This window comes from Aythya fuligula, chromosome W (assembly GCF_009819795.1).
Source record: "Aythya fuligula isolate bAytFul2 chromosome W, bAytFul2.pri, whole genome shotgun sequence".
NCBI classification, from domain to species: Eukaryota; Metazoa; Chordata; class Aves; order Anseriformes; family Anatidae; genus Aythya; species Aythya fuligula.
Window position 1 is genome coordinate 8,588,603 of NC_045594.1, and position 144,179 is coordinate 8,732,781.

The following is a 144,179-nucleotide window of genomic DNA, read 5'->3' on the forward strand; positions in this document are numbered from 1 at the left end:
CGATGCCCAGCCTAACCCCGAGCAGTCCGGCCCCCTCCCCCCGGCTAGCCACCCCTATATATTGTTTAGCATGACGTCAGATGGTATGGAATACCCCTTTGGCTAGTTTGGGTCACCTGTCCTGGGTCTGTCCCCTCCCAGCTCTTACTGCACCCCCCAGCCTGCCCGTTGGCAGGACAGAGCAAAGGCTGAGATGTCCTTGGCTTAGTATAAGCACTGCTCTGCAACAATTAAAGCATCGGGGTGTTATCAGCACTCTTCTCATTCTAAGCCAAAACACAGCATTCCACCAGCTACTAGGAAGAAAATTAATTCTGTTCTAACTGAAACCAGGACACAGGTCTTTTTGTCATTAATAACAATGACTACACTACAATAGCTAAAGAACAATTATGTGTGGAAGAAGTAGAACAGATAAATTAAGGAAAAGAGTTTTAGTGTACTTCGCTCATTTTAGACAGCACTCTACATTGCCCTTTTTGCATACAAAGTGGATTTGAGGATTTCCATTGTAAGAAAGAAATGACAAGCAAAACTGTGTTAAGCTGCTTTTTTTTTTTTTCAAGTCTATACTTGGACACTAAGACAGAAGCTTTGCAAGATATTGCAATTCTTTTTGCTTTTATTATTAAATGAGAGAGTCTGATTTGTTACATTGTCACATTGCTAGTCAGAAATGCTGCAGTGAGGAAGAAAGTCAATGCTGGGTCAACCTAAGTCCTCATTCTAAAACATTTGTTTACAAAGAAATTATAGCAATGTTCAACACACCCAACACAACGTTCCTTGCTTTCTTCAGAGAGAAGTCCCATCAATCTTCCTCTAATGAGGCATGTTACAACATAAATTAAGATTTGTTTTAAACAATACATCCCCATATTTTCATGAGAACAAAATGAGCATCTACAGATGTTACAGAAATCTTCACACATCATCATCATCTGATGTATCACTGCTGCTTGTCTCAGAATCATCATTCTCCAGAGCAGGTTGGAAAGTGCTGTTTTTCCAGGGGCTAAATTTAAAATCACAGATAAGGCCATTTTTCAAAATGCCATTTTTCCGAAGGCCATTTTTTTGTAACTGAAAAAACAAACAAACAAACAGATTTATTTAGAGAGAGAAAAACACAACAACCTGTTGCATTTCAACATTCTCTGTCTTCATTTATGGGCTACATTAGATCCACAGCACTATGTGTTTTATATACACACAAATGAAAATTCACCTGAGAGCCTTCACTTCTGAACCAGCCACCTGCATCCAAGAGCTTCCAATCATACTAAGCTAAGTGAACAAGAGTTTACTCTCTTCCCATCTACTTCCTCAGACATTTAACCCCAGTGACTCTCAGAGTGGTCTCTCTCATGATGCAGTCCATTTTTCTGCAGTTGTGGTGGTTTTACTCAGCTGGGAAGCTGAACTTCACCACAATGGCTCTCTCACTCCCCTTCCTCAAAGGGAAAGGGGAAGAAAATATGATGAAAAGGGCTCAAGGGTTGAGATAAGGACAGGGAGATCACTCAACAATTATCATCACAGGCAAAACAGACTCAGCATAGGGAGACTGATATAATTTATTGCCTATCACTAGCAGGCCAGAACAGAGAGAAACTAAAATCAAACTAAAAACACCTTCCCCCCATCTACCTTCTTCAACATCCTCCCCCCAAGCAGTGCTGGGGAATGGGGGTTGTGGTCAGTCCATAACACTTTGTTTCTGCTATTCATTCATGGTCACTCTTCCCCTGCTCCAGCATGGGGTCCCTCCCACAGGATAAAGTCCTTCCCAAACTGATCCTTCGTGGGCTTCCACAGGCAGCAGCTCTTCCAGAACTGCTCTAATATGGGTCTGTATCACAGCTCCATCCTTCAGAAGCAAACTGCTCCAACACGGGTCTCTCACGGGCAGCAGCTCCTGCCAGGTCACCTGCTCCTGAATGGGCTCCTCTTCACAGGCAACAGGTCCAGCACGGAGCCTGCTCCAGCAGGGGTTCTCCACAGGCCACAGCTTCCTTCAGATCAGCTTCACCTGCTGCTCAACCATGGGCTCCTCCACAGACTGCAGTGTAGAAATCTGCTCTGCTGTTGTACACCATGGGGGACAACCTGCTCCACCCTGGTCCTCTCCACAGACGTCAGGGGAACTTCTGCTCCAGCTCTTGGAGCAGCTCCTCCCCCTACTTCTTCATTGACCTTGGTGTTTGCAGGGTTGTTTCTCACTCTTTGCTCTCCCAGCTGCTGTTGCACAGCAGTTATTTTCCTCTTCTTAAATATGCTCTTACAGAGGCATAAACAACATAATTTATTGTCTTGGCTCTGGCCAGCATCAAGTCCCTTTTGGAGCTGGCTGGAACTGGCTCTTATCTAACATGGCGCAGCTTCTGGATTCTTCTAACTGAGGTCACCCCTGCAGCCCCCCTGCTACCAAAACCTTGCCACATAAACCCAAGCCAGCAGTCTACTACTTCAAAAAATAAAAAATCAGTTGTAGATTGTGTGCTCAGACTCTGTTACTAGTGAATTATATGTTCCTCGATTTACAGTGAAGGAAGCCAAGGAAGCTGCATAAAGACCTTGAAAGAAAATTCCCTTTCCTCAGGCTGAGTTGAGGAACTAGAAGGCCTGTGCAATTCTGTAACCAGCAATGCTGAAACTAATTAGAATCCATCCTCTCTTCTTTCTTTGATATTTTGAGAATAGACCTCATCTAAAATAAGTACTGCTTCCCATATCTTTTTTAACCAGCTGTTTTTCTGAAAGGACAAGGAAGGCAAGGAGAGGAAAGAAACAGGGTACTGAAATGGCATCACCCTTAACTATCAAAATTATTGGGGATCCTCCTTAAAAGGTAGGTATTTAGGGTAGCCACTTGCAAGTTCATAATGGAACATCAACTTAACGTTACCTGTTCACTAATGGCTTGGAATTCCCTCATCTCATCCTCTGTTAGTGGAGCACATGTTTCATCATTTTCACTCTCTTCCTGCCAGCCCATCTCCTTTAACAACCTTTAAAATAAAAAGGACAATATTAAGGAATTTCTACACGTACTCAGACATTTCAAGCTCTGCCTACGTGAATAGGTAAAGATGTGTAATATATGGATTAGTTCATAATTTGATTTTTAAACAAACTCTTATATAAAAGTAGGTTAAAAGCGTAAGATACATAAAGCACAGAAGTTGAGAAGTTCTCAGGTCCTTCACAGCTGACCCTGTTTTTGCTACTACATTTAATTAGGCTACAAAACCTAAGTAGTAATATTTTATCTATAGAACACATTCTTAATTTCAAGCAAATATCTACACCATTACTTGCACACACCAAGTATTAAATTTTCTGCCATCAGGTTTCATATACAAAACAGACCCTGCCCCCTTCTGCCAATCCAGTAAATGTACCAACAAAAGCTAAGTTTCCTGTTGTATCGCTTCAAGATATTTATTAATCATAGAATCGTAGAATCATAGAATATCCTGAGTTGGAAGGGACCCTTAAGGATCATCAAGTCCAACTCTTGACACCGCACAGGTCTACCCAAAAGTTCAGACCATGTGACTAAGTGCACAGTCCAATCTCTTCTTAAATTCAGACAGGCTCGGTGCAGTGACCACTTCCCTGGGGAGCCTGTTCCAGTGTGCAACAACTGACAACATTCCCAGATATAGCCACTCTCAACATAAACTGCCCGATGTTTCAAATAAACTCTTATGGAAACCAGGCTAATAAGAACCTCAGTTTTTCCTATTGTTTCAATTGGATGGCTGCTCTCCAGAACTGCAGCAATAAAAAAAGCAAAAGAGAAAATATTTTGGACCATATGCAAGTTCAGCTGTTGATGAAGTGTTTCTCTTGAAAGCTTATCTAGTGTTGCCATGACGTAGACTTTACAGACCATTAAACTCCAACTTCCATTGTCAAGATATTTATCTAAGAAGTTATCCAAGGTAAATGACTTCATGGATTCATCAAGGGAAAGGCCTGCCTTAGTAATTTGATCTCCTTCCACGATAAGGTCACCTGCTTGGTGGGTGAAAGGAAAACATTGGACGTAATCATTCTGGAATTTTTAAGGCCTTTCATACTTAGCCTCATGGCATCCTTCTAAACAAACTGTCCAATTATGAGATAAACAAGTTCATGCTACACTGGGTGATGAACCGTCTGAACGGTAGAGCTCAAAGGCTTGTAGTGAATGGGGTTACATCTAGCTGGTTGTACTGGGTCTGGCTGGGATGTTAACTTTCCCTGCAGCAGCCCATACCGTGCTGTGCTCTGCACTTGTAGCTGGAACAGCAGTGTTATCACACCAGTGTTGTGTCTGCTGCTGAGCAGTGCTGGCACAGCATCAGGACTCACTCTAACCCTCCTAGGGGGTGGGAAAAAAGGTGAGCAAGAATCATCACCAGGGCAGCTGACCTAAACCAACCAAAGGGATATTCCATACCATATGATGTCACGCTCAGCAATAAAAGGTGGAAACAGGAAGAAGAGGGGAGGGGTGGGCTCTTGTTGTGAAAACATCTGTCCTCCTGAACACCGGCTATGTGCGTTGAGGCCCTGCTTCAAGGACGTGGTCAAGCATCGCTCATTTGTGGGAAGTAGAGAGTAATTTCTTTCCTCTGCACATCCATATAGCCTTTAGTTGTTTTGTTTGTTTTTTGTTTTTCTTTTTTCCCTTTCCCCCTCCCTTTTCACCTTTCCCTTGTTTTTCCCTTTAGTTAAATTGTTTAGTTAATAATAATCTTTCCTTAATAATAATTATTTTTTCCCTTTAATTAAATTATCCTTAACCCGTGAGTTGTTCTTTCCTTTACTTCTTCCCCTCCTCATCTAAGGAGGGGGAGTGAGAGAGCAGTTGTGGTGTTCAGCTGCCTAGCACGGTAAAATCACCACACTGGTAGCCAGTCACTAGAGGCATTCCCCAGAGCACAATTGGGCCAGTCTTATTCAATGTTTTTATCAATGATGTGGGTGCAGGAGTGGAATGCATCCTCAGCAAGCTTGCTGATGATACTAAACTGGGAAGTGCTGCTGACACCCTGAAGAGATGAGAGGCCTTGCAGAGGGATCTAGATAGATTGGAGCATTGGGCGATCGGCAACAGCATGAAGTTCAACAAAGCTAAATGCCAAGTTCTATATCAAGGATGAAGTAATGCCAGACACTGATAGTCTGTAAGATGAGTAGCTTGAGAGCAGCTCAGCAGAAAGGAATCCAGGGTGGTGGATGACAATAGGTTCAACATGAGTCAGCAGCATGCCCTGACAGCCAGGAGGGCAAACCACATTTTGGGATGCATTAAACACAGCATAGCCAGCCAGTCAAAAGAGGTGATTCTCCCACTATATTTAGTGTTGGTGTGGTCTCACCTTGAATAGTGAGCATAGTTCTGAGCTCCACAACATAAAAAGGATGTTAAGGTACTTGAAAGCATCCAGCAGAGGGCTACAAAGCTGGTAAAAGGGCTGGAAAACTGTGGCAGTGTACTCCTGGCCCCCCTTAACCTGACCCTTCACCTGTAACCTTGCTTGGGTGATAACCATCAGTGACAACCATATTGAATGCATCTGGTCATGACAGTTAAACTAGGCTCAAGGTAGATTCAGGGGAGATAGATCTAATGGCTAACAGACCATGCACCAATCAAATATGGCTGGCATTTTTATGTGCACTACAGGGACTTTATCCCCTTCTACAGTATGTAACAGGTTTGACTGGGGAGGTCTGGCTCAATTGGCAGATCCCCTAGTGTTGACTAACCAGGTGGCCTTTGCCAAATGTGCATCCCAATTTTGAATGTCCCAGCACCCATTGCCTTCAGTCTAGTCTTTAATAGTCCATCACAGTCTTGTGGATGCTGATGCATGATAGGGGGATGTGATTTACCCACTCATGGACATGCTCTTTGGCCTAGGTGTCTATGAGGTTGTTTTGGAAATAAGTCCCTGTGGCTGTGTACTCTTCTTGCTCCCCCCAAACCTGACCCTTCACCTGTAACCCTGCTCAGGTGATAACCATCAGTGGCGATTGTGATGAATGCTCCTGGTCATGACAGCCTAACCTGGCTCAAGGTAGATTCAGGGGAGATAAATCCAAGGACTAATGGATCATGCAACAAATATGGCTGGTATGCAAATATGACTAGTAGTCAATCTTCTTAGCCCATAAATAGGGGACAGACAAGAGCCTGCTAAGCTCTCCTGTACTGCAGCAACCTGTATGCCAAGATCTTCCCCTTTAGCAGGGATGTCTCTCAAGGTTACTCCTCGAGGTCAAGAGATTCCTTACCTGGGACAGATACTCGGTAAGTGACTAATAGCTAGCTTGTTGAAACTTTGCAAGTAATTTGCTAAGCACGCTGAAACTTTGTAATCTTAACTGATATAAAGGAACGATTGTGCATATAAACTGATAAGTCTAGGATTGAGATATGATCCACTCATATCTAGGCTCCTCAGAGTTTGTATGGCAAAAGGGACTCCATTCTGAACCTCGTAACTCAATGTGAGGATCTCCCTGATACTTTGTCTAACCCTGTCCTCTATGCAGTAAATAATCAAGTGACCTTGCCATCATGAATCTTGTTAATGCCACATTTACCATTAGAGCTTTATTAAATTGCTGTCTCAACCACAGTTTATCTCTCTGCTAAATCACTATTTTCATCAATAAATATATTGCTGCTTCTCTCTTACAAGTGAAGTGAATAATTCCTTTTGTGACAAAGGCATGTCCTATGACGAGAGGCTGAGGACACTTGAGTTGTCTAGTTTGAAGAACAGAAGGCTAAGAGGTGACCCCATTGCTTTCTACAACTTCTTAAGAAGGGGAAGTGGAGAGGGAGGTGCTGGTCTCTTTTCCCTAGTAAACAATGACAGGACATATGGGAAGTGCACAAAATTGTGCCAGGGGAGGTTCAGACTGGACTCGAGGAAAATTTACTTGACTGTGAGGGTGGTCAAAAACTGGAACAGGCTTCCTAGCAAGACAGTTGATGCCCCAAGCCTGCCAGCATTCGAGACATTTGGATAATGCCCTCATTAATATGCTTTAACTCTTGGTAAGCCCTGAAGTGATCAAGCAATCGGAGTAGATGATCTTGGAAGGTCCCTTCCAACTGAACTATTCTATTCTAAACACTAGAGTACAACCTTGAGTACCACTCGCCAAGGTGATCAGCTGCAGTACAGGCAAGTTCTGCAGCGGAACAAGGAATGATGGCATGCAGGGGAGTTCCTGCAAGGCCTCTAATGAGGCTTAGACAGGGCCAGGAGCAGTGGCAGCCAGCCCCACATGTACAAAAGCATCACCAATGGAGAACCATCAACCAGGAGGAGGGTTAAGAAGGGAGGCAAACAGGGCGTAGTGCATCAGCTAGGGAGTGGTGGGGCAATTTGTGCAGAAGGGCACTGTCACTGCCACTTCCAACAGCGATTGTAACCTGCTGTCTTGGGTTTACATAGCAAGGGCTTGGTAGCAGGGGGGCTGCAGCAGTGGCCTCTGTGAGAAGAGTCCAGAAGATGCCCCATATTAGAGAAGAGCCGGTTCCAGACAGCTCCAAAAAGGACCAGCCGTTGGCCAGAGTCGAGTCAATAAAAGATGTTGGCTGTGCCTCTGTAAGAACATATTTAAGAAAGGAAAGAAGAAAAAAATCCTGCTGTGCAACAGCAGCTGGGAGAGCAAGGAGTGAGAAACAGCCCTGCAAACACCAAGGTCAGTGAAGAAAGAGAGGGAGGAGGTGCTCCAGGCACTGGAGCAGAAGTTCCCCTATGGCCTGTGGAGAGGCCCATGGTGAAGCAGGTTGTCCCCCTGCAGCCCATGGTGTATGATGACGGAGCAGATCTCCACACTGCAGCCTGTGGAAGGAGCCCATTGTGGAGCAGGTGAACCTGACCTGAAGGAGGCCCATGGAGAGCCCCTCAGGAGCAGGCTCCAGGCCAGACCTGTAGCCCTTGGAGAGGAGCCCGTGCAGGAGTGGGTGATCTGGTGGGAGCTTCCACCTGTGGAGGACCCACGTTGGAGCAGTTTGCTCCTGAAGGGTGGATCCTGTGATACAAACCCATATTGGAGCAGTTCTTGAAGAGCTGCTGCCTGTGGGAAGCCCATATAGGATCAGTTTGGGAAGGACTACATCCCATGGGAGGGACCCCATGTTGGGGCAGGGGAAGAGTGACCATGAAGGAGTGACAGAGGTGAAGCATTATGGACTGACCACAACCTCCATTCCCCATGTTGCTGCTTGGGGGAAGGACACAGAAGAGGGTGGATAGGGTGGGGGGTGGGGGTTTTAGTTTGCTTTTAGTTTCTCTCTGTTCTGGCCTACTAGTGATAGGCAATAAATTACATCAGTCTCCCTATGCTGAGTCTGTTTTGCCTGTGATGATAATTGTTGAGTGATCTCCCTGTCCTTATCTCAACCCTTGCACCCTTTTCATCATATTTTCTCCCCCTTTTCCTTTGAGGAGTGGAGCGAGAGAACAGTTGTGGTGGAGTTCAGCTGCATAGCAGAATAAAACTACCACACCTGTGTGCAAGGAACTCTAGTCATAGCATACACCCTTTGCGCCCCCTCTGGCCTCTCCAGCCACAGGAATTGATGCAGCTACCCCAACAGAGCTTCCCTGGCAACATGCAGCCAGTCTCAGACTGCAGAGCACGCCCAAGTTTTCCATCAGTGATGGCAGCAGTGAGTATACATGTGGGGATGTATGCCCAGGTAGAACTGCTCAGCCTGGTGACAGAGCTTCGGGAGGAAGTGGACAGGCTGAAGAGCAGCAGGGAGTCAGAGAAGAAGATCAACTGGTGGAATCATACTTTACCATCCCTGAGACAGGCATGTGGGCCAGCCACAACACAAGAAACAAAGGATCCTCCCTACCCTCTCACCACCAGGCAAAAGGAGGGGAACTAAGAGATGGCAGGGGAGGAAGGGAATAGAAGCAGGTTTCTGCCCAGGGTGGCAGGCAACCCCCCTCCCTGCCTACTTCACCTCCTTGGGTGTTCTTATACAATTATGAGGCTCTAGAACATGACTGACAGACAAACAATGATGTAGATGAAGGTCTAACAAGGTTCGAGATGATGCCTAGGGCAAGTCAGCCCCTATCCCCTATATCACAACAGGCTCCATCAAGGAAAAAAAAAAAAAAAAAAGAAAAAAAAAGAGGTATTGTCATAGGTGACTCCTCCTCCTTTCTGTGGGGAACTCAGGGCCCAATATATCGACCCAACCCAACCCATAGGGAAGTCTACTGCCTCCCTGAGGCCCAGGTAAGAGACACTGCTAGAAAAGTCGCTTACCTGGTATGGCCATCTGATTGTTACCTTTTATTGGTTTTATATGCTGGCAGGAATGAAGTAGCAAACAGAAGTCCAAGGGCAATCAAAAGGGACTTCAGGGCCTTGGGGCAACTGCTTAAGTGTAATATTTTCCTCTGTCCTTCCAGTAGCAGGGAACAATACTGAAAGGAATAGGCAGACCCAGCTGACCAATATGTGGCTCCGAGGCTGATAGCATCAGCAGAATTTAGGGTTGCTCAATCAAGGGATGGTCTACACAACACCAGGCCTGCTACCACCTGATAGGATGCACGTTTCTCAGAGGGCGAAAAATGATTTTTGCCCAGGAGTTAGCATGGCTGATTGATAGGGCTTTAAACTAGATTTGAGGGGGGAAAGGGACAAAAACGGGCCCGTCAGCAATAAGCTATAGGATGGCATGCCAAAATTGGAAGGACTGCATGCTAGTGAGATCCTTTTGTCTGCTCTAAAGCATTGGGTACAGTGAAGCACATCTGAAATGTTTCTACAGAAACACATGCAGCATGAGGAACAAGCAAGAGGAGCTAGAAGCCTTGGCCCAGTCCTAGAGCTATGACATTATTGGCATAAGCAAAACCTGGTGGGAAGAGACCTGTGACTGTTGTGTTACGATGGATGGTTACAGGCTCTTCAGAAGGGATAGGCAGGGCAGGTGAGGCAGAGGGGTGGCACTGTATGTAATGGAGGGACTGAACTGTACAGAGCTTGCAGTAAGCAATGACACAGTTGAGAACCTCTAGGTAAGGATTAAGGGACAAGCAAATAAAGGGGATGTTGTTACAGGAGTCTACTATAGACCAACCGGCCAGGATGACAACACTGATGAACTATTCTTTAAGGAACTGAGAGATACCTCTAGATCAGCTGCCCTTGTCCTTATGGGGGACTTCAACCTGCCAGATATCAACTGGGAATATCACATAGCTGAGACAAAGAGGTCCGGGAGATTCCTGAGGCACCTTGATGATAACTTTTTGGTACAGGTACAAAGAGAGCTGACTAGGAAAGGTGCCCTCCTAGACCTGTTGCTTGTAAACAGGGAGGGTCTGGTGAGTGAGGTGGCGATAGGTGGCCACCTTGGCCATAGTAAAGACTAGAAGAAGACTATATAAGGTGGAAAAGAATGCATTTCCTTTGCATAACTGCTTTGGTGGAACAACAGTGTACCTCCTCAAAAAGTGTAAAGAGGCAAATATTCACACTGAGGCAATCTGCGTTTTTTCCTGGATAGCAGCAACCAGAAGGAATGCTGGTGGAGTTTCCTCCATGGGAGCTAGCACTCACTTCAACCTACACCACCTTCTGCATCAAATCCTGAGAAAATCTGCATTGCTCTTCAGTGACAGAGGCACAATTCAGGATGCAATGGCCTCATATAGTTTCTATTTTTCTAGCACATGCTAGTGTCAGAGCCCGGACAGGCTTCTTTGTAATTTTTCAAGTCTCACCTGACAGCAAATGCTGATATCGCAGCATGTACAGACTATAACTAGGAGCGAGTTTTGGGATGCAGGGAGGAAGAGAAATGGAGACATTCCTCTGGTGATTAAACTTGAGATATCTCAAAAGATGAAATAATCAAAGTATTTTAGCTAGTACCAAAAGTGGTACAGCAGTAACTGAGCATGAAGAAAGTGGTTTTAAGCATTAAGACACTGAAAACAGGGGTTTAATCTGAGGGTGAAGACTGGCATTTAACAAAGATAGCACATTCTCTTGCTGCAAAGTTTTTTCCAACAGGATTAGCACCTTCTTCAGGCAAACCTTAAGGTCTATTGACCTTAAATCTTCAGAGGTTAAAAAGCAAAAGCAAAACACACCGCTATCTCACAAAAATTAAAGATGTTTCTAAAAGTATATGCCAGAACTGGCACAGGGTACTGACACAGATGAAGAACAGTGAATATATTAAAACAGAATTAGTTAGATGAATTCAAGTTGATGTTGTGTACCTGATACTCCATTTAGCCAGATGTCATCAAGAAACACTCTTCAACATAACTCTCCCTACAAAAAATACAACAGATGTGCACTGGACAACCCTGCATGCAACCAATGACAGCACTAACCGTTATTAAAACCATACTAAAAGCCCCAAATTGTAGAGGGATGGGACAGCACTACTTAGTCTGCTTAAAAAAAGTTAACGGGACAGCAACAGAAATGGAAGTTATATCCCTCTGTATTGCTTAGACCTAACTGGACAATGCGATTGCCAGAGCAGTGAAATCAGCAGAAATAATGCACAAATCATCCAAAGCTTCTCTTTTATGAGGAAAAAAAAAAAAAAAAGACTTGCTACTATGTAATGCCAAAAGCATTTCAATGATAGTTATATTTTTAGCAACAGTAATTTGAGTCAAAGTTTTACTGCAGGCAAGCTAGGATTTTAATAGTATTATGTATAATTGAACAGTTATATAGCTGTTAATTTAAGTAAAATTTAGGGCAATAGCTAAATAACTTAAGCAACATTGTCTCTTTAAAGCAGCGTTAGGCTTCTAGGACAGTTAAGAATGTAAACTACACTAAAAATTTCAGATTAGCAAACTCAACACCTACAGGATGAATATATAATCACTGCATGCTGGAAACTCCCCCAGCAGAAGGAAAGTCCAAGATTTATTTTGCACAATGTGCCGATAGTTATTAGGCATGCACAAGCATCCTGTGAGTTAAGCTGGACACTTCGAGTCCACTTTTCCACAAAAAGGCCTACCATAACGTCTTCATGCATGCAGAAATCCACACACACACAAAAACAGGGAAAAACCACAAACAGAACAGGGTACGTTTCACCTTCTATACTCTTAATGGAGAAGAAGTCATGAAAGTCTCTGCGGGTACTACAGAAGGAAAATTTCTCTAGTCCAATGTATACATAGAATCTATCACTGAAAAAAAGACTCTATTTCCTTAGTTAACAGTAAGAAATTAACAGCACTCATGACAAGCTCGCTTGCAGACTGAGTTATGATTTCCTAGCAGCACCATTCTCATCTGTATCACCTGCTACTGCAGTTACACCTAGGAGATACTAGAATTATATTTCAATCCTTTTTTGAAGTTACTTTCTCCCTTTCTGTTGCATTGTCTTGTGATATCACTGACCATGTCAAATAGCTATAAAAACGATCCATTTCTTTAACAAGGAAAAGTTCACTGAGTTTTACATAAGATGCAACATTTGAAGTATTATTAATACAGATAGCAATTACACACGTTGTTCCTCCTAGATATACAGCCCAAAATCAGAGGGATGAAAGTCTCTATGTAGTTTGCTTTATTTCATTAAGGAAATATCAAATTTTTAGTAAAGCAAGTTAAAGATGCCAGTACACAAGCCTAATAGAAGCAAAGTATATTCAATGTTAAATTAGTATGTCTAAAACTTAAACTCTTATTAAGTATCGTCTTCTCAGCTTCCAGATTCTGACTTCTAAGCTTGTAAGAACTGAAGACACTCACTTACCATGAAGAAACATTTTATATAATAAATACATACCTATGCTCTGCCTCAAGTGAGCTTGAAAGAACATCTGCCTGAGGAAAAGTTGAAGATCTAATGACTAGTTGAGATGTAACTGAAGCATTGCCATTCTCTTGCGGAATTTCATTTTCAAAGTTTTGATTTATATATCTCTCATGACGAGGACTGTTGCTGTTATGCAAGTTAAAGGAGTCATCCTGTTAAAGCAATTATACATTACAGAGTTTAAAAGTAAATTCCACTCAAGTAAACCTCTACAAATGCTGCAAAATTCCCAGGCTGTTGTAACAGCAATTGTAACTTACTAGCCGTGATATAAGAACTAGGAAGAAAGCTTATTTAGAAAGCAGACTGTCCAGGCTCACTCAAATATTAAAAGTTCTTTAATCCCATAAATCTAAAATGTTTATTCTACTCATTCGTCAACTTGTAATTTTTATTCAGTAATTAGCCAAACTACCTCAGAAGTCTTAGCAACTGAAAAAACAAAGAAGAGTATGATTATCTAGCTAGCACTCTTTTGACAACAAAAGCCCGAGGCTTGGCATATAACAGCATTACCCATAGCAGGAGGCAATCACTCAGCCAGTTCTGCACTTGTAAGAAATATTTTTGAGTCCAGGATTGAGACCATCATTACCATTCCCCTTCCATTCAGTGCTATCTGCTTCCAGAAATTTTAGAATGCTTAGCAAGAAATTCTTAAGAGGTATCCCAGTAAACATATGTTCAGCTGTTAAATTATTAACCTGGAAAATACATCTTAGATTATCAAAGAAAATTCATCAAAATATTAAAGAATTTTAGTGTATCAGGGCAAAAAACCTTCCTCCAAGCATGATTCAGAAGCTGATCACAACTTGCATCATTATTTCAGAGGTGAAGCCTGTCACTGCAGGCCTTAAAAATTATCAACATCATCACGTTATAAAAGACTGATGTGAAGTTATCTACTTAACCACTCAGTTACACAGTGCATCTTCTACTGATAATCATTTAAATTAATGTTGGAAGCTGGACAACTATTACAGTTATATGATTTGTTACACCTGAACATCTTTTGATACCAGTTAGTGAAACAGCAATGGCAGGGAACTAAATACATGCAATTAAAAGCTTAGAGTATTTGTTACGTGTTACATACATCTGTCCAACGATATTATGACCTTTTTTTTCCCCTCCAAAATACATTGCATCTGAAAATCAGCTGTGTACAGCGAGACAACCAAATGCATTTGACATAAATACCATGAAGATATTAAGAGTTCAAGACAATTTCAGGAACAGAAACTCCAATCATGTTCACATAATATTTTCAGAATTCTGAAGCTCAAAACACTGTTAACCAAGAACTTTTTAATCTTCAATCAAAATCTTTGTGCATTTCTTAAACAACACTGCACCCAACACCCACCTCAGGGTGTATTCAGCAATACAATACCAAATAAAAAAATGCAGACGTTTCCTAACTCACTCACTGTGTAAGTTTTACTCTGCTATGCAGCTGAACTCCACCACAACTGTTCTCTCGCTCCACTCCTCAAAGGAAAGGGGGAGAAAATATGATGAAAAGGGTGCAAGGGTTGAGATAAGGACAGGGAGATCGCTCAACAATTATCATCACAGGCAAAACAGACTCAGCATAGGGAGACTGATGTAATTTATTGCCTATCACTAGCAGGCCAGAACAGAGAGAAACTAAAAGCAAACTAAAACCCCCACCCCCCACCCTATCCACCCTCTTCTGTGTCCTTCCCCCAAGCAGCAACATGGGGAATGGAGGTTGTGGTCAGTCCATAATGCTTCACCTCTGTCACTCCTTCATGGTCACTCTTCCCCTGCCCCAACATGGGGTCCCTCCCATGGGATGTAGTCCTTCCCAAACTGATCCTATATGGGCTTCCCGCAGGCAGCAGCTCTTCAAGAACTGCTCCAATATGGGTTTGTATCACAGGATCCACCCTTCAGGAGCAAACTGCTCCAACATGGTGTAGTGGGTTTATGTGGCAAGGTTTTGGTAGCAGGGGGCCATAGGGGTGGTTTCTGTGAGAAAGATCTAGAAGCTGACCCATGTTTGGGAAGGGCCCCATTGTTTTCCAGATCTGAGCCAATAAGCGATGTTGTTTTGCGCCTCTGTGAGAGCATATTTAAGACAGGGAAAAAAACGCTGCGCCACACAGCAGCTGGGAGAGAGAGAGCAGTGAGGAATGGCCTTGCAGGTGCCAAGGTCAGTGCAGAAGGAGGGGGAGAGGTGCTCCAGGCGCCAGAGCAGAAGTCCCCTGCGGCCTGTGGTGAGGACCATGGTGAAGCAGGATGTCCCCCTGCAGCCCATGGAGTACCACGGTGGAGCAGGGTTCCACGCTGCAGCCCGTGGAGGAGACCACGGTGGAGCAGGTGGCCCTGCACCGATGGAGGCTGCCGCCTGTGGAAGACCCCTGCCGGAGCAGATTCCAGGCCGGACCTGTAGCCCATGGAGAGAAGACCACGCAGGAGCAGGTGACCTGGCAGGAGCTGCTGCCCGTGGGGGACCCAGGTTGGAGCAGTTTGCTCCTGAGGGATGGACCCCGTGGTACGGACCCATATCTGGAGCAGCTCTGGAAGAGCTGCTGCCTGTGGGAAGCCCACGCCGGATCAGTTCATCAAGGACTGCATCCCGTGGGTGGGACCCCACAGCACAGGGGATGAGAGTGACCAAGAAGGAGCGGCAGAGAAGAAGTGCTGTAGACTGACCATAACCCCCATTCCCCCGTTCCCCTGCGCCGCTCGGGGGGAGGAGGTGGAAGAGGGTGGATGGGGGGGAAGGTGCTTTTGTTTTTTTTTCTTTTGTTTCTCACTTCTCTAGCTTGTTAGTAATGAGCAATAAATCTTACTATCTTCTTATGCTGAGTCTGTTTTGCCCGTTACAATAATTATTGCGTGATTTTCTCATCCTTATCTCAACCTTTGAGCTCTTTTCACATATTTTCTCCCCATTCTTCTTTGAGGAGGGGGAGTGAGAGAGCGGCTGTGGTGGAGCTCGGCTGCCCACTCAAGTGGAACCACGACACATGGGTCCTCCACAGGTGGAAGCTCCCACCAGATCACCCACTCCTGCACGGGCTCCTCTCCAAGGGCTACAGGTCTGGCCTGGAGCCTGCTCCTGAGGGGCTCTCCATGGGCCTCCTTCAGGTCAGGTTCACCTGCTCCACAATGGGCTCCTTTCACAGGCTGCAGTGTGGAGATCTGCTCCGTCATCATACACCATGGGCTGCAGGGGGACAACCTGCTTCACCATGGGCCTCTCCACAGGCCATAGGGGAACGTCTGCTCCAGTGCCTGGAGCACCTCCTCCCTCTCTTTCTTCACTGACCTTGGTGTTTGCAGGGCTGTTTCTCACTCCTTGCTCTCCCAGCTGCTGTTGCACAGCAGGATTTTTTTCTTCTTTCCTTTCTTAAATATGTTCTTACGGAGGTACAACCAACATCATTTATTGGCTTGGCTCTGGCCAGCGGCTGGTCCTTTTTGGAGCTGGCTGGAACCGGCTCTTCTCTAATATGGGGCAGCTTCTGGACTCTTCTCACAGAGGCCACTGCTGCAGCTCCACGATATCAAGTCCTTGCCACGTAAACCCAACACACACATACAGTTAAGTTGTACAGTCCCATTACAGCAAATTTTATTTTTCCTGAAATAGAAACAGGGTCAGAAAAGTTAGTCTTACAAGCATTGCACAGTGGCACTGTTGTTTTTTGTTGTTGTCTTTTTCATCTCTGAGTAACCCTTCAAGATCACTTTTTAAAAATATATATATATATTTTTAAACCACTCATAGATGTGTAATCACCTCAACCTGAATAACACATTATTTACCTTCACACATACTACATAACATAACTATGCTTATAGCTCTTTGGCGGCAGGTAGCACTGACAAATTATTCTCAGCGCATCAGCCAGGCACTGCATGAACTGATCCACAATGAAAGAAATCTGACATAATATTATATACAGTATCATCATAGAAGGATTCTAGATTCTAGAATCATACAGTACAGAGCTTCAAGTTCTCGATTTCAAAGTAGAAGCAGTTTCTTTATATATGCATAAATCAAAATTGGTGGTTGGTCTGTTCTCCCACGTGCCTGGTGACAGGACGAGGGGGAATGGGCTTAAGTTGCACCAGGGGAGTTTTAGGTTGGATCTTAGGAAGAACTTCTTTACCGAAAGGGTTGTTAAACATTGGAACAGGCTGCCCAGGGAAGTGGTGGAGTCACCATCCCTGGAGGTCTTTAAAAGACGTTTAGATGAAGAGCTTAGGGATATGGTTTAGTGGGGACTGTTAGTGTTAGGTCAGAGGTTGGACTCGATGATCTTGAGGTCTCTTCCAAACTAGAAATTCTGGGATTCTGTGAAAATATTGCTCCTACGACAAAACTAAGAACAGAGAATTTCTGGGTATCTAAGCCCTCCAATTAGAAAGGAAACAATCTGAGAAAAAGAACAAAGTTTTTCCATTAATCGCTTTGAAGGATGTCCTGGTTTCAGCTAGGATACAGTTATTTTTCCTCTAATATCTTAGAAGAAGATATTTCAAGGACCTCAAAGAGTTGCGGTGGGATTTTGCAATAGTTGCCTTAGAGACAGAGGACATAAAAAATTTGTCTACCTTGCTCGGTCTCTCGGAGGACCCTTCTGTTGTGGGGATGCTGAGGGTCGAAGAACAGCAAGTGCCAATCGCTACCACAACTGTGCACCGGCAGCAATATCACACCAACCGAGACTCCCTGATTCCCATCCATGAGTTGGTTCACCGGCTGGAGAGTCAAAGAGTGATCAGCAAGACTCATTCACCTTTCAATAGTCCCCTATGGCCAGTGCAAAAGTCTAATGGTGAGTGGAGACTAACAGTGGACTATCGTGGCCTGAACGAAGTCACACCACCGAGTGCTGCAGTGCCGGACATGCTAGAACTCCAGTACAAACCAGAATCAAAGGCAGCCAAGTGGGATGCCACAATTGATATCACTAATGCATTTTTCTCCATCCCTCTTGCAGCAGAGTGCAGGCCACAGTTTGCTTTCACTTGGAGGGGCATCCAATACACCTAGAATCGGCTGCCCCAGGGGTGGAAACACAGCCCTACCATTTGCCATGGACTGATCCAGTCTGCGCTGGAGCAGGGGGAAGCTCCTGAACACCTGCAGTACATCGATGACATTATTGTGTGGGGTGACACAGCAGAGGAAGTTTTCGAGAAAGGGAAGAAAATAGTCCAAATCCTTCTGAAGGCCGGTTTTGCCATAAAACAAAATAAAGTCAAAGGACCTGCACGAGAGATCCAGTTTTTAGGAATAAAATGGCAAGATGGACGTCATCAAATTGCAATGGATGTGATCAACAAAATAACAGCTATGTCTCCACCAACTAACAAAAAAGAAACACAAACATTCCTAGGTGTTGTGGGGTTTTTGAGAATGCGCATGCCAAATTACAGTCTGATTGTAAACCCGCTCTACCAAGTAACCCGTAAGAAGAATGACTTTGAATGGGGCCCCAAGCAACGACAAACTTTGAACAGATTAAATGTGAGATACAGTAGCCTTTGGGCCAGTTCGAACAGGGCCAGATGTAAAGAAAGTGCTCTACACCGCAGCCAGGGAGAATGGCCCCACCTGGAGCCTCTGGCAGAAAGAACCTGGGGAAAACTCGAGGTCGACCCCTGGGGTTTTGGAGTCAGGGATACAGAGGATCTGAGGTCTCCTACGCTCCCACCAAAAAAGATATATTGGCAGCGTATGAAGGAGTTTGATCTGCTTCAGAAATTGTCAGTATTGAAAAAGCTCCTCCTGGCACCCTGACTGCCAGTACTAGGCTGGATGTTCAAAGGAAGGGTCCCCTCTACACATCATGCAACCCATGCTACATGGAGTAAGTAGTTTACTCTTATTACTCAGCTCTGATTATTCAGCGGGCTCAAATAGGAAACCCCAGTCACCCAGGAATCTTGGAAATGATTGTGGACTGTCCAGAAGGCAAATACTTTGGGATATCATCAGAGGAGGAGGTGGTCCGTGCTGAAGAAGCCCCACTGTACAACAAGCTACCAGAAAATGAAAAGAAATATGCCCTATTCACTGATGGGTCCTGTCGTATTGTGGGGAAAAATCGGAGGTGGAAGGCTGCTGTATGGAGTCCTACATGACGAGTTGCAGAAGCTGCTGAGGGAGAAGGTGAATCGAGTCAGTTTGCAGAAGTGAAGGCCATTCAGCTGGCTTTAGATATTGCTGAACGAGAGAAGTGGCCAGTTCCCCATCTCTACACAGATTCATGGATGGTAGCAAATGCCCTGTGGGGACGATTACAGCAATGGAAGCAGAGCAACTGGCAGCGCAGAGGCAAACCCACCTGGGCTGCTGCATTGTGGCAAGATATAGCTGCTCGGGTGGAGAACCTGGTTGTAAAGGTACACCACATAGATGCTCACATGCCCAAGAATAAGTCCACTGAAGAACATCAAAACAACCAGCAGGTGGATCAGGCTGCTAAGATTGAAGTGGCTCAGGTGGACCTGGACTGGCAACATAAGGGTGAATTATTTATAGCCCGATGGGCCCATGACACCTCAGGCCATCAAGGTAGAGATGCAACATACAGGTGGGCTCGTGATCGAGGGGTGGACCTGACCATGACTGCTATTGCACAAGTTATTCATGACTGTGAAACATGTACTGCAATCAAGCAAACCAAGCGGTCAAAGCCTCTTTGGCATGGAGGATGATGGCTGAAATATAAATATGGAGAAGCCTGGCAGATTGATTACATCACACTCCCTCAAACCCGCAACGGCAAGCGCCGCATACTTAGAATGGTGGAAGCAACCACCGGATGGCTGGAAACATATCCTGTGCCTCATGCCACCGCCTGGAACACCATCCTGGGCCTTGAAAAGCAAGTCCTGTGGCGACATAGTACCCCAGAAAGAATAGAGTCAGACAATGGAACTCATTTCCGAAACAACCTTATAGACACTTGGGCCAAAGAACATGGTATTGAGTGGGTGTATCACATCCCCTATCATGCACCAGCCTCCGGGAAAGTTGAACGATACAATGGACTGTTGAAGACTACACTGAAAGCAATGGGCGCTGGGACATTCAAAAATTGGGATACGCATTTGGCAAAGGCCACCTGGTTAGTCAACACTAGGGGATCTGCCAACCGAGCTGGACCTGCCCAATCCAACCTGTTACGTACTGTAGAAGGGGATAAAGTTCCTGTAGTGCACATAAGAAACATGCTGGGTAAAACAGTCTGGGCTACTCCTGCCTCAGGAAAAGGCAAACCCATTCGTGGAATAGCTTTTGCTCAGGGACCTGGATGCACTTGGTAGGTAATGCAAAAGAATGGGGAGGTCCGGTGTGTACCTCAAGGGGATTTAATACTGGGTAAGAATAGCCCATGAGTTGAATTGTATCATGTTAATTATTATATAATACTGTATGTCATCACTACCATGATTGCTATATGTCAATGTCCTATTAATGGTATCATAGTAACATACATGCAGATAATAATGAATGCATTTTGATAGAAATGGACAAACACAAAGATGTGATGGAACGAGAAGAAGCTTCAACATGCAGTGTTCCAACATCACTCACCATCTCTTCTGCCCTGAAAGACCGCTGTGACTGATGGAGCCCTAAGTCAGTCACGGACTATGCAAATTCAGTGTACATTCTATATACCATAGATGAAAGTGGTGATTAATTAGAATGTATTGGTAAGTGTGCAACCTGACCATGACATAAATGGTATGGAATAAGGGGTGGATGTATGTCCTGGTTTCAGCTAGGATAGAGTTAATTTTCCTCCTAGTAGCTGGTAGGGTCCTATGTTTTGGATTAGGATAGAGAAGAGTGTTGATAACACACTGATGTTTTAATTGTTGCAGAGCAGTGCTTACACTAAGCCAAGGACATCTCAGCTTCTCCCTCTGTCCTGCCCGTGGGCAGGCTGGGGGTGCAGCAGGAGCTGGGAGGGGACACCCAGGACAGCTGACCCAAACTAGCCAAAGGGGTATTCCATACCATCTGACGTCATGCTAAACAATATATAGGGGGGGCTAGCCAGGGTGGGGGGGCTGGCTGCTGAGGGATAGGCTGAGCATTGGTCAGCAGGTGGTGAGCAATTGCATTGTGCATCACTTGCTTTGTACACATTAGCAGTAGTAGTAGTATCATCATTATTCTTTTCTTTTCTGTCCTAATAAACTGTCTCTATCTCAACCCACAGGCTTCATTTTCCTGATTCTCTCCCCCATCCCAGAGAGGGAGGGGGGAGGGTGAGCAAACGGCTGTGTGGTGTTTAGCTGCCGGCCAGGTTAAACCACAACAAAGGATAGCAGACAAGTTGTAATATACTGCCCTCCAGAAAGATTAGTTTAGTGTACTAATATTCTTTTTTTTTTTTTTTTTTTTTATTGTTACTGAATACAAGATTTGCCTGAGTTATTAACATATATGAACACATTCTGCAGAAAGAAAAAGAAACTACTGAGAAGCACTGGAGAACGTAGTACTTGGAGCAACGTTTTACAGTTCAAAAGGTAATTCCTTTCCTACATTTAGAGATGCAAGACCATGCCTTAACAGTCTGGTTATAGCCAAATAAAACATAGGTTACAGGTTACATTCAGCTTGAAACCTCACTCCTCTTTCTCCCAGCAGCTGTTGCACAGCAGTTTTTTTCCCTTTCTTAAATATGCTCTTACAAAGGCTCAACCAACATAGATTCAATTGCTGGATCTACAACACATATGAAGAACATTACCTTCTCTCGCCCAGCATGATTTTCATCTTCGTGTTCTTCCACTCTTTGTTTCAATGCTTTCAAAAATTCACTCTTCTTATCAGTCCGCATTCTTGTCAACTTTGTTAAATGAGGCTGACCAACTTTGTCAACAGGGGATGAAGAATTTGACTGATTACACTAATGTAGGGGGTGAGGAAAAAAAAGAAAAAAGACTTAGAAGCACAATTGTTGAAATTTTTCTAAATGAAAGACAAAACCCCTTTCAAGAACCTGTAGTTTTGGGTTGCATGTATATCCACAGTCAGCAGAGGAAAGACATCCATATTCCAGTATATATGGTTCTTGCATGTAAATAGAGATGCAGGTTTATGGAGCACTGCTAAAAAACCAGTTGACCTTCTGAAGTATATTAGCAGTTTTTAAATTTTAAACCTAACAAGTTATACATACTAGTGCACCATTTTTACTCTAAATCAAGCCTACAAAGCAAATTATACAGTAGTACTTAAAGGCAGTGAGGTACCTACCTTTCACATTACCCTCTCTCACATTAACTTCTAGAAAACAAACTTATTAAATACAATTCTCCATAAGTTTTATTGATCTACTTATCTAACCAAACAATTGAAAAAATTGATATATTAGAACTACAAGCATTATTTTACCTCTTTCACTGAATTCTGTGATACAGGAAATGCCTTGTTGTTCGATTTGAAAGGACTGAAATTGCCAATACCATATGTAGATTCAAGAGGAAATGGAATCCCAGTTTTATTTTCTTTTGCTTGGCTTTTCCACTGCGTAGTCTAAACAAAAATTAAAGAATCATCAACTACAAAAGAATTATTTTCAGGCATCTTTAGAAAACTGATTAAGGAAAAGCAAACCATAACAACAACCATAATTTAGTCCAAACACCTGTTTTCTGTAGGACCAACTGTTTATGAGCAATTAATCCTTTCATAAATAGCTTACACTTTTTATATAAAGAGCTAAATTTAAGAACAATTAAGATCATCATATGTCATGTATTAAGAACTAAAATATGAGTTTTTAACAGCTGAAAATAATTATAAAAGGGTTATAGTAAATAGGATTACATCAGGCTGGCAGCCAGTCACTGGTGGGGTTCCCCCAGAGTCCCATTTTGGGGTCAGTTCTCTTTAATGTTTTCATAAATAACATGGACATAGGACTCCAATGCATTCTACACAAGTTTGCAGACAACATTAAATTGGGAGGAGCTGTTGACTCCCTCAAGGGTAGAGAGGCCTTGCAGAGAGATCTTGACAAATTAGATGGCTGGGCAATCACCAACCAACAGAATTTTAAAAAGAGCAAGTGTCAGATTCTGCACCTGGGATAGGGCAGCCCTGGATATGTGGACAGACTGGAGGATAAAAAGCTGGAGAGCAGCCCCACAGAAAGAAAAGTGGGGGTTTTGGTCAACGGCAAGTGAATGAGTCAACAGTGTGCCCTGGCAGCCAGAAGGGCCAACTGTACCCTGGAGTTCAAGCACAACATTGCTAGCCAGTCCAGAGAAGTAACCGTCCTGCTCTACTCTGCACTGGTGCAGCCTCACCTCAAGTACTGTGTGCAGTTTTGGGCACCACAATATAAGACAGACATAAAACTATAAGTGAATGTCCAAAGGAGGGCTACAAAGATGGTGAAGGGTTTAGAGGGGAACCAAGCCTGCCAAGTTCAAGAAGCATTTGGACAATGCTCTCAGACATATGGTTTCATTCTGGGGTGGTACTGTATGGAGCCAGGAGTTGGACTCTATGATCCTTGTGGGTCCCTTCCAACTCAGTGTATTCTAAGATTCTATGATAATGTTTTCAATACTTTAAGTTCTAGAGTTATAAACAGCTCTATCAGGTGCTCTTAGGAGCACATGAAAAATTCCTGAAACAAAAATCAAAAGATGAACATGGAAAGTTGCATACGGAGAGGGACCAAAAATGGCACTAAGAGGTTGCAACATCGTCTATATCAATAATTGGAATAAATTCTGAAGGTGTTTTTATGCCAACTATAGCTCCCAACTTGGTATCTCTTTTTCTGTTAAAAACATATACAGAAAAAGCATTACTACTCCATAAATTAAAAACATTCTTTTCACTCGGATGCTTCTTGCACTTCTCAAAAAAAAGGTAAATAAGAAATAAAGGAAGTTTCAGTTACAGTATAATTTTAAAAGAAAAATGAGAAAGTGTTTCCAGTCAACTTTGGGGCATGTAGCACTTGAGGTATGCAAGACTTGAAAGCATACTCTAGGAACAGAATTTTCAGGGGTGAAATGAGCACATTCAGAATTAGAGCTCCCCCCACTCCCACCCCGGCTTGTTATTCATGCCACCAGTATCCAAAACTCACCTTTGCGGGTGGAGTGGCAGGTTTAGGGACTAATCCTTTATAAACACTTGTGCCAGTTCCATTTTTTACTGTCTGTAAATGAAGACTTCCTACTAGAGGGAATCCAGATATTTGCAGTTCTTTTGTACTGCCCTTTTTAATGACCAGCATTCTTGAGGATCTAGATTTGGGATTCAAGGGATACTCTGGAAAAAGAAAAATATGTGCATATGTATATAGCCTTAAGTTTCTACTTCATAGGTTACTGAACAGCCATATGGTCCAGAACAAACAGGCATAAAGCAAAAACTTAGTCCAGAGTTAGGTTTCACAAATAACACACTGTTCAAAACTGGATAAAAAAAGGTTCTGTTCCACTTTCTACAACCATTGTTTGTAAAATATTTCACTTGGCACTGCAGAAATTTTACTTTCAGAAAGATATTCTTTGGTCAAAGAACTAGCTATACAGCTTTTGTTTGCAAATCTAAACACCAAATGCTATTAGTTGTTAATAGTTATCTTCAAAAGATATGGCTTTCATATTTCCTTTTAAGGTTACTAAAGAATTATTACTCATAATAATTAACAGCTCACTTTAGAGTCAATGTTCCATAAAGTTCTTTATAAACATCACTTCTTATCAGAAGTGATGCATACTATTCCAGATCATGGCAATGACCAATTTCTATCTCCATGCCTAAGATGTCTAAAACAGAACATCTGAACCCTACACCTTTTCCAGGTTCAAGACAGTACTAATTAGAAACATACAGTCAGCTGTCATACTAAATAACTGACATTTGACAGTTTTCAAGAGCAGCTATTAAAAATAGTTTAAAATGTCTAAAAAGTGGGAAAAACTATTTTTGCACATGCCCTCCAATCTTGCATCAACAACCTTTTCCAAGATTATCTTCTCCCCCTGCAAGTGTTTCTAATTCATGGTCAGTCACCATATCCTACATTTAAAAAAGAAAACTATCTTAAAAGCATAAATTACTTTAGTTTTGTTTAGCAGGTAAACGTTACACTTGTGATAAAGTTAAATGAGAAATAAGTACAAAGTTATGAAATACATTTTCATAATACAAGCATGCTCTCATCCCAGGTACACAAGATAAAATGTAATCTAAAAGTATCCTTTTTTTTAAAACAAGCATTTAAAGGGAACAGCAACATTCTTGAATACTGCATTTCCTTTTATAGGGAATAAAGAGCCTTAATTTCAGTTTTTCAACTACAAAATGAGATTTGCAATAGCCAAGCTATAATAAAGATATCACACTGTAAGCTGTAACAAGCCACTGCACTGTAGTTTACAGAACCTATTTAACTAACAGAACTGTTCTTTCCTTTGCTTGTGAAGCAATACCTAAAAAGCCTGGAATCAAGAATCTGATCAACCTGAGCCACACTACGCAGCAGCCAGAGTGCTTCAAACATGATAAAACACTCAAGTTGCTATAGAAATAAAATTAGCTACTGTTACACTTTTATTGAAAGTTAAATATTTCTTGACTTTCACATTAAAGCTACTAAATACACAAGAATTGAAAGTAGTCCAATTTTTTAAGACTACTGCAAAAGTTCTTCGCAATTCTGTAAAACTAGACATAGGCCACCCCCTTCTAAATAAATACCTAACAGCACAAAACGTGCTGGGGAAGTATGAGAATAAGAGTCAGCAAATTAAAGTACCACTTAAAATGAGCAGCAAGATTCAGATCTCATTACTATTAACAGTTCAAATAGTAGCTTTCATGTTATTTAAATTTGCCCTCATTCTGAGTAAATTCTGAGGCACTCTACAAGCAGCTGGTGGAAGTCACCAAATCACCAGCACTCACTCTCACGGGGGACTTTAACTTCCTGGACATATGCTGTAAATACAACGTAGCCCAGAGGAAACCATCAAGGAGGTTTCTGGAGTGCATGGAAGACAGCTTCCTGACTCAGCTAGTTAGTGAGCCTACTGGGGGTCCCCCGCTAGACCTGCTGGTCATGAACAGAGAAGGACTGGTAGGAAATGTGGTGGTCGGGAGTTGTCTTAGGCAGAGTGATCACGAAATGGTAGAGTTCTCTATTCTTGGTGAAGTCAGGAGGGGGGTCAAGACAGTAAAACTGCTACCTTGGACTTCCAGAGGGCAGGCTTTGAACTGTTCAGGACACTGGTAGGGAAGGTCCCTTGGGAGTCAGTCCTGAAGGGCAGAGGGGTCCAGGAAGGCTGGACGCTCCTCAAGAAGGAACTCTTAAAGGTGCAGGAGCAGGCTGTCCCCGTGTGCTGTAAGATGAGCCGGTGGGGAAGACCGGCAAGGCGGAAGAGGGAACTTTTGCTGAGTATCTGGGAGAAAAAGAGAGTTTATGTCCGGTGAAAGAAGAGACAGGCAGCTCAGGGAGAGTACAAGGAAATTGCCAGCATATGCAGAGAGAAGATCTGAAAAGCTAAAGCCCAGCATGAGCTCAACCTGGCCACTGGTTAAGGAAAACAAAAAATGTTTTTACAAATATATTAAAAAAGGCAAGAAGAGGACCAAGGAGATTCTCCATCTTTTACTGGACGCAGGGGGAACGTGTCTATTGAGGATAAGGAAAAGGTTGAGGTTCTTAATGCCTTCTTTACATCTGTTTTTAACAGTCAGACCACTTATCTTCCGAGTACTCAGCCTCCCGACCTGGAAGCCTGGGACGGGGAGCAGAAGAACACCCCCTCCCCCCCCCCACACACACACAAGTTCAGGTGGAAACAGACCTGCTGCTACACCTGGACTGTCACAAGTCCATGGGGCCAGAGGGGATCCACCCAAGGGTGCTGAGGGAGCTGGCGGATGCAATTGCCAAGCTGCTTTCCATCATCAGCGGTCATGGTCATCCAGAGATGTCCCAGATGGCTGAAGACTCACTAATGTGACGCCCATCTATAAGAAGGGTCATAAGGAGGAACCAAGAAACCACAGGCCTGTCAGCTTGACCTCGGTGCCAGGAAAGATGATGGAGCAGGTCATCTTGAATGCAATCACACAGCATATGTGGGACAACCAGGGAAACAGGCCCAGTCAGTAAGGGTTCGTGAAAGGCAAGTCCTGCCTGACCAACCTCATCTCCTTCTATAAACAGGTGACCCACCTGGTGGATGAGGGAAAGGCTGTTGATGTAGTCTACCTAGACTTCAGCAAGGCCTTTGACACGATCTCCCACAGTATTCTCCTGGAGAAGCTGGCAGCCCATAGCTCGGACAGGTACACTCTGTGCTGGGTTAAAAACTGGCTGGACAGCTGGGCCCAGAGAGTGGTGGTGAATGGAGTGAAATCCAGCTGGCGACCAGTCACCAGCTGGATTATTCCCCAGGGGTCAGTGTAGGGGCCCATCCTCTTCAATATCTTTATTGATGATTTGGATGAGGGAGTGGAGCGCACCCTCAGTAAGTTTGCAGACGACACCAAGTTGGGGGGAAGTGTCGATCTGCCGGAGGGTAGGAAGGCCCTGCAGAGGGACCCGGACAGGTTGGGTTGATGGACAGAGGCCAGTGGGATGAGGTTCAACATGGCTAAGTGCCGGGTCCTGCACTTCAGTCACAACAACCCTATGCAGCACTACAGGCTTAAGGCAGAGTGACTCGAAAGCTGTGCAGAGGAAAAGTATCTGGGGGTATTGATCAGTGCTCACCTGAACATGAGCCGGCAGTGTGCCCAGGTGGCCCAGAAAGCTAATGGCATCCTGGCTTGTATCAGGAACAGTGTAACCAGCAGGACCAGGGAGGTGATCATCCCCTTGTACACTGCTCTGATGAGGCCGTACCTCGAGTACTACGATTAGTTTTGGGCCCCTCACTATGAAAAGGACATGGAGACCCTGGAGCATACCTAGAGAAAGGCTACGAAGCTGGTGAAGGGTCTGGAACACAAGTCTTAGGAGGAGCGGCTGAGGAAAGTGGGGTTGTTTAGTCTGGAGAATAGGAGGCTCAGGGGAGACCTTATTGCCACATTCTTAGTGAACAATTCTGTATCAAAAGCCCACTTTCAAGAAAAATATGGCTATCATTTTACAGTACTAATCAGGTGGAGATGAGAAAGTTATCCCAGACTACAGTTCAGTTCAATGCCCGCTCTCAGGGTTGGCTTCGTTACAAGTAATTCATCAACACACAGATCAGCTCAGGAAATTTGCTTCCAGGAAGAGACCTTAAGTCTTTGCAAGCTAACCTGCTCTTTCCAGCCCTGCTAGGTTTTTCTCCCAGCTCTTTAACTATTCTAATCAGTCAGAAGCATTCTTTCATGAAGTCTTCAACTAGCAATCACATCACTCGTTTAGGTGACCCACCTTTGTGACATTTCCTCTTGGTAGATAAATTCTTGACATCTTTACAAAAAGATACATACTTGTTCTGGGACAAGAACCCTAGCAGTGGTTGTATCTACAGACCAGACTGATATTCAAATAGAAGCATTACCTCTCTTATAAAGAGATACTCACATTGTAATAACACTGAGGAAATTTCCTCAATTTCCATCTATATATTTGAAATATTCTAAAATAAATTATGTTTCTAATAAAACAACTTCAAATCTATACTATATTTTTATATTTAAGAACATCAACAATACTCACCCCACACACCTGCAGCTAAAGACTTATTCTGGTTTGGTTCCCTCTCATATTCAGGATTCAAAGATGGCTGAAAGGAAAGTTTATCATTATTTAAAACAAAATGAAAGGAGTCTTGAATTCTAGGACCAATGAAATAAAGAACAACAACAATATCAGAAGTATAACCTCTGCTGTCCAAGACTTTTAAATGGAGACAGACTAGAAACTGCCCTCTGCAAACCCAAATATACCAATGGTCACTTGCTTCTCTTCAATAAAACATCTCTGGGCTCACCAGTACAAAAAAGACAGGGATCTCCTGGAAAGAGTCCAGCTGAGGGCCACAAAGATGATAGGGGGCCTGGAGCATCTCCCCTGTGAGGAAAGGCTGAGAGACCTGGGTCTGCTCAGCCTTGAGCAAAGAAGACTGAGAGGGGGATCTTATTAATGTTTATAAATACCTTAAGTGTGGGAGACAAAGGGATTTGGCCAACCTCTTTTCAGAGGTTTCTGGGGACAGGACAAGGGGCAATGGCCACAAAACGGATCACAGGAAGTTCCGCACCAACATGCAAAAGAACTTCTTCATGGTGAGGGTGATGGAGCACTGAAACAGGCTGCCCAGGGAGGTTGTGGAGTCTCCTTCTCTGGAGATATTTGAGACACATCTGGACACCTACCTGGGCAACCTGCTCTAGGGAACCTGCTTTGGCAGGGGGGTTAGACCCAATGATTGTTTGAGGTCCCTTCCAACCCCTACAATTTTGTGATTCTGTGATCTCAAGCAGCAGTCAATACCATTATATAAACTATCTGAAGAAAGCCAAAAACAAACCAAAAAAAAAAAAAAAGTGATGTGTGGTTCTTCAAAGAGGAAGTTTATCCTTCCTCTTATATCCTAAAATTGTAGGTTGAAACGTGAAACCTCAAAGGACCAGTGGCAGAATAACTTTGTTAGTACTTTAAATTTCCAGTAAGGTATGTATTAAATTCTACACAATTACACGTGCTACAGTTTACTGTGGCAAAATACTATAAAAAAATCAACTTAGAACCCAACTGTAGTTTCACTTAAACATTTAAGTGACAATAATAAACATACAATGATAAAAACGGAGATGAAAAGAGAAACAAGTTAGCTGACAAATAACTAACACCCCCTTAAGGGTGATCCCTTACACGATAACCTGTAACTGGTGAAATCTCATGAAGTAGCTTGTAATGGACAAAATGGAACTTGCAGAAACAATAGAATCTCGTTTATTACAATTAACTTACAAAATCCTCAGCCTCAAACTGTTTAGGTACTTCCTTGTCTTCCTTTTTCCCAGTGTCATTATCAGGTACATTGTTTTCATGCAGTCCTTGGCTTTTTCCACAGTGGGAAGGGCTGGTATGAGCACGGGAACCTTCGCCATGGTATCCCCCACGATAGTTTATATTTTCTGTACCATTTCTGCCTTGTGAACGCCAACCATTCTTCTCTTTTCTTCTAAAATGCCCTTAGATTTTTAAGTTTTAAAGAAATGTAATAACAGACAGTTTTGGAAGAACATTCTACTTTTACAAAATTGTTAGAGGAGTCAAGCAAGCAGCCCTGTACTCTGGGATGTGATAGCATAGTGAACTTATTCATATAAGCAGTAGGGAAGAATCTCATAAAACAGTTCTAGAGAAAGAGGATTGTAGTCCAACATTAAGACTACTCAACCCCTTTTCCTGGCTACTCATTTAAATGTCATTAGCTAGAAAATTAAGAATAAGAATGAGTTAAGATAGAAATACACCTGGAATCGCATTACTCTGGCTAACCCTTACTCATCACATTATTCTCTCCCAGATGATCCATCTTTCCATCACCTCTAATGTCACTACAGAACACAACATTTAGCATAGGACAACTATTATCATTTTTTTTTTTCCTAGCCAGTGCTACACATCAGTGATGTAAAAGCATTCCATGAAAGCTAAATTATACCTCCATAATGTCGTCCAACATTAGAATCAAGCCCATCTGAGGAGTTGCGTCTTCTGCGATTTACTTCATAACGATTCTCTGTCCACAAAATGTTTTCAGAATGTCTCTCAAAGTTCAGTGATGACTATAAAGGAGCAAAAGTAGTAGACCCGAGATATCTGATTAATAACAAAACTGAATTATCAGAACCGTAACATGCATTACTCATGGTATATTTGAGCCATTTTAAAAATGACTTTGACAGACAATACAGTAACTCTCAAGTATGCACATGTTCATCACCTTTCATGCCAGCAGAAGTGGAAGCTGTGTCTTCCACTCCAGGACACCGAAACAGTGTTGAGGACCATGCTTGCGACACAAGGTAAAAAAGTCAAGTGTTTATTCTGCTTTGGCAGCAGAATGAAGACAAGTGTCATGTGTTGCAGCAGAGGGAGAAAAAAAAAAAAAAAAGTAAGAAAGGACACAAGAACATAATTTGGAAGGCAGGATATTTCAATATCTGGGATCTTAGTTTGGGTTGTCAGAGACCATGCATGCATTGCACAGAAAACAAGGAGTTGCTTTGATCACAGTAGCAGTACCAAAAGACCCAGTTTATTATGTTAGTCTTGTAATTAAATTTCAATAAGGCAAACTCAACTAGTTAAGAAATGCAAATAAAACAGTCTGTTGCAGGAAGCATGGCCAAAAGCACGACAGACACCAGTAGAGTCAGATCATGCTCCATTTTATTGCCTGAATAGCCAAACTTTTATAGAGAACTTAACAGGGGAGGACAGTGTTTCACACAAGATTATTGGTCAAAAGCACTCAGACAAACAACTACAAGAAAACAACCCCACCTGCAAGAAAACAACCCCTTTGTGATTAGCAGTCACATAGACCTTGTCCTTGAAGCCAGCTACCGGTAACAATATTTTTCTGAATTCCTCAATTGGGCGATGTGGGAACACTGTCATGGGAACTTCTCATAGTTGCCCTGGTAGCTTGGTTTGCTCAGCTACAGCAAGCCATGGGATTTTTGCTGTTTCAAGAAATCCCTCAACAATTCCCCCTTTTTTTTTTTTTTTTTTTTTTTTTTTTTTTTGAGCAAACCACGCCCAATATAACATTTTTGCAAGTAACCCTTTAACCACATTTATCACAATACCACATGCAATGATGATTGACACCACAGCAAACAGAATCCTTAATCCCTCTTTGACTAATCCCAGTAACCATCTAGGCATTGTTTCAAACAAATCAGTGAACCATTGATTGAAAGGATTGATACCATATTGAATCTTTCTCATGTGCTCTTTCAGGAAAGTAATGGATTTGTGAATTGACTCATTATGATCAGAAAGGTTTAAACAGTACATTCCCTTAAAGTCCTCACACCCATTCCTTTGAGCCAAAATCAAGTAGTCAATAGCAGCTTGATCCTGTAAAAGCACATGTCGCAGACTATTTTGATCTGGTAACATCTCCTCAAGTATCTCTGTCGAGGCATAGGCTTGCTTCTCGGCCCAGCATACCAATTTTTCTAAGTTGTTACGTGCGGCCGGAGGTGCCACTCCAGGCACTAAAATTGCCAATGCCGCTCTAGCTGCAACCCCACACAATTCAACATTATCATTGCAATCCCATGCAAGCAATGCCCATTTATGTCTGGTGATCTCACACAACTGTAACAAGCTAGGAGCAAATACAATGAGTTTATCTAAGTAACATGGACATCTGATAGCATTTGCAGAGATACCTTGCCAGGTCCTATCCCCACAAATCAGAAAAACATCAGGAGGTAAGACCAAAGCTGTACAATTGTTCCAAACACTGTAGTTATTACCCCTTGTCTCCATGCCATAAGCCCCTAAACCCTGCTTAGCAGCGTCATTGTAATCATGGGTGTTATTTGTATTTCTGTACCCTTATGGCCCTTTCCAGGTTCTTGTAGCAGGATTCATCTGATAGCCACGGCTACATTCACATTTGTAGCCACCTTTCAGGTTGATACAGATTTGACTACAGATACCAGGGTTTTGGCATTCATCATTATCTCCACAGTTTCTCTTGTCTACAAACTCAAACCCAGCTGGACAGTCACATTCATTTATGTTGCATTCCTTCAGGGGCTCATCACCCCAGTCCTTGCAGTCTCTCTGCTGGTTACACACTTTATTGATATCTATGCATTCTCCACTTCTGCACTTGAATTTGCCAGGTCCAGAGCACTGAATAACATTGTTACAGTTTGCTTCATCGGTGCCATCCAGACAGTCTCTCACACCACTGCACTGCCTACTCCCATGGACACAGTTCCCATCTTCACATCTGAACTGGTCTGGCCTGCAGGTCCGAGAAGGGCAGTTGATTTCATCACTTCCATCCTTGCAATCAGGATCTCTGTCACAGTCTTTTTCACCATCACATTTCCAGGACACTGGGATACACTGGGTTGGACTGAGGACCACAGCTGATTTCATTTATCTGGCATGTTCTCATATGACACAGATCAGCACTCTCATCAGACCCATTTTCACAGTCCGGATCCCCATCACACTGCCATGTTTGGCACACACTGACCACTGTTGCACACAAAGTCAGATTCAGCACACCTCTTCTTCACACAAGCACTCTCATCACTGCCATCTGAGCAGTCTTCACATTTTGCTCTAGCACCGTCGGCAGCAGTGCACAGGCAGGCGAGGGCGAGCAGCAGGCAGAGTTCCCCGCAGCGCGGCAGCGCCTGCCGCTGCCCTGCACCTGTGTCACTTATACTACTCCTATTACCCATGCTATTAGTGTCAGTGGCATCCTCCTGGTACCGTTTCTGTCTTTGTCGCCCCTTACTCTCCCCCTTTTCTTTTTGCCACTGACCATTCACCACAAATGGATGAGACGCATGATTACTAGTTAGGAAAGAGAGTGTAACGTCTGCTATATGGCTGCAGGCAGTGCCAGCTGCAACCTTAGAAGCTGTTTGTGAAAGAGCCTGCCGGTGGTCATTTGGCAGTGTAATCTGTGTCTCTGCACTCCTGCCCCACAATAGAGCTAAGTCGTCATTAGTAATCCGTAGAATGTGGCAACCCCACGGAATCTTATCCAGAAACGTAGTTATAACACCGATCTGGGGACGAATAGTCTTTTTTGCATTGCAAGATAAACCTCTTATAAAAAGAATGCCAGAGAGAAGCAGCACAGCCGCCGCTGCTTCCATGGTTACGTCAGACAGTCTGCAAGGTCCTGATCTCCGCCCCTCTGCTATGTGCAGACTCGCCACACGGTGAGGGTGGGCTGCCGTTGTCCACTGACGCCTCTGGTCTCCCATAGCAACTCGATCTCGGATGTCCCGCGTCGCACCGCGATTACTTCAATTTCCCGCGTCCCTGCGCAGCTCCGTTTCCCGCGTCCCTCCGCGACTCCGTTTCCCGTGTCTCACCGCAAGGCCGTTGTTCAGGTCGGTGCGTAGAGTGTTTCAACGTCTCTCAGGTGTTCCGGCGTCCGCCAGGTCTGTCCGTGTCTCTCGTAGTTGGCCGTAGCCCTGCAGCGTCAGTCAATGCTCTCTCCGTGCGGTGATAGGCTTTCCATGTGCCTCAGGTCTCCTGGCGCCGCTCCAGTGTCCCGGCGCCGCTGCGATCCCTCTGCCTGTTCGGGTCTCAGCCTGTGCGGGTCTCAGCCTGTTCGGGCGCCATATGTTGCAGGAAGCACGGCCGAAAGCACGACAGACACCAGTAGAGTCAGATCATGCTCCATTTTATTGCCTGAATAGCCTAACTTTTATAGTGAACTTAACAGGGGAGGACAGTGTTTCACACAAGATTATTGGTCAAAAGCACTCAGACAAACAGCTACAAGAAAACAACCCCACCTGCAAGAAAACAACCCCTTTGTGATTAGCAGTCACATAGACCTTGTCCTTGAAGCCAGCTACCGGTAACAATATTTTTCTGAATTCATCAATGGGGCGATGTGGGAACACTGTCATGGGAACTTCTCATAGTTGTCCTGGTAGCTTGGTTTGCTCAGCTACAGCAAGCCATGAGATTTTTGCTGTTTCAAGAAATCCCTCAACAACAGTCAAAAGTATAGATTCACAAATATCCTTCAAGTTATCAACTTATAAGTAGGGATTATAGAATTTTTAAAGTAAATCTTTAATATACCAGTAGGAAATACATTTCTTTCGCTACTACACCTTAAAATTTCAAGAATAACTTTTCTTTCTGCAAAAATAATGCTGTCTTACTGTTCTACGCGCCACGCATCTCCCAATAACAGCAAAAAGTTTCCCCTTCCCTCCAGCACCAGACTTACTGTGCACTGAGCCCTCTGTATTGCATATGTGCAAGAAATCAAACATTCCCTAGTGCCATAATAGTTGGGCATTTTTGCTTTTGTAGCTATGTGAAAAATGTACTATGTAAGCAAAATAAGTTTAGCAGTTCTTGGGAGTATTAGCTTCACTACACAAAAGTATTGATTTTGCTGCCTGAAGCTTATTCCTGAGAAAAACCCTCCCCCTCCCACTCCTCTGTCTACCCCCTAAAAGACAGCAGTAATGGCTTATTCATATAATACTTGTAAACACATAACAAATCATGATCCATAATATACCAGTTCCTATTCTTACACATTCTGAGTTGAGACGGAAAAGGCAAAACACTATTCTGATAGCAGCAAGACTAGGATAAAATAAATAAATAAATATTTATATATATATATATATAAAAAATTGCATTCTGCCTTAATCTAGACCTCAGTAATGAACTGCTACCCCCAAATAATCATTAGAAACTTTTGTAAGTTCTAGTTACCCTTCTGTTGCATTTTAAACCAGCCATTCGCTTACATGCCCCATGGGCCCACAGTGGGATTGATTTTAGGCTCCCTCCATCATAGTGGTCCTTCTGGACAGTAGAGATGGTATGTAGTGTTGGATTGTTGCATGCTAAAGCCAGTTCTGGTAACATCACCACTTCACTTCTCTGGTTCCATCAAGATTCATTCTTCATTAATCTGGGCTACTTCCTGTAATACCACTGTATTGTGGTTTAACCTGGCAGGCAGCTAAGCACTAAGCTCTACATCTAAATGTCTTTTAAAGACTTCCAGGGATGGTGACTCCACCACTTCCCTGGGCAGCCCATTCCAATGCCTCACAACCCTTTCAGTAAAGAAGTTTCTCCTAACATCCAAACTAAACCTCCCTTGGTGCAACTTTAGCCCATTTCCCCTCATCCTATCACCAGGCATGTGGGAGAACAGACCAATCCCCACCACGCTACAGCCTCCTTTAAGGTACCTATAAAGAATGATAAGATCACCCCTGAGCCTCCTCTTCTCCAAGCTAAACAACCCCAGCTCCCTCAGCCACTCCTCATAAGACTTGTTCTCCAGACCCCTCACCAGCTTCTTCGCCCTTCTCTGGGCTCGCTCGAGCACCTCCATGTCCTTGTAGCGAGGGGCCCAAAACTGAACACAGTACTCGAGGTGTGGCCTCACCAGAGCTGAATACAGGGGGACAATCACTTCCCTAGACCTGCTGGCCACACCGTTTCTGATACAAGAAAGGATGCTGTTTGGCCTTCTTGGCCACCTGAGCACACTGCTGTCTCATATTCAGCCGACTATCAACCAATACTCCCAGGTCCTTCTCTGCCAGGCAGCTTTCTAACCACTCATCTCCTAGCCTGTAGCACTGCTTGGTGTTGTTGCGCCCCAAGTGCAGGACCCAGCACTTGGCCTTGTTGAACTTCAGTTTTCTCTTCCTTTCCTGTCCTATTAAACTGTATCTCAACCCATGAGCTTTTACTTTTTCTTCCTGATTCTCTCCCCCATCCCACTGGGGGGGGGGAAACTTAACTGCCTGCTGGGTTAAACCACAACATAGTTCCAGACCTCAACTAAAGCTGCCCAGCAGTGGCTACCCAGCTTTATATCACCTCCCTATCACTTATTTATCAAAAACTTCACCTTAAAAGGAAACCAGGAGCAATAGGTGAATTGAATTTTAATCTAAATGTAATTCATTTCAGTCACATTATGAGAGTTCATTCACATTCCCAGATTCCTTGTATCAGGTTTTTCTAATACTGACCTTTACCTACATGAGGGAAAGCCTCAGCTACGCGGCACTGAGAGGGAGCCAAACTCCTGAAGATACGGTTCATAAAGGGGCCTCTTCAGGGAAACAGGTCAGAGTTCAGTTTCTCCTTTTCCAATCTAGATGTTGTTGATACCACAGCTTCATCCCAGCCCCATTCTGCATGAAACATGAGATGCCTTCCCTTCTTTCTTCATCTCTATCCCTCTTATCTGGCTCTTTTCTTCAGCTGCCTTGTTCAGATATGGGAAGCAGAAACAAACACCTATTCTAGGAAGTGTTGGGGGGGGGGGGGGGGGGACCCAGGGGGCTACGACATTTGAGATCTTTCTTGTGAAGGAAGGACAGAACAAGCCTTATGATGTAAATTAGGAATTACTACACATGGGTAGGACCAAAAAGACTAAGTGCTTAACATCCAAACGGGCTGTGTATCACAAAATGCTCATCACTAAAGGAAGAGGTAACACGAGGAAATAAGCTGCAATATAGACAATGAAGCACAAGGACTGTAACAGAGAAAGCATGCAACTACAAAGCTTTTGGAAGAAATGAAAGCTTATCTAAATTCCTTCAGGTAAAGATTCATGGAAGACAGATGTTTGAAATGAAGCTTTGCACAATTCATGAAGGAGGCAACAAAAAAAACTCACACCTCAGATATATTTGAATAGTACTTGGGCAATGCTGGAACTTGCTTTTATCATGCTGTACTGGCATTTTAAGTATGCAGGTAAGTCCCTTCCAGCAGATTCATGAAACACACAGATAAAATCGTTTTATAATTGGGACGCTACATTAAAATAAGCTCTAATTACTTTTCCTACTGAAAGTGTATTAAATTAGAAAAAGCAGATCAAAGAGTTGAATATCTCAGAAATCAAGCAGATTAAAAACATACAGGTCTCAGGTACAGATGAGCCTAACATTCCCGTAATAGCAACTGACAGTTGCTGATAGACTACAATAAACAACCTAGCTAGTTCACCGTAGAAGATAAATAGAGCAATAAAAATATTCAATGACCTGAATAAAAAAGTGCATGCATGCATGTGTGTGCAGATGCATAAGTAACTATTTTAAACTATTTGAAAGCACCACACACTACCACCAGTAACTGATGAGACATTTCAGAAGGTCTATTTTCAGAAGCATTTTTTTATTCACTTGGATGATGGAATAAGAAAAAACATTCTCTAAAATGTATAGGACAAAGCAAAATCAGAAGCAAGAACATCAAGCACATATCTCTCAGTTTTTCCAGCAATACAATAATTCATTTTGAGCTACTGATGAAGGAAATTTTAATCTAACAACAGCTCTGGCAATGTGTCCGCATTGTTCTTTCCTTGAACTCAGGTGCTCAAGCAGAAACCCCCTACTAGAGATATGAGCTTGAGAACCAAGGTTAAACTATTTAAATCATGACAGCAAGACTTGATATATATCATCTGTTATCACCCTTCCCATATTTATTATGTTTTATTATTATTTTTATTATGATTGACGTTATGACATTTAGACTTCTTTAATATTGAAGCTGCCTGATCAGAACAGCAAAAACATACCTTTGTTGATGATGGTGGAGTAGGAAAATTAAGCCAGGCTGGAGCAAAGTCATGCTGCGCCATTTAGGTCTCTGAATCAATGAGACAAGGCTTCAGCACCCCATGGCAAGTCTCTGTAATTGGAAAAACAAGGTAAACATCTAAGAACTACTCATTTCAAGAACATTATGCTTGTGGTATAATCACTACCTCCTTTCTGTTGTCTGGTATTGTTGTCTCAAACAGATATGATTTGTAATCTAGCTAGCCTTATCTCATTACAGCGTCACATTTGTCCTTTTATTACCAAAGTGTCACATTAATCAAATATTTCAAAAAGATCATAAAATTAGAACTAATATTCATTCCTTTATTTCCTCCTGCAAATTGGATGAAGCATCTTGCGTGACGTCTGATCAGAAAGCTGTGGCAAAATTATCTCATTGAAATATTTTCTGATACTGTCTAGAATGGATTATAGAAGCTATTTCACTAGCTTCTTAGAAGAAGCTGATTTCCCAAATTAGCCCCTGAAAGTTAATCTCAGAGGCCACATTAAGATTCCTCATGAGAAAACTAGATGCCAAGAACGCCGTACTTTCCTCTCGATTGAATGGAAACAGAACCTGAATATCCAGAAATACTGCCAAAATCCAGTAAAATTCACTAGTTTGAACATGGGCAAGAGAAGGTAATGGCTTAAGGCAAAACCCGAGAGTACTTTTTCTACCCCTTGTTCTCCCCACAGGCAGAGAAACATTTCTCAGTAAACAAGAGAATGCAAGGTAATATAAACTATTGCTTAAAGCTGAACAATAGCACTGAAAGGAAAGAAATGGATGAAACACTACCTGAATTATAAGGGAATCATGCTCTACGGCTGGATACCGCAAAATTATCAATGACTCAAAAATATTTAAGTATGATATACACGTTATTAGAAATTCATGTAGTGAAAACATAATTAACATCCAAGCGCATGCTATAGGGAAAAGCAAATAAACGTATTCCATCCTATGCACAACAGAGTGCAAATCTGTTAGTGAACACAGACGTGGGTCACTTTAATCTAAAACTGCTGTAATTTGATAAGTTTTAACAAGCACTGTGGAATCTGAACTAGGTAACTGATATTATTGCATTTTGGCCTGAATTGGGCTACTGCAGACTTCCAGCAAGAGAAATTTCAACAATTAAAAAGAAGTTTAGCAAATTTGTAAGTATCAAACTGCACTACTTAGTTGAGTTGCTGCTTCTTTTTTTTATGCCATGAATTCATACTAAAGCTGGTTTTTTGTTTGTTTTTTCTTTCATTTTAGCTTTCCTGATCCTATCCCTGCATGTCTAGGCAGCATCCCTGTACTCTTCCCATGCCATATGCCCCTGCTTCCACTGCCTGTGCATTTCCTTCTTGCGCCTCAGTTTGACCAGCAGGTCCTTGCACAGCCATCCCAGTTTCCTGCCCTCCCTGCTTGCTTTCTTTCTTACACAGGGGGGTGGAGAGTTCTTGCACTCTAAGAAAAACATCCTTAAAGAGTTGCCAGGGACAAAGGAGATGAACAGAGCTAAGGACAGTGTTCCAGGGTATCTCATCCACCAGGTCTTTTTATAGGAGCCCTCCTATTTCTGACAGTTTCTTTGTGACAATTTGTGACAATTCCTCCTTCCTTTGTGACAACTCACAACTATTTCCCCTGTTGCTTCCTAAAGTTTCAGCAGTCCCTGGTTCTTTTCTGTAAGAAGTACATTCCTTCCTCCGCTAAATCTAGTTCAAATAAATCCTGCCAACTTGCTACCCAGAATGCTCTTGCACCACCTGGTCAAGTGTGCACCATCCAGTGCCAACATGGCTGGTCAAAAGTGCACCTGAGATTGTAGAACCCAAAACCCTGAGCGTGGCTAGTGCCACGCAACTAATCATCCACCTGATCGGTTAGCTTTTCTTTAAACCACATTTTAGAATATACAGCCTATCCAGCTTAAGTTACCAACCCCATGTTTTACCAGGCTCCATAAATATTCCTTAGTTGCTACCTTTCTGATGTTGCCAACAAGCTTGCCTTAGAATGTATTTTAATACAGAAAATGTTTTCATTACAAGTATGAGCTCTGCTTCATTACAAGTATCAACACTAGAGTACTCTTCATCCCCAGGAAAATATTTTTGGCAAACTGAAAACAGGTCGCCAAGTGAGAGCGGAAGGCCAGCAAGACTACCGTCACCTCAGGCAAGATTTGCTATGCCTAAACCATTTACAGTCAGTTTGGTTGCCAAACATCAGTTTGATTTTTGGCTGATTTCAAATTAAGTTACACCAACAAGTTAGACTACCACTTTCTTCTGCAACACGTTCCAGCACTGAATTGCTCTTACATCGTTTCAAAGATTTCTTCTACAAGATCTGACCATTTTTGTTTTTCCCCTGCTATTCAAGTCATTTACTTCATCTATCCCCAGCAGTCAGAGACATTTCTGCATTCTGTACCCCCCAAAGCGACTGCAACCTCTATTCAGATTTGTACTACCTACATATTTAATAAGTATGCTCTATTTCATTATTGCAGATATTAATAAAAAAAATGAAGAGACCTATTTAGTTCACTTGATATGTCCTTCCAGCTTGACATCAAACAGTTACCTTTGCAAAGACTGATGAGCCTAAGGCAAATAGGTAGCGCTGATAAGCATCTCAGAAGAACATTTCTGCCTTTGAGAAATACAGGACTGTCCCACATTTAACTAAAAATTCACACCTTAAGTATTTGGATAGAATGAAAATAAGTAGTATGTGCCCATTAACAAGAGTGCCATTAACAAGAGTGATTTAGTTATAATGACAGACCATGAAGAACTCGTCTCCTAGCATGCCTTCTCTTATATATACACAGAATCACAGAATTTCTAGGTTGGAAGAGACCTCAAGATCATTGAGTCCAACCTCTGACCTAACACTAACAGTCCCCACTAAACCATATCCCTAAGCTCTACATCTAAACGTCTTTTGAAGACTTCCAGGTATGGTGACTCCACCACTTCCCTGGGCAGCCTGTTCCAATGTTTAACAACCCTTTCGGTAAAGAAGTTCTTCCTAAGATCCAACCTAAAACTCCCCCAGCGCAACCTAAGCCCATTCCCCCTCGTCCTGTCACCAGGCACGTGGGAGAAAAGACCAATCCCCACCTCTCCACAGCCTCCCTTAAGGTATCTCTGGAGAGCAATAAGGTCGCCCCTGAGCCTCCTTTTCTCCAGGCTGAACAAGCCCAGCTCCCTCAGCCGCTCCTCGTAGGACTTGTTCTCCAGGCCCCTCACCAGCTTCATTGCCCTTCTCTAGACCCGCTCAAGCACCTCGATGTCCTTCTTGTAGCAAGGGGCCCAAAACTGAACACAGGACTCGAGGTGTGGCCTCACCAGAGCCGAGTACAGGGGGACAATCACCTCCCTAGCCCTGCTGGTCACACTGTTTCTTATGCAAGCCAGGATGCTGTTGGCCTTCTTGGCCACCTGAGCACACTGCTGGCTCATATTCAGCTGACTATCAACCAATACTCCCAGGTCCTTCTCTGCCAGGCAGCTTTCTAACCATTCCTCTCCCAGCCTGTAGCTCTGCTTGGGGTTATTGCGCCCCAGGTGCAGGACCCGGCACTTGGCCTTGTTAAACTTCATGCAGTTGACCTCAGCCCATCGGTGCAGCCTATCCAGATCCTCCTGCAGAGCCTTCCTACCCTCAAGCAGATCGACACATGCACCTAACTTGGTGTCATCTGCAAACTTACTGAGGGTGCACTCGATGCCCTCGTCCAGATCATCGATGAAGATATTAAAGAGGACCGGCCCCAGCACCGAGCCCTGGGGGACGCCACTAGTGACTGGCCTCCAACTGGACTTGACTCCATTCACCACGACTCTTTGGGCCCGGCTATCCAGCCAGTTTCTAACCCAACGAAGTGTACGCCAGTCCATGCCACGAGCAGCCATTTTCTTGAGGAGAATGCTGTGCGGAATGGTGTCAAAAGCCTTGCTGAAGTCAAGGTAGACCACATCCACAGCCTTTCCCTCATGTCACTAAGTGTGTCCTCTGTCATAGAAGGAGATCAGGTTCGTCAAGCAAGACCTGCCTTTCATAAACCCATGCTGACTGAGCCTGATCGCCTGCTTGCCCTGCAAGTGCTGCATGATGACTCTCAAGAGAATCTGCTCCATGAGCTTCCCTGGCACTGAGGTCAAACTGACAGGCCTGTAGTTTCCCGGGTCTGCCCTCCGGCCCTTCTTGTAGATGGGCGTCACATTTGCAAGCCGCCAGTCAACTGGGACCTCCCCCGATAGCCAGGACTGCTGATAAATGATGGAAAGCGGCTTGGCCAGCTCCTCCGCCAGTTCTCTCAGTACCCTTGGGTGGATCCCATCCGGCCACATTGACTTGTGCACATCCAAGTGCTGTACCAGGTCACCAACCAGTTCTTCGTGGATAGTGAGGGCCACATCCTGCTCCCCATCCCCTTCCACCAGCTCGGGGTACTGGGTATCCAGAGAACAACCGGTATTGCCGCTAAAGACTGAGGCAAAGAAGGCATTAAGCACCTCCACCTTTTCCTCATCTCTTGTAACTAAGTTTCCCCCCGCATCCAGTAAAGGATGGAGATTCTCCTTAGTCCGTCCTTTTTGTGTTGATGTATTTATAAAAACATTTTTGTTAATCTTAACGACAGTAGCCAGATTGAGCTCCAGATAGCTTGTGGCCTTTCTTATTTTGTCCCTGCACAGCCTCACACATCCTTATAGTTCTCCTCGGTGGCCCGCCCTTTTTTCCAAGATGATAAACCATCTTTTTCTCCTAAGATCAGCCACAATTGCTCTGTTCAGCCAGGCTGGTCTTCTTCCACTCCGCTCGTCTTTGGGCACGTGGGGACAGACCGTTCCTGCATCATTAAACTTCCCTCTTGAAGAGTGCCCAGCCTTCCTGGACTCCTCTGCCCTTCAGAACCGCCTCCCAAGGGACTCTACAACCCGTGTCCTCAGCAGCACAAAGTCAGCCATCCGGAAGTCCAATACAGCGGTTTTACTGGTCCCCTTCCTGGCCTCGCCAAGAAATAGAGAACTCCACCATTTCGTGGTCACTCTGCCCAAAGACAGTTTCCAACCACCACATCTCCCACCAGCCCTTCTCTGTTTGTGAAGAGAAGGTCTAGCGGGGCGCCACCCCTGGGAGGCTCACTAACCAGCTGCATCAGGAAGCTATCTTCCACACTCTCCAGAAACCTCCTAGACTGCTTTCTCTGGGCTGTGTTGTGCTTCCAGGATATGTCAGGGAAGTTGAAGTCCCCCACGAGAACAAGGCGCTGAAGATTTCGCAAGTTCTGTCAGCTGCCTGTAGAACTCTTCATCCGTCTCCTCATCCTGGTTTGGCGGTCTATAACAGACCCCGACCAGGACGCTAGGCTTGTTGGCCTTCCCGCCATCCTAACACAAACGGACTCGACCTTGTCATTCCAGCCTCGAGTTCTACAACCTCGAAAGACTCTCTAATATAGAGAGCCACACCACCGACCCCTTCTGTGCTGCCTGTCCCTTCTGAAGAGCTTATAGGCAGTCATTGCAGCACTCCAGTCATGAGAGTGGTCCCACCACGTCTCAGTGATGGCAAACCAAGTCGTAGCCTGCCTGCCGCACGATGGCTTTCCAGCTCCTCCTGTTTGTTACCCATGCTGCGTGCATTGGTGTAGATGCACTTCAGCTGGGCCATTGCCTTATCCCCCGACCTTGCTATTGTTCCCCCTGGCACAGCTCCAACAATCCTTGCTTCAGCCCCATCCCCCTTCTTACCTAGTTTAAAGCCCTCTCAATGAGCCCTGCCAGCTCCTGGCCCAGGATCCTTTTCCCCTAAAAGATAGGGACCCGTCTGCAGCCATCAGGCCAGGTGCTGAGTAAAGTGCCCCCATGGTCGAAAAACCCAAGATTTCTGCGTTGGCACCAGTCCCGGAGCACGTGTTTAACAGGTGGGCTTTCCGCGTCCTCTCTGTACCCCTCCCTGCCACTGTAGGGATGGACGAATACACCACCTGCACTCCCGCTCCATCCACTAACCGGCCCAGCCCCCTAAAGTCTCGTTTGATAGCCTTCAGGCTTCTCTCTTCAATGTTGTCACTACCTGCCTGGACTATCAAAAGAGGATAATAGTCAGAGGGGTGTACCAGGTTGGGAAGCTTCCTGGCAACGTCCCTGACCCTGGCCAAAGGGAGGCAGCAGACCTCCCTACGGGTAGGGTCAGGCCGACAAATAGGGCCCTCTGTTCCCCTAAGAAGAGACACACCAGATCAATCACTGTTCATTAACATTGATAAATGATGACCAGAGAGCACCTCTCCTAGAAAGGCAGGCTGAGAGAGTTGGGGTTGTTCCCTGGAGAAGAGAAAGCTCCAGGAAGTTCTCATTGCAGCCTTCCAGTACCTAAACCGGGCCTACAGGAAAGCTGGGGAGGGACTCCTTGTCAGGGAATGTAGCGATAGGACAAGGAGTAATGGCTTTAAACTAAGAGGATAGATTTAGATTAGATATTAGGAAGAAATTCTTCAGAGGGTGGTGAGGCACTGGAGCAGGTTGCCCAGAGAAGTTGTGGATGCCCCATCCCTAGAATTGTTCAAGGCCAGGTTAGACAGGGCTTTGAGCAACCTGGTCTAGCGGAAGGTGGTAGAATGCATCCCTGCTCATGGGGGGGGTGTGGGGGTGGGACTATATGATCTTTAAGGTCCCTTCCAACCTAAACCATTCCATGATTCCATGATAAAACAGTTGTACTCCCAACATTAAAAAACGGCTATCAGAAATGTATTGAGGTAAGCTCCATAGATCTGAATACGGTGATTCTACTGTTTTCAGAAGCTGTCTTGGTAACAAAAGATTAAGCCCAAAATTTGTCACGATGAACTCATCGTTCTTTAGTAGCACAAACTCAAAACATACCTGCCTTTAGTAAAAGTATCCTGAAAGCTAACTTGGCTTAGGTTGCCCATCACTGAAACAGAGCTGTAAAATTCTAAAAAGGCAATAAAAGGATACTGAAATATTGCTATCCTCTTACTATTAACGTTCAAATGCATTTCAGTTTCCTGAACATTTTTAGCAGTCTGATTAAGTCTCACGGTAGCAATAGTTTCTGATGTCTGATTCAAGTTCTGCATAGTGACTTCATAAAAAAGCCTTCCATTGGTATAGATTTAGATTAAAATCTTCACAAAATGTATGTTTTGCTATGCACGTGGATAGTAGAATAGCTTGCAGCAAAGAAAAAATTAATTCATTTTTTTTTCTTGAGGGTCATCTAAGAAGTCTGTAAAGAATTTTGTTTCAGGTAACATGCAAAAATTATTCCAGTATTTAATTACTGAAAATTTAATTCTATTGTTTTGTGAGGTCTGAACATCAATAAGGCAGCGAACACCAAGTAAAAATGAACAGCTAGTTCCAAACACTGTACAGTGAAGAGATTTGATCTCGTAAAGATAAGTCACCCACTTTGAGCCACATTAGCAGCTGAAGCGAGAACACTACACCGTATAATCAAACAATCAAAATCAGTTTGTCTTTTTTTTTTTTTCATGATGGAGTTGATAGGGTCCTTTTGTGACAAAGTATTTTTCATCAGTTTTAAAGTAGCTGGAGACACTTTTAAAACAAAGTTGTCTTAGCACAACAGTATTCAGGAAAGCTTAATATATTTTGCCTCTGTTTTAGAAAGAGTAGTAACGTGTTGAGAAAAGGGAAATTGAAAGCAACCGCATGAATCAGAAGTCAAGACTTCTGTGAAAAGGCTAAGAAAAACATCATCTAGAGTCAACTCCCAGAACTCCACGTTACCAAAAAAAAAAAAAAAAAAACACAACAAAAAGATGGAACTAAAACAACTATCTTTAGCTTGGGCTTACCAAATTAATTAAAAACAAACAAACAAACAAATGTTAAACAGCACAGTCGTTCTTCCCTGAACATTTTCTTTTTATATCATCACAAAACAAAATACAAGTAAGGCCACATTTGGAATACCGTCATCAATTCAAAATTTTTCCAAGGGCAATAGCAAACTACTTCAGTCATCATGGACAAAAGAAGCCTCTAAGAAAACTTCTCTGCTTGCTTTGCCTCACAAAATGAGGAACTAAGATATATTTAACCATTGGTCATAAACATCTGAAGGAGTAAATTCCACTGAGAAAAGAGGTGTTTTAATCCAAAACACCACAAAATGACAATAAAAAAAAAAATAATTAAAAAAAAAAAACACAGCTGGAAATGGGGTTTTGAAGATCAGAAGAACAGGATTCTGGAACAACTTTAAGACTTCAAATATTCAAATCTGTCAATTCCTACTATGCTTAAATGCCAGAAATTAAGAATTGTTATACATGAAACTGTTTAACTACACAAATACATGCACACAAATATAACATTGCAATTAAGTCATTTTTCCCTTAGGTGGTGACCATGAGACTTGTCCTGGTTTCAGTTAGAACAGAAGTTTCAGATAGAACAGAATTAATTTTCTTCCTAGTAGCTGGTGGAATGCTGTGTTTTGGCTTAGGATGAGAAAGAGTGCTGATAAACACCCCCGATGTTTTAATTGTTGCAGAGCATGCTTCTACCAAGCCAAGGACACCTCAGCCTTTTGCTCTGTCCTGCCAACAGGCAGGCTGGGGTGCAGTAAGAGCTGGGAGGGGACAGACCAGGACAGGTGACCCAAACTAGCCAAAGGGGTATTCCATACCATCTGACATCATGCTAAACAATATATAGGGGTGGCTAGCCGGGGGGAGGGGGCCGGACTGCTCGGTTAGGCTGGGCAATTCGGTCAGTGGGTGGTGAGCAATTGCATTGTGCATCACTTGTTTGTACATACTATTATTATTATTTTCCTATTATCACCATTGTATTATTATTATTATTATTGTTATTAATTACTTTTGTTATTATTATTTTCCTGTCTTATTAAACTGTCTTTATCTCACTCACGGGCTTCACTTTCATTCTCTCCCCCGTCCCAGAGAGGGAGGGGAGGGTGAGCGAACGGCTGCGTGGTGTTTAGCTGCCAGCCGGGTTAAACCACGAACAAGACTAAACCCCCCCCCCCCCCCCCCTGAAAATTTTCCTCCTTTTCCTCCATTCTGAAAATGCTAGGTGGCTTTTAATAAGACTTCTGCATTTTCTTGAATATATAAAAATCTTACCACCCACCCCCCCCCCCCACTCACCAGGAGGAAAAAAGGACTCCTGCCACCAGAACTGTCAGTTACAGATTTCACCCTCCTTCACTCCTGAGGATTTCAATAATGCCCTGGTTTGGGCTGGGATAGAGTTCATTTTCCTCCTAGTAGCTGGTACGGTGCTGTGTGTGGGACTTAGGAGAAAAATAATGCCGGCGACACGCTGTTTCAGCTGTTGCAGAGCAGTGCTTACACTAAATCAAATCAAAGAGGCTTTGACCGCGTTGGTTTGCTTGATTGCAGTATATGTTCACAGTCATGAATAACTTGTGCAATAGCAGTCATGGTCAGGTCTGCCCCTCGATCATGAGCCCACCTGTATGTTGCATCTCTACCTTGATGGCCTGAGGTGTCATGGGCCCATCGGGCTATAAATAATTCATAGAATCATAGAATATCCTGAGTTGGAAGGGACCCTTAAGGATCATCAAGTCCAACTCTTGACACCGCACAGGTCTACCCAAAAGTTCAGACCATGAACTAATAATAATAATTCACCCTTATGTTGCCAACCCAGGTCCACCTGGGCCACTTCAATCTTAGCAGCCTGATCCACCTGCTGGTTGTTTTGATGTTCTTCAGTAGCACGATTCTTGGGCACGTGACCATTAACGTGGCGTACCTTTACAATCAGGTTCTCCACCCAGGCAGCAATATCTTGCCACAATGCAGCAGCCCAGATGGGTTTGCCTCTGCGCTGCCAGTTGCTCTGCTTCCATTGCTGTACCACCCCACAGGGCATTTGCTACCATCCATGAATCTGTGTAGAGATCGAGAATTGGCCACTTTTCCTGTTCAGCAATATCTAAAGCCAGCTGAATGGCCTTCACTTCTGCAAATTGACTCGATTCAGCAGCATCTGCAACTTGTCGTGTAGGACTCCATACAGCAGCCTTCCACCTCCGATTTTTCCCCACAATACGACAGGACCCATCAGTGAACAGGGCATATTTCTTTTCATTTTCTGGTAGCTTGTTGTACAGTGGGGCTTCTTCAGCACGGACCACCTCCTCCTCTGATGATATCCCAAAGTATTTGCCTTCTGGCCAGTCTACAATCACTTCTAAGATTCCTGGGCGACTGGGGTTTCCTATTTGAGCCCGCTGAGTAATCAGTGCAACCCACTTGCTCCATGTAGCATCAGTTGCATGATGTGTAGAGGGGACTCTTCCATTGAACATCCAGCCTAGTATCGGCAGCCTGGGTGCCAGGAGGAGCTGCGCTTCATATGCTGCTCCTTTATAAGCTGCCAATAACTCTTTTTTCAGTGGGAGTGTAGCGGGCCTCAGATCCTCTGTATCCCTGACTCCAAACCCCAGGGGTCGACCTCGAGTTTCCCCAGGTTCTTTCTGCCAGAGGCTCCAGGTGGGGCCATTCTCCCCGGCTGCGGTGTAGAGCACGTTGTTTACATCTGGTCCTGTTCGAACTGGCCCAAGGGCTACTGCATGCACTATTTCCTGCTTGATTTGTTCAAAGGCTTGTCATTGCTCAGGGCCCCATTCAAACTCATTCTTCTCATGGGTTACTTGTAGAGCAGGTTTACAATCAGACGGTAATTTGGCATGTGCATTCTCCAAAACCCCACAACACCTAGGAAGTTTGTGTTGCTTTTTGCTAGTTGGTGGAGACATAGCTGTTATTTTGTTGATCACATCCATTGCAATTTGATGACGTCCATCTTGCCATTTTATTCCTAAAAGCTGTCTCTCGTGCAGGTCCTTTGACTTTATTTTGTTTTATGGCAAAACCAGTCTTCAGAAGGATTTGGACTATTTCCTTCCCTTTCTCGAAAACTTCCTCTGCTGTGTCACCCCACACAGTAAAGTCATCGATGTACTGCAGGTGTTCAGGAGCTTCCCCCTGTTCCAGCACAGACTGGATCAGTCCATGGCAAATGGTAGGGCTGTGTTTCCACCCCTGGGGGCAGCCGATTCCAAGTGTATTGGACTCCCCTCCAAGTGAACGCAAACTGTGGCCTGCACTCTGCTGCTAGAGGGATGGAGAAAAATGCATTAGCGATATCATTGTGGCGTACCACTTGGCTGCCTTCGATCAAGTTCATACTGAAGTTCTAGCATGTCCAGCACTGCAGCACTCAGTGGTGGTCGTGACTTCGTTCAGGCCACGATAGTCCACTGTTAGTCTCCACTCACCATTAGACTTTCACACTGGCCATATGGGACTATTAAAAGGTGAATGAGTCTTGCTGGTCAGTCCTTGGCTCTCCAGTTGATGATTAGCTTATGGATGGGAATCAGGGAGTCTCGGTTGGTGCGATACTGCCTTCGATGCACAGTTGTGGTAGCAATTGGCACTTGCTGTTCTTTGACCCTCACCATCCCACAATAGAAAGGTTCCTCTTGAGAACCGAGCAAGGTAGATAATTAGGTTTAATGCCTCTGTCCTCTAAGGCAGCTATGCCAAAAAGCCCACCAGAACTCGTTTGGGTCCTTGAAATATCCTCTCCTGAGATGCACGGAGCACTGCTCTGCAACTAGTAAAACATCAGCATGTTATCAGCACTCTTCTCATCCTAATTGAAAACATAGCACCCTACCAGCTACTAGGAGGAAAATTAACTCTGTCCTAACTGAAACCAGGACACCTTGTAAATGATCACTCTTTTGTAAGATGTCCTGCAGGCTTGCTTATTGGGTCTCTCTGAAACTCATATGCTTGATGCACCTTCCTGAGTTAAGAAGAATTTGATTTATTTGCCATAGCTCATTACCAAGCAAAGCAGCAGCACCTATCTGAATACGAACAACATTGAATAATATATACCTATGTATTTTTAAGTCATAATGAAACTATAGTATATTTTAATGCTGATGGCTTATTTATTTTATCTATTTATACATATACTGACCTTATGATGGTAAGGTGGGGGTAGATTATCAAACAAGTTTGTAGCTGAAGGGTAGAGTTAAGGTTCCAACTTACGGTTTGTGGTATGCTGTATTTAAGGTAATAATCTGTGAGGCAGTAGGTAAAAGATCATAAGGTATGTGCTGTTTAGATGTGCATACATGTCAATTTTAGATTTTTCTGAAAACTGTGTGCATATATGTGTTTTTATTCTGTACATGTGTTTCGCTATACAAATCAATAGACTGAAGTTCTAAACTGCTCTTCAGGGAGCATCAAGAAATTTGAATTTGTCTTCATTTAAAATCTTATAAAATCTAACTTCGGGAATTCATGGCTAGAAGCTTCCTTAAATTTAATATATTTACTACTTCACTCATAAGCTTCGAGTATTCCTACTTGTTTGAGTTTATAATTGTGTTTTTTAATCTTCTAACAACCTCTGAAATACCGTGTCATAGAAATTGCTTCCTGTAAAATAATTTAGGCTATCCACTAAGCATGAGAAATATAGAAACTGAAAATGTAGAACTATTATTTCCTTGTATCTAGCTTCTGGTCATGGCTTCAGCTGTCAGGTTTTTCTAATTTTTAGTATTTTGAAATTTAGTTTTTGTATAATACTTCAGTTGGCTCTATTTAAATGGATTGTATTTAAGATGATAAATCCTTGAAATGGTCAAAAGTAAACAATCTTTTAGTAAATGAAGTTTAGATTCTAGGTGTTGTGGTGACTTTACTATTTTTCTGAACAGCTTTCTCCTTACTATAGTGGTGCCATTGGTCTTATGCCTCCCTGCTAGGACATAATGAAAAAGCAAAACTATTTTTATTTGTTCCAGTGGTTCAGACAGTGTTATGGACTCAAATATTTCTTGCCAACAGTAATGAAGCATGTCTTCAATATTGAAGACAGTTCTCTGGGCTAAGGAAGTATTTCTTCTGTATACTGAAGAGAACTCCCTTCTGCTGGCCCTCTTCAACACCAGTGGGACTGTCTTTCCTCTGCCTGCTAAATACTGGTTAGACAAGTTAACATGCTGTTAAAATTGGGTGGGGACAGTCTCTGATCTCCTGTCCTTGTCATCTTGATGTTCTGCTGTGCTTTTTTTTTCCAACCTCAGTAGAAGGAGATCATGTTAGGGAACACTTTAAGATATACAGGAGTCCATGGGGCCTGACCAGATACACCTATGAGTGCTGAGGGAGTTGGCTGATGTCATTGCAAGGCCATTTAAGCTTCTAGAAGATCATGGTGATTGGGATAGGTTCTAGAAGAGAGCACATGTTAATCCTCATCAGAAAGGGGATCCAGGGAGCTATAAGCCTGTTAGCCTCTCTTCAGCCTAGAGAAAGATGGTGGAACAACTGACCCTGGATGCAATTTCCAATTGCCTCTTGGTCCTTTGTGTGTTTGGGAACAGTCAGCATAGCTTTATGAAGGGGAATTCATGCTTAACTAAGCTAATAGCTACAGTAAAGCAACTAGAATGGTAAATGAAGGGAGAGCAGTGGATGTTATTTATTTTCAGAAGACATCAAAAGTCTATTACATTCTCAATAGAGAACCTGTCAAAGTATGCGTTAAACAACTGAACAATCCCAAAATAGGCTGAGTGACCAGGCCCATCTGTGGTGGGGTAACTCAGTATAAACTCAGGTGGGCAGATGAGTTCCACCGCAGCCGCACTCCCCCTCTTCCTCCTCAAAGGGGAAGAGGGAGAAAATATGACACACAGGGATGAAGGTTTGAGTTAAGGATGATCCAATTTTTAGGAATAAAATGGCAAGATGGACATCGTCAAATCCCAATGGATGTGATCAACAAAATAACAGCTATGTCTCCACCAACTAGCAAAAAAGCAACACAAACTTTCCTAGGTGTTGTGGGGTTTTGGAGAATGCACACGCCAAATTACAGTCTGATTGTAACCTGCTCTAACCAAGTAACCCGTGAGAAGAATGAGTTTGAATGGGGCCCTGAGCAACGACAAGGGGAAAAATCGGAGGTGGAAGGCTGCTGTATGGAGTCCTACACGACAAGTTGCAGATGCTGCTGAATCGAGTCAATTTGCAGAAGTGAAGGCCATTCAGCTGGCTTTAGATATTGCTGAACAGGAAAAGTGGCCAATTCTCGATCTCTACACAGATTCATGGATGGTAGCAAATGCCCTGTGGGGGTGGTTACAGCAATGGAAACAGAGCAACTGGCAGCGCAGAGGCAAACCCATCTGGGCTGCTGCATTGTGGCAAGATATTGCTGCCTGGGTGGAGAACCTGATTGTAAAGGTACGCCACGTTAATGGTCACGTGCCCAAGATCGTGCTACTGAAGAACATCAAAACACCAGCGGTGGATCAGGCTGCTAAGATTGAAGTGCCCAGGTGGACCTGGGTTGGCAACATAAGGGTGAATTATTATTATTAGTTCATGGTCTGAACTTTTGGGTAGCCTGTGCGTGTCAAGAGTTGGACTTGATGATCCTTAAGGGGCCCTTCCAACTCAGGATATTCTATGATTCTATGATTATTTATAGCCCGATGGGCCCATGACACCTCAGGCCATCAAGGTAGAGATGCAACATACAGGTGGGCTTCATGATCGAGGGGCAGACCTGACCATGACTGCTATTGCACAAGTTATTCATGACTGTGAAACATATACTGGCAATCAAGCAAACCAAGCGGTCAAAGCCTCTTTGGCATGGAGGATGATGGCTGAAATATAATATGGAGAAGCCTGGCAGATTGATTACATCACACTCCCTCAAACCCGCAATGGCAAGCGCTGCGTACTGACAATGATGGAAGCAACACCGATGGCTGGAAACAATATCCTGCGCCGCATGCCACTGCCTGGAACACCATCCTGGGCCTTGAAAAGCAAGTCCTGTGGCGACATGGCACCCCAACAAAGAATTGAGTCAGACAATGGGACTCATTTCCGAAACAACTTATAGACACTTCGGCCAAAGAGTACACTGAGTGGGTGTATCACATCCCCTATCATGCACCAGCCTCTGGGAAAGTTGAACGATACAATGGACTGTTAAAAGACTACACTGAAGCAATGGTCGCTGGGACATTCAAAAATTGGGATAACGCATTTGGCAAAGGCCACCTGTTAGTCAACACTAGGGGATCTGCCAACCGAGCTGGACCTGCCCAATCCAACCTGTTACGTACTGTAGAAGGGGATAAAGTTCCTGTAGTGCACATAAGAAACATGCTGGGTAAACAGTCTGGGCTACTACCTGCCTCAGGAAAAGGCAAACCCATTCGTGGAATAGCTTTTGCTCAGGACCTGGATGCACTTGGTAGGTAATGCAAAAGATGGGGAGGGTCCGGTGTGTACCTCAAGGGGATTTAATACTGGGTGAGAATAGCCCATGAGTTGAATTGTATCATGTTAATTATTATATAATACTGTATGTCTCACTACCATTATTGCTATATACCATAGATGAGAAAATGGTGATTAATTTAAATGTATTGGAAGAGTGCAACCAGAGCACAACATAAATGGTATGGAATAAGGGGTGGATGTATGTCCTGTTTCAGCTAGGATAGAGTTAATTTTCCTCCTAGTAGCTGGTAGGGTCCTATGTTTTGGATTAGGATAGAGAAGAGTGTTGATAACACACTGATGCTTTAATTGTTGCAGAGCAGTGCTTATACTAAGCAAGGGACGTCTCAGCTTCTCCCATCTGTCCTGCCCGCAGGCCAGGCTGGGGGTGCAGCAAGAGCTGGGAGGGGACAGACCCAGGACAGCTGACCTAAGCTGGCCAAAGGGGTATTCCATCCCATCTGACGTCAGTGCTGACAATATAGTAGGGGTGCTAGCCGGGTGGCGGGGGCAGCTGCTGAGGGATAGGCCTGGGCATTGCATTGTGCATCACTTGTTTCATACACATTATTATTAGTAGTACTATTATCATCATCATATGTTATTATTAGCGTTATTATTTTCCCATCTTATAAACTGTCTTTATCTCAGCTCACAGGCTTCACTTTTTCGTTTCTCTCCCCATCCCAGAGAGGGATGGGGGGGGAGCGTGAGCGAATGGCTGTGTGGTGTTCAGCTGCTGACTGGGTTAAACCACAATAGAAGGAAATGAAGACACATGATTTTCTACAGGGAAATTAAAACAATGTTCACACTAGCAGAGATATCGAGCACCAACTGTACTGCATTTCATTACAATACAAAGAGAAATCTATTTGCCAAGGTCAAAGGGCTTTCTGGAGAAGTAGCAGGCAACATGCTCACTGAAACAGAGCAACTCTGGAATAACCAAGCTACAGAATGAATTGACCCTACAGGTTTCCCATCTTGGGCCAGGTTCATTAATTTACCTCACCTGATACAGCATCAACTGCAGAATTACAAAATTTTGCTCTGAATTCTAAGATAGTATATGCTCAAGTCCTAGCCAGACTAGTCCCTCTTCATAAAGAGAAATGTTCAGGATCTTTACCTCAATAAGTAGTTAAATAAAAGTTTTTCCTTTTTCTGCAAAACCACCTTCTTTAAACAGAAAATTTCTTGTGATAACACATCCTTCCCTGTTTTCTCTAAGTTCAGAGTAGCACTAATTTGAAGTTTCTAAGTGTAAGCTTTAAACAATACTTCTGTTAAACCTTATATACCTCCATTTTATTCTCGTTTTAGAGAACTTCCTTACATTTTCATTTAGTTTGAACAAAGCGAAACAAGCTAATTTCAAGTTATTTTGCTATCTAAAAAACTGTACATTCATAAGAGAAAAGAAACATTCAAGTCCTAACATAAGCTTTGCCATTTTGAAAGTGCAAACACTTGTGCTTTTGCAGTGATTTATGACCATCACTATTACAACAAAACAGTTCTCATGTTGGAAGTTATGAAAAAAGAATATTGTCAGAAAGATGGTTAGTCATTGGAACAGGTTGCCCAGGGATGTGGTGGAATTCCTGTCCCTAGGAGTGTTTAAGGAAAGGTTGGATGTGGTGCTTAGGGACATGGTTTCAGTAGGTGATACTGATGGTAGGGGGGGGATGGTTGGACCAGATGACCTTGGAGGTCATTTCCAACCTTAATGACTATAATTCCATGAAAAGATTAATTTCCTTGTTTCTCTCTATGTAGATGCACAGCCACAGCTGTAACACTGTAACAAAGTAAGCTTAAATCTTTATAATTAAACCTTAAAACACTTTAAAGGGAAAGTGTGGGTGTAATTCCACCCCTTATTTCAAGGTAGAAGATGGTTTACAGACAAAAAAATTTACAAACAAGGTTAAGTTTAGATACAGTAATTCCCTAAAGTTCTGTGGTTCTCTGAAATTTGTTTACCTTTATTAGAGGTGCAAGTTTTTGACAATATAATTGAACCTTTAAAGGTCTTCTCTCACACAGGGTCAACGTATGTTCAGAAGTTCTGAACACCTAGCTGAAGTCTCTTCTTTCTCAAACTGTGCTACTGCAAGATCAAGTAAAATCTCCAGTTTGTTTCACTATTTCACCATCCAATACAGAATTGTTCTGTTGAGAACTCTAGCATTGGAAAATGAGGGAGAAAAAATGATTTATTTTTTTTTAATTTACCTTCTTGCCTCATCTTTAAAAATAATTGCATGAGAACTACGGCTATCCTGCACTGGGAACTGGATGAAGTCCCCATCAGATTTGAACACCTCCAGAAGTCTTGTGACATGCCAAGGTATGAGAACTGCAGGACATCAAACTGCATCAGTCAATTTTTAATCATTTAAGCCAACATTAATAATCTGGTAAAGATACAAACTGTAAGACCCAACATTATAGTGACTTAGCAAAACAAACAAAAATACAAGGAAAACCCACCTTCATTCCTACTTAGTGCTGAAGTTCTTCACATGGGGATGACTCTACTGAGGAATACTTACTACCATTGTAAGGACCTAGAACATCAGTAGACTTCCTGAGAGACAGATGTTCTAAAATTCCCAGCTATTATTCTTTATCATATGGTCTGTTTTCTGTATATAGATATGCTTTATGAGCAGTGGAGTTTAGGTCACTCCTGTGACTTCAGTATTAGTGTCACAAATCAAAACATCTTTTAGACATTTTAGAAACAGACAGGATTGTGAGAAAGCTTAAAATAACTTGATCACTACTTTTATCCAAAAAAAGCTTGTCTTCTTTGAACTAAACCACCCCCCAAAAAAAAAAAAAAAAAAAAAAAAAAAAGCAAAAAATAGTGGTATTCTGTAGCACTGAATACTTCTTATTTGAAGGTAAACTACAACCAGGTTCTTTCTGCTTGAAATCCTACACTTGCAGTACCATTTAGTGAAAACTGGATAAACACTGAACCTTACAAGGCAAGAGAACCAAAGTCCACAAAGCTGAAACATTAGTGAAACATCAGTTCAGCATACATTACCTAACACTTGTATGCACTTTGCAGTCTTCACAAGGATTTAAAGAAAAAACAGTTGTAAAAGATGGCAGCTTTGAAATACCCCAAGTATATAAAGCTGAAAAATGATTTTATGTATTTCAGCTGTTTCCCTGAGCATACTTACAAAAAAAAAAAAAAAACAAAAAAAAAACTGTGGAAGAGTTGATAGCACGACATACAATTTTATCATCAGTCACTGTGTAACATTACTACTCAAAAACACAATAAACAAAATTAAAAAAAAGAAGTGTGCCAAGCCTCACTCAAGTTAATTTTCAATCAGATCTGTGAATAGTTCTCCTTGCAGGTAAAAAGTATTCCCAGTACTAAAAGAAATGAGCAACTTCCCCAGACATCCCTGATAAATTATAATTGTCAAACTGTTTTATCCACACATTTTAAAATAGAAGCAACTCAGAAGAGAGAGGAAGAAAAGTAACTTCAAGTACATTAGCTCATGAAGCACTAACTAGAAGCTAATTATCTACACAGTTTCCCTACATCATTTTACAGATTCAATTCCACAGAATCACAGAATTTCTAGGTTGGAAAGAGACCTCAAGGTCATCGAGTTCCAACCTCTGACCTAGACGCTAACAGTCCCCACTAAACCATGTCCCTAAGCTCTACATCTAAAACGTCTTCAAAAGACTTCCAGGGATGGTGACTCAAACCACTTCCCTGGGCAGCCTGTTCCAATGCCTCACAACCCTTTCAGTGAAGAAGTTCTTCCTAACATCTACCTAAACTCCCCTGCGCAACTTAAGCCCATTCCCCCTCGTCCTGTCACCAGGCACGTGGGAGAAAAGACCAACCCCCACCTCGATACAGCCTCCCTTGAGGTACCTATAGAGAGCGATAAGGTCGCCCCTGAGCCTCCTCTTCTCCAGGCTGAACAAGCCAGCTCCCTCAGCCGCTCCTCGTAGGACTTGTTCTCCAGGCACCTCACCAGCTTCGTCGCCCTTCTCTGCACCCGCTCAAGCACCTCGTTGTCCTTCTTGTAGCTAGGGGCCCAAAAACTGAACACAGGACTCAAGGTGCGGCCTCACCAGAGCTGAGTACAGGGGGACGATCACCTCCCTAGCCCTGCTGGTCACACTGTTTCTTATACAAGCCAGGATGCCGTTGGCCTTCTTGGCCACCTGAGCACACTGCTGCTCATATTCAGCCGACTATCCACCATCACTCCCAGGTCCTTCTCTGCCTGGCAGCTCTCCAACCATTCCTCTCCCAGCCTGTAGCTCTGCTTGGGGTTATTGCGCCCCAGGTGCAGGACCTGGCACTTGGCCTTGTTGAACTTCATGCAGTTGACCTCAGCCCATCGGTGCAGCCTATCCAGATCCTCCTGCAGAGCTTTCTACCCTCAAGCAGATCGACACACGCACCTAGCTTGGTGTCATCTGCGAACTTACTGAGGGTGCACTCCATGCCCTCGTCCAGATCATCGATGAAGATATTAAAGAGGACCGGCCCCAGCACCGAGCCCTGGGGACGCCACTAGTGACTGGCCTCCAACTGGACTTGGCTCCATTCACCACTACTCTTTGGGCCCGGCTATCCAGCCAGTTTCTAACCCAACGAAGCGTGCGCCAGTCCAAGCCAAGAGGCAGCCAGTTTCTTGAGGAGAATGCTGTGGGGAATGGTGTCCAAAAGCCTTGCTGAAGTCAAGGTAGACCACATCCAGCAGCCTTTCCCTCGTCCACCCAGCGCGTCACTCTGTCATAGAAGGAGATCAGGTTCGTCAGCAAGACCTGCCTTTCATAAACCCATGCTGACTGGCCCTGATCGCCTGCTTCCCCTGCAAGTGCTGCATGATGACTCTCAGGAGGATCTGCTCCATGAGCTTTCCTGGCACTGAGGTCAAACTGACAGGCCTGTAGTTTCCCGGTCTGCCCTCCGGCCCTTCTTGTAGATGGGCATCACATTTGCAAGCCGCCAGTCACTGGACCTCCCCGATAGCCAGGACTGCTGATAAACGATGGACAGTGGCTTGGGCCAGCTCCTCTGCCAGTTCCCTCAGTACCCTTGGTGGATCCCATCCGGCCCCATCGACTTGTGCAAATCCAAGTGCCGTAGCAGGTCACCAACCAGTTCTTCGTGGATAATGAGGGCCACATCCTGCTCCCCATCCCCTTCCACCAGCTCAGGGTACTGAGTATCCAGAGAACAACCGGTATTGCCGCTAAAGACTGAGGCAAAGAAGGCATTGAGCACCTCCGCCTTCTCCTCATCTCTTGTAACTAAGTTTCCCCCCGCATCCAGTAAAGGATGGAGATTCTCCTTAGTCCTCCTTTTGTGTTGATGTATTTATAGAAACGTTTTTGTTATCTTTAAACGGCAGTAGCCAGATTGAGCTCCAGATGAGCTTTGGCCTTCCTAATTTTGTCCCTGCACAGCCTCGCTACTTCTTTAAAGTCCTCCTTAGTGGCCTGCCCACTTTTCCAAAGCTTATAAACCCTCTTTTCCTCCTAAGATCAAGCCACAATTCTCTGTTGAGCCAGGCCCGGTCTTCTTCCCCGCCAGCTCGTCTTTGGCACGTGGGGGACAGACTGCTCCTGCGCCATTAAGACTTCCCTCTTGAAGAGCGCCCAGCCTTCCTGGACTCCTCTGCCCTTCAGAACCGCCTCCCAAGAGACTCCACCAACCAGTGTCCTGAGCAGCTCAAAGTCAGCCCTCCGAAAGTCCAATACAGCGGTTTTACTGGTCCCCTTCCTGGCCTCGCCAAGAATAGAGAACTCCACCATTGCGTGGTCACTCTGCCCAAGACAGCTCCCGACAATCACATCCTCCACCAGTCCTTCTCTGTTTGTGAAGAGAAGGTCTAGCGGGGCACCTCCCCTGGTAGGCTCACTAACCAGCTGTGTCAGGAAGCTATCTTCCACGCTCATCCAGAAACCTCCTAGACTGCTTTCTCAGGGCTGTGTTGTGCTTCCAGGATATGTCCAGGGAAGTTGAAGTCCCCCACGAGTACAAGAGCTGAAGATTTCGCACTTCTGTCACTGCCTGTAGAATTCCTCATCCGTCTCCTCATCCTGGTTCGGCGGTCTATAGCAGACCCCGACTAGGACACTAGCCTTGTTGTCCCTGCCGATCCTAACCCAAAGGGACTCGACCTTGTCATTCCCAGCCTCGAGTTCTACAACCTCGAAAGACTCTCTAATATAGAGAGCCACACCACCACCCCTTCTATGCTGCCTGTCCTTTCTATAGAGCTTATAGGCAGTCATTGCAGCACTCCAGTCATGAGACTGGTCCCACCACGTCTCCGTGATGGCAACCAAGTCGTAGCCTGCCCGCCGCACGATGGCTTCCAGCTCCTCCTGTTTGTTACCCATGCTGCGTGCATTGGTGTAGATGCACTTCAGCTGGGTCATTGCCTTATCCTCTGGCCTTGCCATTGTTCCCCCTGGCACAGCCCCAACAATCCTAGCCTCAGCCCCATCCCCCTTCCTACCTAGTTTAAAGCCCTCTCAATGAGCCCTGCCAGCTCCTGGCCCATGATCCTTTTTCCCCTAAAAGATAGGGACCCGTCTGCGGCCATCAGGCCAGGTGCTGAGTAAAGTGCCCCATGATCAAAAAACCCAAGATTTCTGCGTTGGCACCAGTCCCGGAGCCACGTGTTTAACAGGTGGGCTTTCCGCGTCCTCTCTGAACCCCTCCCTGCCACTGTAGGGATGGACGAATACACCACCTGCACTCCCGCTCCATCCACTAACCGGCCCAGCCCCCTAAAGTCTCGTTTGATAGCCTTCAGGCTTCTCTCTTCATGTTGTCACTACCTGCCTGGACTATCAAAAGAGGATAGTAGTCAGAGGGGCGTACCAGGTTAGGAAGCTTCCTGGCACGTCCCTGACCCTGGCCAAAGGGAGGCAGCAGACCTCCCTACGGGTAGGGTCAGGCCGACAAATAGGGCCCTCTGTTCCCCTAAGAATCGAGTCTCCAACAACAATAACCCTCCTGTCTTTCTTGGTGGAGGCAGTCCTGAGGCGCGGAGTTGACCTCCTTGCCCCAGGCATCCTCCTGGGAACATTTGCCACCTCTTCCTCACACACCGGCCTCTCAATCTCTAGGGCCTCAAACCTGTTGCGTAAGGGCACCTGGGAAGGTGGGGCCGGAAGGGGAGGGCATCGCCTGCGAGGTCGAGCAGGGACCTGTTTCCATTCCTCCTCAGCTCCCAGATCCCCTCCCTCTGCCCGATGGGGACAGGGCAGGGGGTCCACCCCCATTTGAGGAGTCTCACCTCAGCACCTCCCCTTGAGGCCCTGCAGGGAGTTACTCCAGAAGTCTATCTCCCGCTCACACTCCCTGATGTCCCTCAACCTCTCCACCTCCTCCTTGAGCTCCGCCACCATGCGGACCAGATCATCCACCTGCTCGCACCTCATGCACGCAGTTTCTCTGCCTCCTGCCGATGGCAGCAACAGGCTCAGACACTCCTTGCATCCGGTGACCTGAACTGCTGCATTTTTTAACGGGTAGTCGGTCTGCGTGTGTACCGACTTTCTGGAGAGCGCACCGTGCCTGGTGGCGACCATTATCACCTAGTTACGGCTGTTGTTAACGAGGTGTTGTTTGTGTGTAGGGGGAGCGCTCTGCCCTTCCTGCGCGCCCTGCCTGCGCGCCCTGCCGCGCAAACTGCCGCGCCACGCCCTGGTCGCTCGCGCTCCCTAGGGGCAGCTTTTGAACGGCTGGGGAGGGGGCGCTGCTGGCTCCGCCTTCGCCTCGTCAGCCTCCCTCACGAGGGCTGCCGGGTCCTGGCGGCTCCCTCAAGTAGGCTCGATGCCGGAAAAAATTAGCCCTGCCTGGCCCGATCCCCCGCTCCGCTGCAGAACGCGTCTGCCCCGGAGCCGATCGCCTCGGCAAATGGAGCCGATCGCCTCGGCAAATTCCACTTCGTTTATTCCAATACAAAAGGTATGTTTAAATAAAGGCTTGAAGTATAAGCTCCCTGGGGCAAGTACCTTATTTTCATGTTTATCTACAAAACACTTAACGTACTGTCAGCACTACACAAATAAAAACCTAAAGGTGGTATTACAGTAGACCGTCATGCTAAGCATTTTCTCCTGAATAGGCCTCATCCAACTCTGAATTTTGCTCACTGTACAAGGGCACAGCTGTAAAGCACACCACGTCAAATGCACATGCATACAAATCAGAACAGTTGCACTTTCCAAGTGCAAACAGTATAAAAATAGGCAAAAAAGAATACATCTTTCTGGTTGCTGGTATGATTAAATAAATAATTTAATAAAGTTAAAAGGCAAACTTCAAAACATCCACAAGAGAAAGATGTGATTTCAAGCAGTAAGGGGATATAGTTCCTCAGTTTCAGCATGAACCCCCTCCCCCATCAAGAAGTAAAAGTTTCTTGTAGTATTGAAAGTTAATAGCTTGAAAAACAGACGATTTTTTTCTATTAAGAACAAGTATGCATTTTACTATGTTTGTGGGCATATAATAAACAAAATCTAATAGCCACTTATGCCTGAATTCTTTCCATTCACCAAATGGTTTAAAGCAAAACAGACTACTCCAGCTAAAATAATGAAGGCAATTCTATTAGTTTGGTTCCTTTACAAGTGGCTCAGTTCATTCACTCAAATCCCAGCCACACTAAAAAACTCAATGCAGAAAAGAAAGAAATTACAGAAAGACTCCTATCTTAAACAGTTCCTATTTCAGTTTTGCTGTTTTGAAAAGACAGAAGTTAAAGTAACAAAACAGCAAAGTCATTCAAAGAAAACAAAATACCGAAGCTAAATCCAACTTTTAGATACTGACAAGGTAACACAAAATAGAACTACTTCATTGATCCTAAGAAATTTAAAATATTTACTTAGAAGCAAGTGTTATTTGTAGTAAAAATAAAACGTTACAGGAAAAACAAAAAAAACAAAAACAAAAAAAAAAAACACTGTAGCAGTCCTTCAGCATAATTTCCCATGCTTAAAGTTACTTTTCTGCCAGGCTTTAACGCAAGCCATATTCTCAAAAATCTTTGCAATGTCCTTAGATTTTTTTCTTTTTATTTTATTATCTCAGTATTACTAATAGTTTAGTATCACAGAGTCTCTGAATTATTTTTGAAAAGATGGTGACTACAATAAATGTGTCACCTTTAACAGAGACTCGATTTATAGTCTACCCAATAATGCTTTAATTATTTAAAGCTTTATGAATAAATGGGGGGGGGGAAACGACACACGACTACATAAAATTACCACTGACTTTTGAATTAAGTTGTTCCGTCCATCTTAATTTTCCTTGAGGCAGTAGCAATTCAGCTGAAATCAAGCCTGCAAAGAAAAATATTACAAATATATATTAATTTCCACGGTTAACTGTATCTACATTGATAAATCAATTACAGGGGAAGATGGCACCAATACAACTAACACATAAAATTGGTTAGTTAGCCAATATATTTTGGTTTTAAATCCTTCACAAGAAAGTTGTGGAGGGTTGCTTTTTTTGTTATGATATAGTTTCAAACCAGACTCATTCCCATTACAGAACAGGAAATTACTCTGAATACAACCTTAAAGTTTCAATGGAAAGAATAGAAATTTGCTTCCATACAGGACAAAGAACAGCGAAAGGAATAGATTTTAAAAAAGCTACATCAATACCTTCGTGCTACAAAAATGCCTAATGAAAATGGAAGGACAAGCCATCCAACAGACCTATTCAAGAAGCATAACAGCTCACTATTGAGATTACAATATTAACACAAAGGGATAAGTTACCTATGGATTCAGTCTAGATGTATTTTTTAAGTCTCCCAGAAGAATCACACTCCTACATACAAATTGCTCTCTGTAGTAGTGCATGTATTCTTCAAATCCTTACAGATATTCCATTAATTGACAAATAAAACCTAGATTCTGCAAGCTCATTTCAATGTTCTCAAAAGAAAAACAGCATCCTCTAGGCAGAAACTGTTACTAATTTAACCATTCTACCAACAAAATATTTATTCAAGTGTAAATTTGTTTATGAACACTACAATACTTACCTAATCCAAGAGGACCACACGAGGTGTCGTTAGCACCACGTGATTTATGTTTTTCCAGTTTGTTTTCCTTGAGATAATATCACAAGCTATTGTTGATACTACATTCATAGCTGTTTGACATGAATTTGACATCACAGGAATCAGCTACCCATCCTTCTTGCTTACAGATTCCACAAGGCTATTTACAAAGCTTGCTAAGTCTCTAACTTAAGAAGCTTGTGTTTCTTTCTGAAGGCTTCTCCTCTCATCTATTCCATATACATATCACTATAAGAAGCATCAACTCCAGATGAAATAAATACACTTTTTATACTGTAAACTGTAAAGCCAAAAAAAAACCAACAATTTTTATATCTGAACTAAATAGCATTTCCTAATTTCAGAGAGCAGAGACATTTGTAAACAACAGCTATCTGGATATCACTCTATTGCTTACCGGCAACAACATTTTTCAACAGAAGTAATTACAAACAAATTACTGTTATGTTTTTCATTTAGAAAATAGGTCTTAGTGCAAAATGACAAAAGACTATATTAGAAAATCAAAAAAAAAAAGGGGGGGGGGGGTAAAATATCTGCCATGAAACTTTTCAGCAACATCTACACAGTAACTCAGGCTGCACTTAATCTGGAGTCAGTTCACAAAATTGGTTATGCCTATGACTCAGACAGAACATCGCTTGAAAGAAAAAAAGTAACTAAAAACCAAGAAGCACGTTATTTTGACAACCAAAGCATTCCAAACTTGATACATTCAGCCATGTATCCATGACATGTGAAGTGTCCAAGGGTGAAGCGCTCTGTGCTTCTAGAAAGAGAAAGCTCACAAACTTCCAATTCACTTTCCAGATGCCTACTGATTGTTCCAGAAGCCTTTTCAGGAGGATACACTTGGACAAGTAATCCACAATCAGTGTCCGATATCTCCCCACTTTCAAAAAAAAGCAACTACAGCAGGTCGATCTCCACCATTCTTCCTCCCTACCAGCTAAGGCAAAACAAGCCAAACATCCAGGGCTCTCTCTGTAATCCAAATTACCTAAGGGAAAAGAATCAGAGCCATCAGTTTTCACTTTTGAAATCTTAACCGGCATTACAAACAAATAGATATATCTGAATCTTAAAAAGTAAACGTGCATGCAGTCAGGCAACAAAATCCCAATACAGAAGGCTAGTGAAACCTGCACTCACACCCTGGAGAGCGCAGCGGGCATGCACCGGAGAACACAGCACTTCAGTGCTAACGTTCTCCTGTCCTTATAAAAGAAGCAGGCATCTTCTTCTCCGGTCTCCGAGGGAAAGAGGAGAAAAAAAAAAAAAAAAAAAAAAAAAAAAAAAAAGGACGCTTCTCATTTTATTGGGAAAAAAAATCAGCCTGCAGGACACCCGAGAAGGAAGGCGCTGACCCAGACTAGAGACAGCAAACAAGGCACGAAGCAAACCCGAAAAAGTGGCGGGGGCTGCCCGAGGAATCCTGAGCCGCAGGGAGCAGCACCGAGGCAGGCAGGCAGCCGGCCACAGCGTGGGGGAACAGCCCAGGGAAATCCCTAGCTTCTCCGCGAGAGCTTTTGCTACTGATAAAGCGTCGGGAGCCGTGAAGGGTTCCGCCAGACCTGCCTCCCCAGGCAGGGCTCCCCCCCGCCTTCCCTTGGGCGGGCCTCCCGCCACACGGGACCCTACGGCAAGGGAAGAAGAGGGGCAGCCCCACACCCCTCACAATAGCACCCACCCTAAATACTCCACCTCTGCTCCCTGGCGGCGGTTGTTGTTGCTGCTGCCGCCACCACACCGTACGCAGCAACAGCGACTCTCCACCCCCAAGAATCACGAAGAACCCCCAGACGCAAGAGCACCACACACGCAAACACACATGTACAAACACCAATCACCTCACTCCCAAAATGGCGCCACTCCGAGCTACAACGTTCAGCGCGCCCAAACCTCGCGAGAGCTACCGCGCGATTCCACAGGAGCCTGAGGTGGGGCTTACCGGCCGCCGACGAGGTATGCGACCCCACCTCGCCTGCAGGAGTTCTCTGCCGTGACGTTATGAGAACAATCCCGAACGTTCAACGCGGGACGGCGGGGAAATCCTTAACGTGCGTCCTGCCTCGCCCGCGGGAGTTCCCAGCACCGACGTAATGAATTGTGCGGCGGCGCAGCCTTACTGGCCCTAGCGGCCGTACACTGGTACAAGCCGCCGAGTGGCCAGGACCAGTCACTGAAACGAACGCTCAGGCCGCGATCATACAAACCATCCCAGACACCGCTGAAAGATGCATGCCTTACGATCTTCCCACGGATGTGGGCGGAAGAGACCAGTAGAACATCACCCACCGTCGGGTGGGCGGGGCTGCGTAGGGAACTGCGCGGCCCAGCCGCTGCTAGCAAAGGCAACAGAGTTAAGTTACCCTGCTCGCCGGATTTGAAACTAGTGAGAGCCCAGTATCACCGTTTAAACAAACTAACTAAAAAAAATAGCATTTTCATTAAATTTATAAAAATAGCTTGAACTTACGAGTGAAAATACGTTTAACATATTGCATTTGACGCGTACCTTTTTTAAAGAAGTGAGTCAGGGAACAAGATAAAGGATGTTGATTCCGTAGGTCTTAGCTAGCGCAATGGTATGTAAACGGCCCCAAAGATAAGGCAGTAAAAGACTGTATGCATATGTTATAAATGGCTCAGGATTCAAATTAGGATTAAATAAAAAAAAATAGGATTTATTGAAAGAATATAAAGGAATAGAGGTAAGCAAACAGCGCTGGGTGCACCGGGAGTCTCCGCTCCACCAGGACGCACACCAGTTACATCAAGCAGCTGATTTTTATGCTCCTAGACTAATACATATTCATGACTACTTCTAAAAAAAATAGATTATTAAATTAGCTTCCGGGGTGCAGTCCCTCCTACTGGAGCATGCGCAGTCTCCTCTGGGGTCTCTTCTGGGGGTCTCTAGGGGTCTTTCATGCTGAAGGCTCGTAGTCTTCCTCTCCCCCTTTGTACTTACTGGGCACCATACCAAGTTTACAGAACATCCTCTTCAAGTCTTGTCTCCCAGCCGTCCTTCAGCTTCTTTCTCCTTCTTCTTTATCTCTCGGCCCCCCCTAACCAGATACCAAAGATCCGCATAGTATCCCATAACAGTCACTAGTTGTTATCAGTTGTTCTGAAACTCCCAGACACACGAGTAATTAAAACATTCTTCCCCAGCCATTCACAGACACATCTATAGCAGTGTTAGAAATAGAAGTCCGGAATAACAAAAGCAAACAGGTTCATAAATTTAAGAAGTGATAAATTGACTAGAATGAGGGGGAGACTGGGACACACTGCAGCTGTGGTTCAAGAATTAAATTGCCAGTGCAGGGCCCAGAGGCAGACAGGATTCAAACAGAATTGTTCTTTATGGACACGAATTGTTAAAACATTCCTCACACATAGATAATGGAACCAGCAAGAACTGGCTTGACTGCTGAAGTCTGTCAAAGAAAGGAAGGGTCAGGAGTTGAGCAGCAAGGAAGACATCTGGCCTTCATCAAAAGACCACCAGATTACATCTGACGACCACCCAAGGACTCCAGTATGCATGCGAATAGGGGCGGGAACCTACGTTAATGATTCTTCAGAGACCTGATGAATATGCAAGAGCCTTACAGGAAATGAAATGAACATGTATTTGTCCCACTAATATAAGCACACAGCCAGTAACCCTTGGTGTGTCTGTTAGGCGGAGCGATCCCCCTCACACCCACCGCTGTAATAAAGAATACCTGCTTAAAAACTTTGGTTAGTGAGTTTTCACTGTGTCAGAAATACGATGCACCTTCATTTGGCCTGGAAACTAAATGCCTGAAATTACACTGTGCAATTTGGAAAACTCGTTTCCATTGCAAGTCAAACTATTTTGCAATTGGCTACATAAAAAATATACAATAATATGCTTAAATGTCATTAGAAATTGTACTGGCAAATGTTTTCAGAACCTGCATTTGATTCTGTATTTTCTTTGATTGGCAGTTTCCTCTATTTAATTTAAATTATTGTAGGAACTGAAATGATGGATTGATTTTTAGACAAAAATCTCGTCATCCTGACAAATCTTAGGATTTTTTAAATGGGTTTTGCAGACATATATATTCTCTGAAAATAAAATTACTAGAAAGCAAAAATTAACAAGAAAGTAGAAAGATACATGAGAATTCCACCATTAAAAATGAGAAAACCTCAGAGAGCACTATGGTCTTATTTCCCTTCAGGTCAATTCTGACTACTCAGCCCCAATTCCAATTCCTAACAGCAGTGGTGGTTTTCTTAGGTGCCCATCACAACCTTAATTGCATTGCAGTCTCATTTTTCTACCTCATCCTTTACCTTGACCTGAGCTGCAAAAATGATGCTTTCCCGGTAGGGTTAAGGAGCATGCATACTGAAGAGGAGATTTCAAGAGCCCAAAAGGGTTCTGACGGGCTTTTAACATAGCTGCCTTAGAGACAGAGGGCATTAAACAATTATCTACCTTGCCTGGTCTCTCAGAGGACCCTTCTGTTGTGGGGTTGCTGAGGGTCGAAGAACAGCAAGTGCCAATCGCTACCACAACTGTGCATCGCTGGCAATATCGCACCAACCGAGACTCCCTGATTCCCATCCATAAGCTAATTTGTCAATTGGAGAGCCAAGGACTGACCAGCAAGACTCATTCACCTTTTAATAGTCCCATATGGCCAGTGTGAAAGTCTAATGGTGAGTGGAGACTAACAGTGGACTATCGTGGCCTGAACGAAGTCACGCCACCACTGAGTGCTGCAGTGCTGGACATGCTAGAACTTCAGTATGAACCAGAATCAAAGGCGGCCAAGTGGGATGCCACAACTGATATCACTAATGCACTTTTCTACATCCCTCTAGCAGCAGAGTGCAGGCCACAGTTTGCGTTCACTTGGAGGGGCGTCCAATACACCTGGAATCGGCTGCCCCAGGGGTGGAAACACAGCCCTACCATTTGCCAGTCTGTGCTGGAGCAGGGGGAAGCTCCTGAACACCTGCAGTACATCAATGACATTATTGTGTGGGGTGACACAGCAGAGGAAGTTTTCGAGAAAGGGAAGAAAATAGTCCAAATCCTTCTTAACGCCGGTTTTGCCATAAAACAAAATAAAGTCAAAGGACCTGCACAAGAGATCCAGTTTTTAGGAATAAAATGGCAAGATGGACGTTGTCAAATCCCAATGGATGTGATCAACAAAATAACAGCTATGTGTTGCAGGACTAGTGGCCGAAGTCAGTGACACACACCAATATGGTCAGATCATGTTCTACCTTTATTACCCAAATAGCTTGACTCTTATAGTAAATTCAGCACGGGCGGATAGTGTTTCACACAAGATTATTGGTCGAAAGAACTCAGACAAATAACTGCAAGAAAACAACCCCACCTGGAAGAAAACACCCCCCTTGTGGTAGCAATCATGTAGACCTTGTCCTTGAAGAAATGCTGGCTGCTGGCAACAATATTTTTAATTCCTCAATCAGGCGATAGAACAACATCGCTATAGCAACTCCTTGTAGTCGTCCTGGTAGCTTGGTTTGCTCAGCTGCAGCAAGTCATGGCCTCCTTGCTGTTTCAAAAATCCCTCAACAATTCCCCCTTTTTCTTTTTGAGCAATCCAAGCCTGATGTAACAGTTTTGCAAGTAAGCTTTTAACCACATTTATTACAATAAAACACACAATGATGATTAACACCATAATAAACAGAATCCTTAATCCCTCTTTGATTAATCCCTGTAACCATCTAGGCATCGTCCCAAACAAATCAGTGAGTCATTGATCGAAAGGACTAATATCGTGTAGCATACTGGCCAAACTCAGAAGGCTCATACACAGGTATACCTATGAGGCAAGTCCTGAACGGATCTGTGGACGATGCCATGGACAGACAAAATTCTGATATACCAGACTGATTAGCCCATGTTATCCACAGATTTCGTTCCACCTCGATGTTGGTCACAAGCGCAAGCCCTGCTGGCAGTATTAGAATCACCATCAGCAACTTCCCAGTCCCTTGAGACATCTTGGGCAGCCTTCACAAATCGGCTGGTACCCACACTGGTCCTGCTCAGCATACTGCGAGTCTGATAAAATATTGCATCCCACGTCTCTCTGCGTCTCGCGTCTCACCGCGTCCCTGTTCCGCGTCTCACCGTGTCCCTGTTCCGTGTCTCACCACATCTCTGTTCCACGTCTCTCCGCAACCCACATCTCACTGGGTCTCTGTTCCACGTCTCTCCTTGTCCCGTGTCTCTCCGCGTCTCTCCGCGTCTCACCGCGTACCGCGTCTCACCGCGTCTCTCCGCATTTCACCGCATCCCGAATCTCATCGTGTCTCTCCGTGTTTCACTGTAGCTATGTCTCCACCAACTAGCAAAAAAGAAACACAAACTTTCCTAGGTGTCGTGGGGTTTTGGAGAATGCACATGCCAAATTACAGTCTGATTGTAAACCTGCTCTACCAAGTAACCCATGAGAAGAATGATTTTGAATAGGGCCCTGAGCAACGACAAGCCTTTGAACAAATTAAGCAGGAAATAGTTCATGCAGTAGCCCTTGGGCCAGTCTGAACAGGACCAGGTGTAAAAAAATGTGCTCTACACTGCAGCTGGGGAGAATGACCCCACCTGGAATCTCTGGCAGAAAACCTGGGGAAACTCGAAGTTGACCCCTAGGGTTTTGGAGTTGGGGATTGTACTGGGTCTGACTGGAATGTTAACTTTCCCTGCAGCAGCCCATACCATTCTGTGCTCTGCGCTTGTAGCTAGAACAGCAGTGTTATCACACCAGTGTTGTGTCTGCTGCTGAGCAGTGCTGGCACAGCATCAGGACTCACTCTAACCCTCCTAGGGGGTGGGAAAAAAGGTGAGCAAGAATCATCACCAGGGCAGCTGACCTAAACCAACCAAAGGGATATTCCATACCATGTGATGTCACACTCAGCAATAAAAGGTGGAAACAGGAAGAAGAGGGGAGGGGTGGGCTCTCGTTGAGAAGACGTCGGTCCTCCCGAACACTGGCTATGTGCATTGAGGCCCTGCTTCAAGGACGTGGTCAAGCATCGCTCATTTGTGGGAAGTAGAGAGTAATTTCTTTCCTCTGCACTTCCACATAGCCTATACTTGTTTTATTTTGTTTTCCCTTTCCCCCTCCCTTTCCCCTTTCCCTTTGTTCTTTTTAGTTAAATTGTTTGATTAATAATAATCTTTCCTTAATAATTATTATTTTTTTCCTCTTTAGTTAAATTATCCTTATCTCAACCCATGAGTTGTTCTTTGCTTTACTTCTTCCCCTCCTCATCTAAGGAGGGGGAGTGAGAGAGCAGTTGTGGTGTTTAGCTGCCTAGCACAGTAAAACCAGCACAGGGATACAGAGGATCTGAGGCCTGCTACACTCGCACTGAAAAAAAAGAGATATTGGCAGCATATGAAGAAGTTTGATCTGCTTCGGAAGTGTTTGGTACTGAAGCGCAGCTCCTCCTGGTACCTCGACTGCCTGTACTTGGCTGGATGTTCAAAGGAAGGGTCCCCTCTACACATCATGCAACTGATGCTACATGGAGCAAGTGGGTTGCACTGATTACTCAGCGGGCTTGAATAGGAAACCCCAGTCGCCCAGGGATCTTGGAAGTGATTGTGGACTGGCCAGAAGGCAAATATTTTGGGATATCATCGGAGGAGGAGGTGGCCTGTGCTAAAGAAGCCCCACTGTACAACAAGCTACCAGAAAATGAGAAGACATATGCCCTTGTTGTGGTTTAACCTGGCCGGCAGCTAAACACCACACAGCCATTCGCTCACCCTTCCCCCTCCCTCTCTGGGATCGGGAAGAGAAACGGGAAAGTGAAGCCTGTGAGTTGAGATAGACAGTTTATTAAGACGGGAAAATAATAATAACACTAATAATAACAATAATGATGATAATAGTACTACTACTGATAATGTGTACGAAACAAACAATGCGCAATGCAATTGCTCACCACTTGCTGATCCATGCCCAGCCTATCACCAAGCAGCTGGCCCTCCCACCCTGGCTAGCCACCCCTATATATTGTTTAGCATGACGTCAGATGGGATGGAATACCCCTTTGGCCAGTTTGGGTCAACTGTCCTGGGTCTGTCCCCTCCCAGCTCCTGCTGCACCCCTAGCCTGCCCTTTGGCAGGACAGAGCAAGAAGCTGAGAAGTCCTTGGCTTAGCATAAGCACCGCTTTGCAACAATTAAAACATCAACATGTTATCAACACTCTTCTCATCCTAATCCAAAACATAGGACCCTACCAGCTACTAGGAACAAAATTAACTCTGTCCTTGCTGAAACCAGGACACCTTGTTTCCAGGTTTTAAATGTTTCATCTGCATGTTCACAATATGAAACATTTTAAGAAGTAATATCAAAAGAATGTAATCAGCATACAAAAGTACATAGCAATGTAAGGAATGTTCCAGCAATTTGTGTCAATAGAGGGCTTGAAGGGTAAACCTTGAGTCTCTGATATCCAGGGATAAGAGAACAAAGGGGTTTCAGAATAACTGCTAACTATTGTGACTATCGCATGGGACACTACACAAGTATCTGGTATCTGGCCAAGAGATCAAGGAGAAAAGGGAAGCGAAGGACAAGGGATGACTAAAAGACAAAGCTTGCATGGAACGCTGCGCAAGTCTCTGATATCCGGCCAAGATGGACAAAGGACAAGGACAAGGACAAAGCCTGGGAGGAAAACTACGAGCCTTCAGCACAAGAGACCCCCAGAGGGATCACCAGAGACTGATACGCATGCACCAGTGGGAGGGTTCAGATTCCGGGAACAAATTACAATAACCCTACCTTTTCTAGAAGTATTAATGAATATGTATTAGCCTAGGAGCATAAAAAACAGCCGCCTGAGATGTAATGTGTGTGCATGTTGGAGGAGCCAAGACTCCCGCACACTCTGCGCTGTTTACTTGTGTTATAAATGAGGTCTCAATTCAATCTGAATTTTGTAATATTTATAAAACAAATATTTCTAAAAGGTATAAAAGCTATAAAAGGTATAAAAGGCAAGTAAACAGCGCAGGATGACACGAGTAGAATTCAGTCAAAATCACAAGTTTAAGAAATAATTTTAAAAACAATAAAAGAATTTCAAGCTATTGTATGAAGAGGTTTTTCCGAAAACCTGTCTGTCCTGTTCGTTTTATAGGCACATTATTGATGCTGTTATAAATGAGGTCTCAATTCAATCTGAATTTTGTAATATTTATAAAACAAATATTTCTAAAAGGTATAAAAGCTATAAAAGGTATAAAAGGGAAGTAAACAGCGCTGGGTGTGCGGGGAGTCTACGCTCCACCAACATGCACACACACACATCAAACATTCTAAATACATGTATACAGAACATTGCTTTACATAATAACCTGAGTATGCCTATACATACATACAATCAGGATAGGTAACCAAGTAAACAATCATTTAAGTTCCATAACTTAACAGTCTCTATTTTCCATTCCTTTTGAACAATGTCTTGCTTTAAGTTGTCTCCTTTTCAAGGCCAATAGGCCTGGGTCAAAAGGCACGTCCAGGTCAACAGGGGGCGTAACAGCAAAGGCCTTCGATGGCTGTAGCAGCAGAGGGGCCCATGGCGATGGCGTAGCAGTCAGATCAGTAAAGGAGCCCGCAGCTCCCTCACTGTCTGGCAAACCACATGCTTCTGACTGTGGTCCCACACGGCTCTTTAAGGCCTCAGAGATTCCTCGCCAGGTGCCGAGCAATCCTACTGCAACCTTGTCATTTTTAGTTGCAGGGGCCCACACCTTGACCTCAGTTTGGTCCAATATTTTAGGCTCATAAACTGTCCAATTGTTAATAAGGAGAATAAGATGTAAGATTACCAGAACAGTCTTTGTTCCTAAGGACAGATTCCCCATAATGCGCAACTGCCTACCAGCGAGAGGCAGTTGTGTGCACAGGTCCGCTTCTCTCATCTCGAGCTTCTCTCCAGCTCCAGTGAGCCTGTTTCCAGCGACTTTCTGTACGAGCTTCTCTGAGCAGTTTTCTGAGTTTGGCCGAACCTATCTTCATGAGGCAATCAATGTGCCTGCTCCCATCCTGGTCTCCATTCTGCCAGCCTGTTCCTCTTCATTTCTTTTTCCTGCCTCTTTATTGATGTAACTTCATCGTGCTGCCTTTTTTTTTTTTTTCTTCTTCTCCTTTCTTGAGGGCAGGCTCCCCTCTTATACCCTTCTTTCCACAGCAGTTCTTTTCAAAACAACTTTTCATTGGTCAAACAACTTTGAATGTAACAACAACAGCAAACACCCAGAAACATCCATGCCTTAATGGTGGCTGGAGAACAAGAGAACCACCTGGAGAACAAGAAGCCCTGAGACTGCGTGGAGTCTCCTGAATCACCCTTCTTTGTTCCCTCTAAACTCTTTTATATTCCTGATGGTGTCCTGGTTTCAGTTAGAACAGAATTAATTTTCTTCCTAGTAGCTGGTGGAATGCTGTGTTTTGGCTTAGGATGAGAAGAGTGCTGATAACACCCCGATGTTTTAATTGTTGCAGAGCAGTGCTTATACCAAGCCAAGGACATCTCAGCTTTTTGCTCTATCCTGCCAACAGGCAGGCTGGGGGTGCAGTAAGAGCTGGGAGGGGACAGACACAGGACAGGTGACCCAAACTAGCCAAAGGGGTATTCCATACCATCTGACGTCATGCTAAACAATATATAGGGGTGGCTAGCCGGGGGGAGGGGGCCGGACTGCTCGGGGTTAGGCTGGGCATCGGTCACCGGGTGGTGAGCAATTGCATTGTGCATCACTTGTTTGTACATATTATTATTACTTTCCTATTATCACCATTGTAACATTATTATTATTATTGTTATTATTATTTTGTTATTATTATTTTCCTGTCTTATTAAACTGTCTTTATCTCAACTCACGGGCTTCACTTTCCATTTCTCTCCCCCGTCCCAGAGAGGGAGGGGGGAGGGTGAGCGAACGGCTGCGTGGTGTTTAGCTGCCAGCCGGGTTAAACCACGACAGTCTTTTTGGCGCCCAACGTGGGGCTCGAAAGGTTGAGATAACGGCAGATCTGACCACAGTGTGTTAAACTAAAATTGGTGTAAGTATTAGACCTGCTTAATAGTCACTTGTCATAATGCTGATTGCTTTAATCTCAACTCTGCTGCGCCTGTTTTCCAAATTGAGTATTATAGTACATTATTTTCCATATTTGCTCTCTGTCATGTTGTTTATCCTCTCCGGGCCCTGGTTTCAGATCATTATGGTACTGAGTGTTGTAGCAATGGCTTATGAGACGATGAGATATCTGGTCATGACTCTAACTTGGTATTTGTACTCAGTAACATTGTCGACTCTGTATTTTGGAAACTGTATCTTGGAAACTATTAGCAATTATACCTATTGCTTTTTTCCGTTAGGAAGTCAATCTGTGGAGGGGAAAGGGGAAGATATTTTTTCTTACTTGATTACTCTCCCTTTCTCCTTCACCACCCCTGTATCCTCCTGGATCACTATGCCTTCCTCCTTCACCACCCTCTTACCCTCCGAGCTTGCTACAATAGCTCTCCAAGATATTGAATATCCTTGGGATACTCAGACCAGCATAGTCTTGTTGTTCTGCCTCCTGAATGCACTTCAGGTTCTGCTTAAAGTTAAACAACTACTTAGGAAGCTCATCCGCAGATCTGCCCGGAGGCAGTATAGTTGTGGGTGGCAGGGAGTATGGGAGGATATGGGCAGGCATCTAGACCAGTTGGCACCCCCAGTGTTTTGGAAATTCACCCCTGAACAACTGCAAAATCCTCAAAAACTGGCAGAATGCTTGAGAAAAAGGTGTCATGATTCTGGCAGTTCCAAAGTAACACAAATCATTGTAACATGCTGGGGCCTGGCTCATGCCTATCGAGCTGCCATTGATACTGCTATCAACTTAGTGACAGACCCTGCGGCCACTCCAAGCCCTGTGACAGATCCAATGGCCACTGTGACCCCTACGGTGGACTCTGCAGCCGCTCCAGTCCCAGCTCCTTCAGATGCTCCAGTCCCAGCTCCTGCTGCTACTCCAGTCCCAGCTCCTGCAACTGCTCCAACTCCAGTTCCTGCAGCCACTCCAGCTCCGGTTCCTGCAGCCGCTCCAGTCCCAGCTCCTTCAGATGCTCCAGTCCCAGCTCCTGCTGCTACTCCAGTCCCAGCTCCTGCAACTGCTCCAACTCCAGTTCCTGCAGCCACTCCAGCTCCGGTTCCTGCAGCCGCTCCAGCTCCTGTGGCTGGGTCAGAGAAAAGAGCTGTAGCAGTGCAAGTTGACCCTTCAGAGGGTATTCCAACCCCTGTGGCAGACCCTGTAACGGGGTCAGAGAAACGAGCTGTAGCAGTGCAAGTTGACCCTGCAGAGAGTATTCCAACCTCTGTGGCAGACCCTGTAACAAGGTCAGAGAAACGAGCTGTAGCAGTGCAAGCTGCCCCTGTAGAGAAGGTGAAAAAATGGTATAGAGATTCAGGTCGTTTAGAACGCAGAGAGTCTTCTGCCAAATCTAGGTATAGAGATGACGGAGACGACGACGACGCTGGGCCATCAAGGGTTCAGGAGGAGGAAGATGAGGATGCTGAAAAATCAACAGTAACTACCCGAAGCCTAAACGAGCGTGAGTTACGAGATGTGCGAAAAGATTTTGGTCGCTGCATAGGTGAGCAGCTTGTCACCTGGCTGCTCCGATGCTGGGACTCTGGAGCCAATTGTGTGGAATTAGACGGCAGGGAAGCCAAGCGACTGGGATCCCTTGCTAGAGACGCAGGCATTGACAAAGCAATTGCAGATGGAGCACAATCTCACAGCCTCTGGAGGCGTCTCCTCTCAGCTGTGAGGGAAAGGTATCCCTTCAAGGAAGAACTTTTATGTCTACCAGGCAAGTGGACCACTATGGAGAAGGGAATCCAGTACCTGAGGGAATTAGCCGTACGGGAAGTGATTTATGAGGATCCAGACCTCAGACAAACATCCAAAGATCCAGATGAAGTCAGGTGTACACGACCCATGTGGCGGAAGTTCGTACGGAGTGCACCATCATCATATGCCAGCTCATTGGCAATAATGGCCTGGAAAGAGGATGAGGAACCCACAGTGGACGAAGCTGCTAAACAACTTCGGCAGTACGAAGAAAGTCTCTCTTCTTCCTTACAGGCCTGCGTCTCAGCTGTGGAGAAACTTTCTGAAAAGGTTCAACAACTTGAAGAGAATCTATCATCCTCCCCACCTGAACCAACCAGTGTCCACCGACCAAAAGAGAACACTTGGGAGAAACTTTCTGAAAAGGTTCACCAACTTGAAGAGAGATTATTCTCCTCCGCACCTGCACAAAGCAGTGTCGCAGCTATCAGGGGTAGGCGTTCATCCACACAAGGAAGACGATATGGTGGGTACTCACCCCGTGCCACTCTGTGGTTTTACTTACGAGACCATGGAGAAGACATGAGAAAATGGGATGGAAAATCTACTGCGACCCTAGAGGCACGGGTACGTGAGTTGCAAAAGAAAACAATCAAGAAAAAGGGATTCTCTGAAAAGTTTGCTGCTCCAACTTCCAGCAGACAGTCCTTCAAACACAGAAATGAAGAAGATTCTGACCAGGATTAGGGGAGCCCTGCCTCCAGCCAGGGGGAGGAAAGGGACAATCGAGTTTATTGGACTGTGTGGATTCGATGGCCTGGCACGTCAGACGCACAAAAGTATAAGGCTTTAGTAGACACCGGTGCACAATGTACTATAATGCCATCGAGATATAAAGGACCAGAGCCCATCTATATTTGTGGAGTGACAGGCGGATCTCAGCAGTTGACTGTATTGGAGGCTGAAGTGAGTCTGACTGGGAATGAGTGGGAAAAGCACCGCATTGTGACTGGCCCGGATGCTCCATGTATCCTTGGCATAGACTATCTTAGAAGAGGATATTGCAAGGACCCAAAAGGGTTCCGATGGGCTTTTGGTATAGCTGCCTTAGAGACAGAAGGCATTAAACAATTATCTACCTTGCCTGGTCTCTCAGAGGACCCCTCTGTTGTGGGGTTGCTGAGGGTCAAAGAACAGCAAGTGCCAATTGCTACCACAACTGTGCACCGGCGGCAATATCGCACTAACCGAGACTCCCTGATTCCCATCCATAAGCTAATTCGTCAATTGGAGAGCCAAGGAGTGATCAGCAAGACTCATTCACCTTTCAATAGTCCCATATGGCCAGTGCGAAAGTCTAATGGCGAGTGGAGACTAACAGTGGACTATCGTGGCCTGAACGAAGTGACGCCACCACTGAGTGCTGCAGTGCCGGACATGCTGGAACTTCAGTACGAACTTGAATCGAAGGCAGCCAAGTGGTACGCCACAATTGATATCGCTAATGCATTTTTCTCCATCCCTCTAGCAGCAGAGTGCAGGCCACAGTTTGCGTTCACTTGGAGGGGAGTCCAATATACTTGGAATCGGCTGCCCCAGGGGTGGAAACACAGCCCTACCATTTGCCATGGGCTGATCCAGTCTGCACTGGAGCAGGGGGAAGCTCCTGAACACCTGCAGTACATCGATGACATTATTGTGTGGGGTGACACAGCAGAGGAAGTTTTTGAGAAAGGGAAGAAAATAGTCCAAATCCTTCTGAAAGCCGGTTTTGCCATAAAACAAAATAAAGTCAAAGGACCTGCACGAGAGATCCAGTTTTTAGGAATAAAATGGCAAGATGGGCGTCGTCAAATCCCAATGGATGTGATCAACAAAATAACAGCTATGTCTCCACCAACTAACAAAAAAGAAACACAGACTTTCCTAGGTGTTGTGGGGTTTTGGAGAATGCACATCCCAAATTACAGTCTGATTGTAAACCCGCTCTACCAAGTAACCCGTAAGAAGAATGAGTTTGAATGGGGCCCTGAACAACGACAAGCGTTTGAACAAATCAAGCAGGAAATAGTCCATGCAGTAGCCCTTGGGCCAGTTCGAACAGGACCAGATGTAAAGAATGTGCTCTACACTGCAGCCGGGGAGAACGGCCCCACCTGGAGCCTCTGGCAGAAAGAACCTGGGGAAACTCGAGGTCGGCCCCTGGGGTTTTGGAGTCGGGGATACAGAGGATCTGAGGCCCGCTATACTCCAACTGAAAAGGAGATATTGGCAGCATATGAAGGAGTTCGATCTGCTTCAGAGGTGGTCGGTACTGAAGCGCAGCTCCTCCTAGCACCCCGATTGCCAGTACTAGGCTGGATGTTCAAGGGAACGGTCCCTTCTACACATCATGCAACTGATGCTACGTGGAGCAAGTGGGTTGCACTGATTACTCAGCGGGCTCGAATAGGAAACCCCAGTCGCCCAGGAATATTGGAAGTGATTATGGACTGGCCAGAAGGCAAATACTTTGGGATATCATCAGAGGAGGAGGTGGGTCGTGCTGAAGAAGCCCCACTGTACAACCAGTTACCAGAGAATGAAAAGAAATATGCCCTGTTCACTGATGGGTCCTGTCGTATTGTGGGGAAGCATCGGAGATGGAAGGCTGCTGTATGGAGCCCTTGACGACGAGTTGCAGAAGCTGCTGAGGGAAAAGGTGAATCGAGTCAGTTTGCAGAAGTGAAAGCCATTCAACTGGCTTTAGACATTGCTGAACGAGAAAAATGGCCAGTTCTCTATCTCTACACCGATTCATGGATGGTAGCAAATGCCCTGTGGGGATGGTTACAGCAATGGAAGCAAAACAACTGGCAGCGTAGGGGCAAACCCATCTGGGCTGCTGCTTTGTGGCAAGACATTGCTGCTCGGGTAGAGAACCTGGCTGTGAAAGTACGTCACGTAGATGCTCATGTGCCCAAGAATCGGGCTACTGAAGAACATCAAAACAACCAGCAGGTGGATCAGGCTGCTAAGATTGAAGTAGCTCAGGTGGACCTGGATTGGCAGCATAAAGGTGAATTATTTATAGCCCGATGGGCCCATGACACCTCAGGCCATCAAGGTAGAGATGCAACATACAGATGGGCTCGTGATCGAGGGGTGGACCTGACCATGGACGCTATAGCACAGGTTATTCATGACTGTGGAACATGTGCTGCAATCAAGCAAACCAAGCGGTCAAAGCCTCTTTGGCATGGAGGATGATGGCTGAAATATAAATATGGAGAGGCCTGGCAGATTGATTACATCACACTCCCTCAAACTCGCAATGGCAAGCGCCACGTACTTACAATGGTGGAAGCAACCACCGGATGGCTGGAAACATATCCTGTGCCTCATGCCACCGCCCGGAACACTATCCTGGGCCTTGAAAAGCAAGTCCTATGGCGACATGGTACCCCAGAAAGAATAGAGTCAGACAATGGAACTCATTTCCGAAACAACCTTATAGACACTTGGGCCAAAGAACATGGTATTGAGTGGGTGTATCACATCCCCTATCATGCACCAGCCTCCGGGAAAGTTGAACGATACAACGGACTGTTAAAGACTACACTGAAAGCAATGGGCGCTGGAACATTCAAAAATTGGGATACGCATTTGGCAAAGGCCACCTGGTTAGTCAATACTAGGGGATCTGCCAACCGAGCTGGACCTGCCCAATCAAACCTGTTACGTACTGTAGATGGGGATAAAGTTCCTGTAGTGCATGTAAAAAATATGCTGGGTAAAACAGTCTGGGCTACTCCTGCCTCAGGAAAAGGCAAACCTATTCGTGGAATTGTTTTCGCTCAGGGACCTGGATACACTTGGTGGGTGATGCAAAAGAACGGAGAGGTCCGGTGTGTACCTCAAGGAGATTTAATACTGGGTGAGAATAGCCCATGAACTGAATTGCACCATGTTAATTACTATATAATGCTGTATGTTATCACTACTATGACTACTGTAGGTGACTAATTAGAATGTATGGAAAAGAGTGTAACCTGAGCATGACATAAATGGTATGGAATAAGGGGTGGATAGGTGTCCTGGTTTCAGTTAGAACAGAATTAATTTTCTTCCTAGTAGCTGGTGGAATGCTGTGTTTTGGCTTAGGATGAGAAGAGTGCTGATAACACCCCGATGTTTTAATTGTTGCAGAGCAGTGCTTATACCAAGCCAAGGACATCTCAGCTTTTTGCTCTATCCTGCCAACAGGCAGGCTGGGGGTGCAGTAAGAGCTGGGAGGGGACAGACCCAGGACAGGTGACCCAAACTAGCCAAAGGGGTATTCCATACCATCTGACGTCATGCTAAACAATATATAGGGGTGGCTAGCCGGGGGGAGGGGGCCGGACTGCTCGGGGTTAGGCTGGGCATCGGTCAGCGGGTGGTGAGCAATTGCATTGTGCATCACTTGTTTGTACATATTATTATTACTTTCCTATTATCACCATTGTAACATTATTATTATTATTGTTATTATTATTTTGTTATTATTATTTTCCTGTCTTATTAAACTGTCTTTATCTCAACTCACGGGCTTCACTTTCCATTTCTCTCCCCCGTCCCAGAGAGGGAGGGGGGAGGGTGAGCGAACGGCTGCGTGGTGTTTAGCTGCCAGCCGGGTTAAACCACGACAGATGGCCTCGTCGTTAAGAGTCTAATGTTATCTCAATCATGGGGTTTTCCAACCCCCATGGCCACATTCCCAAATCTCCCCCTTCTTTATTAATATCAACCATTTTCTCGATGCGAATTACCACTCCATATATAACATTTGCCTTTTATTAACCCCATAAATAAACCTTATAAAGCTAAATTGACTCAGAATTTATAACAGTAACATCCAGTCATTATCATTTGTAGTAACATAACGAACACTGGTATAAAATAATGGTACCTGTCTATTATCCCTGCCTTGAAAGAAGGTAAGATGACTTTTCCATTTGCTTCAGGATTTCAGTGGGTCTACTTATACAAATAAGACAATGAGATTTGACTGTTAAATGAACATTAGTATTTACATTGTAGGATGTTTAACCTCTAATTATTTGATTTTTCAAGAGTCCACTTATATATAGAGTGGTAAGACTCCATGCAGTCTGGGGTTTCTTGTTCTCCAGCCATTAAGGCATGGAAGTTGCTGGGTGTTTGCTGTTGTTGTTATATTCAAAGTTGTTTGACCAATGAAAAGAACTGCTGTGGGGAGAAGGGTATAAGAGGGGAGCCTGCCCTCGAGATAAAAAAGGCAACACGATCTCGTGAAGTTATGTCATCAATAAAGAAGCAGGAAAAAGAAGTGAAGAGGAACAGGCTGGCAGAATGGAGACCAGGATGGGAACAGGCACTTTGATCGCCTCATGAAGATAGGTTTGGCCAAACTCAGCAAACTGCTCAGAGAAGCTCGTACAGAAAGTCGCTGGAAATGGGAACACCGGAGCTGGGAAGAAGCTCAAGCTGAGAGAAGAGGACCTGCGCACACAACTGCCCCTCTCTGGTAAGCAGTTGTGCATTATGGGGAATCATACGTCCTTAGGAACAAAGACTGTCCTGGTAACCTTACAGATTATTAACCCAGTGCTGTTTATTTGCCTTTTATACCTTTTATAAGTATAAATATTACTACATTCAGATTGAGTTGAGACTTCATTTATAACAGTTCTGAGCATCTTGGTGTCCAGTGCCAGCACAGCTGGCAAGTGCTAAAAGTGTCTGAAAATTAAAACATAAAAGGCTTGTTGACTCATTTGTTTCTCAATAATTTATTTTTTATATTAAGCATTGACTTTAATGGGAACAGCATTTAGTCTGTGCAAGGACTTCAATAAAGCTGTACATAACTAATTTCATACTTTGAAGTAATACTGAGGTATGCATTTTGAATGACAGAAGTAAAATTTTGGCTTATGTTACTGGAATTAATTGATCATTTTATCTTTCTAAAGATAAGGACTGTTATTGTAAGAAAGAGTGTTTTTGTGTTTTTGCAAAGAGATGTTACATTGTTTAGGAGGAATGAATGTGATATTGAGACATGCTGGCAGTGATAAGAAAGCTTACCAGACAACCTTGTAAAATGCAGACAACAACCAGACTCCTTAGGGCAATTAGGTGAAAATCACGTTGTCAAGTCAGATAAGGGAAGAAATATTACCACCTCACAGAATAAAAAATCAGAGAAACTTGAAATTTAACAGGCTGGCAACCGAATGCCATGTGTTATGTGTAAAGGGTCAGATAGGTTGTGAGCCTGGAGTACCCAGTCAATGGGGAAACAGGGGAGGGTCCCGCTGGTCAAGAAATAAAGTATATAAACTGCTATGTAACTAGTAGGCGCGCTCCTGCTTGTGGGGCACCCACTGTCCTGGTTTCAGTTAGAACAGAGTTAATTTTGTTCCTAGTAGCTGGTAGAATGCTATGTTTTGGCTTAGGATGAGAAGAGTGCTGATAACACCCCGATGTTTTAATTGCTGCAGAGTAGTGCTTATACTAAGCCAAGGACATCTCAGCCTTTCGCTCTGTCCTGCCCGCGAGCAGGCTGGGGGTGCAGCAAGAGCTGGGAGGGGACAGACCCAGGACAGGTGACCCAAACTAGCCAAAGGGGTATTCCATACCATCTGACGTCATGCTAAACAATATATAGGGGTGGCTAGCCGGGGGAGAGGGGGGCCGGACTGCTCGGGGTTAAGCTGGGCATCGGTCAGCGGGTGGTGAGCAATTGCATTGTGCGTCACTTGATTGTACACATTATTATTATTATTATTATTATTATTATTATTATTATTATTATTATTATTATTATTATTATTATTATTATTATTATTTTCCTGTCCTATTAAACTGTCTTTATCTCAACTCACGGGCTTCACTTTCCATTTCTCTCCCCCGTCCCAGAGAGGGAGGGGGGAGGGTGAGCGAACGGCTGTGTGGTGTTTAGCTGCCGGCCGGGTTAAACCATGGCACTCTTTCTGGCACCCAACGTGGGGCACGAAAGGTTGAGATAACGGCAGATCTGACCAGAGTGTGTTAAACTAAAATTGGTATAAGTATTAGACCTGCTTAATAGTCACTTGTCATAATGCTGATTGCTTTAATCTCAAATCTACTGTGCCTGTTTTCCAATTTGAGTATTATAGTGCATTATTTTCTGTATGTGCTCTCGGTCATGTTGTTTATCCTCTCCGGGCCCTGGTTTCAGATCATTATGGTACTGTGTGTTGTAACAGTGGCTTATGAGACGATGAAATATCTGGTCATGACTCTAACTTGGTATTTGTACTCAGTAACATCGTCGACTCTGTACTTTGGAAACTGTATCTTGGAAACTATTAGCAATTATACCTGTTGCCTTTTTTCATCAGGGAGTCAATCTGTGGAGGGGAAAGGGGAAGATATTATTTCTTACTCGATCACTCTCCCTTTCTCCTTCACCACCCCCTTATCCTCCTTGATCACTCTCCCTTCCTCCTTCACCACCCTCTTATCCTCCGCGCTTGTTACAATAGCTCTCCAAGATATTGAATATCCTTGGGATACTCAGACCAGCATGGTCTTGTTGTTATGCCTCCTGAATGTGCTTCAGGTTTTGCTTAAAGTTAAACAACTACTTAGGAAGCTCATCCGGAGATCTGCCCGGAGGCAGTATAGTTGTGAGTGGCAGGGAGTATGGGAGGATATGGGCAGGCATCTAGACCAGTTGGCACCCCCAGTGTTTTGGAAATTCACCCCTGAACAACTGCAAAATCCTCAAAAACTGGCAGAATGCTTGAAAAAAAGGTGTCATGATTCTGGCAGTTCCAAAGTGACACAAATCATTGTAACGTGCTGGGGCCTGGCTCCTGCCTATCGAGCTGCAATTGATACTACTATCAACTTAGTGACAGACCCTGCGGCCACTCCAAGCCCTGTGACAGATCCAACGGCCACTGCGACCCCTACGGTGGATTCTGCAGCCGCTCCAGCTCCAACTCCTGCAGCTGCTCCAGTCCCAGCTCCTGTAGCTGTTTCAGCTCCAGCTCCTGCAGCCACTCCAGCTCCTGTGGCTGGGTCAGAGAAACGAGCTGTAGCAGTGCAAGTTGACCCTGCAGAGGGTATTCCAACCCCTGTGGCAGACCCTGTAACGGGGTCAGAGAAACGAGCTGTAGCAGTGCAAGCTGCCCCTGTAGAGAAGGTGAAAAAATGGTATAGAGATTCAGGTCGTTTAGAACGCAGAGAGTCTTCTGCTACGTCTAGGTATAGAGACGACGATGCTGGGCCATCAGGGATTCAGGAGGAGGAAGATGAGGATGACGAAAAATCAACAGTTACTACCCAAAACCTATACGAGCGTGAGCTACGAGATGTGCGAAAAGATTTTGGTCATTGTATAGGTGAGCAGCTTGTCACCTGGCTGCTCCGGTGCTGGGACAAAGGAGCCAAGAGTCTGAAATTAGAGGGCAGGGAAGCCAGACAGCTGGGATCCCTTGCTAGAGATGCAGGCATTGACAAAGCAATTGCAGATGGAGCACGACCTCACAGCCTCTGGAGGCGTCTCCTCTCAGCTGTGAGGGAAAGGTATCCCTTCAAGGAAGAACTTGTATATCTACCAGGCAAGTGGACCAGTATGGAGAAGGGAATCCAGTACCTGAGGGAATTAGCCGTACGGGAAGTGATTTATGAGGATCCAGACCTCAGACAAACATCCAAAGATCCAGATGAAGTCAGGTATACACGACCCATGTGGCGGAAGTTTGTACGGAGTGCACCATCATCATATGCCAGCTCATTGGCAATAATGGCCTGGAAAGAGGATGAGGAACCCACAGTGGATGAAGTGGCTAAACAATTTTGGCAGTACGAAGAAAGTCTCTCCTCTTCCTTACAGGCCTGCGTCTCAGCTGTGGAGAAACTTTCTGAAAAGGTTCACCAACTTGAAGAGAATCTATCTTCCTCCCCACCTGAACCAACCAGTGTCCACCGACCAAAAGAGAACACTTGGGAGAAACTTTCTGAAAAGGTTCACCAACTTGAAGAGAGATTATTCTCCTCCGCACCTGTACAAAGCAGTGTCTCAGCTATCAGGGGTAGGTGTTCATCCACACAAGGAGGACGATATGGTGGGTACTCACCCTGTGCCACCCTGTGGTTTTACTTACGAGACCATGGAGAGGACATGAGAAAATGGGATGGAAAATCTACTGCAACCCTAGAGGCACGGGTACGTGAGTTGCAAAAGAAAACAATCGAGAAAAAGGGATTATCTGAAAAGTTTGCTGCTCCAACTTCCAGCAGACAGTCCTTCAAACACAGAAATGAAGAAGATTCTGACCAGGATTAGGGGGGCCCTGCCTCCAGCCAGGGGGAGGAAAGGGACAATCGAGTTTATTGGACTGTGTGGATTCGATGGCCTGGCACGTCAGACGAACAGAAGTATAAGGCTTTAGTAGACACTGGTGCACAATGTACTCTAATGCCATCGAGCTATAAAGGGCCAGAGCCCATCTGTATTTACGGAGTGACAGGGGGATCTCAGCAGTTGACTGTATTGGAGGCTGAAGTGAGTCTGACTGGGAATGAGTGGGAAAAGCACCGCATTGTGACTGGCCCGGATGCTCCATGTATCCTTGGCATAGACTATCTTAGAAGAGGATATTTCAAGGACCCAAAAGGGTTCCGGTGGGCTTTTGGTATAGCTGCCTTAGAGACAGAGGGCATTAAACAATTATCTACCTTGCCTGGTCTCTCAGAGGACCCTTCTGTTGTGGGGTTGCTGAGGGTCGAAGAACAGCAAGTGCCAATCGCTACCACAACTGTGCATCGCTGGCAATATCGCACCAACCGAGACTCCCTGATTCCCATCCATAAGCTAATTTGTCAATTGGAGAGCCAAGGAGTGATCAGCAAGACTCATTCACCTTTCAATAGTCCCATATGGCCAGTGCAAAAGTCTAATGGCGAGTGGAGACTAACAGTGGACTATCGTGGCCTGAACGAAGTCACGCCACCACTGAGTGCTGCAGTGCCGGACATGCTGGAACTCCAGTACGAGCTTGAATCGAAGGCAGCCAAGTGATACACCACAATTGATATCGCTAATGCATTTTTCTCCATCCCTTTAGCAGCAGAGTGCAGGCCACAGTTTGCTTTCACTTGGAGGGGAGTCCAATATACTTGGAATCGGCTGCCCCAGGGGTGGAAACACAGCCCTACCATTTGCCATGGGCTGATCCAGTCTGCGCTAGAGCAGGGGGAAGCTCCTGAACACCTGCAGTACATCGATGACATTATTGTGTGGGGTGACACAGCAGAGGAAGTTTTTGAGAAAGGGAAGAAAATAGTCCAAATCCTTCTGAAGGCTGGTTTTGCCATAAAACAAAATAAAGTCAAAGGACCTGCACGAGAGATCCAGTTTTTAGGAATAAAATGGCAAGATGGACGTCGTCAAATCCCAATGGATGTGATCAACAAAATAACAGCTATGTCTCCACCAACTAACAAAAAAGAAACACAGACTTTCCTAGGTGTTGTGGGGTTTTGGAGAATGCACATCCCAAATTACAGTCTGATTGTAAACCCGCTCTACCAAGTAACACGTAAGAAGAATGAGTTTGAATGGGGCCCTGAACAACGACAAGCCTTTGAACAAATCAAGCAGGAAATAGTCCATGCAGTAGCCCTTGGGCCAGTTCGAACAGGACCAGATGTAAAGAATGTGCTCTACACTGCAGCCGGGGAGAACGGCCCCACCTGGAGCCTCTGGCAGAAAGAACCTGGGGAAACTCGAGGTCGGCCCCTGGGGTTTTGTAGTCGGGGATACAGAGGATCTGAGGCCCGCTATACTCCAACTGAAAAGGAGATATTGGCAGCATATGAAGGAGTTCGATCTGCTTCGGATGTTCTCGGTACTGAAGCGCAGCTTCTCTGGTACTGAAGCTTCTCAGTACCAGAGAGGGAGGGGGGAGGGTGAGCAAACAGCTGTGTGGTGTTTAGCTGCCGGCCGGGTTAAACCACGACACCCACCATTGCGATCACAAATAAAAATGCTTCTTCTCTGAGATCCTCGCCTGAACCTGTTATTGGCTACAGAGTGTTTCTCATGTTATCAATATTTTTGTGACACTAGTGAAAAGCCAGGATAAGAACCCAGAGGCCATTCTTTTGTTATACTAATTGGAAGGTAAATTTTTTTTTAAAGAATCAAGCTTTTAAAAGAATAGGTTCTCCATTTCAAGTTCTTCACCCATGTTGTAACTGAAAATAGCCTGACCAGTAACTTTTTCCCCTTTAGCAATAAGAGCATTCATCTCTAGGACTGTTTCGAAAATATTAAGTAATAATAAAACAAGAGTTATATAAAACTATTTTAAATGTTTTTTTTTTTTCTACATTGATTAGCAGTCCTTTCATGTAAATTATCCATCTAATGAATTGAGGTTTAAAGGGTGCAACTGTTCTTCAAATATGTCCCAAATGAATGCTGTCTACATGATATTTATTCTGTTTAATGATAAAGTTATATCTATATGAATTTACACCATAGTCATAGTCACATATACACCATATATATATGACTTTAGATTTTAAACTTTTGGCCTCATACTTCATCCCATCATCAAAGTCTTATTATATGACTATATACCTTCACTAAAATAATAAGCAAGTAAATCCTAAATATACTCAACTTCTGTCCTGGTTCTCCCAGGAAAGTGAAATAACAGCAAGTGAATACCCACTGTTCTAAATTTCTCAAAAACTTCAAAATAATAACTATTAATCACAAGGAACAATTTAGATGAAAAGGAACAAGTTGAAGGAATTATAAACTAAACATACAATACTAAATGACTATTTTTTCCTAATTTACTTATCTTTACCCTACACTTCTCTCTATGAAATGAAATTCCTGTGTTTTTCTTAAAATGCACCGAGCTAACTTGTGAACTTAGAGCATGTTGATTTTGAAATAAGGAGACCAGATGACCAGTATGATGACAGGATCTTGCACATATTTAAATTTGAGCAGATCTCCTATTTTAATGAAGTTAATTTCACAGACAAATCTATATGCTTTATCCTTTTTTTCTTTTAAAATCTGTATTGACACCAACTTAACATTTTATTTCCCTAATTTTTTAACACCTAAATACATTTAGGAAATTTTCATATCCAATTAAACTGAACAAACAGTTTTAGAAGGATTTTCTGCAAGTTTTGCCCACAATCAATGTAGAAATTGTTATGTTTTTTAAAAGTATGTATTGTTACTACATATGCTTCCTTTAGGAAACTGGACCAAAATGTGTTATTTCCTTATACAGACAGACCTGATGAAGGAATTGTATACACAAAAGTCTGTCAGTGTCTTTTCAACTATATTTACTGGTCTAATAGATGAATCTCTCCCTACACCCAAAAAACAATAAAAAAAAAAAAAAAACACGCAAACCTATACTGCTTTTAGATGCTTGCTAGAAGCCTAGATATCGTCTTATGTACTGTGGGAATATAAATTTTGTTTTTGCAGAGTTACATTGTTTAGAAGGAAGGAATGTGGCAGACGACCTTGTAAAATGCAGACAACCAGATTCCTTAGGACAATTAGGTGAAAATCACATTGTTAAGTCAAGTCAGATAAGTGAAGAAACATTACCACTTCAAACAGTAAAAATGGCAAAAGGAAATTGAAATTTAATGAAAGGCCATGCATTGTTTGTGAAGCATCAGATAGATTGTGAACCTGGATTACCTACTCAGTGGGGAAACAGGGGAGGGTCCTGTCATCAAAAAGTATATAAACTGTATTTTGGAACTAGTAGATGTGCTCTCTCCTGCTTGTGAGCGCCCGCCATTGCAATCGCGAATAAATTACTACTTCACTGAGATCCTCGCCTGAGCCTAAGTTATTGGCTACGGAGTGTTTCTCACAATTTGGGGGCTCGTCCAGGATCCAGTCACCTACTGGGGAGCTCCACCGCCACAGCAGCAGGAAGGCATTCCCCGCTGATTTCAGCGGTCCTGTGCATTAACGGTGGCTGTTCTGTGGAAAGCTGGCAGAGGGCCCGAGACTGGTTAAAGAGGCAGGATCTGTGAAGTAGTGGAGAAAGGAAGAAGGTCGGCACTCCAGGTTTTTAAGAATCGATCCCGTAACTCTGTGCACACACCAAGGTAAGAAATATTAAGTATTGCCTTGGGGGTCGGGTGAGACTCTGTGTGAAGAGTCTCGGGAAATTTGGTGTATGGTAAGCCCTCGCAAGGGGAAGTACTGGCACTACACCAGGGAAATTTGGTGTACGGTAACCCTTGCACGGGAAAGTGCTTGGCAGTACACACCCATTTTCCAGAATCGGAACGTTAGTGTGTGGTACACTGCAGAAGGGAAATTTCTGTAGCAACATACTGACGAGGGCTAGGAAAAATGGGAAATATGAGTTCCAGGGGACAGGGAGATATCCATGGGGGAGTGCCTACCGACTGTCCTTTAGGAAGGATGATGAGAAATTGGAAAAATAACCCCAAAACTAAGGAGAAAGATAGGAAGAAGATGGTTAAATATTGTGTATCAGTCTGGACAAAAGAAGTGTTATATATGGAGTGGTAATTCGTGTCGAGAAAATGGTTGATATTAATAAAGAAGGGGGAGATTTGGGAATGTGGCCATGGGGGTTGGAAAACCCCATGATTGAGATAACATTAGACTCTTAACGACGAGGCCATCAGGAATATAAAAGAGTTTAGAGGGAACAAAGAAGGGTGATTCAGGAGACTCCATGCAGTCTCAGGGCTTCTTGTTCTCCAGGTGGTTCTCTTGTTCTCCAGCCACCATTAAGGCATGGATGTTTCTGGGTGTCGTGGTTCCGCTCGAGTGGGCAGCCGAGCTCCACCACAGCCGCTCTCTCACTCCCCCTCCTCAAAGAGGAATGGGGAGAAAATATGTGAAAAGGGCTCAAGGATTGAGATACGGACGAGAAAATCACGCAATAATTATTGTAACGGGCAAAACAGACTCGGCATAAGGAGATAGTAAGATTTATTGCCTACAACTAACAAGCGAGAGAAGTGAGAAAACAAAGGAAAAAAAAAAACAAAAGCACCTTCCCCCCCCATCCACCCTCTTCCACCTCCTCCCCCCGAGCGGCGCAGGGGAATGGGGAATGGGGGTTATGGTCAGTCTACAGCACTTCTTCTCTGCCGCTCCTTCTCGGTCACTCTTGTCCCCTGTGTTGTGGGGTCCCACCCACGGGATGCAGTCCCTGATGAACTGATCCGGCGTGGGCTTCCCACAGGCAGCAGCTCTTCCAGAACTGCTCCAGATATGGGTCCGTACCACGGGGTCCACCCCTCAGGAGAAAACTGCTCCAACCTGGCTCCCCTACGGGCAGCAGCTCCTGCCGGGTCACCTGCTCCTGCGTGGGCTCCTCTCCACGGGCTACAGGTCCGGCCCGGAATCTGCTCCGGCAGGGGTCTTCCACAGGCGGCAGCCTCTGTCGGTGCAGGGCCACCTGCTCCACCGTGGTCTCCTCCACGGGCTGCAGCGTGGAACCCTGCTCCACCGTGGTACTCCATGGGCTGCAGGGGGACATCCTGCTTCACCATGGTCCTCACCACAGGCCGCAGGGGACTTCTGCTCCGGCGCCTGGAGCACCTCTCCCCCTCCTTCTACACTGACCTTGGTGCAAGGCTGTTCTCTCACTCCCTTGACTCTCCCGGCTGCTGTGTGGCGCAGTGTTTTTTTCCTGTCTTAAATATGCTCTCACAGAGGCGCAAACAACATCGCTTATTGGCTCAGATCTGGAAAACAATGGGGCCCTTCCCAAACATGGGGCAGCTTCTAGATCTTTCTCACAGAAACCACCCCTATAGCCCCCTGCTACCAAAACCTTGCCACGTAAACCCACTACACTGGGTGTTTGCTGTTGTTGTTACATTCAAAGTTGTTTGACCAATGAAAAGTTGTTTTGAAAAGAACTGCTGTGGAGAGAAGGGTATAAGAGGGGAGCCTGCCCTCAAGATAAAAGAGGCAGCATGATGAAGTTACGTCATCAATAAAGAAGCAGGAAAAAGAAGTGAAGAGGAACAGGCTGGCAGAATGGAGACCAGGATGGGAACAGGCACTTTGATTGCCTCATGAAGATAGGTTCGGCCAAACTCAGCAAACTGCTAAGAGAAGCTTGTACAGAAAGTCGCTGGAAATAGGCGCACTGGAGCTGGAGAGAAGCTCGAGATGAGAGAAGCGGACCTGTGCACACAACTGCCTCTCGCTGGTAAGCAGTTGCGCATTATGGGGAATCATACGTCCTTAGGAACAAAGACTGTTCTGGTAACCTTACAGCTTATTCTCCTTATTAAAATTGGACAGTTTATGAGCCTAAAATATTGGACCAAACTGAGGTCAAGGTGTGGGCCCCTGCAACTAAAAACGACAAGGTTGCAGTGGGATTGCTCGGCACCTGGCGAGCAATCTCTGAGGCCTTAAAGAGCCCTGTGGAGCCACAATCACAAATGTGTGGCTTGCCAGATAGTGAAGGAGCTGCGGGCTCCTTTACTGATCTGACTGCTACGCCATGGCCATTGGCCCCTCTGCTGCTACAGCCATCGAAGGCTTTTGCTGTTACGCCCCCTGTTGACCTGGACGTGCCTTTTGACCCAGGCCTCATTGGCCTTGAAAAGGAGATGGATATGTTTTTCTTCAATCTGGGAAGGACAGGATACATAAGGCCCGAAGGCTGAGTTGCTTGACAACTTAAAGCGAGACATATTGTTCAAAAGGAATGGTAAATGGAGACTGTTATGTTATGGAACTTAAAGGATTGTTTGTTAACTTTTCCTGATTGTACATATGTATAGGCATACTCGGGTTAGTATGTAAAGCAATGTTCTGTATACATGTATTTAGAATGTTTGATGTTCGTGTGTGCATGTTGGTGGAGCGTAGACTCCCCGCACACCCAGCACTGTTTACTTGCCTTTTATACCTTTTATACCTTTTAGAAATATTTGTTTTATAAATATTACAAAATTCAGATTGAATTGAGACCTCATTTATAACAGAACCAATTAAAGGAACTGCAGTATTTTGACCAAAATACGGGTCTGACAAAGATTGGGTATGTCAGGCCTTAAACTTGTATGTTAATAACAAATTTCCATTTTCGGAAGAAGAATCGGAGTATGCAGCTTGTTGGATACAAGGATCTAATTTGGTTTTAAGCAAAAATCAGAATAAAGAAGAAAAGAAACGGGAAGAGACAAGTGATAAATGGGACCTTTTGGATAACTTACCTCCTCCTTATAACCCCCAGGCTGCAGCAATAGCAGCAGTCACTGTAACACCTTCTCTGAGAGAAGAAACAGGAACTGTAAATAACATTAACTCTGGGAACAGGGGGTACCCCAGACTTGTAAAATAATTGGAACAATGCAAAAAAGACCTTGAGAATTTTCCACTCCCTGGTGCTAATACTACTAACACTAATGAAGCTGCTATGTATCCTCTCCGTGAAGTGCCGCTGGGACCTAGGCAGATAGGATATGTAAATGCCCCCCTTTCTAGCGGAGAAGTGCGAAATTTTAAAAAGGAAATGAAATCTCTGATTGAGGATCCCATTGGATTAGCAGAACAGTTAGATCAGTTTTTGGGACTCAATCTATATTGCTGGGGAGAAATGATGGCAATTCTGAATCTGCTATTCTCAGGGGAAGAACGAGAAATGATCAGAAGGGCAGCAATGCGGGAATGGGAAAAGGATCATCCTCCAGGAGATGGAGTGATTCCAGCAGAACAAAAGTTTCCAAATGTGGACCCCAATTGGGACAACAATAATGTGCAGGATAGGGTTAATATGAGAGACTTGAGAGAAATGGTAATTAGAGGAATTAGAGAAGCTGTACCTAAGTCTCAGAATTTTATTAAAGCATTTGAGGTTCAGCAGAATAAAGATGAAACCCCAAGTGATTTCTTGGAAAGGCTCAGGGATAGGATGCGAAGGTATTCAGGAATGAATCCTGACGACCCTGTAGTGCAGGGTCTTTTGAAGATTAATTTTGTAATGAAAGCGTGGCCGGACATACAAAGGAAACTTCAGAAACTGGAGGGATGGAATGAACAGCCGTTAGAAAGACTTTTGAGGGAAGCGCAGAAAGTGTATGTTAGAAGGGAAGATGAAAAGCAGAAACAAAAGACGAAAATGATGATCTCCACAGTGAATCAAGTGGTGGGGCAGAGAATGGGGAACCGATGGGAAAATGGGTTTCAAGAAAAACAAGGTTTGGGATGGGATCAGGAAGAAAAAGGAAACAGGAATATGAGATCAAAGTGGCCACTGCCTCCTCAGCCACGGCAGGTACAGGGAAGATGTTATAAATGTGGGAAAACGGGACATTTTAAACGAGAATGTCCTGAATGGAAAAGGGAAGAAAGATTGTTTACCATCATAAACACTGAATAGGGGGGTCAGGGGCTCTTTGAACAGTGGTCCCACCCAGAGCCCTTGATAAATTTAGAAGTGGGACCTAATAAAGAAGAGGTTGTATTTTTAGTAGATACAGGAGCAGCCAGATCCTCTTTAGCTTATAAAATTTCGGGACTCAATTTAACTAATAATACTCTACGAGTAACAGGGGTAGAAGGATTTGGTATGGTAGTGTCACTTTTTGAAACTACTGAATTATCTTGAGGAACTAAAACTGTCACTGGGCAACTGTTATATGTACCTGAAGCAGGGACCAATTTATTAGGGAGAGATTTAATAGTCAAATTAGGATTACAATCGAAGACCTGTGAAAAAGGAATAACAGTCGCAATGAAATTATTAACAGAAAACGATGAAAAAGAAATAAATCCCATGGTATGGGTAAGGGAAGGAAATCGAGGAGGGCTTAACATAACTCCCTTAAAGATAACTGTTCAAGAAGGGAGCGGAATAGTTAGACAACGACAGTATCCTATCTCTCGTGAAGGAAAAATGGGCCTGAAACCTATAGTGCAAACTTTAGTTAAAGATGGTCTTTTGGAGCCTTGTATGTCACCATATAACACTCCGATTTTACCAGTACGAAAGCCAGATGGTTCATACCGATTAGTACAAGACCTGAGAAAAGTTAACAAGATAACACGGAAGCGCCACCCTGTGGTTCCTAACCCTTATACCCTGATGAGTAAAATCCCTTATGAGCACAAATGGTTCAGTGTTATAGATTTAAAGGATGCCTTTTGGGCATGCCCATTAGATCCTGGAAGTCGAGATATTTTTGCATTTGAATGGGAAGACCCTGAGACAGGTCGTAAAGAGCAATATAGATGAACTGTTTTGCCTCAGGGATTCACTGAATCTCCCAATTTGTTTGGGCAAGAATTGGAAAAGGTTTTAGAAACATTTCAGATTCCAGAAGGGGTGACATTGTTACAGTATGTAGATGATTTATTGGTGTCTGGGGAAGAAAGATCGGAGGTAAAAGAAGCCACCAATAAACTCCTGAATTTTTTAGGAGAACATGGGCTAAGGGTATCTAAAGATAAATTACAGTATGTAGAAAAAGAAGTTAAGTATTTGGGACATTTAGTCTCTGAGGGCAGACGGAGAATAAACCCCGAGAGGATTCAGGGAATTGTGCGACTTCCTCTCCCTAAAACAAAGAAAGAGTTGAGAAAATTTTGGGGTTTAATTGGATATTGCAGACTGTGGATAGAAGCATATGCACAGAAAAAAAAAGAAATTATATCTCAAATTATTGGAGGAAGAACCTAATATACTGAACTGGACTAAAGAGGAAGAAGAAGTAATGGAAAAAATAAAAAAAGACCTTATTACAGCACCAGTCTTAGCTCTTCCTGCCCTAAAGAAATCATTTTATCTTTTTATAACTGTAAGTGAGGGTGCTGCTTTGGGGGTGTTAACCCAAGAATGGGGAGATAAAAAGAAACCTGTAGCATATTTGTCTAAATTATTAGACCCTGTATCCCAGGGATGGCCAGAATGCATTCAGGCAGTAGCAGCAACTGCCTTATTAGTAGAAGAGAGCAGGAAATTAACCTTTGGAGGACAACTGATTGTTGTTACCCCTCACCAAGTGAAGGCTATTCTCACTCAGAAAGCAGGAAGGTGGCTGACAGACTCCAGAATACTAAAATATGAAGCTATACTAATTAAAAAGGATGATTTAACTATAACTGCAGAATCTGTTTTGAATCCTGCCTCCTTCTTGTCAAAGGGAATTGAGGATCCAATAAATATGGAACATAACTGCTTAGATTTAATAAATTACCAGACAAAGGTAAGATTAGATTTACAAGAGATGCCCTTAGAGGAAGGGGAAATATTGTTTATAGATGGATCTTCTAAGGTGGTACAAGGAAAGAGATGTAATGGTTATGCCATCATTGAAGGAATGGATGGGAATGTCGAAGAAATGGGAAGACTATTAAAAGGGAAACAGGGAACTATATATACTGACTCACGATATGCATATGGGGTGGTACATACATTTGGAAAAATATGGGAAGAAAGGGGCTTAGGAAACAGCAAGGGAAAGGAATTGGTCCATGAAGAATTAATTAGACAGATTTTGGAAAGTGTGTTACTACCAGAGGAGGTTGCTGTGGTGCATGTGAAAGGACATTGAAAAGGAAACTCCCTAGTTGAATGGGGAAACAGGATTGCAGATGAAAAGGCTAAAGAAGCAGCTTTGCAATTGGAAGTAGAAGCAAAGCTGCTTCTTGTACCTGAAATAAAACCTCCACCTGAAAAGCAAATATTCAGTAAAAAGGAAATAGAAGTCTTTAGGGAATTAGGAACAAAAGAGTCCGAAGGGCAGTGGACTCTCCCTGATGGGAGAGAAATGGTAAACAAACAGATAATGAGAGAAATTTTAGCTGTTCTACACCAAGGAAGCCACTGGGGAGTCCAGGCAATGTGTGACGCTGTATTAAGAAAATATATATGTATAGGCATGTATACTGTAGCTAAACAAGTGTGTAATAGTTGCATAACATGCCAACGAGTGAATAAGAAGGCTCTACGGAAACAACCCCTGGGCGGACGGGACCCAGGGCTTCGACCTTTTCAGAGCATCCAAATAGATTTTACTGAATTACCTAAAGTAGGCAGATTTAAGTACTTGCTGGTGTTGATTGACCATTTGTCAGGATGGGTAGAAGCTTTTCCTTCAGCATCAGCAACAGCTAGTGTGGTGATAAAGGTAATCCTGGAACAAATAATCCCTAGATATGGGATTGTTGAAAATATAGATTCAGATCAAGGAAGTCATTTCACTTCATCTATTTTACAAGGATTAATGGGAGCCTTGGGAATAAAATAGGAATTTCATACTCCATGGCATCCTTTCTCATCAGGGAAAGTGGAGCGAATGAATCAGACATTAAAGAAACATCTGTCAAAGCTGGTTTTAGAGACTAAGCTTCCCTGGACAAAGTGTTTACCTTTAGCACTTCTCAGAATTCGAACTGCTTCTAGAAAAGATGTAGGAGTTTCACCATATGAGATGTTGTTTGGACTACCATACCTCGGTAGAAACGGTGAGACACCTATTTTTGAAACTAAAGATATTTTTCTCAAAAATTATATACTTGGATTATCTTCTTCCTTAGCATCTCTCAGGGTTTGTGGACTGTTGGCTCAAACTCCGCCTTTGGAATTCCCAGTACATTCATTCCATGCAGGAGATTGGGTCCTGATACGCACCTGCAGAGAATCAAAACTTCGGCCTGAATGGGAAGGACCATTCCAAGTACTGCTAACCACTGAAACGGCCATAAGAACTGCGGAAAAAGGTTGGACTCACTATACTCGAGTGAAAGCATCTACTGACCCTAGTGCCTGGGAAGTTGTTCCTACAGAAGACTTGTTGAAAGTTAAAATCAAAAAGAAAAATCTCGTAATAGACTCTGAGCAGGATAAAAGCTTATAGTTGTAAACTAACCCTTTATTTTCACAGGTAACTAAAAAGGACAGACCTATAACAAATTGAACTGCTCCCAAGAGGAGTTTATTATAGTACATCCTATTTTTTTTATTGTTTTTTTGTGTATTAATAATTATTTGGAAGCCTAAGATTTAAAAACGATGATAGGGAAAAATCAATTATTAATTTTGTTTCTGGTAATTATAAGCCTCAGAGGAGGCCTTGGTCAAGTGGAAACTTGGAAAAGATTTGACCAGATGATAGCAAAGACAGGATATCCTGTCAAATTATGGGTGAATGTGACAGAGAGTTATGAACCACAATCTATTACGTTTGATGCTTGTGAGGTGTTAACTTGTGGAGATTGAGCAAAGAACACAAATATCTCTGCCCTGAACCTAAGACAAGCAGTATGTTTGAAGGACCCCATTGCCCGGATTGGGCTGATGTATGGTGGACGACCAATCATAAAGGATGTTCATCTACACCCACCTCATCTATCTACTTTATGAGATTAAAGAAACAAATTAACATATTTAAAGGAATGGTTCAGCCCAACTGTCAGCATCTACAATGTAATCCAATAACTATAACAGTTAATCAGGCTGACTACCTTACAAACCGTACTTATGGTCTTGGAGCAGATGTAACTGGACGAGACCCAACAGCCAGACTGAGAATAGCTGTAAGGGAACGATACTCTCCTGCCATCAGAGAAAGGGAGAAACTCAAGGAGAAACTCAAGGAGAAAGCAGGAGAGAAAACAGGAGAACCTCTTCGAAATACAGCAGTTGTCACAGTTAAAGAAATAAAATATCTTAGGCAAACATTTGAGATTGAAACAGGGTATGGAGATGTGAATGCCTGGATAGAATGGGTCAGATATACTGTCCAGAGTCTCAACCATAGCAATTGCTATGCTTGTGCCTCGGGACGACCGATTGCTGTCGTGGTTCTGCTTGAGTGGGCAGCCGAGCTCCACCACAGCCGCTCTCTCACTCCCCCTCCTCAAAGAGGAATGGGGAGAAAATATGTGAAAAGGGCTCAAGGGTTGAGATAAGGACGAGAAAATCACGCAATAATTATTGTAACGGGCAAAACAGACTCAGCATAAGAAGACAGTAAGATTTATTGCTCATTACTAACAAGCTAGAGAAGTGAGAAACAAAAGAAAAAAAAACAAAAGCACCTTCCCCCCCCATCCACCCTCTTCCACCTCCTCCCCCCGAGCGGCGCAGGGGAACGGGGAAATGGAGGTTATGGTCAGTCTACAGCACTTCTTCTCTGCCGCTCCTTCTCGGTCACTCTCGTCCCCTGTGCTGTGGGGTCCCACCCACGGGATGCAGTCCTTGATGAACTGATCCGGCGTGGGCTTCCCACAGGCAGCAGCTCTTCCAGAACTGCTCCAGATATGGGTCCGTACCACGGGGTCCATCCCTCAGGAGAAAACTGCTCCAACCTGGCTCCCCTACGGGCAGCAGCTCCTGCCAGGTCACCTGCTCCTGCATGGTCTCCTCCACGGGCTGCAGCGTGGAACCCTGCTCCACCGTGGTACTCCATGGGCTGCAGGGGGACAGCCTGCTTCACCATGGTCCTCACCACAGGCTGCAGGAGACTTCTGCTCCAGCGCCTGGAGTACCTCTCCCCCTCCTTCTACACTGACCTTGGTGCCGTTCCTCACTCCCTTGACTCTCCCGGCTGCTGTGTGGCGCAGCGTTTTTTTCCCTGTCTTAAATATGCTCTCACAGAGGCTCAAAGAAACATCGCTTATTTGCTCAGCTCTGGAAAACAATGGGGCCCTTCCCAAACATGGGTCAGCTTCTAGATCTTTCTCACAGAAACCACCCCTATGGCTCCCTGCTACCTAAACCTTGTCACGTAAACCCACTACAATTGCCCAGATAGTGCCCTTCCCATTGGGGTGGACCGAAGAATCCCAAGGGATGTGATGTCTGATTGCATTGCACCAAGAAAAGACTGCCTGGGGAAATGAGGCCTGTAAGTCTCTCTCTTTGCTATTCCCTTCCTTGCATAATAGCAATATCAGCGCTCCTCCTGTATTCTCCACAGCCATAGGTAACCATACAGCCTGCCTCTCACGGCAGGGTGTGAATGCTACCCAGCATCTGGGAGAATTTGCCTTGTGCACAAGGACCTTGAATGCTACTACCAAGGACTTGATGGGAAATTACTCAGGACTTGAGATCCCCAGGGCAGATCTCTGGCGGTACTGTGGAGAGAAGATCTTACGGTCCACCGTACCATCTAATTGGGGAGGCACTTGTGCACTTGTTCAATTAGCTATACCCTTCACCCCGGCATTTGAAAGAGAAACATCACAAATACCCAGAAGAAGTAAAAGAGGCTTAGGAGGCTTATCATTTGATGATAGAGTGTACATAGATTCTATTGGGGTGCCTAGAGGAGTTCCCGATGAACAGAAAGCCAGGAATCAAATTGCTGCAGGGTTTGAGTCAGTGTTCTGGTGGGTAACAATCAATAAGAATGTGGATTGGATTATTTATATCTATTATAATCAGCAGAGATTCATCAATTATACCAGGGATGCGATAAGAGGAATTGCTGAACAACTAGATGCCATCAGCAAAATGGCTTGGGAAAACAGGATAGCATTAGATATGATGCTCGCGGAGAAGGGTGGTGTATGCATGATGCTGGGCAACCGTTGTTGTACTTTCATCCCTAACAATACTGCCCCAGATGGCACAGTAACAAGAGCATTGCAAGGGCTTACCACCCTTGCCAATGAATTGGCAGAAAATTCATGAGCAGACACTTCCATCACAGGATGGTTGGAATCTTGGTTTGGTAAACGGAAAGGGATGGTAATGTCCATATTTACATCCTTGATCATAGTAGCAGAAGTTTTGACAGCTATTGGCTGTTGCATTCTCCCCTGTGTAAGGAGACTTGTTCAGCGGTTAATTGAAACTGCATTATTGAAACAAATGACCATGGATCCACCACCCTACTCAGATAAAATGATGATATTAGAGGAAATGGAGAGCAAAGAAAGTGAAGAAGAGGAAGATATTTACCAAATTACACCTTTAAAAAAAAAAAAAAAGTTTAAAAAGAGTTTTTGCAAAAATCAACAGTTTATAAAAAAGGAAAAGGGAGGAATTGTGGGAAAATAAATGTTGTTTTTGTAGAGTTACATTGTTTAGAAGGAAGGAATGTGGCAGATGACCTTGTAAAATGCAGACAACCAGACTCCTTAGGACAATTAGGTGAAAATCACACTGTTAAGTCAAGTCAGATAAGTGAAGAAACATTACCACTTCAAACAGTAAAAATGGCAAAAGGAAATTGAAATTTAATGAAAGGCCATGCATTGTTTGTGAAGCATCAGATAGATTGTGAACCTGGATTACCCACTCAGTGGGGAAACAGGGGAGGGTCCTGTCATCAAAAAGTATATAAACTGTATTTTGGAACTAGTAGATGTGCTCTCTCTCCTGCTTGTGAGCGCCCGCCATTGCAATCGTGAATAAATTACTACTTCACTGAGATCCTCGCCTGAGCCTAAGTTATTGGCTACGGAGTGTTTCTCACAATATAACTCACAGTTCAAAAATCTTCAGTGTTTTGTGATGTGATCCCCAAAAAGAATGATTGTCAAAGTTGATACAGTAGGCTGAGCATTTGCAGTTCCTTACCTTTATTAGCAATCAGCCTTAGAGATAAAAATTACATCACATATGACCAACCTAAAATTCACCTACAAATATTTTTGAGAGACCAAAACCAGCTTTCTGACTAGCAGAAATTTTGTTACCTACCCTGATTGTATGTATGTATAGTCATACTCGGGTTATTATGTAAAGCAATGTTCTGTATACATGTATTTATAAAGTTTGATTGTGTGTGCGTGTTAATGGAGCATAGACTCCCCGCACACCCAGCACTGTTTACTTGACTTTAATACCTTTTAGAAATATTTGTTTTATAAATATTACAAAATTCAGACCTCATTTATAACGGGAAACAAATGGGGATACATAGGTTTTTATATCCACCTGGATCTCCAAAATCTCTATTAGGTTGAGATTTGTTAGAACAATTAGAAGCAGAAATTATCTTTGAAAAAGGGAAAATGGAATTAAGAATAGGAGAAGAACAACTAATAAATGTGTTAAGCCTGGCACTAATACAAACAGACCCTAAAAGTGAAATACCCTTAGAGATCATAAATCAAGTATATCCAGGAGTTTGGGCCACTGAAGTCCCTGGAAGAGCTAAAAATGTGACCCCAATAATTATAAAATTAAAGCCAGGAAAGAAAACCCATTAAGGTTAAGCAATATCCTTTGAGGATAGAAGATAGGAAAGAAATTAAAGAGATAATTGATAGATTTATACAGTATGGATTATTGATTGAATGCGAATCAGAATACAATACACCCATATTGCCAATTAAAAAGGCAGATGGAAAAAGCTATAGGCTAGTTCAGGATCTGAGGGCCATAAATAAGATCACCGAGGACATACATCCAGTAGAGGCAAACCTTTATACTTTGCTGACTAAATTAAAGAATAGTCAAGTCTGGTTTACCGTACTGGATTTAAAAGACCCCTTCTTCTGCCTACCCTTAGCCACTGAAAGCCTGTCCTGGTTTCAGTTAGAACAGAATTAATTTTCTTCCTAGTAGCTGGTGGAATGCTGTGTTTTGGCTTAGGATGAGAAGAGTGCTGATAACACCCCGATGTTTTAATTGTTGCAGAGCAGTGCTTATACCAAGCCAAGGACACCTCAGACTTTTGCTCTGTCCTGCCAACAGGCAGGCTGGGGGTGCAGTAAGAGCTGGGAGGGGACAGACCCAGGACAGGTGACCCGAACTAGCCAAAGGGGTATTCCATACCATCTGACGTCATGCTAAACAATATATAGGGGTGGCTAGCCGGGGGGAGGGGGCCGGACTGCTCGGGGTTAAGCTGGGCATCGGTCAGCGGGTGGTGAGCAATTGCATTGTGCATCACTTGTTTGTACATATTATTAGTAGTAGTACTATTATCATCATTGTATTATTATTATTATTATTATTATTATTATTATTATTATTATTATTATTATTATTATTATTTTCCTGTCTTATTAAACTGTCTTTATCTCAACTCACGGGCTTCACTTTCCATTTCTCTCCCCCGTCCCAGAGAGGGAGGGGGGAGGGTGAGCGAACGGCTGTGTGGTGTTTAGCTGCCAGCCGGGTTAAACCACGACAAAGCCAAAACCTATTTGCCTTTGAATGGGAAAACCCTGACTCAGGCAGAAAGACACAGCTTACGTGGACAGTGCTACCTCAAGGATTCAAGGATAGCCCCACTATTTTTGGAAACCAATTAGCAAAGGAACTTGAAACTTGGATACTTCTGGACACTGAAGGGGCTTTGTTACAATATGTAGATGATCTCTTAATAGCTACCAAGACTAAAGAGAGTTGTATAAGTCTCCTTAATTTTCTGGGTTTAAATGGATATCGAGTCTCTCAACAGAAAGTCCAGCTGGTTCAACAACACGTGACCTACTTGGGATTTGGAATTTCAGGAGGTCAGCGAGAACTAGGAACTGAACGTAAGGAAGTCATTTGCCGGACTCCAGAACCCCAAACGGTAAAGGAGCTACGAACCTTTTTAGGAATGACAGGTTGGTGTCGCCTTTGGATTTATAATTATGGACTAATGGTAAAGCCTCTATATGAATTGATAAAGAGTAATCAGTCAAAGTTAGTCTGGACTGGAGAAGCAGGAAACGCCTTTAAACAACTTAAACGAGAATTGATGCAAGCACCGGCTTTGGGATTACCGGATCTCTCGAAACCCTTTTGGTCGTTTTCTTATGAGAGACAAGGGATAGCTTTGGGAGTACTAGCACAAAGATTGGGTTCCTATAAATGAGCAGTAGCTTACTTCTCTAAACAACTAGATGAAGTAAGTAAATGATGGCCTTGATGCCTTCAAGCTGTTGCAGCTGTTGTTATCAATATACAAGAAGCTCGGAAGTTTACAATGGGACAGAAAATGACAGTGTTAGTCTCCCATACGGTCTCAACAGTTTTGGAACAAAAAGGAAACTGTTGGCTTTCACCACAAAGATTTTAAAATATCAAGCAATATTAGTGGAACAAGATTATGTGGAAATTGTGGTCACTAACGTCGTAAATTCAGCTTCTTTCCTTAGCGGAACTCTGGATGAACCTATAACTCATGATTGTATAGAAACAATGGAGGCTGTGTATTCTAGTCGACCCGATCTTGAGGAAGAACCTTTATAAGATGCTGATGAATCATTGGTATACTGATGGAAGCAGCTTTGTAAAACAAGGACAACGTAAGGCAGGATATGCTGTTACAACTGCTCAACAGGTAATCGAGTCCAAACCATTACCCCCTGGGACATCCACCCAGAAAGCAGAGATAATTGCACTTACGTGAGCACTGGAACTGGCAGCAGGAAGGAAAATAAATATTTGGACAGATTCTAAATATGCATTTGGTGTGGTACATGCTCATGGAGCGATCTGGAAATAACTTGGATTGCTGACTGCTCAGGGAAAACAGATAAAACATGCTGAAGAAATTTAAAAATTGTTAGAGGCTGTAAAACAACCAGAAAAGGTAGCTATCATGCATTGTCGAGGACACCAAAAGGGGAACGCTGATTTTGAAATTGGAAATCGATTGGCAGATCAGGAGGCTAAACGGGCAGCTGAAATAACTGAGGTGAAGGCATTGTCTTTGATACCAGACGGTAAAATCCAAACTATATACATGAACCAAAAAGTCCGCGTAATAATACCCTCTAATTTGACATGGCCCATAGTTCTTACAGAACACAATAAAACACAACAATAAAACAAGTAACTCAACAATGTAGCATCTGTTTACGCAATAACCCCAATACCAAGAATAGAATAAAATTTGGAATAATCGGTAAAGGAAATTATCTGGGACAACAGTGGTAAATTGATTTTTTCAGAACTCCCTAGAAAAAGGGGGTATTGTTATTTACTGGTTCTGACTGACACATTTTCAGGATGGCCCGAAACTTTTCCTTGTCGAACAAACAAAGCAAGAGAAGTGGTTAAAGTCTTGTTAAATCAAATAATACCATGCTTTGGGATTCCAGTAGCAATGTCTTCTGAGAGAGGTTCACATTTTTGTGTGCAATTGGTACAACAGATAAGTAAGATTCTAAAAATAGATTGGCAACTGCATACTCCTTATAGACCGCAGGCAAGTGGACAGGTAGAAAAATGAACCATTTGATTAAACAACAAATAGCTGAAATCGGACAAGAAGCTAATTTGTCATGGCTTCTATCCCTTCCTTTAGCATTACTTAGAATCAGAGTTAAACCTAGAGTAAAAGAGAATTTGAGCCGCTTTGAAATCTTATATGGAAGGCCATATCAATTTCTATTTAGTGGAGAGGATCTAACGCAGCTGGGATCAGAATATTTATATACTTATATAACTGAACTTCAAAAACAATTAAATAAAGTACATAAATTTGTGTTAGGGACCAGGGCTAGAGGGTTGGATCAACCAATCCACCCCTTTAAGCCTGGGGACTATATATATATAAAGACTTTTTCAGGACAAAGCCTTGAGGAAAAATGGAATGGACCCTATCAAGTGTTGCTGACCACTCACACTGCTATCAAGATTAGAGAACAAGCTGCTTGGATCCACTATTCCTGAGTGAAGAAGGCTCCAGGAGCTCCTTGGAAAGTAACACTAGGTGACGATGAACTGAAACTAAAGCTTAGTCGAACAAAATGAGGACATTATGGTTGGGAGTATTTGGTAATATGGTTGGCAGAAAATTTGTTCATAGAATTGTTTTGTTTTTATGGCTTATAGTTGTAATTGTGATTCAAGAAGGTGCCTCTGTGATAATAGAGAATGGTGGGTGGCCTTGAACTAAAGCCGTAACAACAGAGGATAAGAACTTTAATGGAAAGTTAGCAGTTATGGTCATCTGGCGAACAAATGGTAACTATTTATATAAACCATCAGAATGGTGAAAATTAGGAGAAGAGTGGACACAAGATAATGTATCCTTAGCTCTTAGTTGTATGCAAGCACAGTTATGGTTACAGGCAACGGCTGCCTTGATTATTAGGGAAGGAAGTGAAGGCATTTTTCCGGCTAAAGTCCGAAAGGCTGTTTGGGACAATGCCAATGATTTTGAGAAGAAGTTCCAGTCGTTGTGGACCCTGGTAAATTGTACTTATGATCCCATTGTTAACATGGCTACTGCCTTCGTGCTTACTATACGTAATGCCACAGTTTATGTTATCCACCTGATCATTGCACTAGGATTAAACCATGAGAAGACAGTGCTCTATCCTTCGGAGCATAGAACATGGGCACGGATGGAGAATGGGAAATGGCAGTCTGTAAATCTAGAATCATGTGTTACCCGTGAACAACAAGGATTTATTTGTGAAAGCAATACAATTGAGGCTCAGGATGTATGTTTTGACACGGAGCAAGAATCGTCGGGTGTGATATTTTATATTTGGCACCAGTGGTATCCCATCAGCTGATCAAGTCTAACAACACAATGTATCGTAAGTTATTACCTACCCTCACACTACTGAAGCAACTAGTTAAAAAACAAGACACAAGTCACAACTGGTGGGATACACTCTCTGGATGGTCACCAACTGCAACTGGGATTTTGAACACATTGAGTCACCCAATTATTGTTTAATTGATATTAGTTGGTATAAGTTTAATATTGTCTTTTGTATTACTTGTTTGGAATTGAAAATTGTTACAACGAATGTCCATGTTAGCCTCCTTGACAATTGTGCATGGCAAGGTATTGAGGGGTACATATCATAAGACTGGGAAGAAAATTTTCGTATTAAGTAAAAGAATTTACTAGATTTTCCAGAAAAGGGGGGAATGATATTGTATAAACTCACTTTAGGATAGAATAAAACTTGTGGTTAAGAGTTAGCGAGAACAAAGTAAACGACATCTTGTTATCTGTTGACCTTCTGTTATGTTGAAGCATCTTGTTATTTGAAAACATCCCGGTATCTGTTAACCCTCAGTCAGGCTGAGACTTGAGATAACTTGAGTCAACTGTCCGTTATGTCTTGTTAACTGAGACATCCTGTTATCTGCCGACCCTCAGTTAAACCGAAAGCCAACTCAGCATTTTTACAGCTTGGAAAACAACTGATTAAGCAAAAGGTGAAAAGTGCATCACGAGGAAGACCTACGGCCTTCCTCCCAAAGACCACTGCCCACATCCTGAAGACCCCGGCCCACAATTCTTGGAAGGCTTTGCACAAGCGCAAGGACTAATAAGCTAATTAGCATACGAAGCGAGAGTAGGCGGGGTTAGGTAATGAATATGTATAGGCGCTAATAGAATATTCATTGTTTCGCTGTATAAATATGAGATAGTTTGTCACTTCGAACATGAACGATAGGCGGAAAGATCCCCCGTGCATCCAGCGCTGCAATAAAGAATATACCACTTAAGGAAATTTCGACTTTGATCTTTAAATCAGTAGCTGGCTAACAGTTGTTTTCAGTTAGATCACAAGTGAAGTTATGTGCCAGCATGCAAGTGTACTGTGATGACCAGAAAATCAGAAAGCTGCTTTCTTGAAGCAATTTTTTTTTTTTTTCCTGGGAAAACCTGGGCCCTCAAGGGGGCACGGAGCTTATCACCTTCACTAATCCCCTGCTAAGGATTTACCACCTGGGAAATAAGGAGCTACATCATAGATGCTTGGAAAAGTTGGGGAAAATATTGGAGTCTATGAAGAGGGGGAAATGCAGTACAGGGATTCTGTAAGCAACATGTGAGAGAGGCTGAAGGGCAAACTGACAAAAATATGGGCTACCTAGAAAACCCGTGGCATTTTAAACTAAATGATAAATATAAACAACAACAACAAAAAAGCAAAAACTGTGATTCCAATCAAGAATAATTGTGAATAGAATGCACACTAAAAAGCTGCAACTTCTGGTAGAGGGCAGATGATGGAGTGAATTGGTATTGTGGTTTAACCCAATAGACAGCTAAAAACACACAGCTGTTTGTTCACTCGCTCCAATAGCGGGATGGGGGAGAAAATTAAAAAGAAAAGCGCAAGAATAAGTTCAGATAAGGGCAGTTTAATAAGAAAGAAAAAAAAAGTAAGAAAAATAAACAATAACAATAAATAATAAATTAATAAATAAATAAAAACACGAAGAAATGATGCCTAATGCAATTGCTTACTACCTGCTGACTGATGCCCATCCCATCCCTAAACAACAGCAGACCCTTCGGCCAACTCCTCCAGTTTTTATTGAACAGCTGAACAGCATGACATCCCATGCTATGAAATATCCCTCTGACAAGTTTGGGTCAGTTGTGTAAGTTCTGTCTCTTCCCAGCTTCTTGTGCACCCCCATCCTCCTCACTGGCAGAGCGGTATGAGAAGATGAAAAGTCCTTGACTCTGTGTAAGCACTGCTCTGCAAAAACTAAAACATCAGCATGTTATCAACATTTTTCTTATCCTAAATCCAAAAAACAGAATCATACCAGCTACTATCAGCTACTACCAGCTATCACTTCATACCAGCTACCCCAAACGTGTGTGGGATTTGCTGGTCCACCTGGATCCATACAAGTCCATGGGTCTGGATGGGATTCATGCCAGGGTGCTTAAAGAGCTGGCTGACATCATTGCGGGACCTCTCTCAATTATTTTTCATGGTCTTGGGAATCTGGAGAGGTCCCAGTTGACTGGAAGCTGGCAAATGTTGTGCCAACTTTCAAGAAGGGCAAGAAAGAAGACCCAGGTAACTAGAGGCTTGTCGGATTCATGTCAATGCCTGGTAAAATTATGGAGAAGATTATCCTGCCACTGTGGTGGTTTTACCGTGCTGGGCAGCTGTTGCAGGAAGCACGGCCGAAAGCACGACAGACACCAGTAGAGTCAGATCATGCTCCCTTTTATTGCCCGAATAGCCTAACTTTTATAGAGAACTTAACAGGGGTGGACAGTGTTTCACACAAGATTATTGGTCAAAAGCACTCAGACAAACAGCTACAAGAAAACAACCCCACCTGCAAGAAAACAACCCCCTTGTGATTAGCAGTCACATAGACCTTGTCCTTGAGGCCAGCTACTGGTAACAATATTTTCCTGAATTCCTCAATTGGGCGAGTTGCCCTGGTAGCTTGGTTTGCTCAGCTACAGCAAGCCATGGGATTTTTGCTGTTTCAAGAAATCCCTCAACAATTCCCCCTTCTTCTTTTGAGCAAACCAAGCCCGACACAGCAGTTTTACAAGTAACTCTTTAGCTATACTTACAACACACAATGATGATTACCACCACCATAAACCAAATCCTTAATCCCCTTGTGATTAAACCCAGCAACCATCTACACTTTGTTTCAAACAAGTCAGTGAACCATTGATTGAAAGGATTGATACCATATTGAATCTTTCTCATGTGCTCTTTCAGGAAAGTAATGGATTTGTGAATTGACTCATTATGATCAGAAAGGTTTAAACAGTACATTCCCTTAAAGTCCTCACACCCATTCCTTTGAGCCAAAAGCAAGATGTCAATAGCAGCTTGATCCTGTAAAAGCAGATGTCGCAGACTATTTTGATCTGGTAATATCTCCTCAAGTATCTCTGTCGTGGCATAGGCTTGCCTCTCGGCCCAGCATACCAAATTTTCTAAGTTGTTACGTGCGGCTGCAGATGCCACTCCAGGCACTGAAATTGCTAATGCCGCTCTAGCTGCAACCCCACACAATTCAACATTATCATTGCAATCCCATGCAAGCAATGTCCATTTATGTCTGGTGATCTCACGCAACTGTAACAAGCTAGGAGCAAATACAATGAGTTTATCTATGTAACATGGACATCTGATAGCATTTGCAGGGATACCTTGCCAGGCCCCATCCCCACAAATCAGAAGCACATCAGGAGGTAAGGCCAAAGCTGTACAATTGTTCCAAACACTGTAGTTGTTACCCCTTGTCTCCATGCTATAAACCCCTAAGCCCTGCTTAGCAGCGTCATTGCAATCACAGGTGTTATTTGTGTCTTTGTACCAGTATGGCCTTTTCCAGGTTCCTGTAGCAGGAATCATCTGATATCCACGGCTACGTTCCACTTTTGTAGCCACCTTTCAGGTTGATACATATTTGACTACAGATACCAGGTTTTTGACATTCATCAATGTCTCCACAGTTTCTCTTGTCTACAAACTCAAACCCAGCTGGACAGTCACATTCATTTATGATGCATTCCTCCAGGGGCTCATCACCCCAGTCCTTGCAGTCTCTCTGCTGGTTACACACTTTATTGATATCTATGCATTCTCCACTTCTGCACTTGAATTTGCCAGGTCCAGAGCACTGAATAACATTGTTACAGTTTGCTTCATCAGTGCCATCCAGACAGTCTCTCACACCACTGCACTGCCTACTCCCATGGACACTGTTCCCATCTTCACATCTGAACTGGTCTGGCCTGCAGGTCCGAGAAGGGCAGTTAATTTCATCACTACCATCCTTGCAATCAGGATCTCTATCACATCGCCACTTCTTGTGGATACATTCACCTGAGCCGCACTGCACCTCACTCGTAGAACACTTCACTGGAGGTGCAGGCAGGCGGCCACACTGCTCCAAAGATTCATCCGAGTGGTCGGAGCAGTCAGCATCATCATCACACACCCAGCTGATAGGGATGCAGGTAGAACTCTTGCACTGAAACTCATGCACACCACAGGTAGGAGGTGCACATTCAGCTCATCGCTACAATCACTGCAGTCATCTTGAACATTGCAGACAAAGCTTTTGGAAATACATTGCCCACTACTGCATGTGAATTCTGCTGCACTACAAGTCACAATGCCACAATTCTCTTCATCTTCTCCACTGTCGCAGTCCTTTTCACCATCACATTTCCAGGACACTGGGATACACTGGGTTGACTGAGGACCACAGCTGATTTCATTTACCCGGCATGTTCTCGTATGACACAGCTCAGCACTCTCATCAGACCCATTTTCACAGTCCGGATCCCCATCACACTGCCATCTATTTGGCACACACTGACCACTGTTGCACACAAAGTCAGATTCAGCACACGTCTTCTTCACACAAGCACTCTCATCACTGCCATCTAAGCAGTCTTCACATTTTGCTCTAGCACCGTCGGCAGCAGTGCACAGTCAGGCGAGGGCGAGCAGCAGGCAGAGTGCCCCGCAGCGCGGCAGCACCCACCGCCGCCCTGCACCTGTGTCACTTATACTGCTCCTATTACCCGTGCTATTAGTGTCAGCGGCATCCTCCTGATACCGTTTCTGTCTTTGTCGCCCCTTACTCTCCCCCTTTTCTTTTTGCCACTGACCATTCACCACAACTGGATGAGACACATGATTACTAGTTAGGAAAGAGAGTGTAACGTCTGCTATACGGCTGCAGGCCGTGCCAGCTGCAACCCTAGAAGCTGTTTGTGAATGAGCCTGCCAGTGGTCATTTGGCGGTGTAATCTGCGTCTCTGCACTCCTGCCCTGCAATAGAGCTAAATCGTCATTAATAGTCTGTAGAATGTGGCAACCCCACGGAATGTTATCCAGAAACATAGTTATAACACCGATCTGGGGACGAATAGTCTTTTTTGCATTGCAAGATAACTTCTTATAAAAAGAATGCCAGAGAGAAGCAGCACAGCCGCTGCTGCCGCTGCCTCCATGGTTACGTCAGACAGGCTGCAGGGTCCTGATGTCCGTCCCTCTGCTCTGTGCCGACTCGCCACACGGTGAGGGTCGGCCGCCATTGTCCACTGACGCCTCTGGTCTCCCGTAGCAACTCGATCTCGGATGGCCCGTATCGCACCGCGATTACTTCAATTTTCCCGCGTCCCCCCGCGATTCCGCGTCTCTCCGCGATTCCCTTTTCCGCGTCTCTCCGCGATTCCGCGTCTCACCGCGATTCCGCGTCTCTCCGCGATTCCCTTTTCCGCGTCTCTCCGCGATTCCGCATCTCACCGCGATTCCCTTTTCCGCGTCTCTCCGCGATTCCGCGTCTCACCGCGATTCCCTTTTCCGCGTCTCTCCGCAATTCCGCGTCCCGTTTCTCACCCCGAGGCCGTTGCCCAGGTCGGTTAGTAGGGTGTTTCAATGCTTCTCTCTGTGCGGTGGTCGGCTTGCCGTGTGCCTCGGATCTCTGTCCCGGCGCCGCTCCGATGTCCCGGCGCCGCTCCGATGTCCTGGCCTCAGCCTGTTCGGGTCTCAGCCTGTTCGGGCGCCATATGTTGCAGGAAGAACGGCCGAAAGCACGACAGACACCAGTAGAGTCAGATCATGCTCCCTTTTATTGCCCGAATAGCCTAACTTTTATAGAGAACTTAACAGGGGAGGACAGTGTTTCACACAAGATTATTGGTCAAAAGCACTCAGACAAACAGCTACAAGAAAACAACCCCACCTGCAAGAAAACAACCCCCTTGTGATTAGCAGTCACATAGACCTTGTCCTTGAGGCCAGCTACTGGTAACAATATTTTCCTGAATTCCTCAATTGGGCGATGTGGGAACACTGTCATGGGAACTTCTCATAGTTGCCCTGGTAGCTTGGTTTGCTCAGCTACAGCAAGCCATGGGATTTTTGCTGTTTCAAGAAATCCCTCAACAGGCAGCTAAACCCCACAACCGCTCTCTCACTCCCCCTCCTTTAGATGAGGAGGGGGAGAAGTAAAGCAAAGAACAACTCACGGGTTGAGATAAGGATAATTTAATTAAAGGGAAATAATTATAATAATTAAATAAAGACTACCATGAACTAAACAATTTAACTAAGGGGAAATAAAGGGAAAAGGGGAAAAAGGGAGGAAAACAAACAAACAAAATAAATGAAAGCTATATGGAAGTGCAGAGGAAAGAAATTACTCTCTACTTCCCACAAATGAGCGATGATTGACCATGTCCTTGAAGCAAGGCCTCAACGCACGCAGCCAGTGTTCGAGAGGAGGACCGACGTCTTCTCAACGAGAGCCCACCGCTCCCCTCTTCTTCCTGTTTCCACCTTTTATTGCTGAGTGTGACACCACATGGTATGGAATATCCCTTTGATTGGTTTAGGTCAGCTGCCCTGGTGATGTTTCTCTCCTCACTTTTTGCCCACCCCCTAGGAGGGTTAGAGAAAGGCCCAATGCTGTGCCACTGCTGCTCAGCAGTAGACACAACACTGGTGTGATAACACTGCTGTTCCAGCTACAAGTACAGAGTACGGCACTGTATGGGCTGCTGCCGGGAAAGTTAACATTCCAGCCAGACCCAGTACAGCCACTTATTGAAACACAGCTGGGGGACAATGCAGTCATAGGTCCCAGCCAACATGGGTTCATGAGGGGTAGGTCCTGCTTAACAATTTTAATTTCCTTTTATGGCGACTCTTGTAAGTGACTCTCTTCTCAGGGGAACAGAGGGCCCTATTTGTCGGCCTGACCCTACCCGTAGGGAGGTCTGCTGCCTCCCTGGGGCCAGGGTCAGGGACGTTGCCAGGAAGCTTCCCAACCTGGTTCGCCCCTCTGACTATTACCCTCTTTTGATAGTCCAGGCTGGCAGTGATGACACTGAAGAGAGAAGCCTCAAGGCTATCAAACCGGACTTTAGGGGGCTGGGACGATTAGTGGAGGGAGCGGGAGTACAGGTGGTGTTTTCATCTATCCCTACGGTGGCAGGGAGGGGTACAGACAGGACATGGAAAGCCCACTGTCCTGGTTTCAGTTAGCACAGAATTAATTTTCTTCCTAGTAGCTGGTGGAATGCTGTGTTTTGGCTTAGAATGAGAAGAGTGCTGATAACACCCCGATGCTTTAATTGTTGCAGAGCAGTGCTTATACTAAGCCAAGGACATCTCAGCCTTTGCTCTGTCCTGCCAACGGGCAGGCTGGGGGGTGCAGTAAGAGCTGGGAGGGGACAGACCCAGGACAGGTGACCCAAACTAGCCAAAGGGGTATTCCATACCATCTGACGTCATGCTAAACAATATATAGGGGTGGCTAGCCGGGGGGAGGGGGCCGGACTGCTCGGGGTTAGGCTGGGCATCGGTCAGCGGGTGGTGAGCAATTGCATTGTGCATCACTTGTTTGTACATACTATTATTACTTTCGTATTGTCACCATTGTATCATCATTATTATTATTGTTATTATTATTTTTGTTATTTTTTTTCCTGTCTTATTAAACTGTCTTTATCTCAACTCACGGGCTTCACTTTCCATTTCTCTCCCCTGTCCCAGAGAGGGAGGGGGGAGGGTGAGCGAACGGCTGCGTGGTGTTTAGCTGCCGGTCGGGTTAAACCACGACAGTCTTTTTGGCGCCCAACGTGGGGCCCGAAAGGTTGAGATAACGGCAGATCTGATCAGAGTGTGTTAAACTAAAATTGGTGTAAGGATTAGACCTGCTTAATAGTCACTTGTCATGATGCTGATTGCTTTAATCACAACTCTGCTGCGCCTGTTTTCCAAGTTGAGTATTATAGTACATTATTTTCCGTATTTGCTCTCTGTAGTGTTGTTTCTCCTCTCCGGGCCCTGGTTTCAGACCATTATGGTACTAAGTGTTATAGCAATGGCTTATGAGACGATAAGATATCTGGTCATGACTCTAACTTGGTATTTATACTCAGTAACATCGTGGACTCTGTACTTTGGAAACAGCATCTTGGGAACTATTAGCAATTATACCTATTGTTTTTCTCCATTAGAGAGTCAATCTGTGGAGGGGAAAGGGGAGGATATTTTTCCTTACTTGCTTACTCTCCCTTTCTCCTTCACCACCCCTGTATCCTCCTGGGTCACTCTGCCTTCCTCCTTCACCACCCTCTTATCCCCTGAGCTTGTCACAATAGCTCTCCAAGATATTGAATATTTCTGGAATACTCAGAATACCATAGTCTTGTTGTTCTGCCTCATGAATGCACTTCAGATTCTGCTTAAAGTTAAACAACTACTTATGAAGCTCATCCGGAGATCTGCCCGGAGGCAGTATAGTTGTGGGTGGCAGGGAGTATGGGTGGATATGGGCAGGCATCTAGAGCAGTTGGCACCCCCAGTGTGTTGGAAATTCACCCCTGAACAATGGCAAAATCCTCAAAAACTGGCAGAATGCTTGAAAAAAAGGTGTAATGATTCTGGCAGTTCCAAAGTAACACAAATCATTGTAACGTGCTGGGGCCTGGCTCATGCCTATCGAGCTGCCATTGATACTGCTGTCAACTTAGTGACAGACCCTGCGGCCACTCCAAAACCCCACTTGGTGGGTGATGCAAAAGAACGGAGAGGTCCGGTGTGTACCTCAAGGAGATTTAATACTGGGTGAGAATAGCCCATGAACTGAATTGCACCATGTTAAATAGTATATTATACTGTATGTTATCACTAGAAACCTGCGGAAGGATCATTTAAAAGACTGTCGTGGTTTAACCCGACCGGCAGCTAAACACCACGCAGCCGTTCGCTCACCCTCCCCCCTCCCTCTCTGGGACGGGGGAGAGAAATGGAAAGTGAAGCCCGTGAGTTGAGATAAAGACAGTTTAATAAGACAGGAAAAAAAATAACAAAAATAATAATAACAATAATAATAATGATGATACAATGGTGACAATACGAAAGTAATAATAGTATGTACAAACAAGTGATGCACAATGCAATTGCTCACCACCCGCTGACCGATGCCCAGCCTAACCCCGAGCAGTCCGGCCCCCTCCCCCCGGCTAGCCACCCCTATATATTGTTTAGCATGACGTCAGATGGTATGGAATACCCCTTTGGCTAGTTTGGGTCACCTGTCCTGGGTCTGTCCCCTCCCAGCTCTTACTGCACCCCCCAGCCTGCCCGTTGGCAGGACAGAGCAAAGGCTGAGATGTCCTTGGCTTAGTATAAGCACTGCTCTGCAACAATTAAAGCATCGGGGTGTTATCAGCACTCTTCTCATTCTAAGCCAAAACACAGCATTCCACCAGCTACTAGGAAGAAAATTAATTCTGTGCTAACTGAAACCAGGACACCCACCTGATAAACACGTGGCTTAGAGGCTGGTGCCAGCACAGAAATCTTGTTTTTTTTGACCATGGGGCGCTTTACTCAGCACCTGGCCTGATGGCCACAGACAGGTCCCTATCTCTAAGGGGAAAACGGATCCCGGGACAGGAGCTGGCGGGGCTCATTGAGAGGGCTTTAAACTAGGTAAGAAGGGGGATGGGGCTGAAACAAGGCTTGTTGGAGCTGTGCCAGGGGGAACAATGGCAAGGGGGAACAATGGCTGCTCAGTCTTTAGCGGCAATACCGGTTGTTCTCTGGATATCCAGTACCCTGAGCTGGTAGAAGGGGATGGGGAGTAGAATGTGACCCGACCCTCACTATCCATGAGGAAATGGTTGGCGACTTGCTATGGCACTTGGATGTGCGCAAGTCGATGGGGCCAGATGGGATCCACCTGAGGGTAGTGAGGGAACTGGCAGAGGAGCTGGCCAAGCTGCTTTCCATCATTTATCAGCAGTCCTGGCTATCGGGGGAGGTCCCAGTTGACTGGTGGCTACCAAACGTGACGCCCATCTACAAGAAGGGCTGGAGGGCAGACCCAGGAAACTACAGGCCTGTCAGTTTGACCTCAGTGCCAGGGAAGCTCATAGAGCAATTATCTTGAGTGTTATCACGCGGCACTTGCAGGGCAAGCAGGCGATCAGGCCCAGTCAGCATGGGTTTATGAAAGGCAGGTCCTGCTTGACGAACCTGATCTCCTTCTATGACAAAGTGACACACTTAGTGAATGAGGGAAAGGCTGTGGATGTGGTCTACCTTGACTTCAGCAAGGCTTTTGACACCGTCTCCCACAACATTCTCCTCAAGAAACTGGCTGCTCATGGCTTGGACTGGCGTATGCTTCATTGGGTTAAAAACTGGCTGGATAGCCGGGCCCAAAGAGTTGTGGTGAATGGAGTCAAATCCAGTTGGAGGCCAGTCACTAGTGGCATTCCCCAGGGCTCGGTGCTGGGGCTGGTCCTCTTTAATATCTTCATCGATGATCTGGATGAGGGCATCGAGTGCACCCTCAGTAAGTTTGCAGATGACACCAAGTTAGGTGAGTGTGTTGATCTGCTCGAGGGTAGGAAGGCTCTGCAGGAGGATCTGGATAGGCTGCACCGATGGGCTGAGGCCAACTGCATGAGGTTCAACAAGGCCAAGTGCCGGGTCCTGCACCTGGGGCGCAATAACCCCAAGCAGAGCTACAGACTGGGAGAGGAGTGGTTAGAAAGCTGCCTGGCAGAGAAGGACCTGGGAGTGATGGTTGATAGTCGGCTGAATATGAGACAGCAGTGTGCTCAGGTGGCCAAGAAGGCCAACAGCATCCTGGCTTGTATAAGAAACAGTGTGGCCAGCAGGTCTAGGGAAGTGATTGTCCCCCTGTACTCAGCTCTGGTGAGGCTACACCTCGAGTACTGTGTTCAGTTTTGGGCCCCTCACTACAAGAAGGACATCGAGGTGCTCGAGAGAGTCCAGAGAAGGGCGATGAAGCTGGTGAGGGGTCTGGAGAACAAATCTTATGAGGAGTGGCTGAGGGAGCTGGGGTTGTTCAGCCTGGAGAAGAGGAGGCTCAGGGGCGACCTTATCACTCTCTATAGGTACCTTAAAGGAGGCTGTAGCAAGGTGGGTATTGGTGTATTCTCTCACGTGTCTGGCAACAGGACAAGGGGAAATGGGTTAAAGTTGCGCCAGGGGAGGTTTAGTTTGGATGTTAGGAGAAACTTCTTTACCGAAAGGGTTTTTAGGCATTGGAATGGTCTGCCCAGGGAAGTGGTGGAGTCACCATCCCTGGAGGTCTTTAAAAGACGTTTAGATGTTGAGCTTAGGGATATGGTTTAGTGGAGGATTTGTTAATGTTAGGTCAGAGGTTGGACTCGATGATCTTGAGGTCTCTTCCAACTTAGAAATTCTGTGATTCTGTGTGATTCTGTGATTCTATGATAAGATCACCCATCTAGTCGATCGAGGGAAGCCAGTTGATGTAATCTTTTTGGATTTCAGTAAAGCTTTCAATACAGTTTCTCATAGGATCCTACTGGACAAAATGTCCAGCATACAGCTAGATAAAAACATCATATGGTGAGCGAACAATTGGCTGATGGGTAGGGCTCAAAGGGTTATAGTAAATAGGGTTACATCAGGCTGGCGGCCAGTCACCAGTGGGGTCCCCCAGGGCTCCATTTCAGGGCCAGTTCTTTTCAATGTTTTCATAAATGATTTGGATGTAGGACTAGAAGGTGTTTTGAGTAAGTTTGCTGATGATACTGAACTGGGAGGAACTGTTGAGTCTGTTGAGGGTGGAAAGGCCTTACAGAGAGATCTGGACAGATTGGAGAGCTGGGCAATCACCAACCACATGAAGTTTAACAAGTGAAAGTGCCAGGTCCTACACCTGGGATGGAGGAACCCTGGTTATACGAACAGACTGAGCAACGAGATGCTGGAGAGCAGCCCTGTACGGAGGGATCTGGGAGTTTTGGTTGATAGAAAGCTGAATATGAGCCAGCAATGTGCCCTGGCAGCCAGGAGGGCCAACCATATCCTGGGGTGCATCAAGCATGGCATTGCTATTTGGTCAAGGGAAGTGATTGTTCCGTTCTACTCTGTGTTGGTGCAGCATCACCTCGAGTACTATGTTCAGTTCTGGGCACCACAGTACAAAAAGGACATGAAACTATTGGAGTGTCCAGAGAAAGGTTACAAAGATGGTGAAGGGACTAGATGGGAAGTCGTATGAGGAACGGATGAGGTCACTAGGCCTTTTCAGCCTGGAAAAGAGGAAGCTGAGGGGAGACCTCATCACGGTCTACAGCTTTCTCATGAGGGGGAGTGGAGGGGCAGGTGCCGATCTATTCTCTTTAGTGGAAAGTGATAGGACCTGTGGGAATGGTGTCAAGCTGCGACAGGGGAGGTTTAGGCTGGATATCAGGAAGAGGTTATTCACTGAGAGGGCTGTCACGCACTGGAAGTGGCTCCCCAAGGGACGTAGTCACAGCACCAAGCCTGTCGGAGTTTAAGAAGCGTTTGGACTGTGCACTTAGTTATATGGTCTGAATTTTTGGGTAGACTTGTGTGGTGCCAGGAGTTGGACTCGATGATCCTTATGGGTCCCTTCCAACTCAGGATATTCTATGATTCTATGATTCTAAGTAGAGAATATTTTTTTTTCTTCCCTCTGTGATTCCATGTGGCTTTTTTTTGTTGTTGTTTTTGTTCTCTTTCTTTTCCCTTTAATTCAATTAGCCTTATCTTAACCCGAGTTTTTTGTTTGTTTGTTTGTTTTTTCCAGCATACTTTCTTCTCCCCCTCTTCTTCTGAGGGGGAGTGAGAGAGCAGTTGTGGTGTTTAGCTGCCCAGCAGGGTAAAACCACAGAACATAGAACATGATTGCACTATAGATGTTGCTATCAAAATGCAGCCCCCACTAGGATATATGGCCCTTTTCAAATCTTCACAATACAGATTTTCACCATCATTTTTGTAGGTATTGGAATCTGCAAATATTTGTAATTTTTTTAAATTTTATTTTATATATATATAGCTGTAATTTCCAGCTGTAAAATTGATTCTCAGGAAAAAAAAAAAAAAAAAAAAGAGAAGAATAGAAAAAAAAAATATATTTTTTTTCACTGATACACTTCAGAATCGGTTAGGTTTTACATTTTCACTTTTTCCTGTTTTACAGCCCCCCATCCACTACAGCTCCGAGCACTGTAATTTTTCCAGAGTCCTTCTTGCAACTTATATGACAGCTCTGGAAAACACCTAATGACCTCCTGTGTTAGAGCTATGGGTTCATATTATTTTCTCAAAGTGGTCTGAATTATAATAATTATAAAAATATCTTCCCTTTAATCTAAATCTAATAAAATATTTTAAGTGGAAAATTAACAGCAGATTTCTCTGTAAAATGGCATACAACATAACTTGTAAAATTAATCATGTTAAATAGTTGAAAGACTGTGAAGTAAACTACTTCAGAAATCAGAAAATTTCCAGTCAGAAAATTGAGGAGAATTCCTATTGAGAAAATGTGTATAGAAGCAAATATGTACTTCTCTGAACTGGGGATTTTTCCCACTGATGTGACTTTTTGTGCTATTATGTTGATCAGAAGCTATTTTGTCTTAACAGCGCTGAGGATTCAAGGGAACAGGGTGAAGAACTGGATTTGATGTATCTGGAGTGAACAAAACTGAAAAGAGCTAAGGAGCATTGGAGTGGGTTATAAGGGCATTCCAGACCAAAGGTGGAAAGTATTAAACCTCCCTTCTTTTTTAAGTTTTGAGTACATCCAATATATTCTGGCATAGCCTATCTGTCTCTCACTGATAATTTTAACCTGATAAGTCTCTAATTTGTGTATACAACTTTGGAAAAAGTGAAAGAGATCAGGGATCAGAGGATGAGGTATTACTAGAGCTGCCTGTGACCATGACAACTTTCCTAAAAATATGCATTTCTGCAAAGTCTTCAGATTTTTGTTGTGAACATTATACCTCCAGATACATCAGGAGTAGGTATGTCTACGCTTTAGGCTGCAGTGTAATTTGGAGGTCCACAAACAGTTTATATATTGAAATTAGAGTAGCTTCAGCAGTACAGCATGTGACACAAGTTAATTTATTCTGTGTCTTGGAGCAACAGATGTCAGCAGAATAAACAATACAGAGCTCCACTGCTTAAGTACCTAAACTAGCTTTGGATCTCTGCATTGTCTTCAAACCCAAGTCGGATACATCCAAAGAAACTGTTCACTTCAGGACACAGCTTTTAGCCTCTTGCATTCTCAGGATGGGACAAGGTCTGGAGCACTGTTGCAACTGCGCGTTGCTGTGATGGACACTACCCCTCAGGCAGATCAATGTTCAATATAGCAAGTATGGCACGGGCACCCGTGGGGGGAGGCAGCAGAAAGCCCCTGGGGATACTGCGCTTAGGCGGGAAGGGGGCGGTTAAGGCCGTGCACTTCAGGCCACGGCTCTGCGGTGAACACCGAGCGCCCCCACTAGGCAGGGCAGGGCCGAGCAGAGCAAAGCGCCCTCGGCGGCCAGGACGGGAGGGGAGTGGTGCCGCCGAAGGTGGAATCCCGGAGCTGCCCCTGCTCTGGCACCGCCTCCTTCGCCCCTACACTGTCCTGCTGGCCCTTCCGCTCCCTCCTGGCTGGTTCCGGTTGGGACTCGGCGGTTGTCATTGGCTTAACGGCCTCATCCGGGTAACTGGCGTAGCGCTGTTGCTCAGTCTGATCGTCCCAATATGGCGGAGGTGAGCGGGGAAAGTGGGATGAGGTGTTGGGGTTCGGTCGGCCCCCCTGTGCTCACCCCGTAAGGCGTCACCAGGGTGGCGCAGGGGGCTGGCGGAGCGGCGGGGCAGCTGAGCGACGGGGTGGACGGCTGAGTCGCTGGCGTCAGGGCAGTGGGAGCCCGTGCGAGTAGGCCGCACAGTGGGTGCCTGGTTTGTAGATTGTGAGCGGCCGACAGGCCACAGCCGAGCGCGGATAGGGGCGCGGCCGGGGCACGGGACAGGCCAGCGGCGACGTCGCAGCACGGGCGATGGAGAAATGCCTGGTGGGAGGGAGGAGGAGGAGCGAGCCCTTGGCTGGGAGCGGGGAAGAGGCTGCGGTCGGTCCGTCTGCCTCTGTCTCTGCCTGCCTCTGTCCTGTCCCGTCGGGGACGGAGTGAACGAGCGGGAGCGCCGGGCCGGGCCGGGCGCGGCTCCTGGGGAGCTTTTGCCAAGGGAGGAGGGAATGGGAACAAGAGGTAGGCAAGAGGTGGGCGAGGGAAAGAGGAACGGGAAGGGGGTGAACAGGATGGAGGGGTGAGTGGGATGGGAGGCGGGGGCTGTGGTTGAGGTTGAGGCTGGTGACCCGTGCGAGTGGAGGAGTAGAGCGGCAGAAGGGGGACGGTGGGAGAAAGAGGAAGCTCCGGTGATGAAGGGAAGGGGGAACATAAAATAGTGAATCCTACTTGCTGCAGAGTGAGATGCTTCACCTCGATCTCTCCTCTCCCCGCAGGCTTCCTTTGGGAGTTCGAGCCCAGGTTCGTCCTTGCCAGCTACTGCCCAACACACTGCCTGCCACCCACACGCTGTGGTCTCCCTCCTGCTCCTTTCTACAAATATCCCCTCTTGCCTCGTAGCTTTTCTAATGCTTTGCATTCATGTAACTGATTGCCTGCCTGATTTTTAAAAGAAAAAGAAGTATGTTGTGGAGTTCTTTCCTTAACTCCAGTTGCAGTTAGTAATTGGCTGCTTGGAGTTCAAAATGAAATCAGTCTTGTAGTGCTTTTAAGTCAGCATCTCAGTAAAGCCATGTAGTCTGGAGAAAGAGAGACTGCTTCTCTTGCTGGTAACTATAGGCTTGTGTGACTTCTTAATAGTATCAGAAAACATTTAAAATCATAGCGACATGCAGTTGTTAAGGCTTGAACCACGGTTAAGGTTCTTTGGAATATCTTCATTTACACACGTGTATTTAACATCAATAGGGCTACTCATTAATAAGTATCTGGGGAGTGCATTTGTTTCTGCATAACTGCTTTCTGTGTTAGCTGTTTTTCTTCTTTACTCTTACTAATTTCAATGAGCTTGTTTTACTTGAGTATGGTTTTAAATTGGATATTGAGTGTTCAGAGCCACCAAGTGGGACTTATTTTTATCTAAAGTCTGTGAGTTGTATAGACCTTCTACTTCAGTTATTCAAACATAAAATGAGTTAGAACAGCGATTAGAAATGATAATCTTGAGCACATTTGTGTGTGTGTGATTGTTGTGGTTTAACCCGGTTGGCAGCTAAACACCACACAGCCGTTCGCTCACCCTCCTCCCTCCCTCTCTGGGATGGGGGAGAGAAATGGAAAGTGAAGCCTGTGAGTTGAGATAAAGACAGTTTATTAAGACAGGAAAATAATAATAATAGTACTACTAATAATAGCGTGTATGAAGCAAGTGATGCACAATGCAATTGCTCACCACCTGCTGGCCGCCCCACCCCAGCTAGCCACCCCTATATATTGTTTAGCATGACGTCAGATAGTATGGAATACCCCTTTGGCCAGCTTGGGTCACCTGTCCTGGGTCTGTCCCCTCCCAGCTCTTGCTGCACCCCCAGCCTGCCCGTTGGCAGGACAGAGTGAGAAGCTGAAACGTCCTTGGCTTGGTGTAAGCACTGCTCTGCAACAATTAAAACATCGGGGTGTTATCAGCACTCTTCTCATCTTAAGCCAAAGCGTAGCACCCTACCAGCTACTAGGAGGAAGATTAACTCTGTCCTAACTGAAACCAGGACAGTGATTAAGACAGTTGACAGTTCTTGAAAAGCTGTAGGATCAGGATGTAATAGGCAACAGCAGAAAAATTGTGTGCAAAGTAATTATTGTGATTGGAGTAGCATTATAAGCAATGCTGAGAGATCCACGAGACTATAATATGAATAGCATGTGAATAAAAATATTTTTGGCCTGAATGTTTCCTTATGGTATGGTATTGTGAACTTGCATAGTATTGTCTTAATCTAAATGGACAAAGTTTATGTTAAACAAAAATGCTGAATCTAATGATAACTTTCTAACAGTTGACAAAATGCACTTAAGCCATCAAAAAATAGTTATTATTTTATGAGTATCCTCTTGAATAATGAAAACGTGTCTTGGACCATAGAGCTGTCACAATGATTTGTTAATTAATGTGATCCATTAGAAGCATTTTATTTCCAATATATTTTCCTCTATATTTCTTGAGACACTGCCATATTTTTTCTTTCTTTCTAGATCAAGTGCTAAGAGTTTAGCCTTGCAGATCAGATGCTTTATTAAAACTAGCTTAACTAACCTGAAGTGTGTCTCACTTTATTTTGGTGTTAGTTAGAAATTGATTTATAAGCTATGTTAGCCATTTACTAGTGAAAAACTAGGCTAATTATCATATAACTCATTCAAGAGTCAGAGACCCTTGATTTGTAAGGTACAACCGGCATGCTTGCGGCATCTGAAATCTTGTGACGTGTGCTTTGTACCTTAATGATGATTTCAAGTATATTTTGAACAATCTTTTATCCAGTAAAATGCTCATTTGGGATTGTACTTATTGAAACTTTGTTTCAGTAGTTTAGGTAGTTCTTTCAAGTATTTATACTGCAAGAGAGAAAACTATGCATATTACTTATAGATATGAAAAGGGAAGGCCAGCTAAAACAGCTATATTTGTCAGGTAGTTAGGAGTTTGTTCCAGTTATTCCATTGAGAGTTCCCTGTATGTAAAAGAATTCATGTAACCTTATTTTTTTTCTATGATGTAACTTCATATGTTGGTGTAGAAAGAAATTACTCAGATTTTTCTTTTTAATAGTTGGCTCTTTATCATCTGAGGATCATGACTTTGACCCTTCTGCTGAAATGCTGGTACATGATTACGATGATGAGCAAACTCTCGAAGAAGAGGAAATGATGGAAGAAAGCAAAAATTTCAGCTCTGAAATTGAAGATTTAGAAAAGGTAAGAGTGACTCACCCTCTTCTAAATGTCCGTATGTGTTGTACCTCTTTTACTGAAAATAATGGTCAATGCGTTCTTTAGTCAGTATTGTATATTGTAGTTTCTTGCAAAATGCCTTTACAACTTTTTTATTAAAAAAATAAATACAATATAATCAGTTTCAGTTAGGGTATAGCAGTGCATCCTCACAAAAAGGTGGAATTTAGCTTTTCAAATATATTAGTGCTGTGTTAAGTTCAGGTTCTTTTTTATTTAATAATGCTTTCACTTTGGAGGAGAAATTACTGAAGCTGCTTTTAGAGTTGTATTATCTAATATCTCTTCTAATTTTTGTAAGTCAGAAATAAGTTGAAATTGCACATTTTGAGTACTATTAAATGACAGCTGTATTTCATTCTGTTGGTCAGTTGTTATTTTTCCAATCCAGAAATGAACTGGAGCTACTCATCTTAAACACTCTATTACTTTAGGTCCTGATCCTGGAAAGACTTGGACATCAGTTTATGTTTACCCATTGTGAAAAGTCTTTGCAGGACTAAGACTAAAGAAAACAAGTAATTTAATCAGTATACAAGTCCAACAATAAATTTTTGAAGGTAATTTAACTTTTAAAGGTATAAATATCAGAAAATGTTTCTAATTCTTTGATGGCTTGAATCAGGTAACTAAAAAAATCTCTGCAGTTTGTTGTTTTATTGTCTTAGGATGCAAACATATTTAGAAAAATCACTTTTTTTTTTTTTTCCAACAGTTTTTGATCATTATAAATCCAGCCTTTCTATTGTTTTTTTTTTTTTTTTTTTTTTCCATTAGCTGTTCTCCTATTACTGTCTCAGCAGTCATTATAAAGTATTTTGTGCAGGAGATGGACATAATAAAAAGTTGCCGTTTTGGTTTACTTTTGTGGGTTTTTGAATGCACACATGCAGTTGTAATTATATAGGACTAAAATCTTCAAGTTTTTCTGCAATTCTCTCTTGTAGGGGGGTGGTTGTGCTTCTGTTGTCTTGAAGAAATACAGGCAAATCATGCTGTACAGTATGAATCAGATAAGGAGCAAATATTTAATAATCAATTACTGTTTATTTTCATCTAGCAAACAGTTTTCTTGAATAGCTTAATGGGACTTCATTATATGCCAAGAGAGATGGTGATGAATCATTTCAGTCTTGTGCCTGAAAATATTTTAAACCTTGATTCAAGTTTCCTGATTTCAATAAAGTTTTTCTTTGTTTTTTACTTTTTTTTTCTTTTTTTTTTTTTCCCCAAAATATGTCTTATCCTTTTAGGCCTGAACTGTTTACAAGTGTTTGGCAATATGTTGAAATGTTTGTAAATCCTCTTGTGTTAGGAAGGAAACATGCCATTGGAAGACTTACTGGCATTCTATGGCTATGAAACCACGATTCCAGTTATGGCAGGTTCTAGCACAGATAGCTCTCCAAGTGAACTTGCAGATGAACTTCCAGATATGACTCTAGATAAAGTAAGTTGGAACCATTTTTCCCCGTATTACAGATTGAAAGCAAAAATCCAGGTGACTTCAAATAATATTTCCCTATCTCTTAATGTTACAAAATGCATATCTTTGTCAATTTCAATGTACAATCAAGAATTACTATATTATTATGAATTCTTTCATTTTCAAGGACATTGAGGATCTGATTCTAATTATTCTTATTGCACTTAAAAATGCAGAGCGACTTCAGTGGCACTATATTACTACAAATGAGAAATTACTAAATTAACAGTTGTTCTAAAACACATCCAAAGAACTGTAGACTTTTTTTTTTTGAGGTGGAATTTTCCTTAAAAGATCTATATTTTAATGTATGCAATGTCCAGAAATAATAATTTGGGCTTCCAACATACGTGTTATATACCAAAACTGTGGATGACTTGAAAAGACTCTCCTGAATACTTTGGAATGTTTCTTTCTGATGTATATCATTTAGAAAGAGATTGCAGCACACACGGTTGTTGCATTTGTTGGCTGGATGGTCGCACTCAAAGAGTTACAGTCAACAGCTTAATGCTCAAGTAGAGATCAGTGAGGAGTGGTATTTCTCAGGGGTCAGTATTGAGACCGGCGCTATTTAACATCTTTGTTGGTGACATGGACAGTGGAATTGAGTGCAGTCTCAGCAAGTTTGCTGATGACACCAAGCTGTGTGGTGCGGTTGACGCTCTGGAGGGAAGCCATCCGGAGGGGGACCTGGATAGGCTTGAGAGGTGGGACTGTGCAAACCTCATGACAAGTTGAACAAGGCCAAGTGCAAAATCCTGCATCTGTGCCAGAGTAATCTGAAGCACAAATGCAGGCTGGATAGAGAATGCATTGAGAGCAGTTCTGAGGAGAAGGACCTGGGGGTGCTGGTTGATGAAAAACTCAATGTGAGCTGGCAATATGTACTTGCAGCCCAGAAAACCAACCGTATCCTGGGCTGCATCAAAAGAAGCGTTGCCAGCAGGTCGAGTGAAGTGATTCTTCTCCTGTATTCTGCTTTCGTGAGACCCCACCTGGAGTACTGTGTTCAGCTGAGGCCCCCAGCACAAGAAGGACATAGACCTATTAGAACAAGTCCAGAGCATTTGTGGATTCCTCATCCCTGGAAGCATTCAAGGCCAAGTTGGATGGGGTTTTGAGCAACCAGGTCTAGCAGAAGGTGTCCCTGCCATGGCAAGGGGGGGGGTGGGGGTGGGTTGGAATTAGATGATCTTTAAGGCCCCTTCCAACCCAAACCATTCTATGATTCTATATTAAAAAAAAAAAAAAAAAAAATCCTGTTGGAGGGGGGGAAAACACACCTAAGAACAAAAAAAACAAACACCACACACCCTTCAGCTTCTGTGATTTGCAGGCTAATATCAAATTCCGAAGTTTTAATCTGTTTTTTTTGGCTGTAAGACATATGTAGCTAGTAGTTTGGATCCTAAAATTTGTATGTAGTAAACATATGCTGTTTCTTTTTTTTAAAAAAAAACTTTTTCTGTGAGTGATGTAATGGTAAATTCCACAGAAAGTTGAGTATAATGATGGCTCTGCACATCTGATTTTCATTAGGGTTCACAATTGTTGAGGCTACAAAAATGTAGTCGACTTGTTGTCTAATACAGTTCTTTTGCTCCCTAACTTTTATACAGAGGTATTCAAACATCTGCTGGTGGAGGAAGTGAGCTTTTTCTGTTTTCCTTTTTTTTCTTTTTTTTAGTCTATGAAAACTTAATTTTGTGTATTTTGGGAAGATAACCGGTTGTCCGTTTTCTGTAACTGTCCTTAGCAAAAGCCTACAAAAATGCCTGGCTGTTCTATTTTCTTTTTCCGGAGTTTAAGGGGTAACAGCCTCTTAAACCTTCAGTGTATCTATGATGTAAAGAATAACAAAATTCTAAAGTTTTGAGGCAATTTCCATTGGTGTTTTTCATTGGAAGCAGTTGGAGGAACACCTGAGGTTGATAGTTGCAGAGGTTACTTTTTGTTGACTTCATTTTAACGGAAGACAGGGGAAATGAACCCCTGCGTTCAACTCTGAAATTAATGGCTATATTTGTCCTCAGATTTAGGAGGAGCCAACCCCCTTTTTAATTAAGGGAATACGGTCTACTAAAATTACTTACGGTAAAATAATTCATTTTATTTAATGGGACTTATAATTTGCTGAATCTAAATGCTCATTGGTCTATACTTAATAAACATTCTGAGGTTTTAATTTTTATTTATTTTTCAAATGATACAGGAGGAAATAGCTAAAGACCTCTTGTCAGGTGATGATGAAGAAACACAGTCCTCTGCAGATGACTTGACACCATCAGTTACTTCACATGAGGCTACAGACTTCTTTCCTCGGCCATTAAGATGTAGGAAAACTAATTTTATAACAGTACTCAAAACAGTCCTGACATTATATACAACATCCTAGCTTAAAATATCAAAATTGCAAAGTACTGCTGACTTTTCTGGGAGTTGAGAAACAGTGCTTTGGGGGGTATTGAACATGAATGTTGTCTTTGGTTGTTAGTAATGATTACTTGAAAGACCTTTTTGTGGTTTAACCTTGCAGGCAGCTAAGCACCACAAAGTCGTTTGTTTCTTCTAGAGAAAAAGGATGATAAAGGTGATGTGCTGCCTCAGTTACCTGCAGTTGTAGTTCCTTGTGCATTGCTGATTGTGTAGTGAAGACATTCAAATTGAAAGAGATTTAAAAAAAAATAAATGTTGATGCCCTTTTTAAATTAAGCAAACCCCAAATTTGCTGGCACTTAAATGTTGCTTGTGAACTGTTAATGAATATGACACTGAAAGTGTGGCAACTTTTATGGAGAAATGATTAGCCCCTCATTTTGCTCAGGATTAAGAAATAGTCATGTTTGTTTTCAGCTACCATGGTTTTCTATCAGAATGTTACTCTTTCTCTATTAGAATGTTTAGTTGGACATCTTAAAATCAAATATCCACCGTTTCAGGAAGGGAAATGTCAGTTTTCTCTGCTGTTGGAAGTTTCATCTTTTTTTCCATTCCTTGTGTGTTTCTCTAATATTAAGATAATGTTAATTTTTAAGTTAAGTATTTATAACACTTAATCCAAATTTAATAAAATAATATATTATTTGGAAAAATAATTGCATATTGTTATTTCATAAGTTTGTTTTAGCTTCTTGCCTGCTACTTCTAACAGCAAAGAGAGACTGGTAATAGTAGTAATGACTACAGAAGAGCCTCAGTCTATACGTTCTTGGATATTGTCTCTGATGTTGACAACTCTAGCTTGGTGTGATGAAGATAAAATTGCAACCCCACTTTTGAGTGTGTTATAGTTTGAGAATACAATGTAACTTTAACTTTAGTTTAACAGTAGATTCCATTCTACCAGTGATTATACATCTATAAAAATAGAATTACTTCAGAACACAGTACCACAGTGTTCCATATTCTAAAATATGAGTAGTTCTGTAAAGTACTGTCTTTGAGTTACATGGAGTGTTCTGCTGTCTTTCTTCCCAAGGGGAAAAAAAATTAAAGACTAAAAAGAATAAGCGATGAGCTGTCTTTCGCTTATTCTATTTTGTATGTTGCTGCTGTATCTAGACTCTATGTTGAGGCAGCCTTGTTTAAAAGAATGTTTTGAATATCCATCAAAACTTCCAATTAAAAGCTTTGGTAGGTAATAAAGACTTGCCTTCAACATTGCTTTTTGTGATTGACTAGGTTGTAGCCCTCAAAGTATTGTTTTCTCGTACCTTTTCTGTAATGTATAATCATTCATTGAAGGGGAGGGGGCGGGAAAAAAGATAAAATAATTTTATTTCCTTTTGTCTGTTAGAAACGCAATAGGTTGTCTTAGTTGCATAAATGTTTCAGTTCTGCAGTATACAAGTACCAGTGCTTTCTGACTTGATGCTATAGTTTGATAGATGTGTAGATCAACAAACTCATGATCAGTGTCTCCCTGAATAAAAGCAGGTGCTCTTTTCAAAAGTAAAAGATACCCAGCAATTTCTTGTAGTGATGTTTAAACTAAAAATGCTTCCTAGCTAAAAACAAACTTTTTTGTGTCTGAAGCGAACACTGCATGTGATGGAGATAAAGAATCAGATGTTGAAGATGTAGAGGCAGACAGTGGTAATTCATCTGAAGATTTGAGAAAGGTAATAACTATTTCTTAAAGCAAACAAAAACAGATAAAAAAACAACTTTACTATTAAGAAAGAAATGCATTAATATTTACAGTATGTATCTAAAATAGTACCTTAATTCTGGAATTCTCTGCTGAAAGCCAAGTAAATGTCTTTTTTTAATGCTTCCATGTGAAAAATATGTTAGGCTAATATTTTTCTCCTGTGTTTTTTGTTACGTCTTCAGGAAATAATGGTTGGTTCACAGTATCAGGCTGAGATTCCCCCTTACCTTGGCAAATACAGTGATGATGAAAAGGGTAAGTTCTTCAATTTGTTTTACTTCTTATATGTAGCAGTTGATGGAAAAACATTATTTAAATTTTTAAGGTAAGGTCAATGGGTTAGTGAAAATCAGACCTTAAAAATACTAGAAAACTGAGTGATGCAACCGCATAATTATTTCTCAGAAATGTGATTCTACGACTTTGAGAAGACATACACAAAAAGACATAGGAGTGTGGATTACAGTGTTAATTATGAAGTATTTAATAATCTTAGGAGGCAACAAACAGTGGGTCTCCTCAGAGTATCATAAGTGTCATAAGTGGGCCATGAGTGTGTAACTTAGTTGACATTGAAGATCTTCAAAATGTGTTGTTTTTTTTTTTGTTTGTTTGTTTTTAGTAAAACCGTATGGGCTGCAAAATGTATATAGAATCATTAAGGTTGGAAAAGACCTCCAAGATCATCTGGTCCATCTATCCCCCTACTAATAATGTCACCCACTAAACCATGTCCCTAAGCACCAAGTCAAACCTTTACTTAAACACTCAGGGATGGTGACTCCACCACCTCCCTTGGCAACCTGTTCCAATGCCTGACTACTCTTTCTGAGAAGAAATGTCTACGAATTTTCAACCTAAACCTCCCCTGTCACAACTTGAGGCTGTTCCCTATAGTCCTATCACTGGTTATCTGTGAGAAGAGGCTGACTCCCAGCTCCCCACAACATCTGTTCAGGTAGCTGTAGGGAGCAAAAAGGTCTCCCCTGAGCCTCCTATTCTCCAGACTAAACAACCCCACTTTCCTCAGCCGCTCCTCCTAAGACTTGTGTTCCAGACCCTTCACCAGCTTCGTAGCCTTTCTCTAGGTATGCTCCAGGGTCTCCATGTCCTTTTCGTAGTGAGGGGCCCAAAACTAATCGTAGTACTCGAGGTACGGCCTCATCAGAGCAGTGTACAAGGGGATGATCACCTCCCTGGTCCTGCTGGTTACACTGTTCCTGATACAAGCCAGGATGCCATTAGCTTTCTGGGCCACCTGGGCACACTGCCGGCTCATGTTCAGGTGAGCACTGATCAATACCCCCAGATACTTTTCCTCTGCACAGCTTTCGAGTCACTCTGCCTTAAGCCTGTAGTGCTGCATAGGGTTGTTGTGACTGAAGTGCAGGACCCGGCACTTAGCCATGTTGAACCTCATCCCACTGGCCTCTGTCCATCAACCCAACCTGTCCGGGTCCCTCTGCAGGGCCTTCCTACCCTCCGGCAGATCGACACTTCCCCCCAACTTGGTGTCGTCTGCAAACTTACTGAGGGTGCGCTCCACTCCCTCATCCAAATCATCAATAAAGATATTGAAGAGGATGGGCCCCTACACTGACCCCTGGGGAATAATCCAGCTGGTGACTGGTCGCCAGCTGGATTTCACTCCATTCACCACCACTCTCTGGGCCCAGCTGTCCAGCCAGTTTTTAACCCAGCACAGAGTGTACCTGTCCGAGCTATGGGCTGCCAGCTTCTCCAGGAGAATACTGTGGGAGATCGTGTCAAAGGCCTTGCTGAAGTCTAGGTAGACTACATCAACAGCCTTTCCCTCATCCACCAGGTGGGTCACCTGTTTATAGAAGGAGATGAGGTTGGTCAGGCAGGACTTGCCTTTCACGAACCCTTACTGACTGGGCCTGTTTCCCTGGTTGTCCCACATATGCTGTGTGATTGCATTCAAGATGACCTGCTCCATCATCTTTCCTGGCACCGAGGTCAAGCTGACAGGCCTGTGGTTTCTTGGTTCCTCCTTATGACCCTTCTTATAGATGGGCGTCACATTAGTGAGTCTTCAGCCATCTGGGACATCTCTGGATGACCATGACCGCTGATGATGGAAAGCAGCTTGGCAATTGCATCCGCCAGCTCCCTCAGCACCCTTGGGTGGATCCCCTCTGGCCCCATGGACTTGTGACAGTCCAGGTGTAGCAGCAGGTCTGTTTCCACCTGAACTTGTGTGTGTGTGTGGGGGGGGAGGGGGTGTTCTTCTGCTCCCCGTCCCAGGCTTCCAGGTCGGGAGGCTGAGTACTCAGAAGATAAGTGGTCTGGCTAGTAAAGACAGATGTAAAGAAGGCATTAAGAACCTCAGCCTTTTCATTATCCTTGTAGTTGTGTTCCCCTCTGCATCCAGTAAAGGTTGGAGATTCTTCTTGGCAATCCTCTTACCGTTAATATATTCATAATAACATTTGCTTATGGAAAACATAATGCAATAAACTATTTTCAGTTTCCATAGCATGAGTAGAAGGTGTAGGTATTGATACGTTTTGTCTTTTACAAAATGAGATGTTTTAAGTATAATTCCCGTGTAAGTTCAAGTTAAAAACTGAGATTGTGCTAGAATAGAAAAAATAACTTGATTTTTATTTGGTATCTTTAAAAGTCTTCACTATGATAAAATTATAGCACATAGAATTGTGTGATTCAAAAAAATATTGAAAGAAATTTGCTTATGGGTGAATCAGTTGTGAAGTTAAAGGAACGTTTTGGGTGATGTTTTAATAAATGAAGAGCATTCTGTTTTTTTTCTAAGTTATTAATATTCTGTTAATTACTTGTGTTGAAACTGCAGTGTTTCATGGGAATGTTATTCTAGTGAAGCATATGAAGTCTTTTCACCATTACCGACAGCTTTTGGAAGAACGTTCCTTTGCTATAGAGAAGAATATTTACTATAGAGCTGGAAGCATTAGCAAGTGGACATCTGTTGTGTTGTTTGAGACCTAGAGCAGTTTACTGTTTTCTAAGATTCAGGCATGATGCTTACTAGTCGTAAGAAATGGAGGAATAAAAATAAGATTTTTCTGCATAGTCCTTTTACTATTTATACTTATTGACTTTTTATTAGCCAAGAACTAGAGAATAACCAGGGGATGACCAGGAAAGAGTTAGTGCTAGAGAGAACCAGTATGAGTTTTGTTTGCTGGCTTGGCCAGCAAAGCTCTTGGCCAGCTCTCAGATTGAAGAGCCCAAGGAACTCCTCTTGAGAATATCAGGCATGGACTCCAGCAAGAAATACTGGATTATCTTGGTTAATAAAAGAGGTTGAAGCTGGGTGTCAGCAGTGCTCAGAGGCACTGGACCTGGCTGTATGGGTGGAGGTACTCTGGAACACTGCATGTACTGAGAAAAACATGATTTAGGATTTGGAATTACACTGCAGGAATTCAGAAATCATCCACTTCTACGTAATGTGAATCTGTGAAAGCCTCTTCTATACTCCCTGAAGAGGTGGCGTTGGCAAACGTGTTTATATTTCTGCTGCATAGTCCAAGCTACTGGAGTTGTGATAGATGGCCATTTAGTTCTTCTATAAACCTTATACTTATAACATGTCTGTTTGAAAACTTCCTTAAGCTGTCTGAAAGCTTTTTCTTAAGCCATAACAACACTTTTTCAGTAGATGTAATTTTATTCTTCACTTTTGCTTAATATTCTTTCCTGCAGTTTTATGAGATGTTTGAGAATCTTCTTTGCCTCTTCTACTGTGCCAACCATTATGCTTGTGTGTGTTTGGACTGAGTAATTTCAATTTTGCATTGCCAAGAGATTACATGAAACCTTATATGCAATGTTAATCATATCTATTGAATAAAATAAGATTTATAGTTTAATCTAGAATTCAAGTGTGTGCACAGACTGACAAAGTTTCAGGGCAACTCTTGTATATGACCAATATATTGTCTGTCAAATAAGATACTTAAGAGGTGCATACATGACTTTAGTGTACTATGAAGGAAGACTAAACATCCTGTTTGCTTGTAAAATGTGCAATGCACAAGTTGTAAACAACATTTGGTTGTTAATGAACAGAAAAAGAAATTGCAGAATTAAGATCTAGATTCCATTTTGGTAAGGTAAGTTTTGGCAAATTTTAATTGAAAATGACCATTTAGCAACCACCTCTTTTTTTTTTTTTTCCATGACACACAATACTTAAAATATGAAAGTAATACCCTACACTCTTTTATTGTAAACTATAGATTATTTGTTGAAAACAGATGAATAAAACTGAGCGTATTTGCTAGTTTGCTTATACGAAGATGATGTGTACATATACGTAATTTGACTTGAATCATCTAGCAGTCAACAAGCTGCCTGAAGAGTTTAGTCCCTTATCTCGTCCTCATGGAACCTGAATCTCTTCACCATACCATGCTGTAGAGTCTGTCTCTTAACTGAGGCTTTTGGGCAAAAAGTGAGCTGCAATTCACAAGTAGCATGATGATATTTGATTTCATTTCTTCTGTGTTCCTGTTCTTTGTCCGTGAGATAGCTTTTTATGTTACAGTCTTTAAAATGTCACACCTGTTGTTAATGGATTTCTGTTTTAGCAGCCTATGAAAATGAAGACCATTTACTTTGGAAACCTGGTGTGATTTCAGAAAGTAAAGTTAAAGAATACCTTTTTGAAACCTCCTTAAGAACAGGAAATGAAGAAATAATTGGCAGAATTCCTGAAGGGCTATATACAAGGGACAATGAGCAAGTATGTTTTATATCCTGTACCATTTGTGACTACTCCATTTCTTTTTTTTCCTCATTAGATATGATTGGGGTCAGGATCTTATTGGTAATTTTCATAGAATAAGGTCCCTTCCAACCCAAACCATTCTATTAAAGATCATCTAATTCCAAACCCCCTGCCATGGGCAGGGACACCTTCCGCTAGACCTGGTTGCCCAAAACCCCATCCAACCTGACTTTGAATGCTTCCAGGGATGGGGCATCCACAACTTCTCTGGGCAACCTGTTCCAGTGCCTCACCACCGTCATAGTAAAGAATTTCCTCCTAATATCTAACCCAAATCTACTCTCTTCTAGTTCAAAGCCATTAACCATTCTCCTGTCACTACGCTTCCTGACAGTCTCCCCCTCCAGCTTTCCTGTAGGCCCCCTTTAGGTACAGGTAATCTGCTATAAGGTCTCCCTGACATCTTCTCTTCTTCAGGCTGAACAACCCCAACTCTCTCAGCCTGTCTTTGTAGGAGAGGTGCTCTACCCTTCTGATCATCTTCATGACCCTCCTGGATTCCTTCTAATAGGTCCATGCCCTTCTTGTGCTGGGGGCCCCAGATCCAAACACAGTACTCCAGGTGGGGTCTCATGAAAGCAGAATAGAGGAGGAGTATCACCTCCCTTAACCTGCTGGACACGATTCATTTGATACAGCCCAGGGTGTGGTTGGCATTCTCGGCTGTGAACGCATTACCAGCTCATGTCAAGCTTCTTGTCAACCAAGACACTCAAGTCATTCTCCTCAAAACTGCCCTTACTCCATTCTCCACCCAGCCTGTATTTGTGCTTGGGATTGCCTCAACTCAGATGCAGGACCTTGCACTTGGCCTTGTTGAACTTCTAATGAGGTTTGCACAGGCCCACCTGTCAAGCCTGTCCAGGTCTCTCTGGATGGCATCCCTTTCCTCCAGTGGGTCAATTGCACCACATAGCTTGGTGTCATCGGCAAACTTGATGAGGGTGCACTCGATCCTGCTGTCTGTTTTGCCAACAAAGATGTTAAATAGCACCAATCCTTGAGGAATGCCACTTATTGCTGGTCTGCACCTGGACATCTAGCCATTGATTGCAACTCTTTAAAGAACATGTTTAAAATTATGAATATTTGAATGTTGGCAGTGTTGTGTTCTGTGATGTTTCTGATTGCCATGCTCTTGACAAATCTAGCCTTTTTTTAATAATTGTATGTAATATTTCATATTTGTTTAATCAAACCTTGCCTCAACTTTTAGATGGTTTTGCTTTTGGCTGTTTTTTTATCGTGTATAAAGATAATTATTTTTATATGAGGTGCGCTCGCTGAAAGGCTAGTTTCAGTTGTTTAGATTGGATATTTGCAGTCTTTGACTCTTTTACAAAGACTTCTTTTATTTTATAGGCGCTGTATGAACTTCTCAAGAGTAGCCATAACGTTAAAGAAGCAATTGAGAGATACTGTTCAAATGGAAAGGCATCTCAGGGTAAGAAGAGTACCTGAGTTTTTCAGAAATGTGTGTTTAAAAAAACCTGCCTGGCCTATTGTTTTTTTGATGCATTTGGATATTTGTGTGTTAGCAACACTTTTTATTCTCTGTAATAGTTTATTGAGTGAAAATACACTTATCGTGCTGTTCTTGTTATTGTCAGAAGAGATGACAGCATGGACAGAAGAAGAATGCAGAAGCTTTGAACATGCACTTCTGATTTATGGAAAAGACTTCCATCTCATACGGAAAAACAAGGTTAGTGTTTTTACAGTTAAATGGAAGAATTGGTAAATGCCGAAAATCTGTAAGAGCAATATGTTTGTCCAAAGTCACGCAGAAGAGTGAAATAATAATCAACATACTAGAACCAGCTTGGTGTTTTTGTGTTAACTTTATCTCAGATGTCATTTGAAAAGGCAGATGAATCAGTGTGTTATCTCTGAAATTGACTTAAATTGGCATCACTTCCATTTATGCACTTATTTTATTTTAGTTTAAATGTTTGCCTTGCCTAGTATAGTACTTCGTGCTGCGGCTGTAGGAAGGGAAAATGCTTCTTTACTTAATTTTATCAACAGGAGGGTGTAGTTGTACAGAAACAGGTTTAGCGTATTTGTGTTTTCAGAAGAAAGTGCTATAGGCATTGATCAGGACTTTGTTTTCTGGCTAACGAAGAAGTTCTAATCTTGATCTGGATTGCTTCCGATTCATTCCTCTGTGCCTGAAGAATAAGGATTGGATATTTTTTGATCAAAAATATGTATCACTTGGTACAGTTGATAGTATTGGACACTTCCAAATTTTATGTGTGTTTCCTTTATGTTTTGATAGCATCTTGAGGGTTTTTTGTTTTCTTTAGGAGACTGGTGTATTTGTCATATTTCAGGTAAACTACAGTGTTGTAGTTGCTGTTGAACGATAGTTGACTAGTCCTGCTCAATACCTGGCTTAACTTGTCCTATGATAAATGTTTGGGCAGTTCAAATTTTAAATGGACCTTACCAATAAATAATAATTGCCCAGAGAGATGCAAAGAAATCATTTAAAAATATATATAATAAAAAAAAAAATCCAACATGCAACAAAGCACACGATTTGGAGTATCTGTCACTATGGACTAGAATTTGTCGAAGAAATCCAGTCGTTTTTATCCAAGTAGGTAAAACATCAGAGACGTCAGGGACCCAACATAAACTGACGTCACTTGTATATGGAAAGTATCGGCTAGTCAAGATTTAGTGCATGGAGAAATTTAACGACAGATGCTTCCTCATCACTGTACTGCAAAGCATTAGCTGAGACTTTGGATACTAGGTGGTGCATATGGACATATATTTGTTTTCTCCCCTGCCTGGTATGTTCCTGTATAAACTAGCAAGGGTTATTACTATGCCCAAGGTGTTTTGGATTTGCCTCTGATGCTTCTGTAAGTTTGATCAAGCTCAAGTATAGTTTACTGACATACTATATCAGGATGGAGTTTTATATTCTAGTATATAGTGAAACTTAAATGGGAACTGTGGGCTGATGATGATTTGAAATGTTTCTGCATCCAAAAAATTGTATATTTTATAAGAATATAGGTAGATGTAACAGATTTTTCTCCAAGAAGCTGACTTTGCATAGCAATGTCCATTTTGGGGGGTGAAAAAGATGAACAGTTAACAGATCAAAATGAGTCTCTTAAGTCCTTAATACCTTCAAGACAACAATTTTTACTGAAGGGTGTCCAAGACAGCTGGTCAATGTTCAAGCATCACTTCCTCCAAACTCAAGGTCGGTGCATCCCTATGAGTAAGAAGGCAAGCAAAAAGGGCAGGAGACCTGCATGGATGAGCAGGAAGCTCCTGGCAAAACTCAAACAGAAGGAGGAAATTTACAGCATGTGGAAAAATGGACGGGCCACTTAAGAGGAATATAGGGATACTGTCAGAGTATGCAGGGATGTGACAAGGAAAGCCAAGGCCCGTTTTGAATTAGATCTGGCAAGGGATATCAAGGGCATCAAGAAGGGCTTCTTCAAATACATCAGTAGAAAAAGGAAGACCGAAGAAAATGTTGGCTCACTGCTGAATGGGGTGGGTGCTATGGTGACAAAGGATAGGGAGAAGGCAGAGTTGCTGAATGCCGTTTTTTGCTTCCGTCTTCATTGCTGATATCAGCCCTCAGCAATCTCAGACCCTTGGAGACAAGAGAGGAAGTCCAAAGAAAGGAGGGCTTTCCCTTGGCCGAGGAGGATTGAGTCAGAGATCATTTAAGCAAACTTGACATCCACAAATCCATGGACCCTAATGGAATGCACCCACAGGTGCTGAGGGAGCTGGCCGATGTTATTGCTAGGTCGCTCTCCATCATCTTTGAAAGGCTGTGTAGAACAGGAGAGGTGCCTGAGGAGCAGAAGAAAGCCAGTGTTACACGAGTCTTCAAAAAGGGCAAAAAGGAGCACCTAAGCAACTACAGGCCAGTCAGCCTCACCTCCTCCATCCCTGAAAAGATGGAACATCATGGAACAGCTCATCTTGGAGGTCATCTCCAAGCACGTGGAAGATAAGAAGGTGATCACGAGTAGTCAGCATAGATTCATCAAGCGGAAATCATGTTTAACCCATCTGATAGCCTTCTGTTATGAGATGACTGGCTGGGTAGATGAGGGGAGAGCTGTGGATGTAGTTTACTTTGACTTCAGCAAGGCTTTTGACACTGTCTCCCATAGCATCATCATAGGCAAGCTCAGGAAGTGCGGGCTAGATGAGTGGACAGTGGGGTGGATTGAGAACTGTCTGGATGGCAGAACAAAGAGGATTGTGATCAGTGGTGCAGTGTCTAGTTGGAGGCCTGTACTATCAGTGTCCCCCAGGAGTCAGTACTGGGTCCAGTGTTGTTCAACCTATTCATCAATGACCCAGACGATGGAACGAAGTGCACCCTCAGCAGGTTTGCTGATGGCACAAAGCTCAAGGAGTGTCTGATACCCCAGAGGGCTGTTCTGCCATTCAGAGGGACCTTGACAGGCTGGAGGGTTGGTCTGAGAGGAACCTCATGAAGTTCAACAAAGGCAAGTGCAGTGTCCTGCACCTAGGGAGGAATAACCCCATGCACCAGTACAAGCTGGGATCTGACCTGCTGGAGAGCGACTCTGCAGAGAGAGACCTGGGAGTCCTGGTGGACAGCAGGCTGACGATGAGTCAGCACTGTGCCCTTGTGGCCAAGAAGGCCAATGGTATCCTGGGCTGCATTCAGAAGAGTGTTGCCAGTAGATCAAGGGAGGTGATCCTCCCCCTCTACTCAGCCCTGGTGAGGCCACACCTGGAGTATTGTGTTCAGTTCTGGGCTCCCCAGCACAAGAGGGACATGGAACTACTGGAGAGAGTCCAGAGGAGGGCTACTAAGGTGATTAGAGGACTGGAGCACCTGTCATATGAGGACAGGCTAAGAGAACTGGGCATGTTTATCCTGGAAAAGAGAACACTGAGGGGAGACCTCGTTAATGTATATAAATTTCTGAGGGGAGGGTGTCGAGAGGATGGAGCCAGTCTCTTTTCAGTTATGGGTCTAGGGTCTAGGCTGACAGGACTATAGTTCCCTGGGTCTTCCTTATGACCCTTCTTATAGATGGGCATCATATTAGCAAGTCTCCAGTCATCCAGGACCTCCCCAGATGACTATGACTGCTGATAGATGGTAGAAAGCAGCCCAGCAGTCATATCTGCCAACTCCCTCAGCACCCGTGGGTGCATCCCATCGGGGCCTGTAGATTTGTGGGTGTCTTGCTTGCCTAAATAACCTCTAACCTAATCCTCTTCAACCAGGGGAAAGTCCTTTCTCCAGGTTCTCTCTCTTGTTTCTGGGCTCGGTAGCGTATGGGCCTAGCCTTAGCCTTAGTCCTTTCTCCAGACTTCCTCTCTTGTCTCCAGGGTCTGAGATTCCTGAGGGCTGATCTTAGCAGTGAAGACTGATGTAAAGAAGGCATTGAGTAACTCTGCTTTCTCTGTATCTGCTGTCACTAAGGCACCCACCTCACTTAGCAGTGCACCTGCATTTTCCCTGGTCTTCCTTGTGCTTCTGATGTATTTGAATAAGCCCTTCTTGTTGTCCTTGATGTCTCTTGCTAAATTTAATTCTAACCAGGCCTTGGCCTTCCTCACTGCATCCCTGCATTCTGTGACAGTGTTCCTATATTACACCCAAGTGGTCTGTCCTTTTGTCCACATCATATGTGCTTTCTTCTTCTGTGTAAGTTTTCCCAAGAGCTTCTTGTCCATCCACACAGGTCTCCTGCCCCCCTTTGCTTGACTTCTTTCTCGTAGGTATGCACTGATCCTGAGCTTGGAGGAAGTAGTGCTTGAATATTAGCCAAATCTCCCGGGGCCCCTTTCCCTCGAGGGCCCCGGCCCAGGGGATTCCTCCAATTAGGTCCCTGAAGAGGTCAAAGTTAGCTCTCTTGAAATCCAGGGTTGCGGTTCTACTTTTTGCCCTGCTTCCTCCTTGCAGGATCTTGAACTCCAACATCTCGTGATCACTGCAGCCAAGACTGCCCTCAGCCTTCACGTTTCCAACTAGACCATCTCTGTTTGTTAGTACTGGGTCCAGCAATGCCCCTCTCCTTGTTGGTTCACCTACCACCTGCGTCAAGAAGTTATCCTCAGTGTTCTGCAGTAAACTCCTGGACTGTTTGTTCTGAGCTGTGTTGTCTTCCCATCAAATATCGGGGTGGTTAAAGTCCCCCATAAGAACCAGGGCCTGCAGACGTGAGGCAACTTGCAGCTGCCTGTAGAAGGCCTCATCCACTTCCTTTTCCTGATCCGGTGGCCTGTAGTAAACACCCACCAAGATGTCACCCCTGTTGGCCTGCCCTTTAATCCTCACCTATAGGCTCTTGACTTGCACTTCATCCCCCCCCTATGCAGAGCTGCAGAGCTTCCAGTTGCTTGCTCACATAAAGAGTAACTTCACCACCTCGCCTTCCTGGCCTGTCCTTCGTAAAAAGCACAAAGCTGTCCATGGCCACATTTCAGTCATGAGAGCTGTCCCATCAGGTTTCAGTAATTGCGATGAGATCATAGCATTTAACAGTGTGACCAGCAGGGCTAGGGAGGTGATCGTCCCCCTGTACTCAGCTCTGGTGAGGCCGCACCTCGAGTACTGTGTTCAGTTTTGGGCCCCTCGCTACAAGAAGGACATCGAGGTGCTTGAGCGGGTGCAGAGAAGGGCGATGAAGCTGGTGAGGGGCCTGGAGAACAAGTCCTACGAGGAGCGGCTGAGGGAGTTGGGCTTGTTCAGCCTGGAGAAGAGGAGGCTCAGGGGCGACCTTATCGCTCTCTATAGGTACCTCAAGGGAGGCTGTAGCGAGGTGGGGGTTGGTCTGTTCTCCCACGTGCCTGGTGACAGGACGAGGGGGAATGGGCTTAAGTTGCGCCAGGGGAGTTTTAGGTTAGATGTTAGGAAGAACTTCTTCACTGAAAGAGTTGTTAGGCATTGGAACAGGCTGCCCAGGGAAGTGGTGGAGTCACCATCCCTGGAAGTCTTTTGAAGACGTTTAGATGTAGAGCTTAGGGATATGGTTTAGTGGGGACTGTTAGTGTTAGGTCAGAGGTTGGACTCGATGATCTTGAGGTCTCTTCCAACCTAGAGATTCTGTGATAGCCCCGCAACTGCATGCGTATTTCCAGTTCCCCTTGTTTATTCCCTATTCTGCGTGTGTTTACATAGGCATTTGAGTTGGGCTCCCAATGCGTCTGCCTTTCTGGATGGGGCAACTATAACTTGTCCATGTGGGCCTGCGGTAGCTCTCCTGTTAAGCTCTGTTCCCTCTCTAGGCTCTGGGCTCTCTAGGCTCTAGGCATCCTTTGTCAGCTGTGGTGTTCAGCTGGTGTAAGTGGGATGGCATGTCATCCTGTACCTTATCGCCAGCATCCCTGATGATATCCCCCTCCCCCATTGAATCTAGTTTAAAAACATGATCAGTGAGCCCTGCCAGCTCATGACCAAGGACCCTCTTCCCTCTTTGGGAAAGATGAATTCTGTCTGATGTCAGCAAGCCTGGTGCCATGTAAGGCTTCCTGTTGCCAAAGAACCTGAAATTTTGGCGATGACACCAACCATGGAGCAACGTGTTAATGGACGCTACCCTTCTGTTCCTGTCGCTGTCAGTACAGAGAATGGAAGAGAAGATGACTTGTGCACTCAAGTTTCTGATCATCTGTCCACATTCCTTGAAGTCCCTTTTGATTGCTCTCAGGCTACATGTTGCCCCTTCTCCTTCCAGATGTAGGACTAGTAATGGGTAATAGTCTGAGGGTCAAACCAAGCTTGGAAGTCTCCTGGTGACGTCCTTAACCCGGGCCCCAGGAAGGCAGCAGACTTCCCTTAGAGGAGGGTCCCTCAGTGGCCTCAAGTTGTGCCAGGGGAAGTTTAGGTTGGAAATCAGGAGAAATTTCTTCTCAGAAAGAGTAGTTAGGCATTGGAACAGGTTGTCCAGGGAGGTGGTGGAGTCACCTTCCCTGGGGGTGTTTAAGGAAAGGTTGGATGTGGTGCTTAGGTACATGGTTTAGTAGGTGATATTGGTGGTAGGGGGGTGGTTGGACCAGATGATCTTGGAGGTCTTTTCCAACCTTAATGAGTCTATGATCTTCAGAGGTCCCTTCCTACCTTGGCCATTCTGTGATTCTGCTGTGCGTGTCTGCTGTCAAAGCCTTGGCAGTTTCTGACTTTCCCAAAAGGAATGAGTACCCTGAGTCTTTTCTGCTTCACTTCTTTTAGGTCATTAATCTAATGAGCTTTTTCTATTTTAAGAGAGTCTGTCTTACAGTTTAAAAAAAATGTTATAATTTATGAACTGAAATGTTTCCGATATGGAGTTTCAATTTATTCAACAACAAAAAAACAACAATGTAATACAGTAGAATAGATGTAACAGCTATTTGAAACTGTATATCTCTTATGTCTTATAAATGTCTTAATTGAATTGGTTTGTTCCAGATTCTAGAGTAGTAAAGCTAACAATATTGCAGGTATACGGGAATTGGAGAAATGACAAAACATAAGTCTTGTCAGTTCTTCTTGCCTTCTTTTAGGTAAGAACCAGAACAGTTGCTGAGTGTGTGGCTTTCTATTACATATGGAAAAAGTCAGAACGTTATGATTACTTTGCTCAGCAAACAAGATTTGGAAAGAAGAGATATAACCATCATCCAGGAGTTACGTAAGTAAAATGTTCTTAGAATGTGTTTTCTGTTTCAAATCTTAAACGTAGAAGACTTCCCCTTGCCCACTTCCTCCTCTCACCATTGCAGTGTAATGCTGCAGTGGCTATGACAACTGAAATTTAATCCATCATCATTTTAGGCCTTGATTTCATTTTTATTTTAAATAACCCATTATAGGTGTAATATTATTTTAGGGACTACATGGATCGTTTGGTAGATGAAACAGAAGCCCTTGGTGGAGCAGTACATTCTTCAGCCTTAACATCTAATAGTCGAACAGAAACCATTCCTGATCAACAGCTAAGCATTCTGAACTCTATCACTGCCAATGAGTTGACAGGTAAATCAAGGCAGGGGGGATCTTTGTTGTGACTACATAAACTATTTCATTTACATTTGTGTTCATCTGTTGTTTTTTTTTTTCCAGCACTGACAAATAGTGTAGCTACAGTCTGCCACGCTTCAGATGTGAACTGCCTGGATGATGCCTTTCCTCCTATGGACAACTTACCCCGAGCACCAGTTAATCATGTGCCTGTTGGAACAGAAGAATTGCTTAACTTGCCTAGCAATGGTGAAAGTGATTGTTTTAATTTATTTGAGACTGGCTTTTATCATTCAGAGCTAAACTCAATGAACATGTGCAGTGAGGAGACAGACAGACCTGCAAAGAGATTGAAAATGGGGATTGCTGTCCCAGAATCTTTCATGAATGATGTCTCTGTAAACAACCTTAGTGTGGACTTTGAGAACCACACGCATCATATTACAAGTGCCAAAATGGCTGTTTCAGTGGCTGACTTCAGCAGTCTACCTGCAAATGAGACAAATGGCTTTATCAGCACCCACACTC

The 144,179-nt window shown here is 43.8% G+C and overlaps 2 protein-coding genes across 18 annotated transcripts in view; one reads left to right on the forward strand and one right to left on the reverse strand.

Moving 5' to 3' along the window:
• Positions 1 to 548: 548 nt before the first annotated feature.
• LOC116501414 (vasculin-like) lies at positions 549 to 66,397 on the reverse strand. 12 transcript variants are annotated; one of them, XM_032206951.1, is made up of 14 exons: positions 65,723 to 66,022; positions 63,733 to 64,771; positions 62,946 to 63,013; positions 53,087 to 53,176; positions 38,189 to 38,301; positions 30,533 to 30,656; positions 29,833 to 30,056; positions 28,576 to 28,642; positions 23,989 to 24,173; positions 22,275 to 22,415; positions 21,628 to 21,786; positions 12,833 to 13,014; positions 2,909 to 3,011; positions 549 to 1,083 (listed from the first exon to the last, which is right to left on the reverse strand). In XM_032206951.1, the coding sequence occupies exons 5-14, from the start codon at positions 38,249 to 38,251 to the stop codon at positions 925 to 927; spliced, it is 1,407 nt and encodes a 468-aa protein (XP_032062842.1). In that variant the 5' UTR covers positions 38,252 to 38,301; positions 53,087 to 53,176; positions 62,946 to 63,013; positions 63,733 to 64,771; positions 65,723 to 66,022; the 3' UTR covers positions 549 to 924. The 12 variants fall into 12 exon arrangements, with proteins under 12 accessions (XP_032062842.1, XP_032062843.1, XP_032062845.1 ...); XM_032206952.1 differs by lacking the exon at positions 65,723 to 66,022 and adding an exon at positions 65,622 to 65,642; XM_032206954.1 differs by lacking the exon at positions 65,723 to 66,022 and adding an exon at positions 65,476 to 65,615 and having other exon boundaries at positions 64,169 to 64,771.
• A 54,517-nt stretch (positions 66,398 to 120,914) lies between these two features.
• The window catches only part of LOC116501436 (mesoderm induction early response protein 3), a 25,088-nt gene continuing 1,823 nt past the window's right edge, over positions 120,915 to 144,179 (forward strand). For 2 of the 6 annotated variants that reach the window (XM_032207004.1, XM_032207002.1), the window contains exons 1-13: positions 120,915 to 120,971; positions 121,720 to 121,744; positions 124,050 to 124,195; positions 125,547 to 125,681; positions 127,933 to 128,053; positions 129,756 to 129,841; positions 130,056 to 130,128; positions 134,472 to 134,626; positions 136,034 to 136,115; positions 136,282 to 136,376; positions 143,195 to 143,322; positions 143,521 to 143,666; positions 143,754 to 144,179. The exon at positions 143,754 to 144,179 is cut by the window's right edge. In XM_032207004.1, coding sequence (XP_032062895.1) covers positions 120,963 to 120,971; positions 121,720 to 121,744; positions 124,050 to 124,195; positions 125,547 to 125,681; positions 127,933 to 128,053; positions 129,756 to 129,841; positions 130,056 to 130,128; positions 134,472 to 134,626; positions 136,034 to 136,115; positions 136,282 to 136,376; positions 143,195 to 143,322; positions 143,521 to 143,666; positions 143,754 to 144,179 — 1,627 coding nt within the window. In that variant the 5' untranslated portion in view covers positions 120,915 to 120,962. Of the gene's footprint in view, positions 120,972 to 121,719; positions 121,745 to 124,049; positions 124,196 to 124,690; positions 124,792 to 125,546; positions 125,682 to 127,932; positions 128,054 to 129,755; positions 129,842 to 130,055; positions 130,129 to 134,471; positions 134,627 to 136,033; positions 136,116 to 136,281; positions 136,377 to 143,194; positions 143,323 to 143,520; positions 143,667 to 143,753 lie in introns of those variants that run through there. The other 4 variants (XM_032207006.1, XM_032207005.1, XM_032207007.1 and 1 more) reach the window with 4 other exon arrangements.

Excerpts from the sequence above, each read along its gene's own strand:
- LOC116501414 (XM_032206960.1), bottom strand. The coding sequence starts at position 38,251 with ATGGCGCAGCATGACTTTGCTCCAGCCTGGCTTAATTTTCCTACTCCA. Across the intron at positions 22,416-23,988 it reads CTGCCACTCCACCCGCAAAG|ACTACGCAGTGGAAAAGCCA; the intron begins GTGAGTTTTGGA and ends ATTTTTGTTTAG. Across the intron at positions 13,015-21,627 it reads ATCATGCTGGGCGAGAGAAG|GATGACTCCTTTAACTTGCA; the intron begins GTAATGTTCTTC and ends TTGCTTTAACAG.